Raw genomic sequence first — 135,194 nt, forward strand, 5'->3', positions numbered from 1 at the left:
TGACCGGATGTGCTAAGGGAGAAAAAATATTTTTACCGAAAATACCATTATACCCCAACGATTTTCCAGTTAAGTTTAGAAGAGTTCAGTTTCCAATAAAAGTCTGTTTAGCAATGGCAATAAACAAAGCTCAAGGTCAGACTTTAACTTATTGTGGTGTAGATTTAGAAAATAACTGTTTCTCACACGGACAATTGTATGTGGCATTTTCTAGAGTTGGAAGACCTGACCATTTGTACGTTTATGCACCACAAAATAAAACTCTAAATGTAGTATACCAAGAGGTTTTGACTTAAACCATATTAGAATTGAGCAACTACGTATCATTTGTAGATATTCATAAAAAAAGTTATATATAATTATAGAAACATTTTTTAATAACAATATGTGTATCAGAATCATTAGTATCATTTGTAAATACTATTATTATTATTTTTGTTGTCTTTATAATTCAGCAACTACTACTTTTTTAGCACTTGATAGAATTAAGTAAAATACATTTTTTCTTCTTTAAAACACAACAATTTGTGTTGATTTAAGAATTTAATTTTGATAAAACAAAAACTACACACGGGCGAAGCCGGGTAATTCAGCTAGTATTATATATAAGACACACTGCAATATAACATTTATACATAACACTATTAAATCGCTCGTGCAATATGCAGTATCAAAACCCTCACCGCGGCCCGTTTCTTTTCATATTTTTCTACCGTTTCAAATCTTCTTTTTCTCCCTTCTTCGCGACAAAACGGCAAGAACCACAAACGGCAAATGCTCACGGCGTGAGGGCGGTGTGTGGTGGGTGTGGACGTGCGGTAAAAAATAATAAATCGATTTCCTCTACCGCGGCACCCCCTTCACGGTGCCGTATACATTATACGTATAGAACATTTATATACAATATACATAATATTATATATAATATCGCCTACATATTTATACGATATTTTATATTATATTATTAAATATTATCACCGCGACGACGACGCATCGCGGCCGTGTATAATAATAATTCGTAAAAAAGTAGGTATATAACACGCAGCGACCACGATGGTGTGTTATATTTGATTAGCATCACATTATATTATAATAATATCCGAAATATGCGTTTATATAGATTTTTATTTATTATTAGATATCATATATAAATATATAATATACACGGTAATATAGGCACCTACTAAATAACAAATGTGTGTGTTTTTTTTTTAAATATTATATTTATAATATTATGCGATTTAAAGTTGTTATAACTAAATTACTGTGAGAAAAACATAACTATTCGTAATTATATTCCTGCACTCTTTAGGCCTTATACCCATTATTGTGCCTGTATAATCAGTGTTGAAAAAATAACATATGGCACGATTAACAGATAATTTATTAAAGTTTCAAAATATTACATTATTTTATAACTAAAAATTGATAAATTGCAATTAATACAATATATTCGTTGAATTTGTCAGTAGGTAGCTACTTGTGGACCAAGATGATGTAATAATATTGATGTTAAAATAAATTAAATTCTACTATGAAAAAAACTATAGTTATTATAGTAACCTATAGCGAAATTAATCATATTGGTACATTTTGAATCTTGATTAAGAAATCAATCATTAACCATTTTTAATTTATAAATATAATGAGCCATATAATAGCCGTACAAGGTGCCCCATTTATATTTCTACACCTATTATATCGATAAGTTTAACTTTTTTTGAAAATATTATTTTAACATACCCAATTTGATGTTATTGCGAAACAAAATTTTAATTGTTTAATTTTTTACTATTTTTAATAACATCATAAAATACGCATTTTAATTTCATAATTTACAGCAGAATATTTTTCGGAATATTTCAGTACATACAAATCGAGTTTTTAAGAAGTAGTTCATAGGTACAAGACAGTATATATTTAAAGTTTAGACAGTGGAGAAGCTAATATTTTTTGGGGTACCCTTGTGCCACTTAAGTCCGCTTATCAAAACTTTAAATACTTTTAACTATAATTAATTACTCGTTGTCTTGCAATAAAGCAAATTATGTATAAAAATATTTTCAAAATAATTAAAACTTTTAGAAATAATGAGTGTAAAGTGTGGACACAAAAATGTGTCAACTTGTTTGTAATGACAAATTTAATGAATGAATACTTAATAAAATGCATGAATTTTAAATCATAAATATATATATATATACAGACCATATACATTTTAACCATCGGTTAATCATTGTTTTTTACACCAACGCTGCATGGAATAATAATATAATAATTAATATTAAATTTAATTAAAAAGCGCACCTTTATGCGGTCTACAATCAAGTTGACCGCGTAATAACTAATAAGTTACATATATTAAAGTTACATTACCGATTTACATTTATAACTTGTAACTTGAATCAGTTACGTAATTTTCAAATAACTTTAAAATGTAGGTAGGTATTGTATTATTGTAACTTAAAATAAAAGATACAATAGTTCAATGTATGAAATAGCAGCACGATTATTACTAAGCTTTAAAGTTTAAAGTTTAAACCTCCAATTGGCAACAATTATTATAGGTTATCTATCTGTATTTCAAATTTCCAATTTTTAAATTGGTGTTCATTTAGGTATTGTATAAATAAAAACAATATTTCAATACTTAAAAAATTAAAACTCGTCCAATTATTATTTAAATGTAACTTAAAATACATAAAAGGTAACTATAACTACTTATTTTGCTTTATTTTCTGTCTTCACATATTATTGCCATATTAGATGCAACAATAGTAATATTACAGAAACAATTATATATAGTGTTATAAGTGATATATATAAGTGTATCATTTTATTTCTAATATCGTTGATTATAAATAGGCACTATATATAAATCATTGGACCTATTTATAATCAGTGATAATATTAAAGGATTTGTTCTAATATATTTTGGTGTGATAGTTTGACTCATTTATAGGTTAGGTACACAATATTGCAGTATAACTTGTAACAATTGTAACCAATTGCATCCAATCGACTACAGCCTATGTAGGTAACTGTCGCCCGTCATCCCTGCAACATTTAATATCTTGGCTACGCAAAAATAACACCCGAGACTTTGATTTTTGACTCAAAAGTCATACGGTAAAACCCTATACACAGGGTTGGCATTACGTCGATAAGTTCACCTAGCATTTACGGAACATCACACGTGTTGCTGACGCGTATAACGATAATATTTTATACTCGCTTAATCGTAGTCGTATGTCGTCTAGACGGGCGGCGGCGACGGTTGGGCGTTTTGACAGCTCTGCGTAGCCACACCTCGATGGCCTTCCATTGGTTTGGTGTTCAGTGACGACCGTGTGCGTATATATGTATATATTTTTATTTTTATTATTATTGTTATTATATTAAATGATGTGTGTGCACTGTGCACACAGCACACATTCGACGACTGTTTCACGTCGGACCGGACGTAAACACAACAATTATTATTATTATTATTTTTTTTTTCTAATAAAAAGTAAAAACTATAATATTTGAATATTATATTCACATATTTTTGTAGCCGGCCGCCGTCTCGCCGTTTGCTTCCACGATACGCTTTTAAAATACATAAATTAATATTTAATATACTTTGACTATTATTACATCGTATAATGTATATCTTAAACCATCGCTGAGATACAATATCCTGCGCATGGATATAGTGTTATGTAATACAGTGTTGATGATATTCTAACAATATAATTTATATCCAGCCGCGACACTATAATATATACAATGATGTCTAAAAACGCCGACGGTGAAAAATTGATTTTAAATCGACAAAAACAACGTAAACATTATAACATCAATATAATATGAATGTGTGTATTCGAAATGACAACTATATATTATATTATGTTGAATAACAGTATACTGTCTATACTGCAGTACCGTGATGGTATATTATCATAAAGAAAACCGAAAATGTGTCTAATATGCTATACGCGTACAAGTGGGTTCGTCATTTAGAAGGGTAGTTAAAAGACATTTTTTTTTATAAATAATATAAGCAGTATAATAGTATTGTACATATTTTGTATACGTCAGAATAATGTTATTATAATTCTACTTTGATACAACTTTTTTAATTACACCATCTCACAATGACTATAATAGTGAAACTCGGTATTGCAATAATACAATATTATTCAACCATAACATATACGCCATATACGTCTGAAACTAAATAATATTATACAACAATATAAATTTGAGTTTAACGTTCCGTACGTTTTGTTCCGAGTCTCCGAGATATTATTTAGATTTTCATTTCCGACATGACATTAATTATTGTTGGTATTTTAATTTTTAATTTAATAAAACTCAATTCAAAATGTACGTTATTGTATATTTCGAATTCGTATATAAGATAATATTTAAAAAATAATTAATAGATGCATCAATAAGTTATGTACAATTTATAATGTGATATAGGTAACATTATTTGTACAGCATAAACGATAAAATAAAATAAATCGTTCTAATATTTTCTACAATCTATTTATTATAATTTTAAATTCAAAATAAATTATTTCTTTATATTGTATAGCATTACAGTTAGTACGGGTGCTAGTTTGGGTGCTAATGTATTATGTTAAAAATATTAAAATATTAAATAAGCCAACTATTATAACCATTTATAACCATTATAATTAATTAAACCTCTATACATTTGCAGGCAACTGCAGTAAATTACCATAAACAACTCGAATGTTTTTTCATTATTTTATAAACCTATTAAAAAAATAATTTTTAAACTTTTTTTAATACCTACTTATTACTTATTTTATTCCCACAATCTATAAAAAAAATAGGTACAATAAGAGTATCTCGGAGTTATTGATATTTACAGAACTGTTTAGTCAGGGTGCCATTTGGGTGGAGGCGAGCTGAAATTTTCCGCCTTGGCCTTCAGTTTGCCAATCTTTAATTGCGTATTTTCCTATTTGTTTGATATCCTAATTTCAAATATATAAGTAACTATACTAACCAAATTTATGCGTTCAAAAATTTAAAAATAATAAAAGGAAATGATAAAGTACTTACCTAAAATTTAAATATTTTATATTTAATTTATTAATTTAATGGTTATGTATGAAAGCTAAGTATGTTTTTGGAAATAAAAATTCTATAGTGCAAACACGAAAAACGTTTTTTTAACTGGTGGTCGTGGGAAAAAATTGGGTTTTTAAATTGTTTTCACACCCTTAAAAAAACTGAAATGGCGCCCGTGTATTTAGTATTGAATAGACTTAATTTGTAGAAGCCACCCATTACTGACCGCTTCTAGGGTTTTAGATAAAAATGATTACCTACGAGATAAATAGATTAGGTAACTATACCAGTTTCTTTTAAACTTAAAATAATATAACTTTGAAAATTATACTTGATAAGATTTTAAAATAATGTTGAACAAAAAACAAGTTATTTATTAATATTGCATGGTGCATACCAATTTATATCGCCACGTATAAGTATTAAATACAAATTTACATATATTAAATATGTTCAATAACTATGTGAGGCTGAATTTTACTTGTTTTGATGACTAATATTATTGTTTTAAATTATCCATAAAATATATTTTTGCAATATTTACAATTATAACTCCTTTTTTTTAAGCAGCATAAACTATATTATATAATAAACATTATACCAAGGACTTATTGTCTTTATGGAATAATGAATGATTAAATGGGTGATTCACCAAAAATGCTTACCTCCATTTTTTTCTTCAATAACGCAATCATTCAAAATATGATATTTGGAATTTTCAAATACATATACTTGACGACCATATTTTCCAATTCTTGAGATTTGATGCGTAGAAGTGTCTTGCGGAAATACAAACTTCTGTTTTTAAAATCACTCCCCACCACATTTTTTTGTACCTACTAAAAATATTTGATAGGTAATTTTTCTGAAAATGGTGACGCATCAAAATCAAAATTCAATCTAGTAGTTTTTGAGTTCTTTAACTTTGTGAAATAACTACTAAGTATAATAATTATAGGTTGATGCCTGATTTGGAAGATATGGGAGTTATGGTGATTTGAAATCTTTAGTAATTATTGATTTATATTTGATTCTGCTTAGGTACCTATATAAAGTCATTTATGAACGCTGTCATTCAAAAAAGTAAATGACTTGAAAAAACGATAACGATAAAAAAAATAGTAAAGAATACAATATTTTTATAACTATTATTTTGTAATGTCTTACGAAATGCCAATACTTCTACGAATAATTATTTAATTTATTGGTATAATTATTTAAAACGGTTGTTTAATGTTAAAAAAATTACTCTATCTCTTTTTAGCGCAAGCTTTGCTTTTAAAAATAGAACCAATACTTAATTTATTTTATCTTATTATTATTTTTATCATCTACGTATATTAGTAATTTTATGTCAAATAAATATTAATATTATTATAGTATATAATATTATAACAACTGAAAGTACCTACGTGAAAGTCAGAAACTATGTGATGTAGGATGACAGTGTTGTGTAAGTTTCCTCGCCACCTTTCCTTGTTAAACGACATAATATTAGATCGTTCATGTTGTTTAAAAGTATGAGGTATTACACGTGGTGCGTTTTTTTTTTATTGTGGTGTCTCCGGTAGGCCTAATCCACATCGTAAGCGAGAACCCGCGAATGCCGATCGACTACAATTATAATAATTTACGTAGATTGGTACAGCGAAAACTGCACTTATCGCGGATAACATGCGTCTTATAATCTTGTACTCTTATACAGTAGTTCATTAAAATAACACATAATATAAATAAATAGATAAAAATCACATTTAATAGGTTTTAATTTAAAATTTTTTATTTTGTCGCAGTACGTCATTCGCTCAATTCCAGCTTACTAGACAGTGTTGAGTTTTAATGTTTTTAGTGTCCTTAGCCACTGGAAACACAAGCAAGCTGCAGGCACCTAAGGCATTCGTATATTTTGTCACATTCACGTACTATTATTATAAGTCCAAGGAGTAAAAATGAGTTAAAATATAATGCCCTCCCTAGATGGGTGCTTATTTAAATTCAACACTGTCCTAATAGGTACTATAACTTTATTATTATTTATTATTATTATAATTATATTATTATTATTATTATTATATTTTCCATATTCTATTATAATATATTCTATTTTATTTATTATCATTTAGTGATCAACCAAAGTCCTAATTCTAAGTCTCCAATTTCTCACTTCGATTGGACCTCTCTATTCAACATATTATCTAAAAATATGTCGCAGAACTCCTTCGTAAACATTTTTATACGGTCCTGAAACGCTGTGTTTGTGTGTGTATGAGTATGACGTAGGTATGTGTAATGCCAGTCGACGATAGTTGTGATGTGTTGGACATGGAGATGAAATGTTGACCAACGAGGGGATTACAATATTAAATAAAATAATAATTACACATAATATACGAATAAAAGTATAAAACGCCGCGAACAATTTTAATTCCCATCTACTAAATTTCCGAAATCCTCTAGACACTGAATTATCTCATCTGCCTTATCGCAGATGCACATGACCATGGCCTATAATTATTAGTATATGAAATAAGTTTAAAGCTATTATAGTACTTGCGTAATATTGCATATTTATATACTACTATAAATTACAATAAATACTCAAAATACTTAATAATAAGTATACTTATAATGTCTAATAAGTATAATGAGTCTAAATATATAAAATTATTTTACTTGTTTTAGGCATCTAGTTTAGCTTATCTGAGTTGACCAAGACTTATATCAAAATAATTTTTTACTATTACTCGGATTCAATAACTTTTCTGTAAAGCGGAACGGTGATGAAACATTGAGATACATATAAAACTATTTCAGATTTGTGTTCTGAGAAATTAAATCTTTTGTTAATACATAATTGCATTCATTGTTGATGTGTCTATCCAAATGAATCTAAAACGGTGTAATGGTTTTATATTGAAAATAAAAAAACTATATTCTTTACGAATAATTAAAGAAACTAAGGAAATTTAATAAGAATCTTGGAAAACTTTTAGAAATTATACATTAGAACCGTTAATCAGAAAAATATAAATATTATACATAAAAACTAAAACTGATGTATATTATTCAAATGTATTTTGAACAAAATTAAAATATTAATAATATTAAATTCTAGTCAAGTCTAGGAAGTGTCACTACTGGGAGGCTTCTTTCAACAATCCCATTCATGTTCACGTAATATTTTTAGCTCATATTCTTATTGTGCCCCCAGGGTACAGATTGTATATTTCATTAAAAAAAAAAATAATAATAATAATATTAATAAAAAACTAACAGTTACAATAATATATGGTTAATTTCTTATATATTAAAATAAAATATTAACATAATATTATAAACATTAAACATATTACCTATTTATAACCAGCATATTAAATTATTACATATAATATGAATAACTTGTTTGTTGTTTATATTCCTATATTTTATATTATCTTTGTAGCCAACACACGATAATAATATGAATTAATACCAAGTACTAAGTAGATACCTATAGCGCCCTCCACAAGGGCTGTCCTTTGAACGAACGGAGCTTCAAGATAAATACAATTTGTGGCGCCTAAAGTTTTAGTTTAATTTAGTTTGGGTTATGTCCATATTGCAATCATCATTTTATTATTGGAATACGTAAAAGATGTGAAAATATTATCAGCCATTATACTTGAATACTTCACTGAATGTTCACTAAAATACCTACTTACTTAGGTATATCTTTAATTTTCTAGATCTTAAATTTGTACATTACCTCGTATCTTGTAAAGTTTTAACTGTACTAGTACCACTAGATAATATATAAGTATATTACCACTTACGTCTGTCAATATTGGAACACATTCATAAATCAGTTTGGAAAAAAAATAAACGAAACGTACAATATTAGGTACCTATATATATTAAGTAATTTAATTCGAAAATGTATTGTGAACGTTAAGAATTAAAATTGTACAATTTTAATATACCATGGACTTAATGGAATGATAAATTATAAAATGGTTCTAGGCACTTGGGATAATTTTTCATTTTCTGCAGTGATAGGCATAATTACACTATTGAAACTACTTAGTGCTATAACGTTATAGTAAAACGTCAAATAAGAAATATCACGTAAACGTTTATTTCAGACTTATTTAGTCAAGGTTTCACTGCTAATATTTACTATATTCATCAAATTATACATCTTGTTTCTTAACTATCATTAAGTCGCTTATACCATTTTGTAGGTACCTATACCTGATATACGTATTTATTAGTGGTATACTGGTATATATTATATGCAATCTATTTATATGCAAATCAATAATTGTGAAACATTATCAATGGCCACTGCAGAAGGCTGAGGGTGTCTTTTAATAACAATAAAAAAAGATTTACCTATAGAGATCGTTAAAATTGTTCACTTACACGATATGGTAGGAATAAAATATTATTTCACGTCTCGTAAATATTTGAAATAACAATAAATGAATAGTTGCGATGATATTTTATTCAAAGTTAATCAAAACAAGGTCGGTGTGTGTGCTTATAAAACTAAAACACTAATCAAAATTACATAATCTCAATGGCAATTTAAAAAGTACCTACGATTTGAGTTAATGACATATATTTCATGACCTACATTTTATACAGTTCCTTATTTTTTCATAATGACAATGTCTAAGTGACTATTTTGCTGTATTTTCAACTACCTACGTATAGGTAAGTCGTACACGTATATATTTTACGTAAAACGAATCCAAAGCACGTTTCACGTACAGGGTACAATAAATCATAAGCCATATTCGTTGGCAGATCATAAATAAATTTTTCTATAGAGAAACGTTCAAAAAGTAATAAAATGTTACACGCAAGACAGATAGTAAAAAAAAAGGTTCAGTTTTCATACATTTATAGGTATTTGGTATTTGTACTGGTATTATAATATAGGTATATAATTATAGGATTATAGGAATACAACTACGTAATCAATTTTGGTGAAATCGTTTTACTTAAATATTTTTACAACAATAATATTACTATATAAATATATTTAAATATAAGATAGGTACTACAATATTATTACGCTAAGTTTTTAAAAAACACACGACACAAAATTGCGAACAATACACGGTACTTATTCGTTTGACATAAATCAAATACACTGAAACTTAAACGTTATTATTATTTATTAATCTGTAAGTTCACCTTAAAATCATAGCTATCATAAAAGACAATCTATGACAGACATTCGTCCGCGTGTAAACAATTAATCAACCAGATCTGAATAAATGCAACAATATGGATAAAATATTAATCAAATTAAACGAAATATTGGAATTAATATTCTATTGCTACTTTGCTCCAAACGTGATCAAAAGAGTGTAAAGGGAATTCCTTCGTCTTGCTTCACATTTAAACTAGGCACTTACATTTTATAGCTTAACTTCTTCCCTCACGATTATAACCAACGATTCTATACCCTTATTACTTATTCTTTCCATGAAAAGTCTGGCGGATCGTATACGCTCAGTAAATAGGTATATTTCCAATCGACCTATCAAACCTCTCCTCTAAAATTGACTGTCCCGAATTACTATCTCGTGTCAGTTTAAAATATGTTCCTTGCCACCACAGGTATTTGTTATTCTGTCCCTTTTCGCATACCTCCCTCTTCGTATACTTATTTTCTTAACTCTATCAAATTATTTGTATCGTGTTCATTGTTGCAAATACCGATTCATAATTTTCTCTTCCGTATCAGCCTGACAAGCGTCTGTATTATCTATTTATATTTATATCGCTGTACTATTATATTACCTTGTTGTATGAAGTTCGACCCGTGTTGTAAAATAAAACAAAAATAAATAGGTATTGTTAAATTTAATGATTTAAAGACAAATTAAAAAAAAGCTTTTTAACATAGGTACTCATTTTCCTTTCAAACAATATACAAATTAAAGACTTTGTGTTGTGTACCTATCTGCAATACTATATACCTAATGGATAATGGATAATACATCTGGATTAAACAAATATATAGTAGGTTGTTAGTTATTTAAGAGAACGCATACGCCCGCCATACGTCCGCAATTCTGTGTTGAAACCTGTTTAATAACGGTTATAGGTTCCCTATAACTTAGCATAATTATTACAAAATCAGTTTTTAAATTATTTGTGTATAGTAATTTATTCCATTCCACTAAATAAGTAAAAATGTACTTTTTGTGAAACTTATACTTTATATAATTTTCCTGAACATGTTTTACTATTTGGATAGGTATTCTAATGATTCTGTCTAACAATGTAAAAAATCACTGCTGAATCATTCCGTTACTAAGAGGATGCCGTACACGCGGTTTTTTAGGTGTTTGAAATAGGCAATGATTTATTTAAAATAAGCTTTTATTACATTAAATGTCATGTTTTTTAGATTCTGAGTGAAACGATGAATGTATTGATTTTACAATGATGTGTGTTTTTTTTTTTATTTTTTTATTTTTGTGTCTGTGTACACGATAAGTAGTCGAAATAATGCTTCGATTTTCGACTTCAGTATCTTGTTCGATGGGAAAGTGAATATCGTTGGTGCATTGGGGAGGTCAAAATTTTAATTTCCCAGTAGTTTTCAAAAGCGATGTGAAAAACAAAAGAAAAATTAAGGAAAAACGGGAATTTTTACGCAAAATCGATTTTGGTTATTGGTGTAACTCTAAAACAAATGACCGTAGATGCATGAAATTTTCACTGGTTGTTTATATTTGCATTTTCTATACACAATAAAATTTACAAAATATTTTGACTCTTTTTGAGCTGTTTACGGCCATTGTCAGTTTTCAATTTTTTTAGTTTTTTTTTCTATAAATATCAATAAAATTTTATCTGTTGAGTAAAAAAGCTTGAAAATTTAATAGAAGGCTCCTAGGTTATTGTTTCAAAGGCAGATGAAAAAAATTAAAAATCCTTAGTCACAGTTTTTAATTATAAGCATTTAAAGTTCAAATTTTGACAAAATACGGAAAAATCACGAAAAATAGCAAATTATTTTGAGTTGAAATTCATAAAAATTTTTCTTTTTAAATCTAAGATTTGAAAATGTAATATAAGATTACTCATAAGTTTGTCTACCTTTATCAAAAAAAAAATGTCTAGAAGAAACTTAAATTAAATTTTTATGAGCGTCTGAAATTTATATTTTTACAACATTTGATATTTACTCGATTTCTCATGTAACAATTTTCTTATTTTATTGTAATTAAAAAACAAATGACTGTAGATACTTGAAAATTTCACTGAATGTTCATATTAGCATTTTCTATACACCATAAACTGTTGAAAATATTTTGACTCTTTTTGAGCTGTTTACGGACATTGTCAGTTTTCAATTTTTTTAGTTTTTTTTTCTATAAATAACAATAAATTTTTATTTGTTGGGTAAAAAAGCGTGAAAATTTAATATAAGGCTCCTGATATATCGTTCTAATAGCAGTTGAAAAATATTAAAAATACATAGGCACAATTTTTTTTTATAAGCATTTAAAGTTCAAATTTTGACAACATTTATCAAATTTATAATTTATTAATTATTTTGTGGTTAAAAATGTATAAAATGTTTAACTTTTATGGCTAAGGATTTAAAATTTAAAACAAGGCTCCACGTAAATAGGTTATATATAAATTACTTTATTCACAATAATATCATCAAATATACTTGGTAATATCATAGGCTGACTGACCGTTTTCGCTCAGAATCGTTTTTCTTATACAATGATATTATATCATTGAATTCAAATTTAACACCATCCATTACAGTGACCCACTTGTAACCTACTGTACAGCAGAGCGACATCCACTTATCCACCTTTTTTTTTAATTGAGATACACACATTTAATAACCATTAATAAAAATAATAAATCAAGAATTAAAAAATGTATTATTTATAAACAATATATATTTTAAACAATTGTCATTGGTAAAAACTATACAAAATATTTTGAAATTAAACCATGGCTAGATAAAAATTATTATAAATAATTGGTGTAATGAAAATGTCAAGTTTTTATGGATTATACTTCTTTACTAATAACTACAAAAAACAAAATTGATTTTGTCAAAACTGGTTTTGGGTAAATGTACTTGTTTTCCCGCTATTTTTTGTTTCTACTTTTTCCTAATTATTAGGAAAAGTACTGTGAGTTTTCGACTCACTTCTCCCCAAAGACCAAAGAATACACTCTAAATCAAATTTTCTACCAGAAAGTTGAATATTTTTTATAGCCCAAAAAGTGATAACGGACATAAAAATATTTTAATGTAAAAAAATATACACACACATCATTGTTAAACCGATACGACATTCACTGCTCTAAAACTGTAAATAAAATATTTATAGCTACACAATATTACAATTTTACAAAAATAAATAAATATTTTAAGTAACTGTAAGATGGTTGTATGGTTTAATACAACTGCAGAAATGTATATATTTAGAAATTTTTTAGAATAACTTATTCAATGTATTCGAAAGTCATTGATAAAATTAGGTCATTAGGGTAATAAATTAATTTATTAAATCACATAAATATAACGTTTTATTCATTTTATAATATATAGATACCTACTAATTCAAACAATTCATATTGACAAATAATAATAATTAGATTCAATTATTGGAATAATCAATAAATTTAAATTGTATGTTTGCAGATATTGTACATATTAAGTAAGAATGTATTCTTAATATTATATTATATTTTAATATTTAAATCTTGACATATCGAGGACAATTATTATTATCTTAGATACTTAGATTTTCATCGAATGAACAGAAAAATACCTACATTTTTTGTAATTATTTTTATTTGTATTATAGCCAACTGCAATGTTTGCCAAAATATTTCGTGAAAAAAAAAAAGTTTTACTCGGATAATATTTTAAGTTGTACAATATGTTCGAACAGAAATGCAGTCGTAAAATTAAATAGTATATCGTATATGCTTACGAAGTTATAAACATTTTGGCGTAGGTATAGCTGAATAGCTGTATAGGTAAGTACTTACAATACCTATAAGTCCTATACATATATTAACGTTATGGATATAATGTCCTTATAACACGTGTTTAAACAATAGTTTCAATAACGTTTTATCACTCCTAATTTATATTTTGATTTTACAGTTGCGTCTATAATATATGCCTATAAACACCCATAAAAGTTAAAACCTTTGTATAACGTCAATGTTATTTTCAAAAACGTTATCGCTGCTAAAGTGTTAAGATATATTATACAGATATAGGTATAGTTATAATAGTTACCTGTGTAACTATAATATGTTTAATGAAGGAGACAATTTCACCGGTTTCCGTTTCTACATAGAAGTACCTATGCACCATTGTATAAATGATGTTTAAATATATTGAGATAACCTAATATCGAATAAATGACACAAATATCGATAAATCTCAACAAAAAAATATACACCTATCGCAATAACAATGTGTTTAATGTCTACAAAGTACGAATCGTGAATAATTCAAGTATAGAACGATAATAGAATAGGTATTAAATTAGATTAAAGAAGTTTGTCAAACCATCAGCCCAAATAGTTGGAAGTTGGAACAAACAAATTTAATGACAAAATGTTCCTGGACAAATAATACATGGATTTGCATCAAAAAGATGTTGTTAAATAAACGTATAGTATTATCTGCAGTATCCACCCACCCAGCCAGCCATGTATTTTAAACCGGATAAATAGTTAATACAAAATATTTAAAACCAATAATCATATTATATTGTTAGATATGCAGAATGTAATTTAAAGTATATGAGACTATATAACCAATGACCAGGTTTTCTAGACGTATTCTTGATTGAAAAAAAAAAGGGAATAATTACAATTTACAGAGTAAATATTAAAATAAAGAGCAACGGAACTCGAGAGGATATTTTTATCTGGTATTGTTTAGAGACGATTTTTTAATTTAAGATATTAAAAACTATGATATTAACATGAACAAGACGGAACAACGTGTCAATATTTATTTCCAGTAAATTCGATAAATTGATAATGTTGCATACCATAATGTAATGAATACAAAAATAACTCGTTTACTATATAGGTATCGTATAATAAAAAAATAATTTAACTATACCTAATACTTTTTTTTTTTTCATTATTAATTTATTTATACAATCTGTAAATTTATTTTTTTACAATAGGTACAAGCGCTGTGTGAGTTGATGGGTTGGAGGCTTGAAAGAAGAATCCATCCAGTGATGGAACTTCTTGACAGATTTAAATTACAATACGACAAATTAATATGCTTCGATCGTTGTTCACGATTCACGATACAAATATTTAGCTTCAGATAACTACGTAATAAACAAATTTACCAGAAAACTGATAAAACTCACTCTAAATCATCAAAATTCACTATACGCAATAATATGAAAATTATATATTTGTGGCTTTTTCGTTTTAGAAACTGAGAATCAGGTGTACCTATACGATCCATTTTTTAAATATATATTAATACCTATATAATATACGACACTGTGGCGTGCAAATGCAAATTGCGTAAATTCAAACGTGTATTGTATACCCACGAGCTTAAAAACCACGTTCAAATTTACCGGAAAATGTTTAATAACTTTGCACAAATTATATTGATGTACAAAAAAATAGTGCAGTACGATGTTTTTTAAACTCTGTGCTGGCATACCGTCACATTATACAATTATATTCGGACGCAGCTCAGTGCTATATATATTTAGGTAGATGTTATTATTATGACACGATTTAGTAAAACGTTCTCCGAGCTTAAATTCAGCAGAGCCCCTCATCAACATTTAGTAGTTTCATCCCGTGAACTGGCTGCCTACTGGAATCTGGCACCGTTTAAAAATCATATACCATACAACTCGGTTCCAAAGCTTTTACGGTCACACCATAATATAGGATTCATTTTTATTGCCTTTAAAGGTCTATACATAATATGTATTATATTAGATATAATGGTATAGATCATATAATATGCCTTCAACGTTAACGATAGCGAATCACAAATAGGTATTATAAATTTATAAATGGAGCTTATAAATTACTATATAGCTATACAGTGGATTTCAAGTAATTTATAATATATTGTAGGTATACAGACTCATATTGGTTATTAGTTGTTACTTTATGGGGGGGGGGGGGGGGGGGGGGGTCAAGAGTAAAAATTATTACAGTTTTTAAAATGTCATTGCGTATAGTAAAGTTATAACATAGAGCAGTGATGGGCAACTGGCCACTGGCGGCCCGCGTACCATTTTTCACTGGCCCGTGCTACATTTGAATTTAGTTTGTAAAATATACATATTATGGTGTGAATTTAATATATCTACAGTTATTTGTTTTTGAATTACAACTAAATAAGAAAATCGCTACATGAGAAATCGAGTAAATATCCGATGTGGTAAAACTATGAATTTCAAACTTCAAAAATTGAAAATTTAATTGGACTTTCTTGTAGAAATTTTTTTTTTTGGTAAAGGTAGACAAACCTATGCGGTATCTTGTATTACGTTTTCAAATCTTATATTTAAAAAGAAAAATTTACACAAATTACTAACTCAAAATAATTTGCACATTTTCGGGAGTTTTACGTGTTTTGTCAACATTTGAACTTTAAATGCTTATAAAAAAAAATTGTGACTACCTCTGAATTTTTAATATTTTTCAAATATAACTGTAACATTATATTAAGAGCCCTGTATTATGTTTTCAAGTTTTTTTACTCAACAAATAAAATTGTAATGATATTAGTTTAACAAAAAACTAAAAAAATTTGAAACTGAAAATGTCCGTAAACAGTTCAAAACAAATCCAAATATTTTGAATATTTCATCGTGTATAGAAAATGCTAATATAAATAACTGGTGAAAATTTCATGTATCTACAGTTAGGTAGAACACTGCAGATTTAATTCTCGTCGGCAGCAATCCCTGCACAGGATAACGCTTTGCTCGTCACTGATGTTGCTTCCGGATCCTTTGGCCTGTACCTATAATGGTGTAACTAATTCAAAAATTATTTTTGTTGAGATTGAAACTCTTACGTATATTATTAGGTATATTTTATATACACAAAAATGTTTTCAAAACATTTAGATTTAGAAATAACTGACCTATTATTAAAAATGTAAAGGTGAGAGTATATTGTATAAGGCCCCGCATGGGTTTTTTTTGTACTTCAATTTCAAAGCAAGTTATACATTTTTATTGGACTAAATTTTAATGCGATTAAAACATTTTTCAACGTTGACATTTCAATAGGGGTTCGAACCTAATCCCCCCCCTACGTCCATTGGTATACCCCCGATTCCCGTGTCGGTTGTTTCGACTTGAATAGACGATGAAAACATAACAAACAACAACATAACAATAATAACGCGCGCGGTGTAGCATCGAGCGTTTCCTAACCCGTACCTATTTAAAGTAATCGTGTTGGCGTGGTATTTCGGTGCAGTGCGACGACGACGACGACGACGATAATAATAATAATGTAAAGGCGCTAATAAGAGGTTAAATAGGGTTAAGCGCGAATACAAAGAGCTCTCGTTGATGGCCGGATCGGCGGCGCGGTCCGTGCCAACAAAACCAAACGGCTGCAGACGGCTCATATTATATCTATATAATAAGTGTGTGTGTGCTATGTATATGATATTACGCTATATGTGGCTACACTATAATATTATACTTTTCCGGCGTGGAATATATACAATTTGTTCGTATAAATTACAATATAATATATTATATAGGTATAGTGTATACACTGTACATCTATACTGATATACTATTTACCTATTATGGCGTGTATATGTGTGTAACGCGTATATGAGACATATCGTTATACAGAGTGATTACTGATTAACCGCATTTATGCTCTCCCCGCACCCTCTTGTATTCGTCGTCAACCCATGCAGACATTTGTTAAAATACTGAATTTTTAAATTGTCGTATTATACGTACGCATACGACACACCTACCCATAAACTAAGACCATAATACTTCGTTGGTTAGATTCGATGATTATCCGGCCGTCCGGGGTGATACACACTTTCGCGTAAAAAGTTACCTATGCAATCACCTTGTATTACCTATAATCTATATAATGAATCCAAGGAACATACCTTTTTTTTTTTTTAAGGAACATACCTAGCTTAAACGCTGTGATTTTTCATTATAACATTTACTTAATATAATAGTAAACCTATACCGGCTATATACCTATATGTAAATATAAATAATAAACTTGATCAATACAAAAGTCAGAATTGAATTATTATAAATTCATAATAATTATAATGGATAGAACGGGCCCGAGCGGCGAGCCACAGGTGCACTTTAGGTATAAAGTTATAGAATTGAGTGTTAAAATAATTTATGTTCAACATAAATACACTTTTCCCACTTCCTCCACCCACTACAATAAACAATAATTTTGTGTTAATTTCACAAAATCTCGATGTGTTAATTATTATAGTATGTAATCTTGTTTATGTCATCACTTATCAGTGATGAAAACAAAACATTTTCTATATACCTATCACCTCACCAGTTTTGCTTTCTTCCTTTTTAACAATGTAAAATGTAATAATATTATAATGTACTTTCTCCGTGTACCTAATTACTCTGTAAATTTGAAAGGCGAATAATGGTTTATGTTGTGGCTTCAGTATAGAAAAAAACGTTTTTGAGGCTCTAGGGAATACGGAAAGTCAAATACAAAATTAAATTACTACTTTGTTAAACAAAAATAAGGAACTGCAAACATTACAAATAATTTCGAGTATCTTAGGTAGTTAATATCGAAGAAGACTTAACACCAACAGACTATAATAATCTTAACATATTGTAAAACAAAGTCCCTTTTTCTCTCTGTATTATGCTTATAAATCTTTAAAACTACGCAACGGGTTTTGATGCGGTTTTTTTGAATTGATAGAGTGATTCAAGAGGAAGGTTTATATGTTTATAACAAGCACCCCCAAGAGGTGCTCATACAGGAATTTTGAGATTTACGATATAAATTGTTGTTTATTAATAGTTGCTATGGACAAAAACAAATAGAAAATATTCAATATAAAAAAAAAATTATAATAAATCTTAATTTTAACAAAGTCCAGCTGTCTGTCTATATGCTTAGATCTTCAAAACTACACAACGGATTTCGATGCGTTTTTTTTTAATTGAGTGAGTGATTCAAGAGGAAAGTTTATATGTTTATAACAAGCATAATATATAGTAGAGAAATACTGCCCCTTTTTTGTATGTATGAGCATATCTCGAAAAGAACTCTACTTATTTTAATACGGTTTTCACTAATAAATCGGCCTAGTCACGGGGAAAGTATTAATGTATAATCATTTTTCTTGGTGAAATTAATTGGGTGACCGAAAATAAAAACAATATATGTCTATATATATATAAATAAATGTTTGTCTGTATGTCATTGAACTCAATCAACCTAAACCACTGGACATTTTTTAAATGTTTTTGAGTGAGTCCCTGAATGGTTTAGATTCACAATTAAACCCAGTTGGTTCATCCCGGAGAGGTGCTCAAACAGGTATTTTGAGATTTACGATAGAAATTTTCGTTTATAAATGGTTGGTATTGGTTATAGGAAAAATATAGGAAATTGAAAATTTGGAGGGTGTATACAGCTTGATTTTTCAACTCATATAGGCTGTAGATAGGTAAAGGGTAGCTCAAACATGATTTTTTTTTAGCATACGAAAAAAGAAATTTTGTTTTTTCAATCTAAATGGTTGCAATTCGTTACATATTATATTAATATTATAATTAGAAGAAATATGGTATGTACATTTTGTACAAATATATTTATTAAAAATACAAATCTTTGGCCTGGACAACGTCGGGCGGGACAGCTAGTACTATATAATAGGCAATGTTAAATGTTTATACGACTTTTAAAGTGATTTAAAATATAAATATTAAAACAGATTTTTAAATACAAATTCAAAATCTAACCACAATAATTCATGAATAGGTTTGTAATTACTTGAGGGGGAAACTACGGCAAACAGTATTTATTTTCAGTAATCTAAGGGAGCATCTATAAGCACCCCCGACCAACATCCTCCACTTATACCGCGTTTGCCTGCACGAGACGACCTCGTTTACTGGTGAATTACCCTGCCATGAATGCCTTGGTGGCGTGTGGGAGGGTGTGAACCACACCTTCAATTTTTTATTCATAATAATTGACTTAGGTGTAAATTGATCTCTGGCCTTGAAATTCAGGCTTTACTTTACGCCTACGTTATAAACTCTGAACTCGGCTTGAATAATTCATTTTAATTTCCTATTTTGAAGGATATTCCAAATTATAATTTAAGTGTTAAGCAGCCTTATAACTTGAATTTTATTGAAAAATATTAAAATATTTTAATTTGTATAATATACCTAAGTAGTGTAAAAATGATTAAAATACAAATAAATATAAAGGAATTGTTTTAACAATAATTTATTTTGTATAGTGGAAGAGGACGAAATTGGCCTCGTAAAATGTTTGCAGTTTGCATCCTTCATGTACAAGAAACTGAAATGCCGTCCCTGCATACGTCAGTTTGTGTTATAAATATATTTATTTTTTATTTATTTAATTTAATTTACAACATGTATAATTTATTATATTATTTGCGTATTGTTATATGTTAACGCCATACAGCTTTTTAAAAGTAGACATGATTATTCTAAGAAGATAATTGGAACACACTATAAGGACTACCTACCTTGTACTAAAATTATACTAAGGTACCCTTACAAATTAAATTAATTATAAGGGGACCTCTACGCGAAACTTAGGCAATTTACAATGCGCTTCATTCAATTAAGAGGGGCAGATGTTGAACAATTTGTTCGACCAACAGGAAGGTAGAACTGTCCCTGGCTTTACCTGTAACACTGAAGTTGAGCCGCTGTAATAAACCTGAATGGTCATTTCGGCCATCTATTGGTCCCTGGATAAAGTAGATATCAAATGATTTACGCCTGTGATCTAAAAGGTCAAGTCTGAAAATCTGTTTAACTGGTGTAATCGTGCATTGAGTGCAAAATGTTCAGCCTAAATTCTGAAAATTTAAAAATCTATTTTGGACCCGATTGAGTCTCGATTGAAGCATAAGAATAATATGCCAACACCGGACTGTTATTAATTATAACTAATAGTAGGTAATTATTAATAGAGACGTTCCTGCTTTACGGCTCAAGGGGAAAAATATTATGTTGAATAACATCGATGCTGAAGACATTATAGACTGCATGTTGTTTAGAATTCAAGTGATGCGTATTAGATAAAAACAAAAACTATGTACCTCCTTTTTTCTTTAAATTCGATATTATATTCTGTTTTTATCGAGTGCAAAATATAATTATTTTGTTTGGTAAAATAGTTTGCCATAATGCGAGCGGGCAACATCGCGCGTTCTATGCGAGACTTAAAAAATAAGCGTGCATAAACAACAACAAAAAAAAAATCACTTGAAAATGTATTCAGGACGAAACAGCTGAGCCGGTCGGATAGCGTATAATATTATCCCGGGCCGGAATTTTTTTTTACGCGGCGTCAGAATAATAATAATAATATGTTTGTACCGCAAGACGTGACGGCGACGGACGCAGTGCGGTGACGGAGGACGAGCGCGAGCGGCCGCGTTGACAGAACGCGTCCCTTACGTCATTAAAAAAAACGCTTGGCCGCGCACTCTGCCACGCACATATTATATTATTAATATTATTATTATTGCACGCCGCCGCCGAGACCCGCGGACCGACCGTACAAATGAGCCGCCGCCACCGCGCTCGGTCGGCACGCGCCAAATCGCCCGTAACCGGCTTAATTGGACGTTATGATGATTAATGCGATCGCGCTGTATGCGTGTGTATCGTACTGTGCTAGCGTGCCGGTCCCCGGGGCGAGTCTTCGGCTATTTTCGAAACCGACCGCGGGGCGGATGCCGTCGTGGAGACTGCAATATTATTATAATATTATGATAACAATGGTTATATAGATATTATATTATAATATTACAATAATAATATTATGATATATTATATCATATTTGTGTACAAATGTCCGGGTACCTCCTACGTATAATAATATACACTTGACAGTGGTTAAAGTGGTGGGAGGGTCGGTGGGTGACGGAGTGGGGATCTTGTTTAAGGCAAGATTATGCGTCCCCTTTAATTCAAGTCTCCGTGGAGAGTCTACAGGGGGGACGCTTAACAAGTAATTTATTAACGTGGTATTCAATATAAATGTACTATTGTTTTTATTTTGTCTTTAATCTCTAACTATAAAGCAGAGACCCGTGTGGCGATTTTTTGTACTAGCGTAAGAGACGGCCAATGAAAAAATTCGACGGGCAGTCTCCCAGGTCTCTGCTTTGTAATATTATATATCAGAAAAAAAGTATATTTACGAAGAACTTTGTATTTATATTTAGGTAATGACAAAAAAATTCAAGTAAATTACATTTTTTATTTATTCATATATTATTTTAATATCACGTGAGTTCAGAGAATAATTTATTTAGGAGGGAGGGAGGCTATGGGTAAACTTTTGAGAGTGCATGGCCACTTCACTTCTCCAGCCTCCTTAGTTGAGCTTATGTTCATAATCTATATCCGTTGTTCATTATCATATAAACTATATGCAGATATTAGTTAAAACTTATAACTTATTAGGCAAGTATAACATTAATATCGTATACATACACAAATATACATAGTCATCTGGCTATAATTGAATAAACAACTTTTCCGTTTTAAATGCTAAAAACGAAATAATATAATATTAAATAATGCCATAATGTTATAAATAATAATAATATCTTGGATCATAGTAACAAGATTTGTTTATTTATATTTAAGTTTTTAAAATTAATTATTCACAAAGCAATACCGGACGAACTTAGAGAGAAACGCTGGTTGAGTTAAATAGAATCATCGGGGAATGTCCAGGAACTGGAGTGGCGCCTGACTGGAATGGCGCCTATACAATAACGAGACATACTGCACCGAGGACAAAGAGAGGACTAGCGGCGGGCAGTCGGACCTGGACGCCACGGGGCCGATCCCGAGGGAACGCGGTCGGCCTCCTCTGCGGTGACCGGGCCACGTTCTCGTTGGGCCACGGTGACGGCTCAGGGTATGGTGTACTACAACGTAATATGCGGCCGAACGGCCGGCGGTGGAGGAGGAGGAGGATGCGAGCTCGACGGCAGAGATGGATAAAAAACAATATGGCGTGCAGCGGTGGCACTTGCAGCAGCCGCAGAAGAGGATCAGGATCAGCGAGGACGAGTTTGGAGATCAGCCGCCGCCGGAGGACTGCCGAAGGCATAATGCCATGGAAATGCTGCCCGCGTCCGGGAAACCGGCCCGCCCGTGAGCGAGGACGGTGTTCGTTCTGTTACGGTCGGGGCGGGCAAGCGGCCGGGCGAACGGGAGACTAGAAAGCCTGCTGCAGATGTCGAGGTGCGCGTGCCAGAGTTGCAGGTGCCGGGACCGGGAGATGGTGACAACAGAGTCGAAGTTGAGGAGGAACAAACGGAGTGACGGTGAAACTGAACGGGGTAAGAAGAGACGTGGCAGTTCCAAAAGAAGTGCGAAAATAAACAACACATAAAATGTATAAATTACATCAAAATCCAACAAAAGCATTTATAGATCAGCCTAACCCATGTCCAAACTACAAATCAAATATTACCTATACTACCAATTACCAAACAGACAACATAATATATTATAACGTAAGTTTTAAGCATATTTATGAACTAATATAGTGTTACGACTTATACCATGTAACAAAATGTCGAAAAATCGTCAAAATTGTTAATAATTTTTGTAAAATTACAATTTCAGCATACCAACGATTGACCGGCGAGCTTCCAAATAATATGCTCGCCGGAATTCTTGAATAAGCCATGTCGCACTTCTTGGAACTGCCGTCTCCGTCAACTTCTTACCTCCATTCAGTTTCATCGTCACGTCAAAAAGTTCCTCCTCCTCCTCATGTCACCATCACCGGGTCCGGCACGCACGGGCCGCACCTCGATCTGCGGCTGGAAGCTTTCTAGTCTGAACCGCCCAGCCGACCGCCTGCCGGACCCCAGAACGAACACTCGGGCCGGTTTCGCAGTGGCGGGCGGCATTTCCGTGGTGGTGGTCCTCCGGCAAAGGCTGATTTCCAGACTAGTCCTCTGCTTGACGGATCCTGATCCCGTGCAGGCTGCTGCTGCCGCCGCTGCACGCCATATTAATCGCCGTCGAGCACCAGAGCATCCTCCTCTCGCTCCGTCCAGAGAACTGTCGGCTTGGATCGGCCGCTTGTTGTAGTGCACCTCGCGCCGTCGTCGCGGCCCGACGAGAACCCCTGCGGGGGTGGCTCGGTAGCCGCCCGGCGTCCTGGTCCGACAGCCCGCCGAAAAATGTCCTCTCGTCGTCCTTGTGCAGTATGTCCATGAGCCAGACATTCCCTGATATCCAAAACCAGCGTTTCTACTCAATAGTTTGCCCTATTCGTCCATGCATTGTACAACATAAACAATAACAATAGATTGTAAATCAGGAATTGGCGAAATAATTTCAAAAATTGTCTTAAAAGTTAAAATACAAAATATATTTGATTTTAATGAGTAATTATTACTGTCGAATACAGAATACTATGTATAGATACACTTGAAAAAAACCTACACACCTAATTAAAAAATAAAAATACATTGTAAATTAGTTAAGTTTTCCCCTTTTAACCACTGATAGTAAATGTGTTGGTGTCTCTAGGTGCCTATATAAAAACCAAACTTAAAAAAGGTGAGCAAGTGGGTATCGTCCTACTGTCCATTAAGTATCGTGTGGCCGTGTGGGTCACTGTAATCGATCATGGGTGTGTTAAATTTGAATTCAATGATATATTACTGTATACGAAAAACGATTATATTCATGACAGCTCGTATTACTATTTAGTATTTACTAAGTATATTTCAAGATATATAATTGCTATATTTTATTTTATTATTAGATAGTATTACAGTAGGTTGAATTTATTAATTTTTTCCGAAAACATTGCACCTCAAAATGTCATTGTATGTATAAAATATAATAATATACTTTAAAAGTTTCAAGCCACAAATAATATTTTTAAATTACAAATAAATAATTGAAATCGTTATTTTCCATTTAAATATTTAAATTCGTCCAAATTTAAAATTAAATTATCTATTAAAGAAAATTGTGTATATATGGTTTTTAGATTTTTTGGTAACAGTATTAAATAGTTATGAGCAACCTTGTTTTACTTTTGAAATCCCTAAGTATAAAAAATTAATATTTTATTAATTTTAACTACAAAATAATTTGAAAAAATTTCTTTGTTGAATTTTGTCAACATTTTAACTTTAAGTGCTTATAAAACAAATGTATCACTATATGTATCTATCTTCATTAGTTTTTAACTAGGTACAACTATAAAAACTTAAACGATTTGGCTCAATACGACTTCGTTTTGGTGTATTTTCCTCTTTATATATCTACAATACTCCAGTCAATACATACTGTAATTTTGTTTCATATTTCCACAACCATATTTAGAGATTGTAAAGAATTTGTAATGTTTTGTCTCATTGGACCTGCATTAAAGTTGTTATTATTGTTATAAATTATAATATTATAATAATGGTTTATATCTAACAAAATTATTTTCCTGTAATTTGATGACCAATTTACAGAATATTTATTATACGGTTTTTCAAATTGTCCTATAATGGAGATTATCGTAGACGGGTATTAAATAATAAATTAGGATGAAAACATTTTAACTTCTAATACACCATTTTTGGCTCCAACATGAGTCTTCTCAGTTGAGCCCAGTATTCATATATAAAATAATATATAGGTAGGTATATACTTATATGAAATTAAAGTAAATGTAAGAAAAAAATAAATAATAGTTAATTTAAATAATTAAGAACATTGTTTTTAATATAAAATACGATTTACGGTATACAAGACGTGGTACGGTGATTAACTGCACGGTGATTTATTTAAAAACTAATTTTTAGCATATTATTATTATTGTGTTAAAATTAATAATAGTTCCTCAATAGAAAGTGGTACTCACGCAGGTTATCAATTATGAAATAAAAATATTTTAAGGCAAAAAAAATATATCATAATATTAAATATAGAAAATAAATATTTATTAAATAACAAAGTAATAAATAAGACACCGCCGTAGTATAATAATATTGTATTACAATAAAATTGCGTTATATTATACATAATACTGTTATTATTATAGCTGCCGATTCAGTGGCGTTCACAGGATTTCTTAATAGAGTGGGATAGAAAAACTGATTGCAAAATTTACAGACGTGCACAACCGAATAAATAATTGTATTTGTAGTATAAATAATTGTCAATATAACTTTATAATTATGCGTAACATCACATTGTTATATATTTTTGTTGTCATAGCTTATCATAAGTCAATACTGACGTACCATAAAACAGCGTGATTATAGGTTCTTGACATAAATAGTTTGAAATTATTAGTCTTAGTATTTCTTAAATACATTTCCGTATATTTTCTATATTTTAAAAATGTAATTGGTACAATAACAACTTTTGAGGAACCTTATTGTTTATATTTTTAAGGTTTTTGACCGACAAAAAATACAAAAAATATTTTAAAACATTACGTCTAGAAAATGCCAATACAAATATTTTACAACTAAAAAAATATTATTCGTATGGACTTGAAACGAACCTATTTACAATGTTCTATACTGTACAGTAGAAAAATAATATAATATGATATAATAATAATATTATAATAGCATTTTATGAAACACATCCGCAATTTTTGGCAAAAAATAAGTCAACTTTCCGTATTAATATGAAACTAATAAAATATTAAAATAGAATATAAAATACCCTTAAAAATAAAGGCAAGCGCCGTGAAAAACGAAAAGTTATTCTTATTATGAAACTCTAAACTTTCATACCTGCACTCGTATGCAATAGGTCAAATTTAACACACCAATTATAATATTATAGTGACCTACTTCCTAACGACTAACGATGACTATAGCCACGAAGTACCTAGGTACAGCAGAGCTACTTCCCCAGTTTTTGTATCTACGATATACATCATATACACTATAACAGTATCATAATATTGAGATGAATTTTTATTTAAACTTGTAAATTTTTATCGACCTTAAATATAGTATTCCTAACTTATTTGTATTAAAATTAACTTAAGCAATGTCAACGAAATGAGCAATTAAATTGTATTATGTATTTGTGTTAGTCTTCAATTTAAATTATAGTTAGGTACTTATTAACTTTCAAATAAAATATAGGTTTTTATATTTATATATGATGAACAAATTCATTTTATTCTGACTTGTTCGTCTTATCGTAAATGTTTGAAAATAATTAAAAATATAACCATAATAGTAAAATTAAAAACTGTTCGCATGTCTAATATTTTCATTTAACTATAAATCTAAAATATATAAGAAACATGAATAGAATTTAATAACCTTTGGAATCAATCACATTTAAAAATTGAGTTGGAATTTTTCTGGAATTTATTTCTTATGCAAATATTCATCTTTTACTTTTTAACATCCGTTTACTTTTTATAATGGAAGGAATATTTTTTCTTTGACGTGAATAGTAATAATATTTCAGCAAACATAAGGGGAAAAAAAGATGAATCATAATAAAAATAATATCAACATGGTTACAAATATAATAAACGAGCAAACGTATATAAATGTAGATATAGCCATATTATAGGCATAGAAATTGTATAAAAGTCATTGCTCAGTGATTAAATAAAATGAAAATGAAATTTAAAAAAAAACTAATCAGCATAATATAACATAACTATATAAGTAATGTTCAACTATGAATAGTACACATTTATTATAATATATAATATACAAAATAACAAGTTTTATCAACATTAACCAAATATTTCAGAAATAATTTTTCGTCGTTTAAATACGTCATATTGAATAGCTTATTGTATTTATAGTTTCTTCGTAGTTTACCTGAGTTTTACTTAAAATGTAATTTAATTATTATTTTATTCGGATCACAGCGTAATGGTAAACAAAATATCTGGTAATTGTCACTACATTGTTCACTTCAAACGGACTATTTTTATAATTCCCGTTAGTCTTTAATAAAATCAGGCAAGTAATAATTTTCAACAAAAATCTAGAACTATTTTCAGTAAACCATAATTTTATATTGATAGTAATATTGGAGAAGTGTTCTAATCATAATACGTATAGGACATAGGTACCGTACAGTATCGTGTCGGTGATAAAGTGTTAAGTGCACAAAATAAGACCAAATATGATTATATGATTATAATATAGAAATCGCTGTTCAACTGGTTTTAAACAAATAGGTAGATCTTTGTACCCATTCAGACGTTCTTAAAACCATAACATTTGGAAAATCTTTTGAAAAAAAAATGTAGGCAAACCTAGAGCAATCTAGATAATATATTTTTCGTTAAAAAAAAACTCAGAAAATAATAACTATTAATGCCAAAAAAAAAATGTATTCTAAAGCTAAATAATTATACATTATAGAAACTAAAAACGTTTATTGTAGACATATTTTAATAAACATTTAAAAAAAAAAATAAAATTTAAATAACAAATACCTACTATAATATACAGTTGCCTAGGTTGCAGATTGAATGGAACACTTGTTTCACAATTTTTATTAAATTAACTACAATAAGAGATTCGCTATTTTTTTTTTCCAAGACACTGCTTTCATAATTTATACAACATTTAATATAACTAAGTTGTTTTTGTGTTCAAACAGTTGTAAAATACGAGCTTAATAAAGATTTTACTTCATCCATTTGAATCCACGGAGTAAATTACCTACGTTCAAGAAAATAAAGAGAATAATATTCCCCAACATTAATACAGGTGGGTACTATGTTGGTACATTTAGACGTAATAAAAAAAAAATGTACGACGCTTCTTGATGAATATAATGACATTATATTCTTTTTTTCTTGTTTATTCAATTCTGTTTGATATTTTTTACCTGCAGCAGGGATAACGCATGGAATAGCTGGTACCTACTATAATACCTACCTTCTCCATTGAAAAGTTGAAGTGAACGACACTTTGAAAAACATTTTCTTTAATATTACGCCTATATTGTTTTCATATTCTTTCATCTTTTAGTGGGAATACATTTTATTTTATTTTTGTTAGACTTTTATCCGAAACCAAAGTATATGTATAGGGCTGTCGTCTCTATATGATATATTAGCCTTACGTACAAAATGGGTGGGGTGAGTCTCCTTTGAGTCTAGATAGTCTCTTTTCGACGGCAGTATAGGTTAGTCGTCATACGTTACATACTACGCATGACAATAAAATAAATTCCCAAAATATTTGGCGTTTAAAAAATGAATTATTGCCCAACCAATAATTATAACAATAGCATCATATGGGTGGGTGCCTATAATCACCAATAATCATACAATTCATTTCGATCTCAAATTGAAAACCGTTCATGAAGAAGCTAAATTATTTTACAACCGCCTCTCGACTCTCACCGTGTAATCCACTTGTTAAAAATCGCAATCCCCTGCAGTCTCTCCACAAATCATGGTAATACTCTAATAGACATCTTATACGTAAATTATGTCATGGTTTTCTAGATATGTATAGCATATACAATAAACGCATAATGTACCAAGCACTAAGTAATTTAAAATAAAATATACTTAAATTTAGAGAGAGAGAAAATCAATCTGAGCGAGTGTCTCTTCAAACGTTTAGTACTTAGGTAGTAGGTACGTAGATACTACGTAAATTTTTTTCTTCGTATTTCTGCATCTTTGGACTTATTAACTTTGACATATTTAAGTGCTTGTAGTTTTGAATGTTTTTGAAAGCATAATTATATCTAATGTATTTATTATAATTAATTTTTTGTAAACACAATTATCTACTTATACCGGCATATATTCCACCGTAAGTAAAATACAATATACTAATTAAAAAATGAATTAATCAATTTGTTTCAACTTTCAAGTCTTGAAGATCATTGGCCTGAACTTAAAAAATTAATTTATCTACAATTTACCAAATTTGGAACAAAACTCATTGGGATATTGTATGGAAACAAGTATCGAAGACTCACCTAGGAGTTTATCGAAGGGTGATCAATTTGTATACAAGAAAACATTTGTCAATTGTCGCATAACGCATAAGATTGATTTAAAAAAAAAAAAGTTTTTTTTTATTCTTTAAGATAATTATTGCACCATTGAACATGTTCGTGTAGAGACCCGTGAGTTCACAATTTTAAATATACATTTATTAAATAGTAATTTTAATATTGTAATATGATTACAAAACACATCTCTCACGTACCTAACTAAAATGTCAGTATAAATAAATGCATATTATTTTTCTTTGTTTTTATTATAATATAATGTAATATTATGTAAAAATCGTGTAGTTAAAGAATACAGTATAAATATTATGGCAATAAAACTAAATGTATCACTTATTACTAAAATCATCCAATTAATATAATAAGTAGGTAATAGGTGCAATAATCTTATGCATTTGTTATAAATCTGTAAATTACACAATAATAACACCTGGGATTATAATGCCATAGAAAAAAACCCCAAAAATGCCCTAACAATTCTAAATAATACGTTACAAATTCTAATAAAAATTCGTTATACCTAACCAATATACATTTTAAAGGATGGTAAAAAAGTTTTACAGACAGAATTGATCGTTTTTGACTTGTTTCTAGAAAAACAATTATATTCATACGTAATTATATTTTTATGTAGGTTTAAATCATATATATTTATTTACCTGCTCATAGTTATATAAGTTTGTTCAATTCATATAAAAACCATGTAAAATCTTAAAATAAAGTTTTAAATTTAAAAAATATCTCTGAACTCCTAAATTCTCTAAAAATAAAAAATAACCTTAAAATTTTAAAATGTTACCTATTAATTATGATGATTTTTTTCTAACTGAATCATACATTTGATTTAATTTAATTGTTTATTTATTATCTTTGAAAACCATTATTAAACCATTTACCTCATTTCATTTACAGTAATAAATTAATATAATATTATGGTCTATGAATGTTAACGCACAAGGGGGGATGTGGGGGTCGTAGCCTATGATTATAAGAACTTATATCCCATCCCAGAACCAATTCCTTAATTACGCCACTTTAGTACCAAGCAGAAGTGTAATTTTTTGTATTTGTATGGCTGGTACTTTGATATTAAATATTTGTCTAGTACTATGAACTTATTCAGTTTTAAAATTAAGATTATATTTAATTATATAAAGTACCAAAGCATTATAATTTATAAGATATTACTGGTAGTAGTATTAATTGTAAATTACAAATTATGGTTTGCATCAACTGCAGCGAGTACCTGCAATAATGGAAGTTTAAGATGAGTAAATGGTATGTAATAGATCATAGTTCACTGTCGGTCAAAAAAAAAATGTTTCAAATTTGCAAATTAAGTAAAATCTGAAAAGCTAGCATTGCGATCTGTAACTATTCAACAATAAACATGCAATGGACAAGAGCTTAAATAATGTACGCGTACAAGGTACCAAAAAAAAAAATAATTCAGTTCAGTTGATTTATAACTTATAAATTATAAGGCAACTGCGCGGAAAAACATAAATTATATGTTTTTAAAATTATGATTTAAAAAAAATATATCAATATAAGGTTGCAGCTATTGTAACGTAATCATATTCATCATCGGTTTCTAGAGTCAACCTAGGTAAATTATATAGCTGCCTGTGTGGCGATGGCCGTGTCAAAGACATGTTTTGATAATTGTATTTAAAAAAAATTGGATATGTTATATATATCTACAAATTATTATAATAGTAATATAATATGTGACCAATGGCAATCAAATAAATAAAATAAAAAATATACTCTTTTTTTTTGGAAGCTGAGAAAAATGCATGTATGAGCTGCCCTTTAGTTAGGTACCTATATTGGGATTGAAAAAATAAGCTTAAGACACAAAGTCTCAAGGAATCTACTGATATAACTTTTATTGAAAACAGTCGAGTAGTTTTTGAGTCTCTATAGCTAACAAACGAATATACCAACATTTTTATAATATATTACAGTCGACTCTTGATAACCCAAACCTTTGTTAGTTGGAACCTTTCAGTAATTCGAAGTAATTACTCGATCCTTAAAAAATCTCGCAGCAATTCGAATAAAAAAAAAAAAAACTTAAAATGCATTTAATTCGTAGTAACATTTTAGGGAAAACTAGCCGCAACACTCAGTAATTCGAAGTATATTCACTAAAATGTATTTCTTATAATTTTATAATTACTAAGCGCCGTATTCATAGTTGATGCTTAAGAATAAGTATTGCTTAAACTAATTTTAATAATTTAAAAAATAAAACATTTGTGATAATAACTAAAAGTAATGTTTAAGGTAGTTCTCGGCCAACCTTCAAAAAACAAGCAGGTAAGCTTAATACTTTTTCTTTTCTCAAGCCAAATTCTCATTTATGTATCTCATTGAGTCATAAGTATAGCTTAAGTAATGGCCTACTGATTCTTAGGCATCGACTATGATTATGGCCCCTATTTACCTTAAAATTGTGTATAAATTTAGCTTATTATTTCCAGTAACTATCGAATTATTATCGTAGCCCATAGGTACGATATTTTTTTTCATAACTCAGTAATTCTTATGTGTTTTGCCCTCTTGATATTTCGAATAACTCAGCAATTCAAACACTCGGTAATTCAAAATTTTTCACCAAAGTCCCACCAACGTCAAATTATTGAGTGTCGACTATAATATAATAGATATAACATTAATTTCGTCTTTTTGTTTGATTGTAAGTGAAACTGTCTCGCAAAATATGCCACGCAAAATCTGACTAGAAATAAAAAGTTGTATTTAGCCCAAAAACATATATGTACTAAAGTTAAAATGTTTGTGTATTAAAAACAAAGTATTTTGTAATTCTTGTTGACATTTATTTTATTGTGTTATTAGTATAATATATATGTCTATATATGAGTTATTTAAAACTGAAATGTTTGATTTGTATTTATTAGGTAGATATAAAAATAATTGCAATATTATAAAAAAAACTATTTTAGTTAAGATTTAAATAATTTTAAATATAGTATCGGCTTAATAATAATAAAAAAAAAAAATAATAATATGATTTTAATACTAAGCCTAAATTAGTATAGGTTTTATACTAAAATTTCTAAGAAATATATAAAATACCTAAGTGATTTAGGCTGATATTAATTTTTTAAACAATTTGCTTACAATTAACCGCCAATTTATAAAATGCCCAGCCATTAAACAAGATGATTCGACAATGCTCACCGAAATAAAACCCATGTTTTTACAAATGTCTTAAAACTAATTGCATTTTTTTTTTTTTTTTTTTACTAAGGTTATACAGGATGAACAGGGAGAACTGACAAAAAAAATTTTAAAGTATTGACATTTCAGCTACACGAATATTGAATAATATAAGATTTTTTTTTTTGATACTGAAAATGAAATTTAAAATCTGAATTTTATTCTTTTTGAAAAATTCAAAATATCTAATTTGTAAAAATCTCGTATTTAGAAAAATTTGAATTGATTGAAAAAACATTTAAATTAGTCAAGTGGTCAAAATTTTTTATGTCACTATACTTTAAATTTACCAAAAATAATGAGATTTCAAAAAAAAAACTAAATAAAATAGTATCAATAAATATCAAGAAAAATAAAAATTTTAAATACTGATTAAAACAAGTTATTTTATTTGTCAGGCCTTTCTGTTACACCCTATATAATATACATATTTTTATTTAGTTATATTAATAAAATAATACAGAATTAACTGTACACAATTCTAAATAAAAAATATCTTAAAACTAGTTACATTTTTTTTTCTTTTTAAACTATTTGTAATATAATATATATTTTTTTTATTGATTCATTAACATTTCATAGCGTAATATTAAAATAATATACTACTCTAACAAAAAAAAACTATTTATTATAATAATATATATTGGATAAGTACCTATAGATACAAGTAACACTAATAAATTAATATAGAATTATCTGTATATAATTTTAGATAAAAATATCTTAAAACTAAGTTACGATTTTTTTTTTTTTACCTAGGTGATACAGGATTAACAGGGAGAACAGAAAATTAAACAGTTAAAAAATAAAAAAATATTGACGTTTGAGCTACATGAATAATATAAAATTTTTTTTTTTTAATACTGAAAATTAAATTTAAAATCTGAATTTAATCCTTTTTGAAAAATTCAAAATAACCAATTTGTAAAAATCTCGTATTAAGTAACATTTGGATTGATTGTAAAATCATTTAGCTTAGTCACATTATAACAAGTACCTACCTACTTAAAGTTAACTTTATTTAACAAAAATAATGATTTCAAAAAATAAACTACATAAAATAGTATCAATAAATTATATATAAAAAATAATTTTAACTGATTAACACAAAAGTTATTTTATTTGTCAGGCCTTCCTGTTACACCACCCTATATAATATACATATTTTTATTATTATTATTGATTCATTAATATTTAATAACGCAATATCAAAATGATATATAATTAACTACTACGAAAAAAAACCCTATTTATGATTAAAATATACTATTGTGGCATAAATAATTTTAGTACAAGTTATATTAATAAAATAATAATATAGATTTTACTGTGCATAATTCGAAATAAAAAATATCTTAAAACTAGTTACTTTTTTTTTTTTTTTTTTTTTTTAACTATTTGTTATATAGAATAAATTTTTTTTTATTGATTCATTAACATTTCATAGCGTAATATTAAAATAATATACTGCTGTAACAAAAAAAAACTATTTATTATAAAAATATATAATAGATAAGTACCTAGATACAAGTAATATTAATAAAATAATATAGAATTATCTGTATATAATTAAAGATAAAAATATCTTAAAACTAAGTTACGATTTTTTTTTTTTTTTTTACCTAGGTGATACAGGATTAACAGGGAGAACTGAAAATTAAACAGTTAAAAAATTAAAAAATATTGACATTTGAGCTACATGAATAATATAACATTTTTTTTTTTTTAATACTGAAAATTAAATTTAAAATCTGAATTTAATTCTTTTTGAAAAATTCAAAATAACCAATTTGTAAAAATCTCGTATTAAGAAACATTTGGATTGATTGTAAAATCATTTAGCTTAGTCACATTATAACAAGTACCCACCTACTTAAAGTTAACTTTATTTAACAAAAATAATGAGATTTCAAAAAATAAACTACATAAAATAGTATCAATAAATTATATATAAAAAATAATTTTAACTGATTAACACAAAAGTTATTTTATTTGGCAGGCCTTCCTGTTACACCCTATATAATATACATATTATTATTATTATTATTGATTCATTAATATTTAATAACGCAATATCAAAATGATATATAATTAACTACTACGAAAAAAAACTCTATTTATAATTAAAATATACTATTGTAGCATAAATAATTTTAGTACAAGTTATATTAATAAAATAATAATATAGATTTTACTGTGCATAATTCGAAATAAAAAATATCTTAAAACTAGTTACTTTTTTTTTTTTTTTTAAACTATTTGTTATATAATATGTATATTTTTTTTTTTGTTATTGATTCATTAACATTAATTCATAACGTAATATTGAAACAATATACTAACTATAACGGAAAAAAATTCTATTTATGATAAAAATATATAATAGTAATATAAATAATTTTAATAGGTACCTATAGATAGATACAAGTAATATTAATAAAATAATACAGAATTATACGTATATAATTCTAAATAAAAATATCTTAAAACTAGGTTAGATTTTTTTTTTTTTTTTTTGAAACTTTAATATATGCTATGTATTATTTTTATTACTATTGATTTATTTACATTTCATAACAATATATTTACTAAAATGAAAAAAAACTGTATGGTTAATTAAAATATACAATAATAGTTAATATAAATAATGTTAATACTAATTGTATTACATTAAGAAAATAATGTAGAACTGATTCTATGTAATTCTAAATAAAAAATATCTTAAGACTTCGGTGAATTTTTTTTTTTTTGTCATTACATAATGTAATATGTATTTTTTACTATTATTGATGCATTAGCATTTCATAACGCAATATATTAAGTATTAACTATAGCAAAAAACACTGTATTTATGATTAAAATATACTATATGAGGTATTTTATTTAATAATTTTAATGGAAAATTCAAAACTAAATGAAATTAAGTACTTTATAATTATAAAATTTTCCGTTCCCGGAGTCTACCCCATTTGCTACTGATTAAGACCATGGCACATAATATCGCTAGGATAATAATAAATATTATAATATAAGTCCAATACAAGCCCAAGGTACATATGAAATCCTGAAAGAAATTGTGGAGAATTAAAATCAGTTCCTTATGAATATGAGAAATAAAAATTATAATATAAATTTATAACTTACAGTAAAACCACCAGATGCTTCTGTTCTTCTATCAGCAGGTGGCACATCATTTCTAAAGCAAAAAAATGTATATTTAATAATATAGTACACTTAATTTAACCTAAAGCTGTTACAAATTGACATTGAAATAGACTACTGTGAATAAATTGTAGGTGTTATCTAAATAATGACTTAAAATTATTTAATGAAAGTTTCAACAATAAAATATTATTTTTACAGTATAGTTAATTAATAATGTTAAGCGGTATGATTAATGTAATGATTAATAAGAGAGATATTTTATGAAATTAAATTTCAAAATAACAATTTATTCATTGTGTTCTATTATAATAAGTTGTATTTATTTATTAAATTCTCAATGTCATTATTATAATAAATATTAATTAATTAAAAAAAAAACAAATTAATTTATATTTACCTGTTGTCATCAATAGTATTTGCAGATCCAAAATTTGGTGCAAATCTGTTTCTGCCAATTACGGATATACAGGCCTGGCACAAATTTTGATTTTGACTTTCTAACCATCTATGAACACATGGCTGACTATGAAATTAAAAAAATTACATTTAAAGTAAATATTATTACCAACATTATATTAAATAATAAAATACTAAGTAATAATTAATAATTATTAATAATTCGATAGATATAGGTAGCATTAATTAATCTATTTTATAATAATACATAAATACTAAATTAATTGGATTTGTTTAGCATAATAAAATAGGTACTTTTACTTTTATTTATTAAACTTACTATAAAATTAGTAGGTACCTAAATTGTATTTTAGATAAAAAATATGAAATAACAATCTAAATTAATTATGATTTATAAATACCCATAATCGGGGCAACGAAACTAGAAGTGTGATCTCCTCGAGCTCAGCGGTTATTTTTTGTCAGAGTTTATCCAATTAATTTTCCACGTAAAATAATTTCAAAGACGCACGGGTCGTGCTTATCATTTTATCAATAGCATTACTTAAAGTTCTTCGTTAAACAGCCTTATATTAGTAAAATATATTTGGATAGAAAACACCTGCAGATCTTCATAAAAAACAGCCGTTAGGCACGTGACGACCACACTTCTAGTTTCCCAGACCAATAATAATAAATTTTTTTTTAAACTTTAAAGGTATACATTAAAATTATTTATTATTATAAGGTAACCAAATTTAAAACACTATTATTAAAACTATTAGTTTGTATTCTATCATAGAAAAAATGTATACCTAAAGGAAAATAGAGAATGACACAATAATAGCTGGTGTGAATAAAGGAGATATGGGGGACAGAGCCACATGCAAGTGTAGGGCAAAGGTGCCCGACCCCATATAAGTGGGAGCAAAAGGTGAAAAAAAATATTTTCATAAGAGAGATTGTATTATATCAGCAACAACTAATAATACAAATAAAACGTTTACATAATATGTATATATAGGTAACACGCAACTATATGTAAGCTTATTCCTTGCTAATTTGGCACTAAAATTTTTATATGGCAAAAATTATACTAACTTGCAGTTGGCACTTCTACATTCGGCGATAACCTGCTCCATTGAAGTATTCGAGGGAATAGGAGTGTTACAAACAATACATATACGCATGATGACGCGATGTCCTACCATGTTCTAAAAGAGACATTATTAACATTAGATTAAAATAAAATTGTAAAATTAGGACGATTTAATAGGTACTTACATACAAAATAAAATAGATTTCGGCAAATAATTGACGTGTCTACACAATGTTATAAATTTGGTTTTGATTATCTCCTGCATTAAGGTCGACACTCGACGATTTGCGGTATTTATTGCTCGGCAAGCACCCCGTATATATAATATTATGAAGGTACGGCGACGGCGTTACACGGTCGTCGGGTCTAATAGTCCCACCGTACACAAAAATGGCCGACACGGGTGCCCAAAAGGGGCAGCAACAAGTGCGTGGGCACGAGTCAGCGACGGCAACGGTGACACTCACGTCGCGGTAAATGAACACTGCCTAGAATGAGCCCAAGTATTCCGTAGAAATTAAATACCGTAAAATATGCCCGGCACACTGAGCAGCGCACGAAGATGAACGAAACCGGTGATTGACTAGGTAGTAGCGGAGTCAAGTTAGATGACGTGGAGTTCCTCGATGAACGAGGACGCATCGTCTGCTCAAAAGAAACCTTCCTTTTGCCGTACAAATAACTACGACGCGACGACGAAAATACTTAATGAAACGTGATCGACGGCCTTTGGACAACGTGGTTTGGTGGCAGCGGAGCAGAAGTAACCTTTACACGCGTTAGCAGTTCAACAAATGACCAGTAGGACAATAGACAATTTCCAGCATACCCAATGAGCGAGAACGTTTGAACACCCTGGCTACTGCTGATGTAAAAAACTATCGCACGCCATCCACGCTCCAACCGGTGGTGGTAACCACCGACGAACAGGTGTGCCAGTGCTGGTAATCACAAGGGTAGGTCCGCTATTTTGACGCGTTTTCGTCCGTCTACCCGGCCATTCTGAAAAGATCAGAACTACCCCGCAGACCGGTTGTTATACGCACTGGGCGCGAAAACGACACCGATTCAAATTGACAAGTGCCCTGCCGGGTCGTTGCAAATGATGGTTCCTAATTTAAGATACCTACCTGCTTAAAATTATGTTACTATATCGGGATATGGTATTTTGTGCCAATTTTATTACTTGGAATTAGCGCCACCAATAGGTACATTTAAGTGCCTATGTAATTTGCTCCAAAGTATAAAAATATAACATGTATTTTAAGCCACATATGAAAATTAGTTTTGGTGATTTGCGCCACGACAGAAAACGAAATGGAATATATAATCTGCGCCACACTTTCAACTTCAACTGTTGAAATTTGCCAGCTGATATATTTCAATAAATATATAAAAATAATATATGAACATATTATAATATATATATATATATTTTTGTTGTTTGGTTTTTGGTGAAAATTACATACACCCACTATATCATTTAAGACGTTTAGAATTTATCAAAAATAAATTGAAAATTTCGATCCCCGATAATTGTGAGTTGTTTTTGTTCGTCCAACAAATGCATGTAACATTACAGATAAACTTTACTGAAATTATTTTATTAAAATATTTAGATTAATTTTAAGCTAATGCCTATTTATACCACGAAATTAATAAAAATAAAATATTATTATATTCATATAAATTGAATATAGTATCATGATAATTTATAATAATCGGTGATCAAATTGTGGGGTTTCAAATAGTGACGGGCTCATCTACTTATTTTTATGTACACCAATTATTTTTAACTGCAGGGGGCAGCAAAACTTTACACACGCATAACAGGTCCCTGGTCCATGGAGCCATATAATTTAACTTGAATTTTGAAACCCTATTATTGATTGTTTTCCTCGAAATAAAGCCTATATTATTATAACGTGAATTGAAAACTATAAAAATATATTGATATTAATTATATTTAACTATACGTCTATACCAGAACAATATAAATCTATTTATCTGATGGATCTTAATTTCTTCTTCGTGATTATACAGGATTATGAAAGATTTATAATATTATAGAATTAATGACTGGACTTCGTGCACTATCTATGTCAGTTTATACGCGATGAAGTAATTGTACATCAAACATGCAGAAATAGGAAACAATTTGCTGGTGGTGGGTGTATTTACATTAATGACATGGATGACTGAAGTAGCATATACTTAATACTAAGTAATGTTTTGTAATTAATTTAAAAAAATTAAAAATTATAATATATACTTATATACATTTTAGATGTTTTTCCTGTTTGAATACATTTTAACCGGTAATTCAACAAATTTAAATATCGTGTTAGATTTAGAATTAGTAGCCTATTAATGCATTTGCATCGGTTTATTCTTGTCAAATAACTGCGTGTTTTTCCACGTTTCTCCCGATGTCTGTGGCATAAAATTAAAAAAAAAACGTTTACAGACATCAGACAATATACTTAACAGATGTTTAATTTGCAGATAAAATAGTTAAATGTTGGCGGTATTGGCTTTTGTGCCACTTCAGAGTTTAGTCAAAACATTTGACGAACTTGTTGACTATTTACTTGAATCTATAAAACCAATTGTGGACTACTTTGAAGATAAATGTATTGGTATGTTAGGTGAAATAAGAGTTTCATATATATAATATTTAACTAAATTTTCAGATTTTTAAATTTAAAGGAAGGCCAATGATACCAGGAGCGGATCCAGACCAAGATAATAGAGGGGGGGGGGGGTGGTGGTGGTTAAATAAGAATCTTATTTAAATTAATTTTCATATAGGTTCGTCCTTTTTAAAGTATTATTTATTTAGGTAGATACTTTAGATAGGTTAATTTAATAAATTTATATTTACCCTTGAAGTAATTACGTCAAAAACTAAAGTCTGGGACGGGAACGGGCGGAAAACGATTCACCGAAACGGGTTAAGCCAAGTTGACAGGTTACCATCAGAGGAACGGATCGAAATATTTATTTAGTCTAAGTCCGGAATCAAACAGGAATTTTCAAATTAAATAGATTCTTGAAGTTTTAAAATAAAATAATAGGTATAATATATTAAAATAAAATATGATAAATTATTAGTATGTATATAGCTATATTATTAGTGTCATAAATGATAAAAACTGAAAATTTAATTTATTTTTGTAAGTTAATCAAGTTAAGAGGACAGTTTACTATAATGAAACAATTTTTATTTATCTTAAAATAGTAAAAAAAAAAAATTTAATTGAAAAAAAACTGTGTTTATATGCTATTTTTTACATTTTTTGGATACAGAATTAACTACTTACGTAGAACCTTCTTTTTTTAACACGCAGCTATAAAAATGAAGATTTTATAAGTATTTAACTACTAGATAAATAGTTTGTATATATTCAATTTGATGTTTTTCGTCAATATTTAAACTTTAAATGCTTAATACAAAATATCAAGAGCATTATATTAAATTATCAAGCTTTATGACCCAATGAATAATATTTTATTGACATTTATAGGAAAAAACTAAAACATTGAAAAACGTTAACATCTCAAAACGAGTCAAAATGTTTTGAAAATTAAATTAAGTATACCTAGGAAATTTTACACTAATTTTTGTAAGAGTTACACGAAAAACCAAAATCAATTTTGTCTAAAAATGTTGACCTCTCCAAGCACCAACTAGACTCACTTTCTAACCGGAAAAGATACTGAAGTTAAAAATAATTGAAACATTATATCAACTAGGTTCTTATCGTCTACACAGACACAAAAAATAAAATTAAAACCCACATCATTGTTAAATCAATACGTTCATTATTTCGCTTAGACTCTAAAATGACCAATAAAATGTATTTATACTATAATAAAATTCAGTTTATAAATAATTATTATATGGGTACGATAATGGGTGTCAGAGTACTTTAAAATATGAATTGTAAGATTATTAAACAATAATACCTAAATATTAAATACATTTTAAGTTTGTGATTCTATAAAAAATATAATATAATATCGTATAATAATATGTAAAACCCACAAATCTATAATTTGAGACAGTCAAAAATAATACAAAAACTACAAAAAATGTCATGGTTAAAAATACTTTTTTTAAATTTCTTATTTTTAGTTTCTTTTCAATTAAAAATACAAATTTCCTAATAGAATTTTATTAAACGAATTATGATGTAATACAAATATAGGTATACAATACTAAGAATATAAATATCTTAAAAATCAAATATAAAAATACATATTATAGGTACCTAAATACCTAATATAAATAAAAATAAAATATTGTTTACAAAATCTCTTTTGTGTTGATAAAAATGTATACAAAATTAATTGTTGGTATTTGTATTGTATCATAATTTGTAAAATTCTAATAATTTTTTTTTTTTTATTGGCAAAGAATTTTAAAAAATATTTTTACAAAATTGTAATAGTCTATATATATCCTAAACAGCTCCAAGTCAGAATGGAAAGGAAAATGTTATTATAGTGTAGAGTCTAGACTCTAGGTAGTACTCACCGAAAACATATGGAACCCACCTAGTATATAATACCTACCTTAAAAAGTCCGGCACCGAACTAAACTTATTAGTGTAGTACCTGGAAAAACAAGGACCCAACTACTGCGGAGTGCTTACGAGTTGATTCCCGGGTACCTGTTTACCTGCACTGATACAGTGATACCGTTGAGTTGATTCCCAGGTCATTAAGAGGTACGTACGAGTTGATTTCCCGGGTCATTAAGTGGTATGTGCGAGTTGATTCCCTGGCCATTATATATTATTTTCAATATTTAGTCAAATATTCAGCCTATTAGCCTAACCCAAGAAACACCACGAGGAGGTTGTTGGACAAGTTTCTCAAAAATGTTGTTCTTTTTAGTTTTTTCAAATTTTGAAAATCATTCTATTTTTTAAAAAAAATTATTAGTAAAAAATGTAGTAGGTAAAAATTATTATTAAAAAAAGGTGGATAAGTGGATGTCGCTGTGCTGTACAGTAGGTTACAAGTGGGTCACTGTAATGGGTGGTGTTAAATTTGAATTCAATGATATAATATCATTGTATAAGAAAAACGATTCTGAGCGAAAACGGTCAGTCAGCCTATGATTTTACCAAGTATATTTGATGATATTATTGTGAATAAAGTAATTTATATATAACCTATTTACGTGGAGCCTTGTTTTAAATTTTCAATCCATACTACAAAATAATTATTAAATTTTAAAGTTGATATATTTTGATACAATTCGAACTTTAAATCCTTATAAAAAAAAACTGTGCCTATGTATTTTTAATATTTTTCAACTGCTATTAGAACGATATATCAGGAGCCTTATATTAAATTTTCACGCTTTTTTACCAAACAATAAAAATTTATTGATATTTATAGAAAAAAAAAAACTAAAAAAATTGAAAACTGACAATGTCCGTAAACAGCTTAAAAAGAGTCAAAATATTTTCAACATTTTATGGTGTATAGAAAATGCTAATATAAACATTCAGTGAAATTTTCAAGTATCTACAGTCATTCGTTTTTTAATTACAATAAAATAAGAAAATTGTTACATGAGAAATCGAGTAAATATCAAATGTTGTAAAAATATAAATTTCAGACGCTCATAAAAATTTAATTTAAGTTTCTTCTAGACATTTTTTTTTTTTGATAAAGGTAGACAAACTTATGAGTAATCTTATATTACATTTTCAAATCTTAGATTTAAAAAGAAAAATTTTTATGAATTCTCAACTCAAAATAATTTGCTATTTTTCGTGAATTTTCCGTATTTTGTCAAAATTTGAACTTTAAATGCTTATAAATAAAAACTGTGACTAAGGATTTTTAATTTTTTTCATCTGCCTTTGAAACAATAACCTAGGCACCTTCTATTAAATTTTCAAGCTTTTTTACTCAACAGATAAAATTTTATTGATATTCATAGAAAAAAAAAACTAAAAAAATTGAAAACTGACAATGGCCGTAAACAGCTCAAAAAGAGTCAAAATATTTTGTAAATTTTATGGTGTATAGAAAATGCTAATATAAACATTCGGTCAAAATTTCATGTCTCTACGGTCATTTGTTTTAGAGTTACACCAAAAACCAAAATCGATTTTCTCGAAAACCGATTTTGCGTAAAAATTCCCGTTTTTCCTTAATTTTTCTTTTGTTTTTCACGTCGCTTGTGAAAACTACTGGGAAATTTTTACTTTTGACCCCCCAAAGTACCAACTAGATTCACTTTCCTATCAGAAAAGTTACTATTGAAGAAAATCCAAGCACTTTTACTGTCCTAAAACGTGATGACAGACACAAAAATAAAAAAAAAATAAAAAAAAAACACACATCATTGTAAAATCAATACATTCATCGCTTCGCTCAGAATCTAAAATGTAGTAGTTAGGTAAAAAAATATTGTTAAAAATTTAGTTATTTGGTAAAAATGTATAACACATTGTTTTTAAAAATTGGTATCTGGTAATAAGATTGCTAGTATACCGTGACATAATGACCCGGGAATCAACTAATACATAAAGTAGGTCCAGGAATCAACTCACCTACTGGGCTACTGCAGTACCTGCGATTAGCCCCTAGCAATTGGGATCGACTCGGATGCGACAACTAATTTGAGGTATGATAAATTGCATTATATGAATGTTTCCTCGTTTTCTGGTAATATCAAAATATTTCATAAAGATAGCTTTCCTGTCAAGTGCTGTTTACTTCATATTTATTTAAATTAGTACCTACTCTTTATGTCAGAGATCGCCAACCTTTTCTAACCTTCGAGCCATATTAAGAATTTCAAGTACCTTGGTGGTATCTGGTGATCGACCACTATTTATTTAGGTACCTATATTTTTATATTATTACATCACGCTCAATACTAAATTGTATAATAATTAATAATAGATAAAGTAGAAGAATTCTTCTTTTATTATTTCTCCGTCGGAAAATTATATCTTTTTCTTTGCTAATAACTACTTTGTAATTTGTATGTAAAACATAAAAGTGTGTACGATTACGCACGTGATAAACCGATACTTTAGCTGTGTAATTAATTTTTAATACGATCCACCAATATTCCTATAAAAGTCCACGGCTCTATTATACGAATGGTGGACTAATAATAATTTTACTCTTAATATTAATAAATGCCAGATATTTACACAAAGTTTTTTCTCCTCCTTTTATCTGATATATTGGCTTCAAAATACCACGAAAATACAAAAGAATTGTTAATACAGTTTGTAATAGACTTTGTAGTTTGTATAATACAAAAATGTATCATATATATTCATATGCAATGGTAATATAGTATTAATCACAAATCACAATATTATATAGAATTATTTTATACAATAGTGTAAGATACTAATAAATGTTTAAATGTGTATAAAAAATAAATTAAAATAAAAAATATAAAAATTATTTTAAAAAACCGTTATTAAGAGGACGCTACACGGACAATTGTTGTCTCCGTCTTACTAGTGTTTAACATAGAAAGCTTAGGCTCGGCAGATTACGTTTAACTTCGTCAGCTAATCGATAGCTCATATAAATTAGAGTGAATCAATCTATTATAAAACTTGATGGTAAGAACATCATCTATTTTTGTAGGTTTTTTTTTACGATAGTTCAGTTTTTAAGTGAATTATGAGTATTTTTAATCTACGATAAGTAATATATTATTATACACGCAAAACTTGCTAAAAATTTAAACACCAAAAAAACTCAAATTAAAACACAAATAATGTTATCACCATCAAGTTTCATAATAGGTCGATTCACTCTAATTTTTAAACCAACGAAGCCTACATGATCTGCTGAGCGAAAGTTTGGTATGTTATGCACATATTATGTAAGACGGAGACAACAAATGCCCGTGTAGCGTCCTCTTAATATATTACTTTATTACTCATTTCTCATTGGCTATTACTTTTTATTATAATTTTTATTTCTCTAATATTCGTATTTATAAGATTCAATTTTCAGACGGGAAATCGTTGAGTATTAAGCCTAACTAAGTATTGTATTTAATATCAAATGTGTAATTCTTAATAAGATAATTTAAATTGTACCTATACCGTATAAAATGTGTATACGTATTATACAAAAATGCATTATACCATACTATACTGCACTATACACACATTAATAAGCAAAGTTTAATACTCGTATCATAATACAAGATACGTATACATTTTAATATGGTATACTTAACAACACTGATTGTACAGGACTTACGGGAGCTGTACATAGTACATCCTTCCTGACTTAGTTCCTGTATCAAAATTTATAGTTTATAAATTATAAGCTTTTGTCGTAATTCGTCATATTAAACGATATAAATAAGTATCAGAGCACGTAACTGGTCAAAATTGCCGCCAAATGCCAATAGTATATAACCACGGTTTGTTAATAATATTATGGTTTATACCGGTCTCGGAGTCAATCTTCGGCGCGCCACCGTCGGCTACACACGTGACCACGTCAGCTGCTGCAGCTCTACACGCGGCCGGCCACGTCACAGTGTCACACGGATCGTGAACAGAGCAATGGGAGTACGGGACTTCGGCAATTCTGGTAAAATGAAAAACAAACGACGCTCAAGAGATGTTGTTGTGCACCGTACTCCGCTAGAGTGCCTTATATCAATCTCTATATTCCGCCGTCGCGGCTGGCCGTAACCACGCCCATCGGCTACGCGACGGTGTCCACACAGATTATATGAAAATAATTATATTAAATTAAATTTTCATGTGATCTGTGGTGTCCACGCGTCGAAATCCCGGTACCGGTACATCATTATTTCACCGACGGTCGTTTAGAACGTTTCGCGTCAATGCACTGATGACCGTAGTTGCGTGAATTGTCGACCGTGTAATTCTTATTTACTAGCATGCGGTGCGCTGGCTCCTAGGTCACGTCAAGTCGCGACCTATTTATTAATTAAAGTTCCTGTTTGCTTAACAATATTAAGTAGGTATTAGCATTGATTATAAATACTATAAGTATACTAGTATTTATAATCAATGGTATTAGTCAATAAAGCGAGTTTGTAGTACCTGGAGTACTTTTCGTACGATCATTTTTTAATCCCCTATGGTCCTATATACATAATACATATACATATTAGCATTGATTATTACTTATTATTACTTTATTACTATGTAGTATGTATAATCAATGATATTAGTCTATTTTTGATAAGTAAATATATATGTATTTACCCGCTTATTTTTTATTTAAACATAATATGTACATATATTATGAAGTTGGTTGTAGTACACTTGTACATAATATTTATTATATAAATACTATAATACTATTATAATAAATATTTATTATAAAAGTTATATTTTTTTTTTAGAAATTGACTCACATGTAACTGGTAAAATTGAATCAACTGCAGACGATTGTGACTATATAGATATGTGTCGAATTAATAATGAAACTATAATTGATTCACATAGTATAAATGTGACTTCAAATTCATCTAGTTCTGGTAAGAACATATCTAATCTTCATTTATTTTGATTGAATAAACCATTTCACTTATTTATAAATTGATTTATAGTTTTAAATTACAATTACCTATTACCTAGGTGGCTAGGTACTATAACTAAAATCTTAATCTGACAATCTAATATAAATCATTTAGGATAAGTTATTTATTTTTTTTTTAAATTGAGTTAAAACTTTAAATACATTTTTTCTTGCAATGTACCTGTTTAATATATCAAAAAACAAAATGTCTGTCTTGCGTTATTTATAAAACATTATGACTATTATATATAAATTGTATTTTTTTTAGAAATTGACTTACATGTAAATGGTAACATTGAATCAACTGTAGACAATTGTGACTCTATAGATAAGTGTCGAGTTAATAATGAAACTATAATTGATTCGGATAATATAAATTTTGCTTCAAATTCATCTCGTTCTGGTATGTGATAAAATTCAAATTGTTATTATAATTTATTTTTTTCCAAATTTTGGATTTCTATTACCTAATTAACTTATTATATTTCATAGGTAATGATTTTAAATCTGTACAACCAACTGGAACCAATCATGTAGAATTATCTAACGATCTAGATCTTCCTACTCGTGTTTTTCCCAAAGATAAATTTGGCCGCAGTTTTCAGACTTCATGTTATTGGAAATCTCTGCCTGATAACATAAATGTCAGAAGAGATTCGCTCAGTTATTCTATATCAAGTAATAAAATGTTTTGTCATCATTGTTTATTGTTTGGGCGCAATACTAACAAAGTGTGATCTGTGGATGGAGTTGCTTCGTGGCTGAGAGCTTTGTCAAGTATGCAAATTCATGAATGTTCAGAAGCACATATTGAAGCTTCCCTTAAATTAAAATTGAAAAAAATATCATTACCCATACTACCTTTATTAGAAAAAAAATATAGACAAGACAAAGCTATAAACAAAGAGATTCTTCAAGACTTAATTGATATTACTTTTTTCCTTGCAAAAAACTATGTTGCATTTTGTGGGCATAAAGAAAGATTAAAAGAAGAATTTGGTAACAGAGGAAACTTTTTAGATTTAGTACTCTTGATGTCTAAACGTTCACCATGCCTTACTTCATATATTACTTAATTGCAATTATCAACAAAAGAACAAAACGTTAATCTTATTTCAAATATAAGACAGAATCAGTTAATTGGGTCACTTGCTTCAACAATAAGAGCATCAATACAAGAAGAATTAAGAACTGCTCGTTTTTTTGGCATATCGATTGACTCAACTTTTGATTTATCTAGAAAAGAACAATTTGTTGTACGCTATCAATTCAACAACAGGAACTTAATCTGAGCGGTTAATAGCGTTAAGAGAATCATCAGTTACGACTGGCTTTCAATTATTTAATATTTTTGAAAAACTGTGTGCTGATTTATCTATTGTTTGGAAACAGTATTTAGTGGGACAGTCTTATGATGGTGCTCAGAATATGAGAGGTCAATTTCAAGGATTAAAAACTTATGTACAACGAAAATGTCCATCTGCAAATATTATTTGGTGTTACTGGGACAGTCTTATGATGGTGCTCAGAATATGAGAGGTCAATTTCAAGGATTAAAAACTTATGTACAACGAAAATGTCCATCTGCAAATATTATTTGGTGTTACGCACATAGGTAATTACATTTTAGTTTTTATCATAGGCACTTACTATTCTCTTACATATATATTTTTGTTTTTTAGGCTCAACTTAATCGTTGCTAAATCTGCCGGTTGAAATATTAATGCCATAGATCTTTTTGGTAATCTAGAGTCGGTTTACAATTTTATATGTGGAAGTAAGAAAAGAGTGGCTATTTATGAAGCTAAACAAGATTGTTACTGCGGTAAAAGAACTCGTAGGCTTAAGCGAGTAGCTACAACACGTTGGATGTCACATGGACGCCCTTGATTCAATATTAGAAACATTCGAAGCTGTCATTGAAACTCTGGATGATGTCAGGAATAATGCAGGCTGTAATGACCAAAGTACTGGACATATTGCTGGTTGTCTTATAGAATATCTTCTTTCTAGACGGTTTTTGTTGATAGCATTCTGTTTTAAATACATTTTTGAGATCCAGTCAATATTTTATTACAACGTAAGGATTTTGACTTACTTTTGGCTAAGAGTAGCATACATAATGCTCAGTTAGCTGTTCAGAACCTTTGAGATAGTAATATTTTTAACAAGATATTAATTGATGTTAATAATTTTATGAACAAGTTTTGCCAATTTGAATTTTCTGATAAGCTTAATCAAAGAATTAGTCGTAAAAAAAAAATGCCAGGTGAAGAGGCTTCTGATGTCCCTATAATAGATCCAATAGTAAACTTCAGAGTTAATGTATTTTATGTTTGTTTGGACATAATAAATTCAGAATTTGACGAATACTTTGGTAATAGTTCAATCGAAATTTATAAAGATTTATCATTGTTTAGTATAAAAAGGCTAGATGAAGTGAAAAAGAATCCAGCATCAGTTCCAAAAGATGCTTTTTCAATGTTTTGTATAGTTTACGGAAAGTATGTGAAGAAAGAAAATGTTAATCTGCCCAAATATTTGCATGGAAAAGACCTAATAGAAAAAGAAGAATTTTCGTCAGAATCAGATAATGAAATTGAAATGGAACCTAGAGAAGCGCTTATATGTAGAGAGTATGAAATCACTATCAAATTTTTCATGCGGGTAACTTGGGTTCAGTGTTTCCAACACTTAATAATGCCCTTCAAATTGCTTTGACACTTCCTGTTTCAAGTGCTACAACAGAACGGACATTTTCAAAGCTTAAAATAATTAAAACTCGTTTAAGAACTACTGTATATGAATGACACACGTTTAGAAGATTTTATTTTAATCACTTGTGAGCAAGACTTGTACAAAAATTCAAAAAATCATTTTATCGATAGGTGCTGCGTATAATAATATTATGAGGGGTGGGTCACCTAAAATTATTTGAGATACACCATTTTTTTTTTTTTTGGATACACGCCACTGACCCTTGTATTAGATTTTCATATCTTAGGTATACATTTTTTGTATGAATATCAAACACCAAAATAATTTGCAAAATGTCGAGACAATGATGAATTTAATGAAATTAATTAACTTAAAACGAGACATAATATTTTGAAAATTTTATAATGTATAAAAAACGATAATATAAAATTTATATAATAGATGAAAAATTCAAGTACTTACAGTTAATAGTTTTTGTATTACAACAAAATAAGAAAATCGTTGTATGTATGAGAATTTGTTAATTTACTTTTGAATATCCAATGTCTAACTTCAAACGCTCGTATAAATTTAATTTGACTCTGGTAAACTTTTTTCTTTTGTTAAATGTAGAAAAACTTAAGGGAAATCTTATATGAAAATTTCAAAGCTTCGATATAAATAGAAACATTTTTATGAGTTTCTAACTAAATAATTTACCAATTTTTGTGTTTTTGATGAATATGTTCAAAAATTTTTCTTTAGACGCTCATAAAAAAATATTGTGGATTCACACTCAACTTTTATTTTTATTTCCACTAACATCAGCTTATGTATAACATTGCATTACATTTTCAATTTTTTTTACCTACAGAAAATTGTTCTATCTACAATAAAAAAAGGTGGATAAGTGGATGTCGCTCTGCTGTACAGTAGGTTACAAGTGGGTCACTGTAATGGATGGTGTTAAATTTGAATTCAATGATATAATATCATTGTATAAGAAAAACGATTCTGAGCGAAAACGGTCAGTCAGCCTATGATTTTACCAAGTATATTTGATGATATTATTGTGAATAAAGTAATTTATATATAACCTATTTACTCGGAGCCTTGTTTTAAATTTTCAATCTTTAGCCATAAAAGTTAAAAATTTTATACATTTTTAACCACAAAATAATTAATAAATTATAAATTTGATAAATGTTGTCAAAATTTGAACTTTAAATGCTTATAAAAAAAAATTGTGCCTATGTATTTTTAATATTTTTCAACTGCTATTAGAACGATATATCAGGAGCCTTATATTAAATTTTCACGCTTTTTTACCCAACAAATAAAAATTTATTGATATTTATAGAAAAAAAAAATTGAAAACTGACAATGTCCGTAAACAGCTCAAAAAGAGTCAAAATATTTTCAACATTTTATGGTGTATAGAAAATGCTAATATGAACATTCAGTGAAATTTTCAAGTATCTACAGTCATTCGTTTTTTAATTACAATAAAATAAGAAAATTGTTACATGAGAAATCGAGTAAATATCAAATGTTGTAAAAATATAAATTTCAGACGCTCATAAAAATTTAATTTAAGTTTCTTCTAGACATTTTTTTTTTTGATAAAGGTAGACAAACTTATGAGTAATCTCGTATTACATTTTCAAATCTTAGATTTAAAAAGAAAAATTTTTATGAATTCTCAACTCAAAATAATTTGCTATTTTTCGTGATTTTTCCGTATTTTGTCAAAATTTGAACTTTAAATGCTTATAATTAAAAACTGTGACTAAGTATTTTTAATTTTTTTCATCTGCTTTTGAAACAATTACCTAGGAGCCTTCTATTAAATTTTCAAGCTTTTTTAATCAACAGATAAAATTTTATTGATATTTATAGAAAAAAAAACTAAAAAAATTGAAAACTGACAATGGCCGTAAACAGCTCAAAAAGAGTCAAAATATTTTGTAAATTTTATGGTGTATAGAAAATCCTAATATAAACATTCAGTCAAAATTTCATGTCCCTACGGTCATTTGTTTTAGAGTTACACCAAAAACCAAAATCGATTTTCTCAAAAACAGATTTTGCGTAAAAATTCCCGTTTTTCCTTAATTTTTCTTTCGTTTTTCACGTCGCTTTTGAAAACTACTAGGAAATAACCCCAAAGTACCAACTAGATTCACTTTCCTATCAGAAAAGTTACTGTTGAAGAAAATCCAAGCACTTTTACTGTCCTAAAAGGTGATGACAGACACAAAAATAAAAAAAAAAACACATCATTGTAGAATCAATACATTCATCGCTTCGCTCAGAATCTAAACTAACATCATTTCATAGTCAATAATACAGGGCGATTCTTTTATCAGCAATTTATTATTTCAAGAAGTGCAAATGTTTTTGAAAATATTATTTTATTCAAGTCGTTTAGAAAACAACATTTTTAATTTTTATCAAACAATTACATTTTCAAATATCTATTATCTTTATAATTTTTTTACTTTTTTGAATGATAACATAGAGTTTTAATTTCATATTCCAAAGCAGAATATTTGCCTATGTATTTTGAAACATAAAAATTGAATTTAGAGCGAGTAGTCTATAAGCAGGGCTCGGGGTTTAAAGCATTTGCTAATTTTTATGGATTGACTTAAACTGTAGCAGAGTGCTATGAAAGTGTATGTCTGTAACACGACATGTTCAATTATGAAATTTGAAATTGTTATTTATTGTTATTTTTCAACTATTTTTCAAAAAATTGCTAATTTCCAATTTTTCTGGTTATTTGTGCTTTTTTGACCTTAGAATTATGGTCATACCATAATATTATATTGTTTTATGGTCATACTGAATATTAAATTCCGTATCTGATAATAATTTTAAATGATAGTAGCTATTGATAATAGTATAATATCGTGATAAAATCTAAACAACAGTCGGTCGATAACACGTGTTTTTTAATTCTTATTAATTTTTAATTTTTAATTCATAATATTAATACTTGTTATTCCTACTGCTTAGATATTATAATGGGTAAAAAACGTAGGCGTACTGACGAAGATACCGAATTTGATTTGACCAGAAAAGCCAAAGAAGTAAAGGACGACAATGAAAAACGTCTAATTGTTGTTTTAGAAAACGCTCAGTTGGAAACTGTTAAAGTAATTCGAATGTTGATTGATTATTTATTATTGTAATCTCTAACGATAATTTGTCTTAAACTTCACAGGTAGGAAAGTCTTTTGAACTATTAAACCCCGACGAACACTCACATATATTACGAAAACACGGGCGTGAGATAGGAAATTGTAGACCTGACATTTCTCATCAATGTCTATTGATGTTATTCGACAGTCCCCTAAATCGTGCCGGCCTACTTCAAGTGTACATTCACACAGAAAATAATGTTCTTATTGAAATCAATCCACAAACACGGATCCCTAGAACATTTAAACGTTTCGCTGGACTAATGGGTAATAATCAATCATGATTCAGACGTACATAATAATTATTCAATATGCCTAGGTATTATATTAATTATTAAGTCTTATTTTATTGTTCATTTCTTAGTTCAGCTATTACATAAATTTAGTGTAAGAGCAGCCGAAACATCTGCCAAATTAATGAAGGTAATAAAAAATCCGATCACCGATCATTTACCTGCAGGTTGTCGAAAAGTGGCAACATCATTTTCAGCTGAAAACCCTATTAAGCCATCTGAACTTGTTCCTCAAGATGCTCCAATTGCTTTTGTTGTTGGTGCAATGGCTCATGGACAGGTATTGAAATTTATATATGCTTAGTAATTCTTATTAATTATAATGATCAACTAACTTAAATTTATTATGTCATAGATTAAAGCAGACTATGCCGAACAAACGGTAGCAATAAGTAACTATCCACTATCAGCCGCATTAACATGCACTAAGATATGTTCAGCTTTTGAAGACAGTTGGGGTATATTGTAAGATTGTACATGTGATCACTTTTTTTTTCTTAATAAATTGTTTTGTATTAATATGTCTAACCTAACCTTCCAACTTAAAGTGAAGAATTTTAAAAATAAATACAATTTGAAAATAGTTATAAAAACAAAATATTTTAATATACTGAACTACTCTGTGCTAGGGGAGATATTACCAGGACCAGACCAAAATTCATCCGAATCCACACATTCCCCACTCTACAACAACGGTTTGTTAAGAGGACGTTACAGTGATATTTGTTGTCTCCATCTTACAAGTGTGTTAAATAGCAAATTTTATACTCAACAGATCAAGTTTAGCTCTGTTAGTTTAAAAATTAGAGCGAATTCACATCTTATAAAATTTAAAGGTAAGATTATTATCCCGGCAATAATATAGGCTTTTTATTTTAAAGCGATTTATGAGTATTTTAAGATGTACAAATAATTTACAATTTTAAAATGATAAATGTGATTTGTTGAGCGTAAAATTTGTTATGTTACTCACTTGTAAGATAGAGACAACAAATGTCACTGTAACATCCCTTTAATGTTCGGTATGTTTGGCCACACTCGACGCTATAATTTTGATATAATATACATCCTATACCGTCACGCCATAGTAGGGGAAATTGTGCCTCGTTTCGGTCGCTGCCATCAGTCTGCATAGAAATCTATTTTAAGTATATTATATTGTGTAATCATTTTCAAACATATTAATTTTAATAGTCTTATGTAAGCTGTGGGATTTAAATAGATTTAATTTTGTAGATAGTTGGCAAGTATATAATTTCATAAAATATTTTAATCGCCCTAATATTGTGTTAGTTGTTTGTACCTATATTATAAAGTGATACTGTGATAGGTATAAGTTATAACCAATGTTGTAAAACTTAATTGGTATCAGTGTCGTACGTGATGTACCATAATTTTCTGCTTTCACAATCTACATGTAATGTGTTGTAAGTGATCTTCCAAAAAAATATGTACAAATTATTAAAGTAAACTTTATTAAATATCAATTTATAAAAATGTATGTACCATATTAAAATAATATTTAAAAAAAAAGCAAACAAATAATTTAGAAAAAATGTTTTTAAAAAAATGTTGTTAAATAGGTAAAGATATTATTATTAATATTGTATTAATTAATCACAAGGCGTTTTCATCTAAATAATTGAATCCTTTGATGGATGCATAGATCCCTATAATTCTTCTTCAAACCGCTTTTCAAGCTAAAGGAAAGCTCCATTAATAGATACTTATGGAAACTCTTTGTTTCGTAATACACTATAAACATTCAATTGGTGGGTATGGGCTCCAGTTAGTGAACCAATGAATGATACCCTTACAATTAGTGGTTAATTCAACAAATTTTAGATCATAAAAATGATGGTACATCACTAACGACACAGTGGAGTATTAAGTGTAGATCGCTTATGAAACTGTTACCAAAAAAATAAGTATAAAAGTACATGTATTTAAATACTTTTTATAATTTATTGGCTATTTGTATATCCTATACAAGAGAATATACACTATCATCACTTCCATAAATTGATTTTAAATAGTAATAACAATATAAATTTAATATAAAATATCCACAATGACAAAACATCCCCGCTCAGAATTGTTTTTCGTATACTATCATATTATATCATTGAATTTAAATTTAATACCAACCATTATACAGTGACTGACATGTAAACTACTGTACAGCAGAGCAACATCCACTTACCCACCTATTTTTATTTTTTTATATTTAATTGTGGTTACCAAAGCTCATCTTAAGTTTTGTTGCCAATGAATATTTAAAACCTTGGTCATATATTTTATAGTATAGGTACACGGCAAATACAAATGTTAAATTTCTATATTATTATGAAAATGAAGTATAAAACAATATTATTGTTAATGACATTGCCGTCTAGCAGCAGAATTAAGTGTTACTCGCGGACTATTCTGCTTGATAGTGCGTCAATAAGTTCAAAGCGGCAGCCGTAAATGTCGCTGGATCTAAAAACTATTTGCTCTGAAACTATAAAATATTATTTGTTTTTCCTTGAAGCTTTGACTGGATATGGAACAGAAATTTAACAATCGGCAAACAAACATTCAATAAACATCGCACTGATAGTTAAATGAGGTGTGAGTCAAACTTTGTGGTATATGTAAAATGATTGCCTATCTTGAACACCGTGTGAGTGAATTTTTGTATCAAAATTTGTTTTTTAATAATACAAAATACTATTTTAAATTTATATAAGGCATTATATTAATAGACCCACTTCAATTGTGTAATCATTGTAAATTATAAATAAACTATCTGGTTAGGTTGGGTCATATAATAAACCATTTTTTATACTTTAAAAACTACCATATTAAAAATTTAAGTAAGAATAATAAAATGTAACTTTATAAAATAAGTATCATAAATAAGATTTTTTCATAATTCAGATATAAGTGTTTTACTAATAGAAGATGTTACCAATCGGCCAGTTGATACCACGTTCTTGAAAAATGAATATGATGCTTTTGGAGTACGAGTTCTTTGAGGAGTATTAAAATCTACCTTAACAAGTCCAAAATGAATTCTGAAAAAACAAAATAGTTAAACCTACATTGAAAAATAATTATTTACTGTATTATAGCATTAAATATGTACACTTCACAGACAAAAAGAAGAATTTTTTATTGACAAATATAAAACAGCTTACGCGAAACCATCCATCCATTCAAAATTATCCAAGAGTGACCATACAGTAAATCCTATAATATTGCAATTATCTTCATGTATTGCTCGTAATGTTGCATTTAGATAACCCTGTTAAATAAAAATAATTTTAGCATAAATTACATACTGTCATACACTCATACTGAACTACTACCTTTATGTAGTTAATTCTATCAAAATCATCCAATTGACCATTGTCTCCATATCCATTTTCTGTTATAATCAAAGGTGGATTGCCATATTCATTTTTTAACCATATCAAAAGTTGTCTTAATCCATCAGGTACTGGCTGAAATATTATGATTTTAGTAATATACAGTATACACAACACAGCTTAGTTTTATTTATTACTACAAGCCACGGTGCAACAGATGGTTTTAACCATGATTCATCTACAGAAGTAACATATTTAGCGTCTGAATTATAATGAGGATCTGGATCGCTTCCATGAGTTACCAAACGAGAAGAATAATGATTGAGAGCATAAAAATCAGCTGTACCTAAAAAAACATATAGACATTTGTTTTAAACTTTTTACCGCGTAACTGGAACATAAATTATTTATAATTACGTTAACTGTTTAACATGCACCTTTAATTAATTTAATCTCATCTTCTGTAAATGTTGGTAAAGTTGACCACGGTCTACCTTCTTCTTTACTTTTTTTATCAACCCATTTTCTCATTATTGGCGGATAGTCTCCCTTGTACACTGGATGACTGAACCACCCTCTCTAAGAACATAACAACAATATATTATACCTAATAAGTTAATTTATCTTACAAATAATTAAAATTATGTAATCAAACTATTTTTGTTACCTCAAATTGATTGGCTCTTTCAGCAGTATTTTTGTCGTCAACTGAATCGACATTTTTTGGTATGAAAAATACTCCATTTATTGAAATACTTATTTTTCCTATGAAAAAATTTAGGTTTTAAGACTTAAATATTAAAAACTTCATTACCATTTGATTATCACCTTGCTGTGTAGGTTTAAACATCTCTTCATACAACCTATATGCTTTTCCATGAGCAATAAGTTGTGTATGAGCTGCCAAATATAATCCAGTGTTGTTTAAATTCAAGTATGGTGCATAGCCTTTAATGGCATAACCTTTACAAACCTCCATTGGTTCATTAATTGTTATCCACCATTTTACCTATAATAAGTATAAAATGTAAAGATAATTTGTATTTTTCAAAAATGTATTCTATTTACTCTGTCTCCGAAGTTAGTAAATAACACTCGTGCATATTCTTTAAAATAATCTGACATAATTGGATTAACCCAACCTCCAAGATCTTGTAGGTATTGTGGCAAGTCCCAATGATACATTGTAACCTGAAGATAATTTAAATTATAAATTATAATTTTACTTCATCCCTCATTTTTAATTATAAAAAATACTTACTAATGGAATAATATCATTGTTGATAAGTTCATCGATAAGACGATTGTAGTATACTATTCCTTCTGGATTTAATGAACTCATTACTCCAGATGGTGCTATTCGAGCCCATGATATTGAAAAGCGATATAACTTTAACTAAATAGTGAAATACCTATGTGTTATTTATGGTGTATTATATTTTGAATAAAAAAAAAAAAAATTACATTTAAATTTTTTGCAAGTGCTACATCTTCTTTATACTTGTGATAGGAATCACAGGCAATATCTCCATTAGTCCCATCTCTTATTAATTCCGGACTAGTATGAACCAAATTATCCCAAATATTTTCTCCTTTTCCTAAATAATTTACATAATAAAATTACATTTTGTACTTACAAAAATTAATAATTATTCAGTTTACATTAATATAATTAAATAGAAGTAATTAGTAATTACCTATAATATTAAAAAGGGTATTAGATTATTAAATAATTTGAAGTGCAAACACATGCTATTAGCTATATAATATTTTTATTGGCATAGAAAAAAAAATATATTATATAATAATATATATTAAAGTTATACATGTTAATACTCATGTTTAGTTAGTTTAACTATAATTTGTATACCGTCTGCATTCCAGCCTCCTTCAATTTGATATGCAGCAGTTGAAGCACCAAACATAAATTCATTTGGAAATTTATAATCCATGTTGAATATTTGAATCTGCATGAGAAATAATGTAAATCTTATAATTATAAATAATGTATCAACTAATTTCATTCAAATGTTAAAATATGTATTGTATTATTCTTACCAATTAAATATTATTTAGTTCGACGAGAAACTTATTATCTATCAACCACTGTAAAACAAAAAATGTATCATTAAATATTATTATGAAATATAAACATGCCATACCCTATAAGTACCTGAATTTATTGAAAACAACAACTATAAAATACTACCTAATTATTAGTTTATGAAGACAAACATATTTTGTAGGTGCCTCGTTATGTTATTATGCACTGTCTTAGATCTTTTGAATGTTATTCTAATTTAATAAATATTTTTTTATGATTAATCTTTGATACCTATTATATAAAAATAACATTGTAATTAGTTCTATTATTGATTATAAATACTAGTATTTATAATCTATGGTTTTACTTGTTGTTTTGTTGTCGGTAGTATTGATTATATTTTAATCTTTTTTATGATTTGCTAATAGTCCAGTTAAATGTTCTGAATAGGTAGGTAATATAATTTTTATTTTTATTTTTTTTTTTTTGTTTTGTTCATGACATTTAAATAAATATTACTTTTTATAATTTATTATCTAATGAATATTTATTGGTATTTAGGTATTTAGTATTTACCAATCTATTACAGCTATATAGTCTTTTCACATTATATCCTTTCCAATAGTAATTGGTATTTGGTGCAGCCTAATTTACTGAACTGCTGAACTGGGGATATAGCAACCAGAAAAAATCCGAATAGGTAGGCTAAAATAGTTTTTTAATTTGATTTCACACTTTTATCGTCAATAACATGTTTTCAAACAACCCTTCCGCATGACTGGCTATAAACATATATCATACCATTTTTGCTTTTACTGTCTTTAATTTTAAAGTAAATAATAAAATTTAAAAAAAAATTAAAATTCTTTGTGCATTGATTTTAAATAATTTTGATAATAATTTGTCCTCTGAAGATTGCTACTAATATAACTAATACAATTAGATAAAACATTCTTAGAAACATGATCAATTAAGTATTTCAATGACAAGTGGTTGTTTGTACAAAAAATAAATAATACATAGTTGTATATCTCAAATGTTTAATAGATTTATAAATATTAATTTACATAATATTATTATATAAAATATATATTAATTTATTGCATGTGAAATATGGTTTGAAGTAAATAAACAATTAGTACTGTGGCACAGTTTATATAGATTATTATGATATTGATTTACTTCATTACTGATTTAATTAACATATTGATATGGCTGGTAATTTGGGTACAAAATATAATTTTAATTGGAATAATTTCAAATAATTAGATTTGTTAATCAATTATATGTAAAAACTAAAATATATAAATATATTTTACATCAAAGTCCATAATTAACAATAACATGTAAACATAAATCATACAAACATTAAAATTATAAAAATTGCCTTATAAATGTAGATCATCTATTAACCTTCTCAAACGTGCTATTTCATTAGCATCAGTTTTACAACAGCCTCCAAATATTTTCAACCCTTTTTTATTCCATATGTTAAGATCGTCCATAGAAACTTTATATATTTGAGTATCGTCATAACTGAAAACATTAATCCGATTAAAAATCATTTAATACCTTATATAAATATTAAATTACCAATTTTTAGCGATATCCCAAATGCCACCTCCGTTTGGATAAGTAATAAAATTAACATTTTTAGTTTTAACGGACATCAAAAGTGGTGTAATAAATTTTGGGTGCAAGCAATTCATACCAATGGCAATTAACTGTTTACGGTAATCGTTTGACCAGAACATTTCAACAGCACTTGAAAATGTTTCACCGTGACTCAAATGATTGCCGTCCTAAGAAAAGTATTACAAACATCAATCTAAACCAATCTTTTTAATATATAAATACAGAATACCTATAGATTGATATGTTATTTTATACTTTTATATAATTTGTGATGTCGCTTTTTACAATTTATACAATTTTTTTTATTAAATTAACTATAGGTTCACCCAGACACGACTCTTTATGGTATAAGTTCTCTTTTTCCAAATATACGAGTAGTACCCCCTCCCTCTAAATTACCTATATTGATTCTTGATCATAATTATCAATTAATTTTTTCTTTATAATTGTAATATAATTTTAACTGTACTTCTAAATTATTGCTAATATCAATGTTTTCCAAGTACATAATTTGTTTCATAAAACAGATACTTCAACGGTTTTTTCTTTACACGTTGTCAATTATTGTTCTATGATACATTGCAGCATCAATTGATCAAATTTTCATAAAATTGTTCAAATTTCCTTTTTTTTTATATATATATAAATGTTTAGTAAATTATTTTAAGTTTATTGTAAATTAAATATTAGGTAAGTAGGTATTTAATAAAACATTGCATTAAAAAAAATAATTTTTAAGGGCATTTTTTCGGTAAAATGCATTTTTAACTACTTTTTAGAGCATTTAATTAGCTGTTTTTATAAAGCTGTAGTAATTAATTATCTACAACATCAAAATCTATTTTCATAGCTAACTCTTGATCACCATAATGAGTTCTTTTTGATTCATTGTAAATTTTGTCAGGTTATAATTTTGAGAACAACTGTTCACAAGTACAGCATGTAGTTACAGGAATTATATAAAATTATTATGTTTAATATTGCATTTGTTTCATATTTTTTTTATTTTTATTTTTTGAAATAGATCCAGGGCACGCAGTCACACACTCTGCAAGCTCCCTGGTTTGACAGTCGCCAATGAAGATAATACATTATAATAAATTATTATGATGGTAAAAAAAAAATTACCTTGCACGAGAACGATAAACATGCTTTTTGATTTGGAAATTCAGTCAGTATACTTAGCAAAATAGTAGCCTCAATGACAGAAGGTATTGTTTCAAAAAGCATTACATCGACTCCAGCCTCCACCAATGCTTGAATTCGAGGCTTGTGCCAATCATATAATTCTTTTAAATTTATGGTGTCAATGTAATTACCATTATACTCTGAACAATCACGTAATGAGGCACCATATGGACCAACAGATCCCATTACTTGTATATTGCGTTCTGTAAATTACGTGCTCTTAAAAAATCATAAATTATTTTTGTGATTTGATTTCACAGCCTTCTATACTGATACTACTAAGGTATATATTTCTTCCGTAGATAGGCAATAATCCAATATAGAAGTATATGTTTGATTTGCAATAGGTAATTTAAACAATAATATAGTTACCTACATTTTCCTCTGTTATTGCTTGCCGACAAATTATTACAGATTTCTTAATCAATTCAAAACTCTGATCATAATCTAGGTCCAAATATTTTTGAAAGCCTCCGATGCTTGCTTGGTATGTGATGGTGGTTAAAAAATCGGCTCCAGCTGTGGTATAGGTAATAAACAAATAGGTACACATGAAAATTATTAAAATAAAAAAAAACCATTTTCTTTTTAAACCTATCTTTAACCTTTAATGTAATCTTTGTGCCCACGAATAACAGCATCTTCGTTGTTTAAAAGCAAATGTGATCCCCAAAGTGGATGTTTCATAACGCTGTCAATATCTACATAAGGTGTTACACCACTGATAAAGCTGCCATCCAGGAGGTACATTTTGTTACTTAGTATCATCATCATCGAATATTCAACGAATTCTCGAGGAAAATTATTTATTTTTTTGTACCTATGTTTCGTGAGTACAAAAAAGACACGTTAAACCGTAAAGTCGTTAAACACTTAAAACATTCAACAGCTGATAAGTGATAAGGTGAAATTAATTAAAATGTCAATCACAAATAATCTATCTATATTATATTATACAAATACGCAAAAGCATTTTTATAAATCTGTGTGTAAATAATATAATATTCACATATTTCATCTGACACAGTGTTTCAGTGATTGTGTATTATTGACTAACGTGTACTCGTCGAGTATTTCAATTATTCTGTCGAGTGTTAATCAACGTAATTACGTAACACAATAACACCTGTCTGACTAATGGACTTTAATCAGTAAGTAGGTATGACTGTAGACTGTAGTCTGCAGGTAGGTAATTGCGTTGATTATACCGTAGAATATTCCATGATTATACGTAGTGTAATATACATATTATTATGACATTATACATTGTATGGTAATAGCCAATATTGTAACAATTTATCAATTATCATCGAGTAACAAGTAAAGTGGGTACCCGTCAAGTACCAACTCGTATCATTATATTATGGTCAAAACTCAAAGTCAAAGGGCAATATTGAGCCAAGGCCCAAAAACGTATCGCAATAACACATTTTTTTTTATACACAAATATTATAAGTTACCCATGTCTTAGGTAGTGTTAAGTGTCGTAACATTTACAATATTATACTGACTGAATGGCGTCGATAATGAGTTATATAGTTATATTGTTAAAAGCAAGTCCAGATTTTGTGTCAAGGGTTGGCTCCGAAACGGCTTGACCGATTTGGCTGATTCTTTTTTTGTTATGTTCGTAATCGTCAGGACAAAGTTCTTATGAAAGAAAATTTTAGGAAAATCTACCGGAAAATTAGGAAATCTGGATGTCAAAAATACAACGTGGCGCCATCTGTACAGGAAAAAAATAAACTAAATAATAATATATTTTTGTTTATTGTAAGGTTGCTATTGGTTATGATTGTTGTAGTAGTTGTTAATTTTGAAGAATTTTATTAAAATAAAAAGAGGAAATCAAACCTTGTTAGATTACTTACCTGATAATAAACTGCAGCGAATCTCACGGGATAACGCCGGTCGAGATGGCTATACATTAAAATAAAATTTCATTTATACTTAAAAAGATATTGCTAATTGCTTCCACATCATAATTATATTACACCCAAAAAGAGTTGCACAATCGGCATTTTTTTTACGGGTAACGGAAAAGTTAAGATAAGTTTTTAACAGTTTTACACTACTCTGCATGCAGTTCAATTACTCTTTATATATAAAAAAAAAAAACCGCTGCAAGATAGATAGATATTTTTTTTGGAGCCACGAAACAGCCCCACAATTTGCAAACAACTATTCACGGGGCGGAGCACGCGGGTGACAGGTAGTTATATGACAATATAGGTAATGCATTCTATGTAAAAAAATGTTAGGTAATTTTTTATTAAAATTTGATTTATCGCTGCTGTGACGATAACGGTTAACGAAATATTATGACCTTTTTATTATAATTTTATGTTTTCATTTGAAAATCAAAAGTTGATACTGATTTCACCAATAATTAATATAAGGTTGAAAAAAATGTAAATCTAACAGTTAAAAAATAAAAATAAAAAAAAATTAATATTTCTATTAGTGTACCCACTTAAAGGATCACCCTGTATATTATTTAAGTAGGGTGTAGAAAATCGTCGTAACTTTTATGAAATAATGTACACATAAATACACAATCATAAAATATAAATGTTATATTATATAAAATATATTACTTATTAATTGTTATATTCGTTTAATTATTACGTGCGGTGTTATGATATTATTATAATATCGTTTATTCGTTTTCACTGATGCTATAATATGCCTATACAATGTCATACACATCGCGAACAATAATATTATTATGGTCAATACATCATGGACGCGGGTCTCCGCCTTCGCAACAACTCAAGATCACTCTGTTCGTATAGATAAGATATTCGACGGCCTCGGCCAGCATGTCGGCGTTGCGCTTCCGGCGGAAGTGTTCCGGTCCGTACCGCTCGCACAGCGCCCGTTGCAACGTGTCCACCCGGATGCCACCGCGGCGGCACGACCACCGGACCACGGTGTCCGCGACGAACGTCACCAAACAGTCGAATTCCCGTTCCATGTCAGACATGTCGTATGGGTAAACGGTAAAGAAAAGCGGTATACAGTATTTATTGTATACCTAATAATTTGGACGACGACGAGAAGAATATAATATGGATAACTGTTGGTAGCATCAGATGGACATAGGTGGTATATAAGCACAGGACAGGTCGATTGCGGCGGATTATGAATTTGTGATGATGTACCTACCTGGCTATCTATAGTATACCATAATATTTTGGTCGTAGGTAAACGTGAATGCGCAAATACGGACGAGACCTATAAGTAAGAAAATAACAATAATAATTCGAAACAATATCTAAGATGACGTGTATTGTTATTGAATATTAGCTGGTAACCATATTATTACAGTGTATAATAATTGCTGATCGTAAATTCGTAGCTATTGATTACGAACTGTGTTGATAACAATAATAAAATAACGTCTATTATAGCTACGCAGGTACCTCTATGTCTATATCTGCATTTTTTTTTATAGTTTGTTTGAAAATGTCCATCGGACTTTTGAGCATAACCATTTTTGACCAAAATCGTATCCTTCCCTTATCGCCTTTCGGTTAAATCAAACATATATAGAAATGTATTATAAATATAAGTTTTATAAGAATAATTTATTTATTACATGTTTATTTTTGTCTTGGAGAAGACGGAAGACAGAAGACCATCAATGAAATGTTAACGACAAAAAGTAAGTATGTAATATCAGTGGCGTAGCCAGGATTTATAAAGGGGTGGGCAACATAAACATCTTATAAGTTATAACAATTAAATGTGTACTGTTTTCATTATAGAAAAAAAAAATAGAAATAATTCGCATACTTATTATGTGACCACGTCATATAATACTAAATACATCCAGGTGCTGAAATTAATAAAATATTTAAGGGCCCTCGCTACTACTGCCATCAATTTTAGCTGAAAAGACCTAAAATATTAACAAAATTAAAGTTAGTTAACGTTGTCCGATTTTGATTATGAAAAAAAATTTGAACCCACCAGAAAGTTGTCTATAGATCCTACGAAGCACTTTGTAAAAACTAAATTTTATATTATTGTAAACTGTAATTGAAAACTTGAAAATATGAACTTTTTCGAATCATAATTGAAATTCAAATTAATAATAAAAACGGAAAATGTTTAGTACGATCTACAGACAGACATTTTGTTGCTGAATTCAGTTATTTTTTCAGAATCAAAATCAGACTTCGTTAACTAACTTGAATTTTGTCAAAACAATAAGTGTGTTGTTGTAAAATTCGTGTAGTGAAATTTATATGGTTATCGATATATTGACATGTGCATGCGCGTACGAGAGAGGTTTCCACCGATACCCACATTTAATTTCACTCACACTAATAATCATTTACAACTAACACATAGATCCCTGGCGGCTATGACAAGATTAGAAATTGCCTAAATGTTGCCCCTTAAATAATGACCGTAGCGAGAACCCTAAAGGGGTATGAATACCTGCCGTTTCTAAGGAGTACAATATAGGCAATTTTTCTATTTTTGTGTATGCGGGTCGTGTATATGTGTAGTAAGTGTACGTAGTAAGTGATCTAGTGCGAGTGTGTGACTGTGTATAAAATAAATGGCGGAGCTCTCCCGCACATGCACGCACATGTCAGTCTTACAGCACTTATTTACACAACAATAATACAAATGTGAATTTTAGTGGAACACTGAAATTTAGTTTCGTATTTCCAATAATATAGCTATTACTGAGTGATACCTTATATAGTATAAAAACTCAATATACAAATTGAAGAGAAGAAGTTTATCTAGGCATGTATAGGAGTCGATTTTTGATATTTTATTTTCAATGTCCAATATTTAGCTCTAAAACTTGTGATATTTTACTTTTTGAATTTAAATTATTGAGTTTAGTAATTAAAATATCGAAAATTTACTTCTATACAGGCACGGATTAACTTCTCTAATACAATATTAAACATTACTCTCAAACCGCTCAATAAACCATATTTTTGGAAATACAAAAATGCATTTTCATAGAATTGTTCAATACTATTCATACTCCTTAAACACGAGCGCGGTCAGTTACCACAAGGAACATATTATATAAATAGTATGTACAATTTACGGCTTATTGCCTAGACAAAACAATTGGTGACATTGAAACATATTGTTAAGTGGTGATACTATGTTGTATCACCGCACTCACGTTTGTAACCGTACTAGGTATCACAGCTATACATAATAGACATTTCTATCGCAATAATATTAAATAATGTTAAATTGACTTTTTGAAGAAAAAAATACATATTTTTTTATACTCTATGGACGTACTGATATAAAAACAATAATAAAAATACGGCCTATTGGGGGGGGGGGGGGGGGGGGGATGTGCCTTCGGCCCTCTACGCCACTGTGTAATATGTATGTATTTTATATTTAAATTACGTGTTAAATATTCTTCTAAAGAATGTAATACATAAAGATAAAGTAAATATTAAACTTTTTGGTTTGATCAAAAAGGGGCCTAGTCGTATGAAATAAAATGAAATTTGAACGAACCCTTTTCCAAATATTACCTATTCAAATATTGTCTATTCTAGTTATTAATCATTCAAACATTTACTGATCTTTACGGTAATTTATCCGTTTATTAAGTAAAAATAAATAGCTATTTAATATTTATATCTAATGTATCACGCCTTACGTAAATAGATATGCTATGGTCGGTATTTACGCTATAAACGTTGTCATTAACGATTCGTGACGAATAATAAATATAATGATTAATGAATAATGGTGAAAAAAACTTATTTTTTTTATAAAACGATGTCACCCCTAAGGTTGAAAAAAATTTTCCGCCCTGTGCGGTCGCACGTGCCTTCCGCTAGCCCTGAATTGCTTGATAGATGGATCATTTTTAGTTAGGCACACAATAATTTAAGGAATAATTAATTGTTTATGTAGGTAACTCATGGTAAACTTATTTACAACTATTTATTTAGTTGTACTCGAAGCGACCGATTTTAATGATGATTGTATTGGGTCATTGACAACAATCAAATTTTTTTTACATATTTTCTAGTTGAAACATTTTTTCATGTTCTAAAGCAGTACATTTTTGGAAGTAGGTACTTTGATTTAAAACCAAATTGTTGATGAGTAGATTAATGTTTATGGGTTTATAACCACGACCCCGTATTTAAATGCCCTTAAAACTATTCAAAATTGTTCAAAAATAGCAAATATGCCCTAAAAAATTGCATTTTAACAGCAATAATAATATGTACTTAAAAAATTACCAAAATATTGTTTTAGAAATTCTCAAGCAAACAAAAATTGGGACTTAAAAAATAATCGATTATGATGTAACACCAACTGACAGATTAGACATTAGTTGTTACTGGTCTGAGTCCCGGACGCATATAACAGCCGTTAAACTGTATTATATAGATAAAGTTATATTATAGAGTTTATTTTTGAGAAACTTTTCAACATTTTATTTTCATTAATCTCATGATCATTATTTTCATTTCAAAAGAAAACGTCATAGCTAAATGGGAGGAGAAAATTGGAAAATCCCCCACCCTCTCAAACTTTTTACTTAGGTAGTAAAATATTCAACAATAAGGAACAATGAATATAATTTGAATTGATTCAAAATTCACATCAAACACAATATGGAAGCCAATTGGAGGGATTCTGACCCCACGCCCCCCTTGGATACGCCACTGCATATAATACTATATTTGGAATGACCCGCATCGTACGCATGGCCACATCTAATCTATTTTAAGAATTTTATACTTGTACAACGAAAAACAGATTTTAACAAATATTGAAACATACATCATATTTATAATATAAATGACGTTCAAATTTGTAAATATTTTATAAAACAAAATTATTTGTCCAGTATTCAAATTTCTAAGTGGGGAGACGTTGTCTCATTGTCGCTTATAACGCTTCGCCACTGATACAGTCTAAGCTAATAATATTTCTAATAAATAATATATTTTTAGTATACTGTTCATACTATTCGTTTAGTTAATTTTTTTAGTTAATTTTTATTTAATCTATTATGTTTTATGACGTTAATCTAGGATTAGAATAGACACACTCGATACTAAACTACAATAGGTATGAGATTATGTGAGGCACGTATATCGTAATCATTAAAATTTCATTATTTTTTGATATCTATCAGAAATGTAGAAAACTTAAACTAAATTTATACCGTTCGAATTGTATCAGTACCAATAACCATGGGCGCCCGCAGGTGAAAGTTCAGGGGGGGGGGGGGGCAGCCTTAATTTTTATCAATAATCACTTTTATTAATGTATAATGTGTTATGTGAAATTAAAAAAATATTTAAAGGTAATCTATATATATATAAAAACCGACCAAGTGCTAGTCGAACTCGCGCACGAAGGGTTCTGTACTATCATACATAAACATGTTGGAAACACTTATATTATATATTGTAGGATTTTTAGTATTTGTTGTTACAGCGGCAACAGAATTACATAATCTGTGAAAATTTCAACTTTCTAACTTTCGTGGTTCATAAGACACGGCCTGGTGACAGACAGACGGACGGACAGCGGAGCCTTAGTAATAAGGTCCCCGTTTTACCGTACGGAACCCTAAAAATGAATGTATGTCTGTCTGTGTGTCTGGGTGTCCAATCATATATTATTTTGAGATTTCCGTCTGTGTCCATATTACCATGGCAACAATTATTATATATTATTTTGAGATCTTCGATTGAATTTTTTGTTTATAAATGGTTGCCATGGGTTTTGAAGCTATTATAATAATAATTATTGGTTGCCATTGGTTTAAAATGGTTGCTATGTTACAATATAAAATAAAACATATTATTCATATAGACAGAGGCGATATAGAGTTGGCATTTTTAATGGACTTTGTTGCCCACGGGATCAGCTAGTATAATATAATATTACATTTTACTCTTATAGTAACTAATTGAACACAAATTGCCACAAATTATCCCGAATAATATCTACCGTCTATAAATATCAATACACCTTGGTACCAATACTGATTTTTGGGATTTTGTGGTTTCTGGATATTTAATTTGGATATAATTATTTTGGGAGAATACTATACTACACTTGCGTCCGAAATTATTATCAGTAAGTGAGTTGCGTCTCGCAAAAACAGATTCAAAAAGGGTCATAGTCTATTTACGTCCCGGTATACCTTTTTTAATAACCTAATTGCGTCCCGAAAATATCGATATAACCTATATCAAAATGTCAATAAAAATTTGTATTGATGTTTATTTTAATTTATAATATAAGAAGTATAAGTAATAAACAAGTTAGGTATTAGGTATATAATTCAAAATAATAAAAAAATTCATATTATGTTTTACAAATGTTATTACTTAACGTTTTATGATATCCGAACATTCAACTGAATACTGATATTCTTATCACGGGGCCGAACAGCCCCTATCCACAGACTTCTATACTAAGTATTATATAGAAATCAGTGCCCCCATCCAACAAATAGTGAGGTTTATTATACAGTCGTAGGTACAGTATTTATAAACAATCGGTTTTAGTGACTTTAGTATATTATAATATCCATAATAATTATATAGCCGGTTTCCGGTTAAATGTACTACCTATAAATTATACCTTTTTTGGGACGCAAGTAACATGCGGCCATTATTTTAACTAGCTTTAAATTTGTAAAAAGCAATTTATATATGACATATTGATTTGGTGGTCAAATTACCGGAAAATAGTGGCCCAACTAGCGTAGTACCTGAAAAAGTCCAGGACTTAACTAATGTGATGGTACCCGATATTTGCACCTACTACTTGGGACCCAACTCGGATAACCGTACAGCTTTTTGAAAAAAGGTTAGTTGTGGCACAATTCCGGGTCGCCCGCTCATGACTCATTGACTCATCATCAGAGCTCGATACATTGTGATGCGCGTGGCTCATCTGTACGGTCACCACTTACTAGTTACAGGCCGCGGCGCGCTAGCCTGCTGAATGTTTGTATTCTATTAATCTACTAGCCGACCCGTCACAGCTTCGCCCGTGATTGGTTGTTTATTTTGTTTTCGGACGATGATACGTACAATTTTGTATTCAAATTTTATCGTTTAATGTTGATCGCCAAGTAAATATAAGAAACGGTTAATGAAAACGTATTGAAATGTTTCTAGCGGTATTAATGGTAAATATATTTTTATAGCAGAACCCATGTACTTCATTACCCGTAAAAATCGCAAATCTTAAAAAAATTATGATTGCTCAACTACTTTTGGGTGTAACTTGCAGTAAGTGCAACTCAGCCACCCTGGTAGGTAATCCGACCACGTCGGATCGCGGACAAAGGGCAACTCTTTCACCAATCACCTTGGTAGGCAATGTTCAATAATTCGATTTGATGCAAGCTTGTACCTGATCTGCCCCCCAAATAACCGATGGCAACCGATAATAAATAAACACAAATTTCTACTGTTGACTGTAACCAATGGGAACTATTAATAAATTAAAATTAATTTTCCTATATGAACTTCAATGTCCCTGTTTGAGCACCCAATTTAAATTCGAATTTTGGCAAATCCTTTCTTATTGCACGATGAAAGTATTAGAAGAACCACTATTCCAAACTTCAAGTTCGTACGTCTTATAGTTTTTGAGATACAGCGATCAGTGAGTCAGTGATTTGGTTTTTAGGTATATAATATATAGATTTCCCTCTCCCTCCCCTCAGACAAAAAAAATCGGGCGACGTGGTGACACTCAGGAAGGTCTTTGGAACAACTCTGAAAAAAAATTGGAAAGATATTGAATAGTGTAGTCACAAAATTGGAACATAAAAAATGCCTGTTCTTTTATATATATAAGGATTAGATTAGCTTTGTTTTTTATTTTTTAAGAACTTTATACTTATTTTTTATTCACAAAAGTGGTTCTAAAACCTTCAGCAGACTGACAGGTATAACCGTAAAAAATTTCAGCCAAATCGGTTCAGTAGTTTTCTTAGTTAGCGCGGTCGTAGAAAACCCCTTACAATTTTATATAGTAGTATAGATATAGATAGATTAATACGAATATTGGGTGTACAATATGTTGTCGGTGTACGTGCGATAAACTTCTCGGAACAATATTATTCACATCTACACGCCGATATCAAACACAATACAATTTGACGAACAAAAAGGTCAGGTTGCAGGTAGCTGTAAACCCGCGGGCCGCCGTGCCGCACAATTTATGCATATAATATAGGTACGATTGTTTTTAATTTTTTATGAACTTTATACTTTTTTTTTTACTGACAAAAGAGGTACTAAAACCTTCAGCAGAGTATCGGGTATAACGGTAAAAAATTTCGGCCAAACCGGTTCAGTAGTTTTCTCGGTTAGCGCGGTCAAAGAAAAACCCTTACAATTTTATATTATAATAGTATAGATTTGTTATGCGAAGAATATGTTTAATTGTTTTAGTGTTTTGACAAGGGTGGTTTAGAAGTTACAAGGGGGTGGTATAATACACGCAAAGCTAATATAATAGCAACGACATTGGGCCCACGGGGGTACTCACTCGCAGCAACTTAGACAAGCTATAATAATATAATTTGATAAAATAATTATGATAATTTTTATTTAGCATCTGTGATCCATCTAATAAAACCAGCTTATTAATATTATAATATTGTGTTGGCTGGAATTATGTGAACAAATTAAAAACTGTGTTGGCTATTACGCATATTTTTCATTACCTATATAATAACAAAATTATTAGTAACATTTTATTTCATGTGATATTTTTTGTAACTCAGTTATTGTAATTCTGTTCAAAGTCGTAAATTCTATTTATTTTTTTATATAATCCTATATCAATTAATTATTCTTATTTAATACTTTCAGAGAAAATTTTTTTGTTAAATTGTTGTTTTCAGAAAATTAATTTTAATGTTTTCTTAGTCAATTATTAGGGAATTATCTTTCAGGATACAAGAATATATAATATTAAGACACGATTATAGTTCAGATATATTGCAGTTTCTTAATATACACATCAAGCTATAGCTATACTCAAAAAATACAATTTTATAATAGATTAAAAGTGATATGTGAATAAAATTTAAATAGTATGACTAATTATGTTGTTATGCTATGCGGGATATAAGAAAATAAATCTACGGCGATAACGGTGATAGTAAGCTATTGCCTATTGGTTTAGTTTAATTTATTTATTTTTAGAAATAATATTAACTGTGAATTTGAAACAATTAGCTAGAGTTAGTCTAATAGTGTTACTATTATAGTAGATAATTAGTACTTATATAATGTACTATTATTATATATTTGACATTTGTTGATCAATGTATATTATAATATATTAATATATTATATATATAGGTAGAAATGTAATGCAGCCGTGTTAATTTCATTAAGCACATAATATGTATAAATATTATATTTATTTTATGTCAAGTATGATCTGGTATGGAGTACTTACATATTTTGTAATTTTTGTAATTTACCTTTTTTCTCAGGTCTGGCGCTGCAAGTTTCGTCTTAAAGACTACCGATAAAGTCTACAAGAAAGTCAAATTAAAATTTTATGAGCATTTAAAGTTCTTATTTTTTTTTTTTGAAAATGCAAAATCACGAATATTTTCATATTAATTTGTTGTTTAAAATTTATAAAATGTTCAATTTTTATAAATAAGGATTGAAATTTTCAAACCAGTTTTTTCATTAGTATTTTATATTATAACAATTAACAAATAATACTAAAAATACTAAAAATACATTAACACAATTTTTTTTTATAGACATTTGAAGTTTGAAGTTTAAGTTTGGACGAAATTATATATTTAAACGAAGAATAACGATGTTAATTATTTTGTGGTGATTTAAAAAAAATATTATTTGTTGCTAATTGAAACTTTTAATGTTTATTCAGGGGCGGACTGGGAACTGAAATGATGGCCCAATTTTGGGCTAATAGTAAAATATTTATAAGTTATCAGCCAACATTTATTCAAGCAGCCCAAATATTCGACAGGCCCAGACAGGGATTGCACTCACGTCACCCTAACCAGTCCACCCTTGTGTATATTGTTATATTTTATAGGTACTTATTATGGCATGTTCAGTATTTATCACTATTTACCTATAAAATATAACAATATTGGAACATTAAAATATCGCTGAATGATACTGTCTTTGCCCAGGCATTCATAATATAAAAGTGCATAGGAATTATAATTGACGAGCAGTTTAAGTGGTCTGATCACATTCAATATATTTCAACATCAATTTGGAAGTTATTTTATATTTTTAAGTCTTTAAGATATATAAAGCTCGCAATTTAACTTTAAAAATAAGTAACTCGAATGTAACTTAACTTTAACTTTTTAACTCGTTTTACTGTCCAGCAAAAAAATTATGAATTGTAAAAAAGCATATTCAATTACTTAATTTCATGATGACCTTTTTGTCCGTCAAATTATGTGTTTGATATCTGCGTGTAAATATCAGTAGTTCCAAGAAATTTATAGATAAAAATAATCTCGCGTGTCGCCCGTACACCAACATGTATGTATTTAACCAGGGGTCTCCAACCTTTTTTTACGGCGGACAAAATTTCAGATACGCTTTGACACCGAGGGCCAACATTTTTAGTAGAATAGAGCGGTTGAGAAATTGAATAATAGATAAAACTTATTTAAAAAAATGAATGATTGTTTGTACACTTTTTCTATTTTTAGTGTTGGTACTAAGTATATAGGTATAAATGACTATCATAAGCTGTTACGAATAACACCAAAATAAAATAATAATTAATTCAATTAATTAAAAACAATGAAAACTAAATGAAAATAATATAATAAATATATTATTTTCAAAACATTAATTAGCTTGGTGGGCCAGTGAAAAAAATCCGCGGGCCGTAGGTTAGAGACCCCGGGTTTAAACGATAAAATCATAGAGTATGGTCAAAACCATATAACTTAGTAAAAAATTGTATTCCTAACGCTAATATATTGTTCGACCGTTGGTCCCGGGGACCTACACATGCACATCATACCGCAGGTGGTACCTGAAAATATACTGTTTGCATAATAAGAAGCGTGTCCACGGTCAATGCCGATCGAGATGGCTATAATATAATATAATCGAACGGCTTTCTGATTGATCAACGTATAGAGCCTAAAAATAATGATAGCTTGAGGCTCGCAATTATCATAATGGTACCTTCGTGCCACCATGTAAGTGTGCACTAAGAAAGCGTCTTCCAAGATTCACATTTTATAAAGTGGTGCTTGCACAAGTATTTTGATATTTAAGATGATCGATGAAAAGTTTTGAACACCATACACCGAATATTAAATAACGAATTGAATAACGTTCGAGTCATACGAAGTGTGTACATTTAACGGTCATCGAGTGCCAAATCTACATGGCACTCGACGTGTTAACAGGCAACGAAGTGCACGGGATCAGCTATATTTTTTATAAAGTAGTAGAACGATATATATATATATATATATATATATACTTATTTATCATTCTGATAAACGATAAAAGTAAAATATGTATATTTATTAATTAATAGTTATACCTAGGTATTACAAATTTTTATCATAAATAGTATTTGAAGGTGAAACTGTGGCGCAGCGTATGGCCTTTTCTCTATATAGTTATTTCCATCATGGCCCATGGGTAATATATGAATCCAACCGTTTGAGAAGTAACTGCAGAGTCACTAAGTTAAGAAAAGGGGGTATTTCTGCTAGCATATATACAGGGTGTTTCTGAAATGGATGAGGTAATTAGTATATGCGTACTCAGAGTGATGGCACAATGAAGATTTTTTTTAAATTTTTTTTCTATCTTCAAAATCTGGGTTTATACAATTTACTGTTAGAACATTATCTTAAATGTAAAAATAAATGGTCAAGTTGTATTTTTTGTAAAATTCTCATACAAATCGAGGTGTCACATCATTTTTGCGCTTGTTGCGCGTTTTTCACGCTCGAACCGTCGACTAAAAAAAAAATGGTGTAGCACATCGATTTGTATGAGAACACTGCAAGATAAATAGTGGTGATATTTATTTGTTGTCATTTAACATACATGATTAATTAACGTATTATTTTACATCGTCAACCAATAAAAATGATGAAATAATAACAAAATTAGGGTTAACAAAGTTCTAAGGGCTATCAAATTTACTTGCATACATTTAAGTTGTGTTACATTGTAAAATAATCATAATTAAATACACTTTATTTTAAAAACCTAGTTTTATCTACAGTTGTTCAATGTGAGTATATGTGACTACCGTTAACTTCGATGCACTTTTCCATCCGACGATGTAATGAACTCCAATTTTTTTCCAACAAATTTGGTGTTTAACGAATAATATTTATAATATTTATTTATATTTTTATTTATATTTATTATATTTATTTCAGCTACAATAATATTTATGCTCAAAAATTTCATCTCTATTGTTTAATTCTTTGGCATAAACATGTTCTTTCTGCAGATGTTCTCTATGCATGCATATTCAATGTTAGTGTAATCTATTGTTCAAAATTTAAATTAAAAACTTTTAAATCTTAAAAACAAATTTAAAGTGTTGTTCAATATCAAGTATTGAACTCAGCTATAATCAAATCAACTAATGTTCTTTATGTACAAATTACGGTCAATTAGTTATTTTATAATAATCATTACGGATAAAATAGTTACCATATTTTATTACTTGTAAATCTAAATCACACAAATTAATGTATGTCGGTAAATTTGATCTTTTAAAACTTTGTTAACCCTAATTTTGTTATTATTTTATAATTTTTCTTAGTTGACAATGTAAAATAATGCGTTTTTGAATCACGTATTTTCAATAACAACAAATAACTATCACCACTGTTTATGTTGTAGTGTTCTCATACAAATCGATGTGCCACACCATTTTTTTTTTTTAGTCGACGGTTCGAGCGTGAAAAACGAGCGACAAGCGCGAAAATGATGTGACACCTCAATTCGTATGAGAATTTTGCCAATAATACAACTTGACCATTTATTTTACATTTAAGATAATGCTCTAAAATTAAATTGTATAAACCCAGATTTTGAAGATGGAAAAAAAATTAAAAAAAATCCTTCATTGTGCCATCACTCTGAGTACTTATATACTAATTGTAATACCCTGTATAAAAGCGAAATTGAAATATTTGTTACGGGTTCACTCCGAAACGGCCTGACCGTTTTAACTAATTCTTTTTTTGTTGCGTTCGTAATATTGTCAGGAGAATGTTTATATGAAAGAGAATTTTAGGAAAATCCATCAGAAAAGTAGAAAATCCAAAAGAGGACAAATACAATAGTGGCACCATCTGTCCAGCAAAAAAATAAACTAAATAATAATAAAATTATTTTATTTAATAAAATAGTTTTGTTATCTAATTTACTACTAATTAATTTTCGATTTTTTCCATCATTAAATATGTGTAAATATATATAATTTTTTTGATATAATAGTCGAATACTTCACTGAATTGATTTTAATCATTTTTAACGGGCAACGGAGTGCACGGGGTCAGCTTGTTTGTTATACGCATGAATCCGGCGTTAAAAAAAAAAAAATAAAAATACTAGTAACTGATTATTTTCTTGGTGGCTCAAAACGAAAAAACAACACAAACGCGATAACCACGAGTACTACCAGGCAGATCGTTTTCGATGTTAAATAACAAACTATTATTTCTAGTCCAACAATAGTTCATTAATTATAGAGTCGACTGTGTCTACAAATACCAATTTAAGTATACTTTTGATAATTTTTTTTTAAATTTCATAGCCGTTAGCTATAATTTATAGGAAATGGGTGAGAAATGCAAATATTCGTCGGGAGATGACGACAAAACATGCATCCCAAATACCAATAACGTCACAGGTAAGTTGTGTATATAATATTTTAATGCTATAGGCCCAGTGTCGTGTGAAGGTATAATGCCGCCGGCGGCACTCAAATTTTTCCACTTCATAAACTCTTCACCCACCACAATATCGATCACTACAAGAAAAAAAATTTGGTGTGGTAAACCAGTACTTACTATGCAGGTGGCCTACTGTGATACGAGGACGATTTCCAGGTGTAATAAAGTTGAATAAGCTTAAGTTGTATTTATTATAGTTAGTTCTCCAGTAAAATATTTCAATTCAGTCTAAAAATTGATAATCGTTTTACTGGCTGACGTGAAGGTGCTCATGTGAACATCGTTTCGGCTCCCGTTTTATAATGCTAACAGCCCGCCACCTGCATAACGATAGTCATCTGCGTTCCCACGAATGGGGTGACCGTATACCATCTTCTCAGATATGTCCACGCTTTATGAGGAAACAACATTCCGAAGTGTAGTGCGTTATATACTGTATCAGTGGTTCTTAACCTTTTGTAAATCACGGAGTCCTGGTGAAAGATTTTTAGAAATAACGGGAACCTCCCCCCTCCCCCTTACCAAATTCTTTCGAATACCTTTTTTTTTACAAAACATCTCATGTTATCATAACCAAAATTATAATAATTATTTTATATTACAAATTACATAAGTAGACATAACAAAACATACACATTTATAATTATTTTTATTACAATTAATTTTTTATAAAAACGTAATATAGGTAAGACTAAAGTTGAGTACGATCTATCAACTGCACTTAGTGGCTGCAGTAAATATAGGACTGCCGATACTACAGTGCTGCTGTATGCATATACATTTCGCATGAACAAGACAAACTGATTACCCAATAAATATTAATAATATACAATATTATTTGGTGTAGAATCTACGTATTATATATAAAAAAAAAAAATAATAATAATCCAACAATATTGTAACAATGCACACGCACACGTGTCACGTATTGGCGTATGTTATATGCTAAGGCTTCCACGGACCCCTGACGTGAGTATCACAGACACCCAGGGGGCCGTGGACCACAGGTTAGGAACCACTGTACTATATACACTGCAGTGCTATACTATACATTATATTATACTATATGCTGCCCGTTTATATACATATAACACATATATCGTATCATCATATATATGCTGCCCGTTTATATGTATAACACATATATCGTATCGTCATATATATAATACACGATTATATATATATGCAGTGGTTTTAACGAAAGGTTAAATGTCAAATGTGCGTCGTGTTTAATATAACACGAGAATTTGGGCATTCGTATATTCTAGTAGCATCCGGATATCATATGTATAAGCTATCCCCTTTCTTAGAAATTTGTATTACTGCTCGTATGTTTCAAGGTAATCTGCTTTCCTAACCTGTTCAGCTGATGTTTTATATTATATGAATATTTTATTGTAATGTGGACCCAAGGCCAGCGTAAGTATTGTGTAATATTATAATTTCATTTTAGATTCTGAGCGGAGCGATGAATGTATTGGTTTTACCATAATGTGTGTTTTTTTATTTTTGTATCTGTTCACACGATTAGTATAGTCGAAATAATGAAACGCTAAAAAACGCTCCTTTAATTAGATCTATGCAGTGTGTGAATGATTTCAACATTGATATGTTTTTTTGTAATTCTATTGTTCTTTTTAATTTATATCTTAGTAATTTAATTAATTAACTTATTGTATACAACAACCCTCATCTAATTTATATATGTAAAATTTGTTCATTTTTGTTCACATGTATATTGTAACTGGGCTCGACCGTTTAATTCTAATAAATAAATAAATAAATAAATAAATAAATGCCTTGATTTTCAACTTCAGTATCTTGTTCAAAGGTTGAAAGTGAATCTAGTTTGTTACGAGGAGGTCAAAATTTAAAATTCCCGATAAGCGTCCGGAAAAACAAAATAAAAATTTAGGAAAAACGGGAAATTTTTCGCTGGTTTTTGACAAAATCGATTTTGGCTTTTAGTGTAACTCTAAAACAAATGATCGTAAATACATGAAATTTTGAATGAATGTTAACATAAAATTTGTTTTGAGCTGTTTACGGATATACTCAGTGTCCAGCTGCACCGTTTAGAATGCGTATATATAATTTACAGAATTACGACCGAATGCATATAAATAACTAAGACACTAAGTACAGTTAGGTCGTAGTGGCATAATATCGGGTTTTATGACCTTAAAGTATATAGGACCGGAAAAATTAATAGGTAAGTTTTATATTTAAAATTGTATCGGTAGTTATGACTTTTGGTTATTACGACCTATTTTCCTTGGTCCCTTGAACGTCATTATAAACGATTTCTCCATTGTATAACATACGTCATATAATAACATAATTATATCAATACAATATTATGAATTATTATGACTTGTGCTGCAGGAAATCCTGTTGTTGATGAAACGGATGACGCCACCGATGATGATTTGGACTGGTTAATGGACTCCGTCGTATATGTAAGTTCTGCAGTAGCAGAGCCCGCCGAAGTTCACACGGAAGAAGAAGTAAGTATTTTTATATTAGACACTCTCCGTCATTCTATAGAAATAGAACTATTAATTTATCATTAAAGTTAATAGTTTTAAGGGGCCTCGCTACTGCCGTCAATTTTAGCTGAAAAGGCCTAAAGTATTAACAAAATTAAAGTTAGTTAACGTTGTCCGATTTTGATTATGAAAAAAAATTTGAACCCACCAGAAAATTGTCTATAGATCCTACGAAGCACTTTGTAAAAACTAAATTTTATATTATTGTCAACTGTAATTGAAAACTTGAAAATATGAACTTTTTCGAATCATAATTAAAATTTAAATTAATATTAAAAACGGAAAATGTTTCGTACGATCTACAGACATTTTTCTGCTGAATTCAAATGTTATTTCAGAATCAAAAGCAGACAACGTTAACTAACTTTATTTATGTCAAAATAATAATAGTATGTTGTTGTAAATTTCGTGTAGTGACATTTATATGGTTATCGTCTTATCGATATATTGACATGTGCATGCGCGTACAAGAGAGGTTTCTGTCAATAACCGCATTTAATTTCACTCACACTAATAATCATTTACAACTAACACATACATCCCGGGCGACTATGACATGATTAGAAATTACCTAAAATATGTTGTCCCTTAAATAATTACCGTATAGTGAGGCCCCTAATCAGGGGCGGCGCTACACTGGGGCCAGGGTGGGCAAGTGCCCCCTCCCCAAAATTTGATTTTGCCGTCTATAATTTAATGTTGAACATTTTCATCTAATCTGAAAATGCATTTTATTAATTTGTTCTGTTATCGCTGATAAGATTATTTTCATGTATAATTTGTTGATTGTTATTGGGTTTCGGGGCAATGTTTCTATTTTTATAATCCATGATATTAATATGATTCCTGTTTCGCCTACGACGGCAAGGCCTGTCACCTGACGTGTGTCATTATAATAAATAATAATCATATTTTTAACTAATAACTAATGGTATGTCGATATTTAGATATAATCATAAATCATAATAAAATAAATAATGCTTACATAATAAATTGCATTTATTGATTTTTATTTTAATAGGTAATACCAAAATGTTGCTATTTAGATACTTAAAAAGCCCTCTCTTTATTTGTTTAATTGCAATGAACATAAAATATGAATGTACATATAACATATTCGTATGTCATAAGTCATATAACCTTATTACAAGTTTATATAAAGCATATTATAAGTACATTAGGTTATTCCATTATTATGTAAAAAATATGTAAGAAAATAAAGACATCTTATTAATTAATTATTTAATTATTTGGAATTATAGCATATTATACCCAAGACATTTTTAGCAATATTTTCTGCATATATGATATAAGCAAATTAATGAGTGATCAAGTAACGATACATAAATGCCTCACCAGAAAAAAATTTGCTCACGTATCGCCCCCTCAATAAAAAAATATCTGGCGCCGCCACTGTCCCTAATGTTGTTTTTTAACACTGCTGACTGCTGTGGTGCAGTCTTAGTGAAGGAGAAAATTAGTTACTTATTAATTATTATACTATAGTAATGTTCAGGACTAAATGTCCATTAAAAATGGAATCAAAATTACAAAAATACGATTGTCTTGTGAATAGGTACGACAATATAATATCGAATCAGAAGATCTGCATTTTAAAAATAATCTCAACGATGAAGACGATTTTTTAAATTTAACGGTCATAGATAATTCAGTACTGCTGCCGCCGATATCGGAGAACTTGTTTGAGCAACCGGTACTAGAGTTAGTAAGTAATATTATATATTAAGCAATCTATCCGAAATAAATAAATAAATTTCAAAAATACGCTTTTTTTGCGAATAGGTGCCACAAATTCCTGATTGGATGCCGGATATGCTAACTGACCAATACCGTTTAATCGTGCTGGTATTAAACGCCCAAATGATAGGAATAGCCTCAATTGATCCAGAATTCGACTTTATGGAAAATGAGATAATAGACCATATAATTTGTACAATCGTGAGTGATTTATGATTAAACTCTTTTATATCAAACGGAAAGCAATGTGTTGCAGAATATAGACATTTTTGCTCGAAGTTTTTATAACTAAATTTATATTATGTTCATCAAAAATCACATACTGCACCACTCTTATTAACTAGTTCATTGATGATATTCAATTTTTCGAAAAATAGGGAACAGGTTCAGAATTTGATAACCAGCTGGCCATTTTGACGCCGGAGGAGAACATCTAGCCAACACCATTTAATTCACCCTAAGTCTGGTATGTTATTTTCTTACGTCAGTTATATAACTAATATAATTATTTCCACCCACCCACTTATAGGGTATAGGCTAGTGTGTATTGTAAATACTTAACAATAAACTTTCTGGTAGCGAACAAATCCAGTTTCTCTGGCGGCTCGAAAAGTGCCCGGCTGCAGTTACGGTCGCTTGGTCGACCCGACGGTATACCAACGATGACGACGGCGGCGGCAAAGACTTTGGCACGGGGTGAGAAGTAGAGGTATATATGTGTTAGGAACACGGCGGACGTTGGCGGCGCCGGACCGGCCGAAACTTATCCGTATCAGAGCCTATCGCGACTCCTCTGCAGAGGCCCATCGTTGGATGAAGACGCGGCTAAAGGAACGGCGCCAGGTCGAAATTACCGAGGGTTGAGGACCGTAGTGGTGTGTCACGCTGTGGTCCGCTGATTCTCGCCTTTTCGCCCCGCGGTAGTCCCACATCGGCCGGGGCGCTTGACAAAGGTCACCGCCGATTCAACAGCACCAAATATCGCTTCACTCGCTCCTTGTCTATTGATCTCCGCCGTCCATCGTCAGAGTCGTCACCGTCAACCGTCAACCGTCAACCATCAACCGTCAACCATCAACCGTCAACCGTCAACACGCGCACCGGCCGCCACTCGACGCCGTCAACCATCGCTCCCGCGCCCGTCACCCCGGTCCGGCCTCGCAGGCTGGGCCTAGTTAAGATATAATTTTAATAATAGCCACTTTGTGCAATTTTTTCTATTAACTATATAAGCTCTATGTGTTCCGAATTCATTGTTTCACTTTTCGGAATTAAAATTCACGTTTCTATACATCTACTTATAAAATGTTAATAATAGTTTTTTCTTTTTTTTAAATTATACAAGTTCACCTTTTTATATTTTAACTATGTATTTAAAAATTATTTACTTATAAAATGTTTATGACTGTGTGTGTGACAGTTATTTTGTTCAATTAATAAACATAATTTTTGTATATATGTACACAAAAAATTATTGTTTCTTCTCTTTTCGTATTGTCGAGTGTATAAATCAATTGTTACAGATTTAACGACTAAAAATTCGTAGGACAGAAAATTCTATATTATAATTCTATAATTCTATTTTAAATAGAAAATTTGTTGGGCCTTTATACAGAGTATAATGATTATCGACATGCATTATAGACGCTACAGCCTACAAGAGTATTATATTATTTTCGAAGAAATATTTAAACCATCAAACACTAGACGCGAAGCAAACTACGATATTAATCATGAAATAACGTATAACACCGGAGGATACGGCATACATAACCTGTACTAGGGTTTATATATAATAATATAATGTAGGTAAGTATGGTGTTTAAAAAAAAAAAATTAAAAATTGTATTTTACATAGCTGCATGACGAAAAAAATTACTGTTTGAAAACATTTCGAAGTAGGCTTGAATTTTGGGCTGTATGTAAACTGCGGCAAAATTAACCTTTTTCTAAAAGTTGATATGTAAACTGCGGCAAAAAAAAATTTTACTCTATACAATCTGCGACAAAACCGATAAGATACATTATACAAACTGCGGCAACTTATTTTATATACCTTCTATACCTATACCTATACTATATTATGGTACCTAAATCATATATACCTATCCATGTGTACCTATGTACGTTTATCATTTAATTAATTATGTGATGTTGCGTCTTGCGTAGAAATTGGTAAGGTAAATCCAAATGTATTTTTAAATTTTAACGAAGCAAATCGGTAATATTGGTTCCTTTACAATTTTAAATTCAAATTTAAATATGAATCAAAAATAAGTGGTAATAAAACGTGGGAATGCGCTAATAAAACATGCAAGGCCAAATTGGTCTTCAACAAGGAAAAAACTCTAATACAAGATAAATCAGTTTTGGATCAGTTTAGAAATAATAATATTTTTCTATTTTAAAATTGTTTTTTTTTTATTTTTACGCCTAATACTCCATGAGTTTCTAGAGACTTCTATATGGAGTATACTATTATAGGCAATGTTCATGTTACAAGATAGCTAGCGTACAAACTACAAACGTTATTATCGATCATGAAGTTAGGCCACCGATAAAATACGTATTATACCTAATTAAACGACAAACGCATAATATATAGGTTATCGTATCGATATGTATTATATAGGAAGCATATATAAAAGGTATATAAAATAAGTTGCCGCAGTTTGTATAATGTATCTTATCAGTTTTGTCGCAGATTGTATAATGTAAAATTTTTTTTTGCCGCAGTTTACATATCAACTTTTAGAAAAAGGTTAATTTTGCCGCAGTTTACCATGTCCCGAAGTTTGAACCCTTAAATTCCCCTGTGCCGATACCACATTTTCTGTAATTATTACCTAAATTGAGTTATAATATCCTAATTTGAACAAATCTTGTAACCGGTAGTATCGGTACTCGGGAATCACTTTTTCCGCGTATGTGAGTTTTGACAGTACCTACCGGCTACCTAGGTACAATAAGAATTATATTATATAGGCATAACAGCACAATAGTCAATAGTAATTAGTAGGTGGTATACTGGCACACTGCAGCACCTACCGAGTGGACGATTTAATCAATTTGCGTAGGATACAACATGATTAGCGTGCACTTTAAAAACATGTAAGTTTTGTCAAGAATATTTTGATTGTGTAATGCATTACTATATAATATAGTTTTTATCTCGGTGATTTTAATTTATTGTTATATACCTATAGCCATAATCAAAGTTTTCGAATCTCAGAAAAAGGTATCAATTTTAAAAGTGACTGAGTATTGGGGCGGCTTTACGAAATATAAATTATTATACTAAATTATCGGTAGGTAATTCAGTAGTTGTCACTAATATGTGAACATTGAAGTGTATTAAGTATAAGTCACTTGATATACTTGTTAATTAAATCATTGCATACGAAACAGATTGTGTGTGAAGATAGTAAGACGTGTAAGTCAGCCTATATTATATTATTATAAGAATATTTGAAGATATATTAATTATAGTTTTATATTCCTATAGAAATTATATTCCTTAGCATTAGATATAAAAAAATTCCAATAATTATGAAAAATAGAAATAATTTATTAAATGTATAATATAAAATTATAAAGGTTATTTTGTATCACAAAAAAAAAGGTCGTCTAAACTTTAGTTTGACTATTTAAGGGGCTTGGTGCTAGTTTTTCCGTAATTTTCCGTAATTCTATAAAATTTTAAAATACAATTTTATTTTTTAATTGGCACCTTAAGCATAATACTTTTACATTAATCTACTACCTGATACCTATTTATAGTGTGTGTTATATAGAAAAAAATTACTTAGAAAAATTCTCAGGCCTTGTAAAATTGTTGGATTTTGATAACTATTTTTTTTATCTGAAAGAAGTAGACTTTCTACAGGCCCCATTGAATTTCGATTTTTATTTTATTTTATTTCAAATAATGGTACCTAAAATATAATTTATAAAAAAAACACTTAACATTTTTATTATTTTTTAAGACATATTATAAAGTTTGAGATAAAAATATTGAAAAACGGAGTTCGGCGCGGCCCGTATAACATTATCCTTTATTAGTTTAAAAAAAATTATTAAATTTGGTTGATTCTACACACCTGGATTATTATTCCCGTAAACTGTATTTTTGTGTACACAATTATATTGGCAGTGACGGACTGAGTGGGAAAATGTTTTCAATACTAAATAGTTTGTTGTTATTTATTTATAGATGCAACGAATCAAAGAAATCAATCAAATTAGTTTTCAACTATTTAGAAAGATTATAACTATTATTTATTTTATTATATTAATTTGATATATCAATATAAAATATATAAGTGCGTATCAAATGCGTAAATACTAAATAGGTAGAATAGGAAAATAGTGTATAACGATCAGTGCTGAATTACGCGAAAACCGGTATAATATGATCTAGCAACGGCCACGATTATAATGTAGGTAGGTCACCTACCTTAGGTACCTTAGGTACCTACTCTAAAATAGCACCATTGCAGTTGACCAACACAGGTAGGTAGATACAATCTCTGGCCACGATCGTTATTCGCGGGTTCACGCTTCACATCAAACTGCAAATTTCAATCCGTCATAATTATACATATAGGGTTCTAAATTTGATATATGTAGTTCACTTGAAATATTTCAGAATTGAAAATTTCACTGTTCTCGAAATATTTCAATGAAATTATGAAAAATATTTTTTCTTCTTTTAAACGTGTTCGGTTATAGATGATTAGGAACAATAAATTGATTACACACTTAGAATTAAAGAATATCATATTAGTATTTTGTTGATTATTATTTCATATTTGTATATTCTATATTTTATAGTGCTGAAAAATATTCCTGGCATTATTTTGAGAATAAATACATTTTTTTACATGGGTTTTAAAATATTGTTGTATATCGGAAAAGATAATGGTTTGAAATAGAGTTGAAGTCAATTCCAACAATGAATGAAATAATAGTGTATTTTCAGTAATTATAAAGTGTACAAAAGTCGTATAATATGTGTGTATATGTGGCTGAGTGGTGTGAAGGTGCTCTGGGCTCATTATTTAATACTTAGATCATATTATAGTTTGTTATGATTATTATAGATTTGTTAAACAACTTATAAATTATATGTAAATATGTTACATCTTTTTTTTGTTTCATACAATAAACCAACTTTTAAAAATATTCACTTAGAAGTTGACGATTATAAACTTTTAGGTATAATAAAGATTTTATTTTTATTTATCATCAAAATGAAATAGTTAATGAAATATTTCAAGAAAATAAATTTCATAAAATTTCAAAACCCTAATTATACATAACAATCCGAAATCCCTTCACCTATAATTCTTGTACCACTATTTTAGCTATATAACCCGTAGTATATCTACTATTCATGCATTTTAAAATTTAATATTACCAGACAGTTGCAGGTTACGCGCGTGTCCAACAAAATGTGTACGAAACGGTTATTGTTCCAACCCTCGCAAAGTCGCAAATATCGTTAGTGCGATGTTGACAGTAGTTCATCGTAGCCCCATAAACGTTGCATATTTCTTATGGATATAAGATATTACAGTTTATTTTTTTAGATTCTGAGCGGAGCGAATGAGCGATGAAAGTATTGATTTTACAATGATGACGTGTGTTTTTATAAATTTTTTTCATATATTTTTTTGATGCGTGATCCTAAATTTGTTTGGGGGACTCAAGCCCCTTCTTCCTATAGGCCATATTGCTTAGTACCACAGAATATAAAAATTAGTACTAATTACTCGGTTTCGAATTGGGGGACTTGACCAAACCCAATGGTGCCATTTGCACCAAATAGCCCTATTAAAAGTTTAGATACCCGTGTATTTAAAGTCCAGAAACTTGTATAATACATTTTTTTTTTTTATTAATAATATTGCCATGTTATTCTGACGTGTGCTATACAATTTTCGTGTTCTGAGTTATTTTGTCTCTTATATTGTTTGTTATCGGCCGATAGTTGACATTTATACACATAGATGAAGTCAGTACGGCAAGCTGATCAAAATCTAGAGTTAATATTTTTAACTTTAATTTACGGAACGACGTCATTGAAGCAACTTTAACGAGTATGATAGATATTTAATAGTGAAGATAACAACATTATCGCAAATTCGTAAATACCTACGTTATATTAATAAAACTTAAATTACGAGTTAGGTTCTATAATTTGGAGTGATATTATTTCATTTGTGTGTTGTTCACGTCTTGTACATTGCCATATGTTTCCATACTTAAATAACAATAGATAACTATTTTATTAATTCATAAGATGAGTAATAAGTGTTAAAGTTGGGTGTGGCTGTATGCCAAACGGCATGGCGTTAAAGCTTTTACTGTGATTTGTGTACAGAAAATGATAACAATGAATTTTGTTGTATTGATGGAACAACAGGATCTTTGGGCAGACATTTAAAAACTATACATAGTATAAAATCACCTACAACTGTAACACGAAGGTAAGTACATTTAATATATATTATGTTCATAAACCGTAAATTATCTTTTTTTTTACAAAGAATATTTTTTATATAAGACGTATCATAATTAAACAAATAACAAAAAAACAAAATAAAATTAAGTTAAGTCTGAACATATTTACTGAGTGTTTCCACTTATCGTGATCACACTGTATTTATTTAGAAATATACCTAATCTGATTTTTAAAGTAAAATTATGTTTTGCTGTTTTATTTAACAGAAATATTATACCTATTGTGTTAATTATATCTATATATTAATATGTATATAGATAGGTGAGAAGACTTAAAATGAGTAAATAATAATTAGAAATGCATCGATTTTTCATCATAGTTCGCAATATATTTAAAATAAAATATTCAAAATGTTGTCGTATACACTTCCAACACATGAAATGGAGGAATCTCATGCTGCTGTAAATCTTGCTCATCAATTAGAAGATACGTTTGATAAATGGGAAATTGGTGGGAAAATTATGACAGTTGTCACAGACAATGCGAGAAATGCAATAAATGCTGTACAGTTATTGACAAATATCTCTGAAACATACGATGTAACGTGCACTGCTCATAGTATTCAACTCGCGGTCAACAATAGTTTAGGACAAGATGGAATCACTACACTAATTCAGTTAAGTAGTAAAATGGTTGGTCTACAGACCATCTTTAAATATTTCATTCAGTCGTAAACTATATTATTACTGGCAAAAATGACAACCCGTCTAACATTAGTTGCATATATAACAAAAATCAAACGGGACTTTTTCTCCGAAAAAAATTAAATCGGAGTATCGGACTTTTGTTCCTCGGACATTTCCATAGAAAAGCAAGTAAATAGAAAGGCATTCAAGAGTATTCGTTTGTTGATACATTTAAAACATTAGCGCTCCCGCGGTTGTCTCTTTCTGGTACTGAACATTGATTTCGTTTCACAATCGTTATTGCAAATCGATCTATCGATTATTAATTATAACTATCGATGTGTTAATTCTTATCGATAGGCGAATGACTTAAATACTTATTATTAAAACACTTGAAACTTCCGGCATTCAACTACTTATTTCTTATGGGTACTATGATGTTGGCGGCTGTTATAGAGCCGTAATTTATTATACTAGAATATTGTCAACGTGCGCCAACCGTCGCCAACCGCTATTATAATTTATAATTTATAACCGCCATTATAACCTTTAATATCGTGATCAAGAAAAGAGCTGCAGGTATGCCAGCAACTTTGTGATACGCATATCTACCATATTGCTTTTCTCCACAATGTTTATAACATAGACACTGATGATAAAATTGACGGAGAAAAGCAATATGGCTGCCAACGCCATGGGAAACACATAGGAAATAGTGGGGATGCGCCAACATGTTTCAAATTCGGAAAGCTGCTGACATACCTCTTTTCTTTATCATGTTTAATATTATGTTCATTGTTTGCCAACGATTTTCCAATATGTGATTTAGAATTTTACTCACATAATTTTGTTAATCTTTGCTATAGTTCACACTTTTTATAGTTCACACTTCACTTCACCGGACTTAAATACTTATGGGTGGACTAGAGTCCAGAGTACCTACTACTGTTCTAGATCATGGACCTGGAATATCTTTAAAACATTCTGTGTGGTGTGCTCGAGTTTTGATGCCACCTGCGGTTCTGTGGATCACCCCGTCGTTCTTGTAGAGACGTAAAGTGAGTATAAGCATGATATAAGATTATATATTGAATAATAATGTGTATTAATTTTATTCTTTATTGTAAATTATTGCTAAATTGTATGTTATTTATATATATATAACAGTATATTTTGATTGCTATAATGCTGTATCAACTAAATATGTATTACTAATTTATTTATGTTAAACTTTACATCACTTTGTCTTTTCTTCTCTATTATTATATTATATTTTTTAAAGTTTTCATATTCATAAGTCAATGTACGTAATATTATAAGAAATGACCTAATTATTTTATTTAAAATAACACAGAGAATATCTTAGGTCTACGATTTTATATAGGCTGTGATTTTGGCATTTAATATCAATTTTATTTATTATAATGTACTTATTACAATAAATATATATTTTGTTTTTGCAGTTCATTTTGAACAGTCTGATGATACATTTATGTTTATCATTATAAATTGTCGGTATTTGAAAAATTGCACGTATAATACTTCAACTATGAATTCATTACCATTTGTAAGTAATATACTCGGTAATATATTATTAATTCAACTAATTATATTTGGCCTTTGTGGGCCAATCGTACTAACTGTGAGGATATCATGTTAATGAAAAATGAGTAAAATCCTATTTTTCAATTTGATATTTATAAGAGGTCTAATTACCGAATTGATAAGTAATTATTATTAGACATTTTAATAACAAAATTCACTTATTATATTTTTATCCTTCAAAACTCCTATTTCAATATGTAATAATTATTGAGATTTTCAGATGTTGTTGTGACATCCTTTATTAGGAAATCTCATAAATAATACATCAAATCGGAAGATTGGAGGGACTACAATTCTTGTGGTATATTTTTGTTGTTGCAAATGTTTGTAGTATGTTTACATTTAAGAGGACACTACACCTTCATTTATTGTCTTAATTATAGCAAGTGCGTAACAGCTGATTATTATAGATAATTTGAACTCCTGAATATAAATTTGCAATGTAACTTTGTTTTAAGACAAAAAATGGGTATGGGGTACTATTAAGTGAGAACTTTGTCTAAAAAAGCCACTTTTACAAATTATTAGGTATCATAAAGTCTTTATTAAGATAAAGTTAATTTAATTTTATAGTTGTTGATAAACATAAAAAACTAATTTTATTAACTATAAATATATAAATATATTAATAATTATAATACTTACAGGATGTAACATTCAGATTGCGAAGCACCAATATCAGTTATTACAGAGATCTTATCAAAAAAAGACCGTTTAAAGTAAATAATTTATAGTTATTAATATTATTGTGTATAGGGATCTGAGTTTATTTTTTTTAAAGTTAAATACAGTCAACTCTCTGTAACTCGCACCTTGAAGCTACTATAAATTTAACTGCTTACAGCATTTTAGTTTTTTTACTTAAGTAGATTAGAGATTCAAGAATGATGTATTACATTAGTACTTACCTACTATGTTATAATGTTATATAGTACTTAAAACATTAAGTATGAATTATAAACATGTTTACCAATAATCATCCAAAACCTTAATAAGTGAAATTAAACGTTGTTTCATTGTAGCAAGATTATATTATAAAGTAATTTTTTTCTATTTTGCTTATTTAACTCTTTTTCAAGTAGTAGAGCATATTTTGTTATATTTGTATTTTAAGTACAAATTACATGTATATTTTGATATTAGAATTAGTATTTTAACTGATAAAAATTAACTATAGGTTCTATATTAACTTGTTTATAAATAACTATTTGTTTTGTATTGGTAACTAATTCAGCTATTAAATGTATTTTAAATTTTTTGTGTACCTCTACGGTATTTAATCTAATGATCGGTTTGCTTGGAACTTCCATGTTTCTCTATCACTAGGTAGCCTTCCTCTTCAACTCTTGGTATGAATTACATCCTTGATCTTCTATTATCTGACTTATGTATTGCAATCTTAGTCATTCTCTATGATTTTTTCCATTAATTATTCCTTCTAAGATTAGTAATAGCAACCCTTCGTGTCTTAAAATATGACTTATTAATTAATTTCGCAATTTTTTTTTTTTTTTTAATTCTTCTATATTAATTTCCTCTTGGATACTTTTTCCAAAACTTCTTCATTAGTAGTTCTATCAGTCTAACTTATCTTTTATATCCACATGTAACACAACACTTCAAATGCCTCTATTCTTCTCATATTTTCTTCTCTTGCAATAGTCCTGTTTTGTATACCTAAACAAATGATAATTACGAAATATAAGGTTTAGTGATGTACATTTTTTATTATTATTTTTATCATCCTTTTTTTAAAATTCTATATGCATATTTGTTGCATGTTTTCATTATTTTTTCTGCATGTCATAATATGGTAAAAATCTAGCCTCTGGTGCTCATCTGGTGTATTACAATAGCCAATCTGCGGTTGAACCGTGGAATTCGGCCGGTTAAATCAGTGGGTTAAACATAATCGAAGTGTAATCGACTATTGTAATACATGCCCTAAGTGAATATGTTTATTGAGTGAGTCAAGGTGACTTAACCTTACAATAATACAATAGTTACATTGGTACATAGAAATAATAATAATAATTTCAGTGTTGACAATGGTATGTAAAATCTCTCTCTTTACTTAATAATACAATGTTTATAACTGTTCTTGATATAATAGTACAAAAAAAAAATAATTATAATAATACATAATTATGTAAACGCCGCACTGGGCCTTAATTAATAATTTATATTACAAAATCTTAAAATGTGCTAGGTAATTTCTTTGACCTCGTGGGCCTGGTTGATACCTCTCCAACCAATACTCTTTTGTTAGGCTTATTTTTCTCTTTTGTGTCCTCAACTATGTTTTCCTCGTCACTGCTTCCTGTAACATTAATTTTACTATTTTTTAAGTGTGTATATTTCTTTTTCTATTTCAATGGTATATAACAGTTATTGCTTTCAAATTTAATATTGTAACACAAATGTTAGTCTTTTTACTCAAGACAACTTTTTACCAACTTATTTTAAAATAATTTATTTTTTTATTTTTTAAGATTCAAAATATCTCTGACGAATAAGAGTTTACATAAGTGAAGGATTTGGCTGGAGCTATGCTTGGAATAGCCAGGTCGATTAAATTATCTGAAGATCATATAACGCTGCTTTATGGAGCTATAGAGGTATAAACTAATAGCATTCAACATTTTTTAGATTAATACAAATTAATTCAACTTACATTCTGAATATATTAAAATTTAATTTAATAATAATAATATAATATACTAAGTAATAAAGACCAGACCGACAGATTATCTTTGCTCTGATTCGTTTTTTGTTTTCAAATTGTACTTGCTCGAATAACCTCGTGAACCAATATTGTTATAATTTATATTTTAATACTCATTATACATATGGCAAATGTTTAGAATTTAAATTATATTTGAATTTTAGTTTTAGGAAAATTTAATTTTGGGATTGTTTCACTTAATTTTATCATTGTTGGTCCACAATTAAACTATTAATTTAACTTTTAACGCATAATGATCAACTTTGGGCAACAGCGATCACAAAAGTATTCAATTTGAGAATTATAGATGACCATCAGCGATCACATGGCAGTTAATGTGTTAAACCTTTGTACACTATATGCTTATGCTATTAAATAAACTAAAATTCATTCTAATATTTCTGGTTGTGTCCAAACTAAGGTTAATCTAGGGCTGTTTGATTATTTTGATTAATGGATTATTACGATGATTATTTTACAGTTTTTATCAAATGCGATTAATCGCCAAATAATCGAATTTCCGATAAATCAAATAATAATAATATAATTAATAGTACATTATATTTATATATTATAAAAGTGGACATCCACATCTACAAGTCATCCTGTAAATCTTGTTTAAAATTGTGTAGAAAATAAAGAATCAATTTACCCTTGTTAAAAAAATCGATTAATCGGTCGTTAAAAAATCAATTTTCGGTTTGATTATTAAATTTCGATTTATCGAAATAATTGATTAAAACGTGAAATTTTTTAATCGAGTGGTAAAAAAAATAATCTAACAGCCCTAGGTTAATCCTTTATACTAATTTATAGATTTTCTGTAAAATTATACATTAAATACCTATTCATTTACCTCAAATTATTTTCTGTCCACCAAAAAGCATAGGCACAACTACATTGAAATTATAAAAACTCTAAAATTATGTATACCTATCTAACTAATCCCACACACACACACGCGCCTATACAAAACTACCAAAACTATTAATAACATATTTTTGTAACACAACTTCAGCAATTCAAATTATTATTTATTGGTATGTTAACCACTTTGTATGTTAATACACTTAAAAAGTTAAAAATTATCTTATGATTACAATATAATATTTTACAAGTGACGACCAATATAACAAATTTAATACAAATAGCAAACGTTTGATATTAGTTAATAAAACTATAATATATTATTTTAAAATTAATTTCCTCGTACTCTGCTGTACTTTTCTAACGATGATTCTGTTTTATGTTATTTGCAACATCCCTCTCAATATTTAAAATATACTAGTCAGTAAACCTTAGCTTTAACATACTTGTCCTCAACCAATTATTGGAATTTAACTGCAATTTGAAATAATTTTTTTAAATTCACTTTTTTAATCGTTTTTATAATAAAAATGTCAAATAATATAAAATCTTTAAAAAAAAGAAATTTTACTAAACACAATGGAACAACTCATTTCTTACATTATTATTGGTGTTTTCTAACAGTGGCCAAAAATTCAGAAAAAAAGCATGGAGGTTCTTCTGTTCTATTGCATTTTGTTATAGAATAAAAATCTAATTGTTTACAATACTAATTTATTTATTGAAATAAACTAAATATTATTAATGTTCTAAATTGTATGTTTTTTTTTTAGAGAAAATCTTCTAAACTCTGCCAAGTTAGAAAATCAAAATTCAAAATGGTTGTAATAGTTCCTTACATATTTTTTGCGTTTCTATGAAATTACTATTTTAAACACGCAATAAATATGTTAAGAACTACTTACACGTAAACCGACAGACTTAAATGTTTTATTGCTTAATGCAGAATCATTTTTTAACTGTGGGCATATTAAAAAATGTATTGATATTTTGGAAAAAAGCAGAAAATATTAATCCTAATTGTTTTGATTAATGACAAGTGGCAACAACATATTATGTAGAGCCTATAATTGTACTTCTAGTTTATTATTTATCAAAAACAAATTTTTATAATTTTTATTCTCTTTTTGTGATACTGTCAGAAACTTCTTACTGAGTGCCACTTTTATTTTTTTCAATATTTACTTAATATTTTTACAATCCAAAATACCATTCTGGTGCGTTCCAGTCCATTTCAAGCACTGTATTACAAGATAAACATTTAATGACTACTGTATTAATTAATTATTACCTAATTAAAGCCAAATCAAAACGACCCAGAATAATACATAGTCAAACCCACTTTTCAATGATTATATAATATATTCCCAGGGTTCAAAAGAATTGCACATGTAAAGATGAAGTCCAATTATAGGCTTTACACGTGTTGTTGCTGATTGTCATTAATTTATTTGTGAATGCAAGTACTTACCTACCAATGTCTTAGCTAAGAATTTTTTCAGTAAGGTTGGACATTCTTGATTGTTTAATTCCTTTTTTTTTTTGGCTTAAAATATATGTCTATTTATATTTAAATGTAAACATAAATTTGAAAAATCTGCTGTTTAATATGCTAAGAGTTTATTTATTTATTTTTATATTAATGGTTTTAGTCTTAAAACAAATTGTTTTTATTATTTGATTTGTATTTTTGACACATAATGTGTATCAATCTATTTTTTTCTCACTATAATAAGAGTACAAATATGTATAGTGTAGTTTATTTATTTAAAATTTGTTAATAGAACACTCATTACTTATTCCACTTTGTGGTGTTGAGTAATAAATAATCAATAAATTACAAAAGTAATCTAAAATATATACTTATCTATCATATTGCTGCATATAATATCTTATTTTCTATTATACATTATGCCACTAAATGCCCGTATTACAATCGTTAAACTAAGGTTAAACCACCATATTCGGCCGGTAAAATAAGTGGGTTAGGTGTAACCGAGATTTAAACTATGATTGAAAAACTGTTGTTAAAATAATATTTAACCGCAGTGGCACCAAAGTAAAAAAAAGATTTAGGCAAACGTATCATAAATCAATCAAACAAAATATTTAATTATAAATCCTAACCTTTTAATAGATTAACACTTGTTGGCAGTGATATTTTATAATTATGTATCAGCATTATTAAATAAAATAATGCAATAATCTTATTCTGTATATAGGACTAATTCCCTACTTTTAAATTAAGATTTTAAAATGATACCAATATTCGATGTATTCGATATGTAGGAGGTACTTACTAGTGTTGTTAGCAAGGTAGATCATAATCTACCGTGGTTGTTAGTGTTTCAAAAGCAGGCTTGTGCAAAATACTTGAGTAAGTTAATTATGAAAAATATTATTCGAAATATGTATAATACTTCATAAAAAATAGTATTCTGAATAAAGTATTTCAAATACTTCAAAATTATTCCACACTTAAGAAATAGTTTTTAATTTTTGTTATATTAAACCAATGATAATTTTCTTCGAGAAAATTTGAAATTAGTTCCAACGAATATCTAATTTAATAATTCTAAATATATAATTTAAATTGTTTATATAATTGATTTAAAATTTTTAAATGTGTATTATTAATATTAAAGAAATGTCTAGAAAAACAATGAAAACAATTAATAAAAAATATAAATATATGTAAATAAAAAAGTATTATTTTATAGAAATAAAATACTTTTAAAAAATATTTTGAATACTACCCACGACTGTTCAAAATGAGAAGGTCGTATAGGAATTTAAAAATAATTGTATTTTAAACAAAAAAATGGTATTAAAAGTTATTATATATATATATATATATATTTATACAGTGTATTGTGGACACGTTGGGACCAAACTCATCTGCCCACATTAAGCGGTTGGGACCATTTGGCCCATATTATGTGGATGTTCATATTAACCCCGGTGCCCAATAGTATATAAAAGACTAAATAAAAAAAAATACATCAATTATAATTATGGAATTAGAAAAATGAATACTTATGGATTAAAAAAAATAAAATCAACATTATTGACATTACCATCAATCTATACTAAAATTATAAAGATAAAGAAAGATTTGTTTGTTTGTAACGAATAAACTAGAAGACTAATGAATCGATTTTTCACCATCTTTGTGAGTGCCATAGGCATTAGGCGTACATTTAGCCCGATAAAGTTAATAAATAATTAATTATTAAAAATATTTAAAATAAACGTGTAAATAGTATACCTACCTATTTATACGACACGACGGCGGCCAGTGAGTTTCAAGCTACCTACCTGCAACCTGACCTTTTTTTCTTTTGTGTGTGTTTTATCGGCGTGTAGATATGAATTGTTCCGAGAAGTAAAATTCGACAATCTATATAAATATACGTTCCTATATAATATTAAAATATACATTTATACCACGAACTCGCCCATTTCGTCACGTTCAGGTTATTTTCATAAAATAGATAGGTACTTTCAAGTTTCAGTTCGGAGTGAGATGAAGACGGATTGCTGTTTCTTTGGTGGTGGTGACACGTACTGCACGTCTGCACTCTTGATGCACTCTACCTAGGTTTCGCCGGAAGAGTCGATGTGTACGCGTAAGTTGGTTTTCATATTATTTTGGGGCTTACATTTCCTTTTTAAACTTGAATTATATATTTATTGCCACGGACAATTGAACAGCAATGGGTGTCAGGGTGATTTCGAAGCATTATACGTTTACTCCCAAAAGGCTAAAAGCGCAATGTATGAAATACGTGAGCCCGAACATTCCACCACTCCAAGTTTAATAAGTAGGTACCTACCTCTTTTGCATATATAGGTACGATGTACTACACACCGGGTAACACCTTAGGTTGGCGCGAAGTATTTAAAACATTATAATATTATTAACATTAATTTTTTATATAGGTAGCAGTGGGCGTAATTAGGAAACTGAAAAATTTTACTTTTCACCCCCCAAAGTACTAAATAGATTCACTTTCCTATCAGAAAAGATGCTGTTGAAGAAAATCCAAGCACTCTTACTGTCCTAAAAAGTGATGACAGTCACAAAAAAAAATACACACATTGTAAAATCAATACATTCATAGTTCCACTCAGAATTTAATATCTATGAAGTATAAACATCCGCATTTCTATTAAATATTAATTCTTAATTGTATGAGCTATACATAATACATATATTTTTCGAAAAAATTATTTAAAAAACAAGAATAATTCCTATTTTATGTTACACGGGTTGATCTAGCAACTGACTGCTACGACAAATGTGCAATTTTTTTTAAGCATAATCCGTTTTGAAAAAGTCCAGAAAAGAGTTTGTTTTAAAACTGTCTGTTTTGATAACAACTAATTTAATTTAAAGTGTATTGTATAAGGCTGGGCATTAACGGAGTTAAAAAGTAAAAGTTAAGTTAAAAAGTTAATTAATTTTTCATTTTAAGAAATAAGTTTAGTTAATTTATTTTGTTTTTAATTTTATTATATTTCACTATTTCAGTCTATTTCGTTTTCATGTCAAAAAATATTTACCATGAATTGTTTAAAGTAAACAATTTATATCATTCGAATCTAACTTATATGAAAATACTGTACAAAGTATAAATACAATAATTTAGTTTTGGTTTGAAAAAAATTAAGTACCTACGCTAGCGTTGTATAAACAAATTAACTTCTTTTAAACTTAATAAAAAGTTAACAAAAACTGTGTATTAACTTTTAACTTAACTGAATTAAGCTATAGTTAAATTAACTTTTAACTTTTTGTTATTGGTGCATATTAACTGAGTTAAAAAAAATCATTACTTTCCCAGCCTTGATTGTTATATTAAATTATAATGAAAAATAATAATTATAGTAAAATATATAATTGCAATACATTTAATACCTATATCTTGCCATCTAGGGTAGGTATAAACTACACTAAAAAGGTGTAAGTATGCTAATAAAATATAAGAGGTGTATAAGTATTTATGTATATAAAATATAAAGATTAATAACATAAGGTACCTATATTAATATTGTTTTAAATACTTCACGCAAACCTAAGGTGATAACCGGCGTATAGTATATGCAAAATGGTACGTATTAAACTTGTCGTGGTGAAACGAAGACGGCCTTGGACTGTTCGGTCTCGCGTATTTTATACATTGCGCTTTTTGGATTAAACTTATAAAACCGTTTTTCTACGTCACCCAGTTAACAGATTGTCCGCGACAATAAATATTTAATTTAAGTCTAAAAAGTAAATGTAAAATAGTAATAATATGAAAACAAACTTACGCGTAAACATCGACTCTTCCGGTGGAACCTATAGCTATAATATAGTGCCGCCGTCGCCGAAGAAACAGCTATCTTCATCCATCTCCATCACGCTCCGAACTGAAACTTGGAAGTATCGAAATATTTTATAAAAATAACCTAATCATAACGAGATGGGCGAGTTTGTGTTATAACTACTTACACTATAGTCCGTCTATATTGATTGCTTATTATTTTTTTGTTCACTGAAATTATTAGAATTGTTAGTCGTCGCCGACGAATGTCGACAATTGACGATTGCCATAGATAGGTATTATGAAATATATTATTTACTATGATAAATCCGTAGAACTTATATTATATTATACTCAGTACCTATACGCGGTCTATTGATAAATCGTATGTACTTTTACAAAAATCTTTGCTTGTACTTCTGATATTTATTCACTTCTTTATCTTAATCAATAATTAAATTAATAAACGAAAATAATAATTTAAATAATACCTATATCATATTATTATATTTCAACATCAAACTTCAATGAACAAATTGTTCCTTAACACGGAACTCTTTGATATAAAATGTTGCATTATATTTTATCCGTGGATTCGTCATATTGACGTACCTATCATTTATATTCTATGGCAAATCTGAAAGATTAAAAATTCTAAAATTTCAATAAGCAAAGTAGATATGACTATGAGCAAAAAACTTGCTGCGTTCCGTATAATTTTATTTTTCATAAATCACAATTTTTTTCAGTTGAGCTGTATCTGGAGCGTTTCTACATCAGCGTAGCAGTTTACACACGTCACGGATTGCGTCGAAAGAGTCGATAATTAAAGTAAGTTTGTTTTCATATTCTTTTGGGGCTTAAATTTTCTTTTAAGACTTAAAATAAATATTTAATGACACGAACAATGTGCTATTATACGGTTTCCCACAAAATCGATTTTGGTTTGTGGTGTAACTCTGAAACCAATGAACGTACATTCACTGGTGGTTTTATCACTGGTCGTTTATATTTGCATTTTCTATACACGATAACATTTTAAAAATATTTTGATTTGTTTTGAACTGTTTAGGAACATTTTCTATTTCCAATTGTATTAGTTTTTTTTTCCATGAATGTCAATAAAACTTTATTTGTTGGGTAAAAAAGTTTGACAATTCTTTATAAGGCTCCAACTATATTGTTACAATGACATTTGAAAAATATTAAAAATCCTTTGTCACAGATTTTATTTATAAGCATTTAAAGTTCAAATCTTGACAAAATACGGAAAAATTACGAAAATTAGTAAATTATTTTGAGTTGAGAATTCATAAAAATTTTTCTTTTTAAATCTAAAATTTTAAAATGTAATACAAAATTCCTTATAAGTTTGTCTACCTTTATAAAAAAAAAATGTCTACAAGCAAATCAAATTAAATTTTTATGAGCGTTTGAAATTCATATTTTTACAATGTTGGATATTCGCTCGATTTCGCATACAGTAGTTTTGTTATTTTATTGTTATTCAAAAACGAATAACTGTAGATACATGAAAATTGTACAGAATGTTTATATTTTTATTTTCTATACACGCTAAAATTTTGAAAATATATTGACTCTTTTTGGGCTGTTTACGGGCACTGTCAGTTATTAATTTTTTTAGTTTTTTTTCTATAAATATCAATAAAATATTATTTGTTGGGTAAAAAAGCGTGAAAAATTAATGAAAGGCTCCTGATATATTGTTACAATATCAGATGAAAAATATTAAGAATACAATATAAGCACATTTTTTTTTATGAGCATTTAAAGTTCGAATTTTGACAAAATTTATCAAATTTAAAATTTAATAATTTTTTAATTTTTTGTGGTTAAAAATTTATAAAATGTCCAACTTTTATAGCTAAGGATTGAAAATTTAAAACAAGGTTCCACATAAATAGGTTAATATATAAATAACTTTATTCATAATAATATCATCAAATATACTTGGTACGTATTCGCTCTGAATCGTTTTTTTCTTATACAATAATATTATATCATTGAATTCAAATTTAACACCATCCATTACAGTGATCCATTTGTAACCTACTGTACAGCAGAGCGACATCCACGTACCCACTTTTTTTTTTTATTGAAATCGTGTAAATAATTTAATCGGGTACCCCGTACCCATCACTATAGTAGGTATACATTTTATTATAGTACCTGTAAAATCACAGGCACAAGCTGCAGACTGCATTTAAAAAATTAAAAACATAAAATAAAATATCATATAATAATGTTATAGTAGAAGCTGGAAACTGTAGTTTATTCTAATTTATAATCCAATTTATGTAACCTGGAATGTTACTATTAAATTCATTATTGAATGATTATTCAGAGATCACTTTGGGATAAATGCCAAACGTATAAATGTACATTAAATTAAGAATAATTAAAAAACATTTTCTGAAAGGAACAAGATTACTACTAATATTTAAGTCTCAATATTATTATTTATTATTAGGTACACTTACACCAAGTATTATTATTATCAATACACCTTGATCTAAACCACGGACTAAGATATCTTAGTCCGTGATCTAAACCAAATACTATAGAATACTGGAAGCTCTTAGATTTGCTAGGGGACACTGTAGCGCTACATATTATAGTAGGTTGCCTATATAAGCCCCTTAATTTTTCTTTTTTAGACACTGATAACTATTAACTGATAAGTTATTAGTACAAAAGAACAACTACTTAACTTTTTTCTAATTTTTAAATTAAGTCCAATAGTCCATTAGTGTTAAAATATAGAAATATATACATAGTTTATAATAAAACGTGCAATACATCATTACCATTTACCTGTATCAAGTATATGGCTGTATGGATTATGGACACTGGATTACTAAAACAAGGTTTATTTCATAGAGTAATACTTGATGGTTAGCTTATTGCTTACGTGTGTGAAGTTGGGGGACCAAAGCTAGGGGACTAATTCTCGGACGACTAAGTGATAAGACACCTTGTACGTTTTGTTGCATTTCATATAAGTTCAGGGATGCCATAGTATTGCACCGAAACCGTCAAATAGATGTCGCCCTATGTCACACAGTAATTGTAAATTGTTTTAAATGTATAGGTATAAATAAATTCTATCGGCGTCATTACCACGATAATTATACCGGACATACTGACATATTGTCATCATAACATAATGACAAATGAATGATAATGGAAAGTTAGGTTATAAATTCAAAATTCCTCTAAAGACTATACAATCTAAGTCTAACACACGTTGTTCTGTTTATCTTTACATTAGCTAATAAGGGTTTAAACATGTCATTTATCTTGAAGTATTTAAAACATCACTTTTTGCGGAAACAGGTATGTATAAACTACTGTCTATTGTACTGAATAGTATAGCCATTGTTTGGAAATGTAAGTCTTTTATTCGTTATGTGATGAGTAGTCACCTGAGGCACTAATTACTGTATTATGATTTTTCCGTGGTATGTTTACATCACAGTTTATAGAACCATATTTATTGTAAATACATTAATACATGGTATTAATACATTTATTTGTAATTTAATATAAAAATGTAATGCTTAAGAACTATTCAACTATGTACAGTGACGCATTTAGACATTTTGCACACCTGTGCAAAACAAATTAAGAGGCCTAAACCACGGGAAATATGGGAAACATGCCTCTTAAATTGTTTTTCCTCAAAAAACAACACATCCTTAATAGTTTTATACAATTTTGTATGTATCAGTAAGTATTATATTACCAAGATGTTTTTTGCATACTACATGAACATCATTTATCCATTGTACATTAATATTTCATTGAATAATTACTAATAACGGTTACTTTTTAAATGATTATTGGATACTGTAAAATATGATGAGTAACGATAAGAACATTCCTTTATAGCTTATAGAAATGTATATTTTTTAATTGAGTTTCAGCATAAATAGCGGATTTAAATGCATATGCTGTTACAAAATTAATTTGATGACAAGAATAAATCATTTATCCATACATTTACTGTTAAAGCATTATGATCTATGACAAGAAATCATCGTTGAATCTGTTATTAAACACGATACTGTTGTATCCTTTTCACATTTTAGATTTAATACATAAGATTATAAAATCATGAATCAAATTTGTATTGTTCAAGGCAACCCATTTGCATGTGTTGTTACCTAAGTTTTATGAAATGTTATTATTAAAGCATAGTACTTAGAATGGTAATTGCTAGGGCTCGGATTTTAATGTATTTATATAACCAAAGTAGGTATTTACACAACAAAAATATGTGCTAAAGAATTCAAAATATGTATTATCAAAAAAAAATATTAAAATTAATAATGTAACCAAATTAATCTAAAGTAATCTAACCAGACAAGTGTTGTAGACTGGAATTGAGTATGGAGGGAGGGGTTTCATAATAGTTCAATTTTACTTGATAAATATATAAATACATTTATATACTTATTTATATGTTTGAAAAAGGGTTACTTGTCAGTACAGACGTGGTTTTTTTTTTAGAATAAATAAATTATGAAATTAACTTAGATTATTATGTTTGTTTGAAAATATGAACTAATTATCATAGTAACATACTGATCTACACTTAATATATTTGGCATTATTGTATCTGTTTGTAATAATAAATAATCAACTTTATTTAATATTTGTATGCTTAAATTATTTTAATTGTAATAACTATGTCTGCTATTGTCACAGTATTCACAAGCTCAATGGCGAATTAAAATAGGAGCGTTTAATTTTTGAATATAATATATTTTTGTAATTTTAAAAATTAAAACCTATCTATTTTAAACTTCTCAGGTGTTTTGATCCTGCTTTTTCCAAACGATTTCCGCACAGCAGCCTTACCTTATTTACGGCAGCATCACATCAACTCTCACAATAGTTGTAGTTAGTATTAGTGGTAGTTTTAGTTTTAGCTATAGTTGTAATTAAAAAAAAAAAAAAAAAAAAAATGCAGCTGTAGTTTAAAAGAAAGTAGTTGTTTTAGTTTTAGCTGTAGTTTAAAAAAAAAGAAAATAACCCAAAAAAAGTAGTGGTAGTTGTAGTTTTAATTAAAATTAAAAATAAATTGTAGTTTTAGTTTTAGCTGTAGTTGAAAAAAAAAATCCAAAAATAGTAGTGATAGTTTTAATTAAAATTAAAAGAAAAAAAAAAATTATTTTAGCTATAGTCAAAAAAACTCCCCAAAAAAAGGAGAAAAATAAAACCAAAAAAAAGTATTTTCATTGGTAGTTGTAGTTAACAAAAAAAAAGGAGTTTTAAGTATAGTTGTAGTTGTAGTTTTAGTTATAATATTAGTTGTCGAAGAAGGTAAACTCAGACAGCTTAAAGTGCCGACGAATTGTTGTTAATTCCGACACGAAATAGTCGAAGAGGGTAAACTCAGACAACAAAAAGTGCCGACGAATTGTTGTTAATTCCGACACAAAATAGTCGAAGAGGGTAAACTCAGACAGCAAAAAGTGCCGACGAATTGTTGTTAATTCCGACACAAAATAGTCGAAGAGGGTAAACTCAGACATCAAAAAGTGCCGACGAATTGTTGTTAATTCCGACACAAAATAGTCGAAGAGGGTAAACTCAGACAGCAAAAAGTCGTAGAGGTCTTACTCAGGCAGATAAAAGTGGGAATAAATTTGTAATTCAGACACAGAAAAAAATTATTTATAAGCTTTAAATTCAGTTTAGAAAAAAAATTGGATGAGGTAGCTCATTATATTTAGACTCAATATCCAAATTTAAATTTTGGAAATGTCTCAGTTTCTGACAGTTGTGTAACTAATATTTGCAATATCATCTTTAATAAAGAAAATGATAATAGTTTAAAAAAATCAATTGCAAATGCTATCAATAGAAAAACTTCATCTCTTCATAAACGTATTGAAAGTATGAACAATGTTGATTTATGTAATGTGTCAGAAATGAATAGTACAATAATAAAATGTATTGAAAATTGTAACTATACGTCTAGTGATTTCTTAAATTACAATAGCATAATTCTAAATGCCATATGTAAACACATTAAAGTAGATGCAAAGCATGCCAACCGTTACTAAAGTGTATAGGAAATTTAAAAAACACTGATTTGTCTTTGTGTAATCCATCAGATAACACAAACAATATGAATTCAAATAGTATTTATTTTAATGAAAATTCTAGTATTGAAAATTGCATTTCATATTCTGATCACCTAGACTCTGAACTTGTGCATAAAGACCACGTTTCACTTGAATACACAAGTGTATCGCCTCAAAATAATAATTTTATATAGTTCTACACGGTTATACGGGTCTTAAGTTTTAAACATTTTAATGATATCGATAGTTGTGAAAAAATAATTATATAATTATCACAAAATATCGATTATACTAACTAAAAAATATGTACAGTGAGAAATGTGTGACAAACATTAATACAAAATATTATTAAAACAATATAAAAAATGTAGGTATCTACTAAATATTAACAATAGTGTACACCATCATTACAAGTCATAATATTATGTACAATGTACAAACACAAAATAATAAAAGAAATAGAACTTAGGTATGAGAACATTATAAAATATGTATGAACAATATTTTTATATTTATGACATAATATGTTAAATTGATAATTAGGTGTATAATATAATACAATATAGGTAAAAAAAAAAAAGGTGGATAAGTGGATGTCGCTCTGCTTTACAGTAGGTTACAAGTGGGTCACTGTAATGGGTGGTGTTAAATTTGAATTCAATGATATAATATAATTGTATAAGAAAAACGATTCTGAGCGAAAACGGTCAGTCAGCCTATGATATTGCCAAGTATATTTGATGATATTATTGTGAATAAAGTAATTTATATATAACCTATTTACGTGGAGCCTTATCTTAAATTTTCAATCCTTAGCCATAAAAGTTAAACATTTTATACATTTTTAACTACAAAATAATTAATAAATTATAAATTTGATAAATGTTGTCAACATTTGAACTTTAAATGCTTATAAAAAAAAATTGTGCCTATGTATTTTTAATATTTTTCAACTGCTGTTAGAACGATATATCAGGAGCCTTATACTAAATTTTCACGCTTTTTTACCCAACAAAAAAAATTTTATTGATATTAATAGAAAAAAAAAACTAAAAAAATTGAAAACTGACAATGTCTGTAAACCGCTCAAGAAAGAGTCAAAATATTTTCAAAATTGTATGGTGTATAGAAAATGCTAATCAAGTATCTACAGTCATTCGTTTTTCAATTACAATAAAATAAGAAAATTGTTACATGAGAAATCAAGTGAATATCAAATGTTGAAAAAATATAAATTTCAGACGCTCATAAAAATTTAATGTATTTTCTTGTAGACGTTTTTTTTTTTTTGATAAGGTAGACAAACTTATGAGTAATCTTATATTACATTTTAAAATCTTAGATTTAAAAAGAAAAATTTTTATGAATTCTCAACTCAAAATAATTTGCTAATTTTCGTGATTTTTCAGTATTTTGTCAAAATTTGAACTTTAAATGCTTATAAATAAAAACTGTGACTAAGGATTTTTAATTTTTTTCATCTGCCTTTGAAACATTAACCTAGGAGCCTTCTATTATATTTTCAAGCTTTTTTATACTCAACAGATAAAATTTTATTGATATTTATAGAAAAAAAAACTAAAAAAATTTAAAACTGACAATGTCCGTAAACAGCTCAAAAAGAGTCAAAATATTTTCAAAATGTTATATGGTGTATAGAAAATGCTAATATAAACATTCAGTCAAAATTTCATGTCCCTACGGTCATTTGTTTTAAAGTTACACCAAAAACCAAAATCGATTTTCTCGATAACAGATTTTGCGTAAAAAATTCCCGTTTTTCCTTAATTTTTCTTTTGTTTTTCACGTCGCTTTTGAAAACTACTGAGAAATTTTTACTTTTGACCCCCCAAAATACCAACTAGATTCACTTTCCTATCAGAAAAGTTACTGTTGAAGAAAATCCAACAATCCAAGCACTTTTACTGTCCTAAAAGGTGATGACAGACACAAAAAAAAAAAAAAAAAAGGTGGATAAGTGGATGTCGCTCTGCTGTACAGTAGGTTACAAGTGGGTCACTGTAATGGATGGTGTTAAATTTGAATTCAATGATATAATATCATTGTATAAGAAAAACGATTCTGAGCGAAAACGGTCAGTCAGCCTATGATATTACCAAGTATATTTGATGATATTATTGTGAATAAAGTAATTTATAAATAACCTATTTACGTGGAGCCTTGTTTTCAATTTTCAATCCTTAGCTATAAAAGTTGAACATTTTATAAATTTTTAACTACAAAATAATTATTAAATTATAAATTTGATAAATTCTGTCCAAATTTGATCTTTAAATGCTTATAAAAAAAAACTGTGCCTATGTATTTTCAATATTTTTCAACTGCTATTGTAAAAATATATCAGGAGTCTTGTATTAAATTTTTACACTTTTTGGCCCAACAGATAAAACTTTATTGATATTTATAGAAAAAAAAACTAAAAAAATTGAAAACTGAAAATGCCCGTAAACAGCTCAAAAAGTGTCAAAATATTTTCAAAATTGTATGGTGTATAGGAAATGCTAATATAAACATTCAGTGAAATTTTCATGTATCTACAGTTATTCGTTTTTGAATTACAAGAAAATAAGGAAATCGGTACATGAGAAATCGAGTGAATATCTAATGTTGTAAAAATATGAATTTAAAACGCTCATAAAAATTTAATTTGACTTTCTTGTAGAAATTTTTTTTTTGATAAAGTTAGACAAACTTATGAGGAATCTTGTATTAGATTTTAAAATCTTAGATTTAAAAAGAAAATTTTTTATGAATTTCTAACTCAAAATAATTTGCAAATTTTCGTGATTTTTCCGTATTTTTTCAAGATTTGAACTTTAAACGTGTATAAAAAAAAACTGTGACTAAGGATTTTTAATTTTTTTCATCTGCCTTTGAAACAATAACCTAGGAGCCTTCTATTAAATTTTCAAGCTTTTTTACCCAACAAATAAAATTTTATTGATATTTATAGAAAAAAAATTTAAAAAAACTGAAAACTGACAATGTCCGTAAACAGTTCAAAAAAAGTCAAATTATTTTCAAAATTGTATTGTGTATAGAAAATGCAAATATAAACAACCAGTGAAAATTTCATGCATCTACGGTCATTTGTTTTAGAGTTACACCAATAACCAAAATCGATTTTGTTAAAAATCGATTTTGCGTAAAAATTCCCGTTTTTCCTTAATTTTTCTTTTGTTTTTCACATCGCTTTTGAAAACTACTGGGAAATTAAAATTTTGACCTCCCCAATGCACCAACGATATTCACTTTCCCATCGAACAAGATACTGAAGTCGAAAATCGAAGCATTATTTCGACTACTTATCGTGTACACAGACACAAAAATAAAAAAAAAAATAAAAAAAAAATAAAAAAAAAAATAAAAAAAATAAAAAAAAAAACACACATCATTGTAAAATCAATACATTCATCGTTTCACTCAGAATCTAAAAAAAAAATAAAAAAATAAATAAAAAAATAAAAAAAAAAACACACATCATTGTAAAATCAATACATTCATCGTTTCACTCAGAATCTAAAAATAAAAAAAAAAAAAACACATCATTGTAAAATCAATACATTCATCGCTTCGCTCAGGATCTAAAAATTTTACAATTTGATTAATATACAATATATTGATTTACAAATGAACAATTTTTTTAATTTTTTATTTTTTGAATGCATTTTGAAGACATCAATGTTGTTATTGCTATTTTTTATGAAACTATTTATTAATACATTTAAAATTTTTTTTAAGAATTCGGTCTTACATGCATCACATATAATTAATGGCTTACTAACAATATCAACATTTTTTATTATTTCTTTTCGAACACCGGTTTTATTTTTTAACAAAAGTGACTATATTTAAATTAAATATACACGTAACTTTTTTTACAAATTCCAATGTGTATTTTCCTCACTTTTGTCTGTTACATCAATAATAATTATTACTTTATTAGAGTAATTTCGTAAGGTATGGAAAAATAATCAATTATCTTAATGCTGATATCATTATTCATTGATATAATATTATGTTGTTTAATAATTATTGTTTTGGTATTTTGCATACAACAAAATATGTACCAATGTATATTGTACCCATTACAATATAATATAGTAATCTATATTTTGATACCTATTTTATATTATTGATTTATGGCGCCAAGGTAAAGTGATAAGGAGAAGGGGGCTGAATAGGCAATCACTATCACATACATTTTGGAACGCTATGACAGAGCTTCTCGTATTCTAATCTATTGTATTTGTCTAAACCACGATTAAAACCGCCTACTACAACTCTGGTCGGCATATCCTTGTCCCTTAAACCAGCTGTGCATGAGCACCATGAACTATCTTAGTTCATGGTCTAAACTAAGCCGTGTGTAGCCATAGATAATATAAGATCTTATATTATCTATGTGTGTAGCCCTTACAATTTACCACGATTAAAGATATAAAAGCATCTTATCGTAATAGCCTTATCAACTTATCAGTTATCACTATGAAAAAATTACGTTTCCTCTTCATGATTATTTATTATCATTTATCTACTCATACAGTCATACAGTCATAGCGCTCATCCAAAACAACGTGGATGGCGGATTTTAAATTTCAATATTTATTATTTAATCAAGTTTTCAAATTTGGTACAAATCATTTGTATTGATCATCATAATTTTTATCTGTTACTTTTGACTTTTGGAACGCTCACTCAAGTGCTCTAAAATAGCTACTTGTAAGTTGTTAGTACCGCGGCTGTAGAGTGTATTGCTGAACCGGGGACCACACTATTTACTATTTAGCACGTGCTAATTTCCAATTGCTTATTATTTTGATTCGATAGAGAATTAAATTAATAATATATTTGGTTACTTGCTAATTTTTTTCCACTTAGGCAGCCATTAAAGTATGTAAGTTGACTGGTTTCTTCAATATTTAATAATTTTAAATTTAACACATCGTCTTTCACTTATCTGTTTATTTTAAATGATTGCGTATCTTAACTACCTATTATATTTTTGTATTTTAGATCATGGTTGTATTTACTTGTAATAATTGTGGCGATTCTGTGAATAAGCCGAAAGTGGAAAAACACATACAGTATGAATGTAAACGAAAAAATTTTGCAGTTAGCTTCTGTTGTGTCGACTGCTTAAAGGATTTTAAGTGAGTAGTATTCATTATCATTTATTCTCACCAACCTTCATAATATATCCATGTATATAAATCTATATTAATTTACACAGTTAATTTAAAAATACTTGGAATACATATTTTATGATTTTGTTTGTTAATTATAAATGTAATAAATAGGTATATGGAAAATATTGCTAATTGTAGGTTATTTCAATTGGTTAAGATACACTAACAATATTATGATACATTTAAACAACACTTTTTCTTGGGAGTGCTTATGTGTATATGACAATGGTCTAATATCAAGTGAATAATGATTATATTTTAAATTTTGTAAGATTAAATAATTATCAAAATATATTATTTACTTCAATTTTTGTTTATTGAAAAGACATGGTACCCATGTATTCACTATCTTACTAATACATAATTCAAAATTTAAGTTCAGCGATTCCAATTTGTTGTTAGCTTAAATATTACAGTTTATTTCCTTTATTTCATTTTTATCGAACTTAAAAGTAAGAATATTATCTAAGCTGTCCGTTTTGTTGATTTTTTGTAGTATTAACATTTTTATGTGAGTTATAAGAAACTTATAAGTCTGTAAAATATTAATATTTAAAAATGCTCATAACTCACTTAAAAATAAAAATATTGTAGAAAACAATGAGAGAACTCTGATAAAGTTTACACCTTTAAGTTTGATAATATCCACTCTAATAATTAAGCTAACAACACTTATAATTAGAATTGCTGTGTTGTCCATTTGTATGATAGTCACATGGCACGTCCTCTGTGATTTGTATTACAAAAGTATGTATTTAAAAAAATAATTGCAAACAAGATTACTATTTTATAAGTTATAATCCTATACATGAGTTGTAAACTGTAAATCTATGTCCATGTCAACACAACTTTTTTAGTATCAATTAGTTTTAGTTTGTTCATCAATTAACACAGAAAAATGATAAAATTAATGATTTATTATATTTCAGTTATGAGACTGTGAGAGACCATTGTCAGTGTGTAACCGAAGACCAGAGATATTCTGCTAAAGGTTATGTGCCCAAACCGTCAGCTGAAAAAGGAAAACGTAAACAAGCTGGTTGGGTTGATATTGTTCAGTCAGTAATGAATAATAAAGATTTGCCTAATGAACAAAGACAATTTTTGAATATTATAGCCAAGTTTGATAATGTCCCAAGAAAAAAAAATAAATTCCAGGTATTTATATTTAAAATTTATGAAGGAACAATTAATGCATTTCGCTGCGCTTTCTATTTAAGAAAAATTGTAAATACGATCAACTTCAAATGGAAATAACTTTGAAATTAATGATCTGTGCCAATTTTTGTTTGCACCACCTTTTTCAATGTTGAAAAATTCATAAGATGAAAAAAAAATTTTCAAAAATTTAGGGTTCCTGATAAAATAGAAATATACCCAATTTTAAAAATCAAATTCAATTTATATTTAATCGTGGTTTATTGTACTTATATACATAATTAATAACCTAACAGTCAATACAATTAACATATATTTATAAACATTATTATCAGTTTCTTCATCATCATTTGTATTCGCCTGCCCTGGTTGCCAAACTCGAGTTGCTCCGCGCGGCAGTAAAGTAGAGTGGCGCGTATATGTATTAACGTAAAATCGCAAACTTTGGAAGGCTATTAACTCAAAATATAGGTTTCCGCAAAAAAATTCAAACAGTTTTGAAATAAGCGTTGAAAAATGTAGGCACTAAACAAATTAATATTATAATATAAATTATGTTCTTATATTGTCTATTTAAATTATATATTTGTCGTAACAAAAAGGATTCATGAATCACATATTTTTTTGTATAGTAGATAATACAAATCTAGATAGATAGATCAATAGAATTCAGTATATTTTAGTTGAAATATATAGGTCATCATGAATGCAAATTTCAGGTAATGCTCATATTATGCTTCATAATTTCACTTTAGTGGCTTGGCGTGGCGCGTTGGCTGCTACCAGTCGCGGAATGCGACTGGGAGTAAGTAACGTCCACCGCTACTAGCTCCTGGATGAGTGACCACCCGGGTTGCGTATTTACGGATACTACTCGAGACTGGCCAATAGATCCACTACTATTGCAATTGTAAGTGGATTTTCTTCAATTTCAATAAATCCTCCATTTTCTTCAAACATCGACTTTTTTCTAAAAGGACTTTGTATACTCCTGTATCACTTCTATCCCCAAAATGAGTTGACCTACATTAGAAGAAATATGTAGGTACAGTAATTATAATGCTGATAATTATAACCTAATATAAATCAATAAAATATTTAGCATATAAATCTTCCTATATGATCCATAGACAATATTATATAATAAATGTAGCATAGCCGTCCTAAATAAGGGAGGGGGGAGCAAATGGAGCAAGTGCCCTAGTGCGTACAAAGTATTACGAATTTAAAATACTATAAAACAAAAATAATCTGATTTATTTCAGAGTATATGATGTTAGTATTAAGTACACAAATAAACAATTTGATCTGAGGTAGGTTTATTGATTATTTAGGTCTAGTTTTGTATAACTCGTTGCCTTTAAATATTGAAAAATATATTTTTGATCATTTCACTTTAAAATCTAATAATATTAAGTACATTAAAAGAATGGTTAAAAATTGTTTATTGAGCGAATTTGTGGAAATATTTATAATATATTTGGATTTTAATTAAGAATATTATAATAGTTTTTATTTATTTGCTTATCTAGGAAAGGATGTAGATATCGTAGACAAAAAATACAGACATTTAAATAATACTAGTATATGAACGTTATTAAAATTATTGTAATATATCTACATTCTACATATTAGATTATAAGTTAATTTTTTTATAGATATAGTCGCAAATACACTGTTAATAATATTGTTTTTACATACCTATTTTTAACCTATCAACAAAATTAGAATAAATTTAGATAGATTCATAATATAGCGGTAAATTACATGTGCCTTTATTTGAGTATAGCGGTATATTACATAGTGGCCAGACTCAAGTAGTATCCGTAAAATAAATTTGTTTTACGAACCCTAACTGAATTCGGGATCTATTGGCCAGTCTCGAGTAGTATCCGTAAATACGCACCCGGGTTCATAGTAGTTAAAAACCTTACACACATACACGTGTTTGCTACCTATCGTAACAACCGTTAAAACAATCGTAAAAATCAACCTACCGTACCAACCTTACCCATACAACAGCTAATGGCCATAGTCGCCGGGCTTAAGTTCAATAAAAAAAAAAAAAAATTTCACTTTATGTATAATTTTATTATACGTAATGTCATAATATTTTATATTAGAACAATACCAATTTAATTTATAATAACATACTAATTTTTGTTGTTTTGTTACAGAACTTTTGTTTTTCTACAGCTCCTGCTTATAGAAGAAAAGGATACATAATTGACCAAGTGTTTGATATAATAGAAGCCGAGTATAAAGCACAACTACCTCAGAATTCAAATGAAAAACCAGTTGATAATAAATCGGGGAACTTGGTGAAGAATGATTCCATTCAAGAAGAATCTCAAGAAATTAAAACTAAAATAAGCATTGAAAATGATGAAATAATTAACAATTTAAATGGCAATAATGAAACAGAGGAAACACCAAAAAAGAAGAAGAAAAAAAGTAAAAAATCTCTTGATATAGTAAATAATGAAACAGAATCAAAATTGAATGGAAATGCTGAACCACAGTCAACAAAGAAAAAGAACACAACAGAAGAAGGTCAGCTTAACTCAGCTAAAAAATCTAAAAAAAATAAAATGATTACAGAAAACATTGAAAATAACGAATCAATTCAAGACCCACAAGAAATTAAAAAAAGAAAGATCATTGATAGTGAAACTATTGTAACTCTAAATAGTAATTGTAGTAGTGAGGAAACACCAAAAAAGAAAAAAAAAAGTAAAAAATCACTTGATGCAGTAATTTGTGAAACTGAAACAAAATCAGATGTTGAACAACAGTCAACAAAGAAAAAAAACATATTAAAAATTAACTCTGGAACTGAAGACAATTTGAAACTAAAAGAGGACACAGCAGAAGCTCAGTCAAGCTCAGCTAAAAAGTCTAAGAAAAATAAATCAGAAATAGAAGTAACTAATGATAAAACTAATAATGTTGCTTTCAAAAACGATGATAATATCTGTAATGAAGATTGTGTAGCAAATAAGGAAAATGGAATTCTTCAAGAAAAATCGGAATCAGTAATGAGTAAAAAAGAAAAAAAAGAAATGAAAAAGAAAATGAAATACCAACATGAATTAGCAACTGTTACCAATGGCATAATAGAATCAGATAAAGAACCAATATCAAAAAAGAAAAAAAGGAAGTTAAATAATAATGAAGAAAATGAAGAACCAAAACAAAAAATGTTGAAAACTGGTAATTTTGATTTATTTAGAATTATTATATCAAACTTTAAAGGAGCACAAAACACAAAAAATAAGTTTTTTTTTAATTTCAAAGAATGTTCAATTCTAAGAATAATGATATAGGTTTCTACTCACATTACTCAATGAGTTATAAGGAATTGAAAAAAGACCTGTGATACGTCATTGGGCCTGGCTCGTGGTAATTACTTGTTTTATATTTGTAAATGTTTCTCGCTTCAAGTAAAAATTTACCTACCTTTAAAGTATAATTTCTAATTTTGGTTGTACTATGTGCCTATGTGTTATTTTTGTATGTACTAACTACGTTAGTGGAACCAACATTTTTCTAAAGTGATTAGTTTTTTTGTAATATTTAATATGTGTATCAAAATCAATCAACACGCTGCGCCGTGGTAATTACAATATGTACGTAACAAAAATCTCTTAGTATTTTTAATATTTAAAAAAAAAACTTAACGTTATATTTAAATTCTGATACTTCTATCATTTTTAGCTCAAGAAACATCGTATTTCTAATACAAATTAAATTTAAAAAAAAATGTTTAGATTGGTAAATAGTTGTGTTAAGTGAGTAACTTTTTATGCGTAAGATAGGGGATGGAGCCGAGCCAAATTACGTCACAGTTATTCTAGATAATATCTATTCCCATTATCTTCTTGAATAATATTTTTTTAACATTAATATATTTTTAGGCTGGGTACACATTTTTTTTTTATTCTAACCGATTTTGCATAAAGTTGTGTGTTTATCACATCACCTTAGAAACAAAGTTAGTTATTAATACATATTTATGATTCATACATTTTTTCAAATTGGAAAATATCAAGTAGCGTGTTTTAGATTGGATTTTGTCAAAATCGTTGTTAGTTCTGACTACATTGATATTAAGCATTTAATACTAATTTGAAAAAAAAATATTTTTGTGTTATGTGTTCTTCTAAATTACAAAATTTTTATTCTATTCTAAATTAATAAATGTAATTTAAAAAAAATTTTAGAAGACGTCCCCCAAGTTCCAGAAGTACAGTCCGGGCGTAAATTTGAGTGGAATGAAGCTATTAATCAAGTGTTGCAAACTAAAAAAAACAAACCAATCTCATTAAGTAAAGTAATGAAAAGAGTTATGAGTGAATTTCATTTTTTGAACGAAGCTAAAAAATCTGAAAGTGATCTAGAAAAGATATTTCTGAAAAAAATTAAGAAAATGAAAAATGTCAAGATTGAAAATGATAAGGTACAATTAGTAGAATGTTAATTTAGTATTCTGATTCTGTGTAATGTACATTTAACTGGTATTTTAATTTAAGACTTCATTAATAAACAACTTAATATCATATTATAATGTTGCATATTATTGTAATATTAATACAATAAACATTTTTATAATTTTATATTCTGAGTGGAAGAATTAATGTATTGATTCTACAGTGATTATTTTTTTGTTTGTACATTTTATACAACAGAAGTGGCCAGCGGTAAGAGAGCTGTGAGCCACACACTATATTGAAAAATAATATGAAGAACAGGACAACTAATAATACCTATTATTATATTAGTAAACATTTTAAGACATGAGTCACATTAGTCTTGCTAGCAGCAGTTGGGCCACCCCTGTTATATAGTGTAAACAATTCTTTGATCTTCAACTTTGAGAAGAGTTTCTACTTATACATATATCTAGTTGGTGTTTTTGGAAGGTTAGCAAAGAATATTCTCAGTACTTTTCAAAATAATGAAAAAAACTTTACCAGTTTTTTGAGAAACCCAATTTTGTTGTTGTCATTTAATAACAAATAACTGTAGGTATTTGCAATTTCTACCAAATCTTTATATTAGTATTTTCTATACATGATATAATTTTATATTTATAAATTATTTTGAACTATTTATAGACATATGAAAATATAATATGTATCTATAAATGTTGACATAATTTGTTAAAATTATAAACCTTTGTAAACTATTTTGTAGTTAAAAATTAAAATTCCTAAATTATTTTATTTTCATATTTCATTTTCATATAAGGTTTGGAAATCTAATAGAAGGTTCCTCATAAGTAGTTAATACTGAAACCAAAAAATATAAAAAAAAAAAACATTAAATCACAATTTTCTTCTATAGACATATTTTAAGTTCAAATTCAGAAGAAATTTGATATTTAAATGAAGAATAAAATTTTTAATAATTTTGTTATAATTCTAAAGTATTATTTCCGGGGACTCAAGTTTTAAATTTAAACATATATAATGATATATTATAATGGTTTTATACGCATAATCACATTTTGAAATGCAATGTTTTCGTAAAAAATTGATAGTAAAATAAATAAATTTAATAGAAATATAAAAATATATTTAGTAATGTTGGGCTGACATACCATCTCCACTCAGAATCATTTTTTGTTTGCAATGATCTATTATTTAGTTAAAATTCATCATAATATACATTACTTACAAGGACTCTCCATGGACTTTTGTTGTCTCTGTCATGAAAAACGTTCAACATAAAATTTGTTCGTTCATATTAACTCATTTTACTCTTTAATTTCTAAAATTAGAGTAAATTTACCTATTTTAAAATTTAAAGGTAAGTATATTATGTAGGCCATCCCAGAGAGTTTTATTGATATTATTATTTTTATGTAAGTTATGATAATTTTAAAATGTATAAAAAATCTACAGTTTAAAAATGGTCATAACTTAATTCTTAATAATAATATCAATAAAAGCCTTCAATATTTTATTTTGAACGTTCTATGTAATTTTTTCTCATACAACAATTCATTAATTTGTTAAGCCAAAAAAAAATTTTTTTAAAATAATAATTGCTTTTGTTAATAGATACCAAACATATCCATATTATAATATTATAAAGAATCATATCAATGCCTATATATTAAATTAAATATGTATAAATATAGTTGGGCACATAAATTTTATTTTTCTTTCTTCTTTGGACTTCAGTACTTCATTTCACGATTAAGTTTTTAACACTAATTAATAATTACATATTATTAACTTAAAAAAATAAATATAACAAAACAATATCAAAAAAAAACAAACCTAATCTCTCAAAAGAAATTAGGGCTTCATTGCAGATAGTTTTTTTAACACTTCCATCATATAAATTAACAAAATTAAATATAATAAAAAAAATATCAATAGGAACATTGTATATATGATTGTATTCCCCTTGTGATTTAGGTACCAACATTGCACAAAATGTTAAATATTATAATAATTATTAAGTTGTAAGGCTCATCAGGCAAATAGTTTTTATCAATAATTTTTTATTTACCTTAAAAAAAATACTTATAAATAGGTACTGAAAAATATAAAATAATACATTTTCAAAAATAAATAATTAATTTAATGGAGAAGTTATTTACTTTGATTAAGCTTCAATGCCTCAGCATACCATTTGAAGAATTAGTTAAAGGGGACACCTTATAAACGCTATCAGTGGCAAGGGAACCGAGCTTCCCCCCCACTATAACCCATGACTATATGCCGAGCCATGCGGGTCTTAAACGATTAAATAGATGGTCAGAGTATATACAAGAGTACTACCATACTGTCAATATGGCTATAGTATAATGGGTTTTACGTATTATACAATATTTTAAAGAAAATACCGTTTGTGACGTCGTACCCGTAGATCTATAGGCACAGTGGACTAAACCCATGTATCAGGAGTGGGTGGGGGTAGTTCGAGGTGGATGGATGGTAGGTAAATCTGAGTATTGAGATTTGGGAATAATATTGTTCATCAGTATCTCTATAAATTAGCTAAATATAGCTATTCAAAGCCCTATCATTTTAAATGATATTTACGTGGCAGGTAGTGTATACTATAGTTTATAACTATAAATAAATAAAGTCATTACCCAGGGGCGTATACAGGAGTGGGGTCAGATCCCTTAAAGGCTTTTTATTTTTTATTTTATTAAATAGTGTTCTTAGTGTTAGCGCGTTACAAGGAAACATAAAAAAAAAATTAAATAAATTGTGTACTATAATTATTTAATTCAGGGGCGTCATATCAACTTTCTAAAAGGTATGCTAACAACTATAGGTAGGTAGGCCAAAAAATAGTTCAGCACACCAATATTATATATTGTAATTATTATAAAAAAATTATTCTCGCTACACTAGAAAATTATAGAATCTTTATATTTTCCATGTAATAATATAATATTATAAATAGGTATAGTATACCTAATAATACTAAGTTTGTACTTCAATTATTTAAACTCAAATTTTAATATTTATAGACACGTTATTGTACCTAATTATAATTATATACCATCTATATTTTGTTATATTTTATTCTTTTAATGTTCAGGTACCTAGGTTTAAATTTTTTTTTCTGATCCATCCCCCCCCTCCCACATACAACTTGTATGTATACGCCACTATCATTACCTATCGTACATTCCTAATTATATTACCACTTACCAGAGACCTGTGTACATCCATAAACATATTATTATGTATTTATGTTTATGAGAAAATTAATAATTTTGTTGATCGTTATATTATAATATTATATAAAAAATAAATACTATACTATATTGTATACCAAATATTTCTGGTACGGACGTGCAGATATAGGTACACAAGTATAATAGAGTCAGTCGCTCAATAGAATGTGGAATATAGAAAGGGGTTACAGGCAATAGTTGAAGAACACAATCCATGAGAAATGTAATTTGACTGAGTTTAATAATTGTAAATGCAGTAATTAGTTGCACAGAAGCAAGATACCTGTTTAATTTTTAGTAATACAGTATGTTGAATTAATTTTTTCAAGTTTTTTGATCGAACATATAATTATTTATTGAAAATAATTGAAAAAAAAAGTTAAAAAGTCGAAAATGTCTTAGGGCTATTCACTATATAGAATATGGATAGCTCAAAAAGAGTCAAATTATTGTAAAGGAAATGATAAAATAAACATTTAGTGAAAATGTCAAGTGTCTACGGTTATCCGTTTTTGATATTAAAACAAAATAAAAAAATCGTTAATTTATAATAAAAAAATTAAACTTTAAACGCTCATAAAAATTTAAGGTATATTTCTACTTTACGGGACACCTTTTTTTTTGCAATTTTTATTATTGAAACTTAAGTAGTTAAGTACGCTGAAAACGATGGTGAAGTCAGAATTTGGTGCTCAGACATAGTTACGAATTTATAGCACTTCAAAGTTAGTAGATAGTATGTTAAATAACTTTAAAAATTACCAAATTTTCATTGGACTATCTTGGCCGGGTCTTACTGTGTATACCTTGCCATGCTTTATAACTAGATGAACCATTTGCTTTATTTTGTGTAATTGTACCTATTGACTATTGGGTATTTTAGATGGTGTAACTAATAGGTAAGTATACATCTGTTATATAGCACTACTATATATGTCAAACAATAGGTTAGGTCATCCGTTAGGGTACCTGTTAAGTTAGCTTAGGTCTACACTTATCCAACTCAAAAATAGTCAAAAATATGACTAAAAAAAGGGGTGTCCCGTAAAGTAGAAAAGTTCCAATAGTACAATGCATATTGTTAAAAATCAGTGCTAAAAGCTACTGCTATTCCACGGTCACCGTTTCTCTGTAGACCAGTGGCGTTTTTGCCTCCCCCCAATGGCCATTATTTGTACTATTGCCCCCCCCCCCCCCCAAAAAAAAAAAAAAATACACCCTGGATCAGCCAATGCTGTAAACCGTGTTACCTACCATGCTATAGGTACCAAACTACCAAATATGAAATAGATATTCCACTGTTTTACCTAAACAATATTTTTTAATTTGGTGAATTAATTAATAAAATAGTAAATTATAGGTATACGAGAATTATATGCAAATCCAAAACACGGTCACGATTTCGGACAACGGTGATAGTGGAATTATAGTACCTTTAGAGTTTAGAGAATTGTACATTTTAATGGTCGAGAGTATCGGAATTAATATTGTAATCTGCTAGCAGACTTATGATACTTTATAATGCTGCAGAGTGCACTTCCAAACTCCAGTAGTGGACTTTGCCAGTCCAGTACTCTCAACGAGTTGTAGTGACCACAAGGCCTTATCCAGAAATTTTTTCGAAGGAGGCGGTCCAAAACATGTATATTGTAATTTTTTCGAAATTATGTTTTGATATTTGGTTAAAAATAAGACATATTGAAGTAATTTCGGGAGGGGTCCAGACTCCCTGGACCCCCACAGATCGGCCTTGAGTGACCGTCTTACGGTTTTGAGTCTGACGCTGACTACGAATCTACGATTATTAATTTTATTATTTTATTTAAAACATTACGATTTACGGGCAGAGCCCAATTAATTTATTCCATATGATTATGATATTATATTATTATCTATAGACTATAATAAATAATATATTATATTATATCAATAATCGTGGTTGTGACGACGAGTGATCAGTCTTATCAAATACTAATAAAACGATAAAGATGATGATCATCGGAACTCGGAAGATTGCGATCTATCATCTGTGACAGATCATCTGAAAATTGTAATGTAATCTGTATTCTGTATTCCGTAGTCCGTACATCAAACATCAAAATCAAACCCCCTAACCCCCCACCATTCTACCGTCACAACATGAGCGATCAGCCGGCAGTCCATGAGTGTCCGAACGACAACGACGGTTTTTGCGGGCGTTACAACGTTACAAAAACAATAACAACAACAACTCACACACGACACGCGTTCCCACTTTCCAGTAATCGTATAAATTATCGTAAAAATATAATAATAATATCGGGATGTGTGCACCTGAACAAATTATTATTGTATCGGTATCGGTGTGGCGCGCGTGTTGTTTTTGTTTTCTTTTGGTCGGCGGCGTCGGTTGGACGGCGGTTTGGTTGGCCGCACTGCGCGTCCGCCGCGGTCGTTCCTCCACTTCACTAGTAACCGAGTTGGTGAACGGAACGCGTTACGAGCGTTTACTACTATTATTATTATTCGTTCCTCCTCCTTTGCGTACGCGCTATATATATTATTTATTTTATTTTTTTTTTTTGTTTTCAAAATGGCCGTGTGTCCACTGTTTGTTGTTTAGAGCGTGCGTCCGCGAAATGTTGTCACGTCCGTTCGCTGATAAAACCAATTCCGATACGTTTGACCAGTTCGCGCGCCGTACATTTCACCCGATCGTCACCGCACGCGCTTGCCCGGCCCGCTCCGACGGACACTTGGTTGAATTCGGCGGGTCCCGCTGAATTCCGGTAAGCCTGTCCGTGTTTCGCGCGTCGACTAAGTTATTTTTTTCCGGAAATAATTTAGCCGTCGCTCCGCCAACTACGTCTAACCACCGTCGGCGGAACCTTTGCAGCCGCCTGCCCGTAGTGTCGGCGGCATCCGGCCGTGATCAGTGGTGGTCACTGGTCGTCTGAAAGGATCAAAAATCACATACATTTTGTTCTTCCTGCGATGACCGTTGTGGACTCATGTTCGACGCAATGACTGACACCAAGCGGCGAGTGAAGTTGTACGCCCTGAATGCCGATCGTCAGTGGGACGACCGTGGCACGGGGCATGTGTCGTGCACATACGTCGAACGGCTCAAAGGCGTTTCTCTTTTGGTTCGAGCCGAAGCCGATGGTTAGTATCTTTTTGATCGGGTGGTCTGCTTCGTTTGGTGGACACCTTCAGGTTTACCTACTTTGTGGTCCGTTGTTATTGTTTGATTTGTTTCTACTAGGTACCTTCCTAACATCTGAGCTTATCTGGATTATGATCAATAATTCTGTTTGTATCTACCATTCTTGTTAAGACATTTTAACATTACTCTCTACGATTCCTCTTTGAATAGGATAATTGTAGCCTAATCATTTCACCATTTTAGTGTACCTACCTATCTATCATCTTCTAAAGTGTTCTCCCATCACTGAAAAATATTGAGTACCTACCTATTATTTAATTAGTTGTATTGCTAATAATGCATATTAATAGTTTATGCTAATAGCCAATAGGTTTTTTTTTTATAAATTCAACAAATACCTTGTACCTATAGGTTTATTTTAAATGTAAAGTAGTGCTCATAGTGAGGAATGAATTCTAACATGACCGTTTAACAAATCATTAATTTTAAATGATAGGTATGTAAGTAATTACTGATTACCTATCAATTATAATTATTAATGTCATTAGTGATTGGTTAATTAATGTACTCATGTTAATAATCAAATTTGTAACTATTATGATTTTTCATAACATAGAATATTATTACATAGACAAATTAAAAAAAAAAAATCTAAATATTTAGGATCATTTTTTCTTGGAGTAGTATCATTTACCTATTTTATTGAAACAAAGAGATGCATTTTTTTTTTTAAATAAAAATGTTACATATTGGACCCCATGTTGCGCAATCTTCAACTACCTCTTTGAATGTAACAATAATGACAAATATTAATTCTTTTTATTAAATTATGTTCTCCTACTTATTTTAACAAACATTTAGGTACCATGAATTAAAGATTCATAATTTAAAATACAAAGGTATAGTTAGTTATTTATTTAATTATTTCAAAAAGTTTTTATTTATAATGTTTTATGAATGCTAATAAGTAGGTGATGATGTATGTATATTAATTTTTAATTTGTGTTACCTTAATATTAAAAAATTAAGTCAATTTTATTTTGTTTAGGTGCTCTTTTATTAGAATCAAAAATTCAACACGATACAGTCTATCAAAAACAACAAGTTAGTTTATTTTATTAGATATTTAAGTTATAATTGTTTCTTATACCTTTTTGTCTAAAAATCAATATTTATTAATTCTAATAAATACAGGACACACTAATTGTTTGGTCTGAAGCTGATAATTTTGACTTGGCATTAAGTTTTCAAGAAAAAGCTGGTTGTGAAGAAATATGGGAAAAAATTTGTAGTGTTCAAGGAAAGGACCCAACGATAGAGACTACTCAAGATATTGTTGAAGAGTCTGAAGATGAGCGGTTTGATGATCTGTCAGATTCAGCCCCTCCTGTTGAACTACCGCTATGTGAAATTGGCAGACTTAAAGAAATTAAAGACGTAATTTAAACAAATAAATTATTGAAATACATTTTTCCTGACAAATAATTTTATTTATAGCTTTTTATCACTTGTATGGCCACACCTTTAAATAAAGATAGGTTAGCTGAAGCTATTGAAAATGATGGCTATGTACGCAAGTTGGTGAAATTATTCAATCTGTGTGAGGATCTCAATAATTTGGAAGGTCTTCATTGTTTATATGACATTGTCAAAAACATTTTCCTTATCAATAAAAATGCTTTGTTTGAAATGCTTTTTGCTGGTAAATATATTAAATTAAATTAAACTTGTATAATTTATATTAAAATAATATATTTTTGTTTTAGATGATATTATATTTGATGTCATTGGCTGTTTAGAGTATGATCCAACTTTACCTATCCGTAAATACCATAGACATCATTTAAAGAATGTTTCAAAGTAAATTATTCTATAAATAACTGATTTTCATAAATTACATTGAGCCTATTTTGTTTTGTTTTTAGATTTAAAGAAGTCATTCTGATAACTAATCTCGAGTTATTGAACAAAATACATCAGACACATAGAGTGCAGTACATTCAGGATGTGGTTCTTCCAACACCATCCGTATTTGAGGATAATATGTTATCTGCATTAAGTAGTTTTATATTTTTTAATAAAGTGGAAATCGTCACTTTAATACAAGTAAATACATTTTTTTTTTTAAGTGCTACAATTTTAATTCTGGTATTTTATTACACTCTTATAATAAAAATTGTAGGAAGACGAAAAGTTTTTACCAGATCTGTTAGGTCAACTTCAAGATGAAAGCACGCCAGACTCCAGGAAACTGGAATTAGTGCAATTCCTCAAGGAATTCTGCAATTTTTCACAAAATTTACAGCCCCCACAAAAAGAAGGATTTTTCAGAGTAAGTATTTGGTCATTAATTTTTTTAATTTCTTTTATGACTAAATTTCTTTTCAATTTTGTAGACTCTGACATCTCTGGGTATTTTACCAATGCTTGAAATGACTTTAATGTCTGAAGATGTGAATATTAAGCAGGCTGCCATTGACATTCTTACCATTCTTGTTGAATTCTCGCCTTCTGTTATACGAGAATACATTCTGCAGCAGTCTTCAGATACCGGTGAGACAAACTACTTATTAGTAAACACTATCTCAAATTTAAATTCTTTTATTTGTCAACTTAATTAAATTATATACCATATTTTTATATACAGTATTTTAGATTTTTCCTTCCAAGCATTTTAAGTTTTATAATACAAATAAAGGTAGTTGACCCCCAGTTCATTGTGCGCAACTATTCTGAGAGCACACAAAACATAGTGTTAGAAATATTTCAAATCTGATCCATTGAAATGCATTTTTTTTTATCTGAAGAATTTACTTAGATAATGTTTTTTATATTTTAAAATAATCCTCTTGTATATTATAGTTTAATTAAAACTTGTTTGTTGTTATGTCATATATAATGTAAGCCCCCTACCAATGGGTGATGATCGTCTGTTGTACATGGTATTTTTATATATTGTTACAAAACTTTCAAATAAAACTAAATAATAGTAATTTATTGTTTACAATTACTTGTAGCACACTTAATAATTATTAACATTTTACATTTAATATGTTTTTGTCGTAAAAATTTGTTATCAGTATTAAAATATATAGCAGGAAATAACTTATTTAAATTAATTTTTATCAATATTTTAAAATAAGCTAATAACTTTCTAATGTAGATACACACTTTAAATTACACGTCTTAATTTAGTGACTAGCCAACAATATACCAACATGATTTAAATATTATAAGAAAGATTTACTGTTTTTCCATAAAAATATCACATACTAGACAAATCTACACATAAGATAACAGTGAAACAGATACAGAAGAATATTTTAAATTTTAGTCCATAAGGTCACTTGGTGGCTGGTTGATAATATATAAGGACCATTTAGTTAAATAAAAATATAGTTAACATACATAATATATATTATCTTTATTCTAAAATCTAAAGTTTTTTTTTTTATTATATTAAATTCCACTAAATTTTTTTATTTTGAAATCTTGAATTTTTATAATAAATGCTTCTTCTAACATTCCAGTATAAAGCATCATCAAATACTTAAATACTAACAATAGGTTTTATTTAAGAATTAAGTTCATTAATTTTCTGCCTTATTCATCATATGTTGTCTCTGTCTTACACACACACACACACACACACACACACACACACGTAATATATTATAAAACATATCTATGTACTTGATTCTTACTATATTTTATTTATAGTTTATGTTGACTTAGCCCACTTGAATAATTGTAAATTAAAAATTCATATAAATTATTTCCATATCAGCCTACTAATACATTTTCACTTGAACTCGGTTAGTTCAGTATTGTGTACGCCACTGCACAGTTTGTTCTACTAAACTAATAATAAACTGTGGTGACAATTCAGTACATATTATGTTGCGTGAGACAGAGACTATATGAGTAGGTCCAACATGCTCTTAATGTAGACCCTTTCCTCTAATCACCAATTTTTTTATCTGTTCCTATCAACCATCATTTCTATGCCATTGTTTATTTCCAATATTTTTTTAAGTCCTGTAGTAACTGTACTGGTCCTAGCGGTTCCCAACTTTTTGGATATAGTATACCACAGTGGCGGACTGAACTTAGATTTTAAATTAAGACATTTTTATAATTGAGTACTTACTAACCCCCCACCCCCTCCCCCATTTATACTATTAACAAAGTTATGATGTAAATAAAATTTGGCCGAAAGAGCCAAGAGGTCAGGCCTTAGAATGTAATTCTTCGCCACAGACACGAGGTGAACTTGATTTTGATCTTGTGTTTTTTGTACATGCACAATTTATTTTTCTGCTTTTCATTGTTGCTAATATAATATCTCAGTATCCTCTTCCTAACATTCCTCTTAAATCTTGGCCTCTTCTTTCATAATTTATATGCTCCAGTGTTCTCCTCTTTCGGCCCATAAGGCTTTTTATGGAGATTTTCCCATCAAATATTGCAAAGTTAACTTTCTTTTTAGTGTCTACTTTGTTTATTACTCATACACAACAATAAACATTTAATTTATACTAAATGTATTTAAAACAGAATGTTATTTCGTTTATAAATAACAATAATTGATAAATGATTAGAAATCCAGATATTTAAATTAACTATATTTATTGTTTACTCTTCAGCATTACAATCAGTTTTTATTTAATTTATTTATATTTTTTTTAGTGACTCAAGCAAATGGAAGTGAAGTAGAATTGATGCTAATGAATGTGATAATTGAACAGATGATATGTGATACAGATCCTGATCTCGGACGTGCTGTCCAGTTAATGGGTGTTATACGGGTATTAATTGATCCTGAAAACATGTTGCCTTCACTAAGCAAAGTAGAAAAAACTGATTTTCTCAACTATTTTTACAAACACAGTGTCCAGATTCTCATAGGTATTTGCTGCACAAATTACTTATGCTCTTAATTAATATAAAGAAGCTTTTACATTTAGTATAATTTTTTTTTTTAGCACCATTATTGGCAAACACAGTGGATGGTGAGCCAGCACGAGATGATTACCAAAATGCACAGTTATTGGCACACATCCTTGAATTGCTGACATTTTGTGTAGAACATCATTCATATCATATAAAAACTTGCATTCTGAACAAAGATTTATTGAAACGTGTATTGGTACTAATGAAGTCTGCCCATAAATTTTTAGTATTAGGAGCCTTACGTTTCATGAGGAAAATTGTTGCACTCAAAGACGAGTTTTATAACCGTTATATTATGAAGGGATGTTTATTTGGTCCTGTTATTGATTGTCTACTAGATAATAATGGCCGATACAATTTACTCGATTCTGCCATTATTGAATTATTTGAATTTATAAAACTTGAAGATATAAAAATTTTGATAGCACATGTTGTTGAAAATTATGGTAAAAAGTTTGAACACATTGATTATGTACAAACCTTCAAAGCCCTAAGGATACGTCATAGTCAGCAAACAGAAAAATTAAAAGAAAAACCTATCACAAGGTATGTTAAGAGTTCTAGAAGTTATTATTATAAATAATTTATAATCTATTTACTCAGTTGTATTACTAGTGTTACTGTGTCCACTGGTCGATTTAGAAGAGATCCACGACAAATAGAAGATGAAGAAGAAATATGGTTTAATAACGAAGATGATGAATTTGATGATGGTGAAGCAGTTGTTCCACATACAGGAATGACCGGTTCAACTGAAATTACAGCCTCTGAACAATTGGAATCCATAGGTAACTTTTTAAAATCTTTTTTTCCAAAAAGATAAATTTATTTAAAATGTGTGATGGATTTATTTAATAGGTAAAAGTATCGACAAGAAATGTGAAGGTAGCAGCACAAAAATATTTGGCACTACGGTAAAAACTACCCCAATTATGAACAATAATTTGGCAGCTACTCCGGCATTGAGTTCATCACCTGAAGATTCAAAAAATAGTTCTCTTTTGAAAAAAGTTAGTTATTTTATATCAAATTTAAATATTGGGCCGTACTTATAGTTGATGCCTAAGAATAAGTAGTCTATTACTTAATCTATACTCATGACTCAATGAGATTTTGGCTTAAGAAAAGAATTAAAATTACCTACTTGTTTTTTTAAGGTTGGTCGAGAACTACCTTAAGCATTACTTAACATATTATCACACATTTTTTATTTTTTAAATCATCAAAATTAGCTTAAGAGGACGTGATACCCGTGTGTTGTCTCCGTCTTACAAATGCGTAACATAGCAAATTGTACGCTCAGCAGACCACGTGTAGGTCTGTTAATTAAAACACTAAGTGAATTAACTTAATTTACAATTTTAAAATACTCATAACTTGCTTTAAAATTAAAATATAATAAAAAGCCCATGAGGGTGCCTAGATAATAATCTTATCTTTAGGTTTTAAAAGAATTCAATTCACTCTAGTTTTTAAATTAATGGACCTACACGTGTTTTCTGCTGAGCATAAAATTTGCTATGTTACACTCTTGTAAGATGGAGACAAACAGTGGGTATCACGTCCTCTTAAGCATCAACTATGAATACGGCACATTATCTCACTATTCCATAATGGATTAATAGTAATGAACCTTAAACTCTTATTGTTGTTAAATTAATTGATATTTTTTTTTCGACAATTATTTTTGATATAATATTTAATATTTAAATTATTTCCCCAGGCTTTAGTTGACTATGAAGGTGATTCAGATGAAGAAGAAGATGAAAATGGAGATTTAAAATCGCCAACCAAGAGGCCCCGTTATACATAATATGTTTGTAAATTTTCTTATATCTATAATTTGAATAATAATTTACCTGTTTTGTTATACAAAACAAGCGCCAACACTTGATAATTTTAAGTTATAGACTAAATGACATCACCCCTGTGTAAATAATAATCTTGCTAAGTATGATACGCCTTATAGATGTTTTCATAAATAATGTGTAAAGCTAGGTAAATGTTGCTTAAAAACATTTCTATTTTCATTTTTTACCCAAAACCAAATCTTGTACATTTGACTTTCCTTTGGACTGTTAATATCTATCAGTACTTAATGATAACTATTATTGTAATTACAATAACAAAAAAAAAAATAAAATAAATTTGTACCTGGTTTATATTTCTCAAAAGGAACAATCAAACTAACTAACAAGTTAACTATTAAATATTGGTATGAGGAAGACCATTTTATTTTTATGTTGTTTTAAAGTGATCTTTAAATTACTGCAATTATTGTTGTGATATTTTAAACTCTTAATTTGTTTTTCTTTTTGTTTTTGTACAAATGTCGCTGTTCAAATGCTGCGATCCACAACTGTAATTGATTTCATACAAACCGTAGAGCTTTTTGTAGATATTTTCATGTCAATGGTGTATATTAAAAAATTATACAATATCGATTTTTAGAGTTGACCTATTTTTTTATTACAATTTTCAACGTGGAATGTAATTATATTAAAATAAAAATGTATAAAACTAATAGATATAAAGAAATATATGTAATATGGAACTAAACATTTAGGTAAGAATAGTGTTATTTCCCTTCAAGACAAATGGTTAAGATAACTTGTTTGTCTTTTGATTGAATTGTTTGTAATAATTTAAGACTGAAAAATGTCACTTAAACTTGAATGTAATGGGGCAAACATAAAACATTTCTTTAAACAAAAATATAGGACCAAAAACAAATAACTCTTTTCTAAAAAAAAAAATTAATAAATCTTTTTAATTTGTCAAAGTTGTTAAACGACTATTCTGTGTAATAGTTATGATATGTTACTATTGTTCATCAGAAGTTAGTATGGCAATAAAATAGTTAAGATTTTCTTAATTATGTCTGTTAATTAAAATAAATAAAAGCATTTTTGTTTAAATGTATTATTGTATCATTCATTTCACAGGCTGATGGAAATAATAATTGGATATGGTGATTCATTTTGTTAAAATATCTCAAGATATAAAAGAAATGCAAGGTTTCTTTAATAAGTTAACAATGTCAATTTTTATTTGACTAAAAAATGGGTACTTAATATAATATATCTTTATAATGTTAAATTCCCTATGAAATTATTTGATAATGATGTGTATACATTTCTTTGATTATTTGCACATAAATGGTATGAAGTTGATCATTCACGTGTGGATACCAGTTATTACCAAAATGTTAATAAATATGTTTTTTATTTTTACGTACTACATAATGATTTAATTTATACATTCCGATTTATTTTTCCATTAACAATGTTTAAAAACAAACTATAAATCTTTAAATAATTAAATAGCTATTATGTTTTTAATATTCCAATATTTTATACATTTTTATTATATGAGAATATAATTTTTTATATAATATGATATGTTAACACTCATCAAAATGTTGATATTTCTATAAATCCATTTGTAGACTACTGAGCAAAATGATTATGTCTACTTAACAATTAAATACATTCACATACTGGACGTATGATTATTTGTTAGACTCCAATTCAACATTTTCAACATTATCAAATAGAGATAATAATAAATCAATTAAATACATAATTTTCAATAAATACATTTTTAGCTGTTTATTTTAAATTATGAATTGGGATATACTGTATGTGCATATTTTCAAAATGGTTCCATTTTTCAATAGATAGAAAAAAACTTAAATTGATTCATATGTGATAACTGATAAGTCAACAGCTGCAGTTTCATAGTTCTACCATAATTGAAAATGTACTTAAAAATGCTATAAATCAGAATTGGAAAAACAATATTATTAAAAGAGTGGTGTGGTGGTTAGCATGATTTACGAAGCACCCTGTATAATACCTACGTTATTAATTTGGTCATGAATTACGAAAATATAATATAATGCGATATCCCGTGAAGGTAAACGATGAATAAATATTACTAAAAATAATATAGTTGTGCACATAATTCGAGTATGGGTTTGACTGAATTGAGTTTTTCAACGTCAAGATAAATTTAAATACTCTGGTCGCATATAACCTAACCATGTATATATTAATAGTACATATTGTACTCATATAATCTGATGACAATAATATATTATAATTTATTGTAGAATGAAAATTTTCTACAATTGTATAATGACGCACTCGTTACCTAGTAGGTAGGTAATTTTTTTTATTTAATTTATTACAGCGAGGGGTCAGAACACATACAAGGAATTGAAATACGTTCATAAAACTGATGATTTTATATCTGAAAATATTGGTCTATGCGTGTATCTAACAATGACGTAATTTGCATGAACACTGATACCTAAGTATAGGTATAAACTAATGCATGATGCAATAGTACACATTATTTGCATTGCATTCGCATATAAATTATTATGATATATTACTGTCAACTGCATAATATACAGATTTGTTTTTGAAATTGAGCTTAGAGTTATACCTAATATTTTTAGATTCTGAGCAAAGTCAAATATTTGGAAAATATTATGGTGTATAGAAAATGCTAGTATAAACATTCAGTCAAAATTTCGTGTACCTACGGTCATTTGTTTTAAAGTTACACCAAAAACCAAAATCGATTTTCTCAAAAACAGATTTTGCGTAAAAATTCCCGTTTTTCCTTAATTTTTCTTTTGTTTTTCATGTTGCTTTTGAAAACTACTGGGAAATTTTTAAGTACCTACTAGATTCACTTTCCTATCAGAAAGGTTACTGTTGAAAAAAATCCAAGCTCTTTTACTGTCCTAAAAGGTGATGACAGACACAAAAAAAAAATTTTTTAAAAAACACATTGTAAAATCAATACATTCATCGCTTCGCTCAGAATCTAAAATGTCTACGAGAAAGTCAAATTAAATTTTTATGAGCGTTTGAAATTCATATTTTTACAACATTTGATATTCACTCGATTTCTCATGTAACGATTTTGCTATTTTGTTGTTATTCAAAAACGAATAACTGTAGGTACATGAAAATTTTACTGAATGTTTATATTTTCATTTTCTATACACCATACAATTTTAAAAATATTTTGACTCTGAGCTGTTTACGGACATTGTCAGTTTTCAATTTTTTGTTTTTTTTTCCTATAAATTTCAATAAAACTTTATTTGTTGGGTAAAAAAGCGTGGAAATTTAATATAATAAGGCTCCTGATATATCGTCCTAATAGCAGTTGAAAAATATTAAAAATACATAGGCACATTTTTTTTTATAAGTATTTAAAGTTCAAATTTTAATCAAATTTATCAAATTTACAATTTAATAATATTATTTTGTAGTTAAAAATTTATAAAATATTCAACTTTTCGAGCTAAGGATTGAAAATTTAAAACAAGGTTCCACGTAAATAAGTAAATATATAAATTACTCTATTCACAATAATATCATCAAATTACTTGGTAATATCATAGGCTGACTGACCTTTTTCGGCTCAGAATCGTTTTTCTTATACAATGATATTATATCATTGAATTCAAATTTAACACCATCCATTACAGTGACCCCCTTGTCACCTACTGTACTGCAGAGCGACATCCACTTACCCACCTTTTTTTTTTTTATCATGAAGCCCAGCAACTATGGCCATTAGCTGTTTGTTATTGTTTGTAAGGGAGGAACTGTAGGTTAGTAAACCCGTGTGATTTGGTTTGGCAGATTTTTTAGTGGGCACTCGCGTATGTATTTGCAATGCCCGGGTGGGGAATGGCGCCACTTCTCTCCGAACACCGTGACTTGCCCGAAGAAAAGTGCCGCCCATGGCCAAGGAATCGAGCCGACGCCCGGTCACTCCGTCCCCCAGTAAGAATATTATACGCCGCTTTTCTAAAACATTGTAATTTGTGGGTAGGTACCTACTTATAATATTAAGTTTTGATTCTTGATGGCATCAGATATTTTTTAATAATAATACCTAGTAATCACAATTTTAATTTTAATCTTTCTTAGCTACCTACCTATATATATATAAATATAATATAAATACATTGATACCTATTATACAAATATTAAACATTAAGTAGATACCTTCTTACTTTAATATTAACTACCTATTTTAAAATATCTTCTGAATTTCCTTTTGCTTATTTATTTTTAATTGAAAGACATTTTCATTATCTTTTGCTTTTGTAAAACAATAAAATATTAAAATTTCTTAATGTACCTACCTACTAATCATTTTTTAATCTGAGAGAACCTGTGGCTATCATGTAGTGTGCGCTCAGCTCTGCCATTGATTAATATTTATAATATAATAATAGTGAAACCTCCCAAACCGGACACATCCAAATAACGGACGTTTTCATGGGAACAAACTAAAAACTTTCTACAATCTAAACCCTCTAAATAATGGACGACAGTTCAGCGACTGAAAGTGTCCGGTATTAAGAGGTTTCAGTGTATATAATTATTTATTTTATTTTAATTATCTTACACCCAGACGGACAATTTGACAAAGAGTATAAGGATTTTTAAAATTTAACTTTAGGTACTTATACAATAATTTAATGTGCTCTTTATTAACTATTAAGTATTGTTAACAGGGGGATTTCACTCCCCCCCATTCAATCACCCAAAAATAATTATTTAGTTGAGATGTGAAGCAGTGTCGGCCTGGTACTTAAAGGGCCCCCAAAAATGTTATTTCATAAAATGATAAAAAAGTGCTTATAAATAGTGCAAAATAT

The 135,194-nt window shown here is 28.7% G+C and overlaps 8 protein-coding genes, 1 long non-coding RNA gene and 1 pseudogene across 17 annotated transcripts; 6 read left to right on the forward strand and 4 right to left on the reverse strand.

The window, feature by feature from the left end:
* Positions 1–24,219: 24,219 nt before the first annotated feature.
* On the reverse strand, positions 24,220–24,619 carry LOC132946363 (uncharacterized; annotated as a pseudogene).
* An 11,738-nt stretch (positions 24,620–36,357) lies between these two features.
* On the reverse strand, positions 36,358–39,127 carry LOC132947931 (E3 ubiquitin-protein ligase RNF185-like). 2 transcript variants are annotated; one of them, XM_061018188.1, is made up of 5 exons: positions 38,472–39,127; positions 38,289–38,401; positions 37,189–37,314; positions 36,771–36,822; positions 36,358–36,690 (listed from the first exon to the last, which is right to left on the reverse strand). In XM_061018188.1, the coding sequence occupies exons 2-5, from the start codon at positions 38,396–38,398 to the stop codon at positions 36,562–36,564; spliced, it is 417 nt and encodes a 138-aa protein (XP_060874171.1). In that variant the 5' UTR covers positions 38,399–38,401; positions 38,472–39,127; the 3' UTR covers positions 36,358–36,561. The 2 variants fall into 2 exon arrangements, with proteins under 2 accessions (XP_060874171.1, XP_060874172.1); XM_061018189.1 differs by having other exon boundaries at positions 38,289–39,127.
* An 8,463-nt stretch (positions 39,128–47,590) lies between these two features.
* On the forward strand, positions 47,591–50,948 carry LOC132947058 (uncharacterized). Its single transcript, XM_061017236.1, has 4 exons — positions 47,591–47,815; positions 48,125–48,259; positions 48,349–49,471; positions 49,539–50,948. The coding sequence occupies exons 1-3, from the start codon at positions 47,743–47,745 to the stop codon at positions 48,591–48,593; spliced, it is 453 nt and encodes a 150-aa protein (XP_060873219.1). The 5' UTR covers positions 47,591–47,742; the 3' UTR covers positions 48,594–49,471; positions 49,539–50,948.
* Positions 50,949–53,473: 2,525 nt separating this feature from the next.
* On the forward strand, positions 53,474–55,344 carry LOC132946693 (ribosomal RNA small subunit methyltransferase NEP1). The gene is made up of 4 exons (XM_061016750.1): positions 53,474–53,714; positions 53,783–54,026; positions 54,124–54,332; positions 54,408–55,344. Exons 1-4 carry the CDS (start codon positions 53,583–53,585, stop codon positions 54,519–54,521), a joined length of 699 nt encoding a protein of 232 aa, XP_060872733.1. The 5' UTR covers positions 53,474–53,582; the 3' UTR covers positions 54,522–55,344.
* Positions 55,345–56,372: 1,028 nt separating this feature from the next.
* On the reverse strand, positions 56,373–60,964 carry LOC132946691 (myrosinase 1-like). Of its 4 annotated transcripts, XM_061016748.1 has the most exons (14): positions 59,579–59,692; positions 59,464–59,511; positions 59,276–59,372; positions 58,870–59,003; positions 58,667–58,801; positions 58,474–58,596; positions 58,234–58,414; positions 58,073–58,170; positions 57,843–57,984; positions 57,603–57,751; positions 57,406–57,540; positions 57,235–57,341; positions 57,006–57,111; positions 56,373–56,555 (listed from the first exon to the last, which is right to left on the reverse strand). In XM_061016748.1, exons 3-14 carry the CDS (start codon positions 59,355–59,357, stop codon positions 56,541–56,543), a joined length of 1,407 nt encoding a protein of 468 aa, XP_060872731.1. In that variant the 5' UTR covers positions 59,358–59,372; positions 59,464–59,511; positions 59,579–59,692; the 3' UTR covers positions 56,373–56,540. The 4 variants fall into 4 exon arrangements, with proteins under 4 accessions (XP_060872731.1, XP_060872729.1, XP_060872728.1 ...); XM_061016746.1 differs by lacking the exon at positions 59,579–59,692 and adding an exon at positions 60,863–60,964 and having other exon boundaries at positions 56,373–57,111; XM_061016745.1 differs by having other exon boundaries at positions 56,373–57,111.
* Positions 60,466–63,324, reverse strand: LOC132946692 (homocysteine S-methyltransferase YbgG-like). The gene is made up of 5 exons (XM_061016749.1): positions 62,878–63,324; positions 62,645–62,791; positions 62,213–62,475; positions 61,043–61,251; positions 60,466–60,985 (listed from the first exon to the last, which is right to left on the reverse strand). Exons 1-5 carry the CDS (start codon positions 63,044–63,046, stop codon positions 60,838–60,840), a joined length of 936 nt encoding a protein of 311 aa, XP_060872732.1. The 5' UTR covers positions 63,047–63,324; the 3' UTR covers positions 60,466–60,837.
* Positions 63,325–78,047: 14,723 nt separating this feature from the next.
* On the forward strand, positions 78,048–83,013 carry LOC132946259 (uncharacterized). 2 transcript variants are annotated; one of them, XM_061016160.1, is made up of 5 exons: positions 78,048–78,199; positions 80,628–80,749; positions 82,368–82,517; positions 82,595–82,750; positions 82,927–83,013. In XM_061016160.1, exons 1-5 carry the CDS (start codon positions 78,127–78,129, stop codon positions 82,984–82,986), a joined length of 561 nt encoding a protein of 186 aa, XP_060872143.1. In that variant the 5' UTR covers positions 78,048–78,126; the 3' UTR covers positions 82,987–83,013. The 2 variants fall into 2 exon arrangements, with proteins under 2 accessions (XP_060872143.1, XP_060872144.1); XM_061016161.1 differs by lacking the exon at positions 78,048–78,199 and adding an exon at positions 80,347–80,454.
* Positions 83,014–90,513: 7,500 nt separating this feature from the next.
* LOC132947932 (uncharacterized) lies at positions 90,514–93,934 on the forward strand. Of its 3 annotated transcripts, none has more exons than XR_009664967.1 (5): positions 90,514–90,759; positions 91,165–91,268; positions 91,519–91,692; positions 91,954–92,025; positions 93,799–93,934. It is a non-coding gene; the product is annotated as an uncharacterized LOC132947932 (long non-coding RNA). The 3 variants fall into 3 exon arrangements; XR_009664966.1 differs by having other exon boundaries at positions 91,527–91,692; XR_009664968.1 differs by lacking the exon at positions 91,519–91,692.
* Positions 93,935–110,880: 16,946 nt separating this feature from the next.
* LOC132947131 (cell growth-regulating nucleolar protein) lies at positions 110,881–117,307 on the forward strand. The gene is made up of 5 exons (XM_061017330.1): positions 110,881–111,241; positions 111,361–111,497; positions 112,463–112,691; positions 114,869–115,904; positions 116,915–117,307. The coding sequence occupies exons 2-5, from the start codon at positions 111,364–111,366 to the stop codon at positions 117,169–117,171; spliced, it is 1,656 nt and encodes a 551-aa protein (XP_060873313.1). The 5' UTR covers positions 110,881–111,241; positions 111,361–111,363; the 3' UTR covers positions 117,172–117,307.
* A 5,521-nt stretch (positions 117,308–122,828) lies between these two features.
* Positions 122,829–130,949, forward strand: LOC132946485 (serine/threonine-protein phosphatase 4 regulatory subunit 3A). 2 transcript variants are annotated; one of them, XM_061016505.1, is made up of 13 exons: positions 122,829–123,543; positions 124,593–124,648; positions 124,739–124,981; positions 125,042–125,246; positions 125,311–125,404; positions 125,470–125,650; positions 125,727–125,876; positions 125,941–126,097; positions 128,234–128,452; positions 128,530–129,043; positions 129,113–129,285; positions 129,356–129,507; positions 130,221–130,949. In XM_061016505.1, the coding sequence occupies exons 1-13, from the start codon at positions 123,390–123,392 to the stop codon at positions 130,308–130,310; spliced, it is 2,388 nt and encodes a 795-aa protein (XP_060872488.1). In that variant the 5' UTR covers positions 122,829–123,389; the 3' UTR covers positions 130,311–130,949. The 2 variants fall into 2 exon arrangements, with proteins under 2 accessions (XP_060872488.1, XP_060872487.1); XM_061016504.1 differs by having other exon boundaries at positions 122,831–123,543; positions 129,101–129,285.
* The last annotated feature ends 4,245 nt before the right edge of the window (positions 130,950–135,194 follow it).

The sequence above is a fragment of the Metopolophium dirhodum genome, chromosome 6 (assembly GCF_019925205.1).
Source record: "Metopolophium dirhodum isolate CAU chromosome 6, ASM1992520v1, whole genome shotgun sequence".
Lineage (NCBI taxonomy): Eukaryota > Metazoa > Arthropoda > Insecta > Hemiptera > Aphididae > Metopolophium > Metopolophium dirhodum.

What these genes read in the sequence shown, in the direction of transcription:
- LOC132947931 (XM_061018188.1), bottom strand. Translation starts at nt 38,398, where the DNA reads ATGGTAGGACATCGCGTCATCATGCGTATATGTATTGTTTGTAACACT. An exon ending in AATACTATTGATGACAACAG is followed by an intron (nt 36,823 to 37,188) that starts GTAAATATAAAT and finishes TTTTTGCTTTAG; the next exon opens with AAATGATGTGCCACCTGCTG. An exon ending in AAGCATCTGGTGGTTTTACT is followed by an intron (nt 36,691 to 36,770) that starts GTAAGTTATAAA and finishes AATTTCTTTCAG; the next exon opens with GATTTCATATGTACCTTGGG.
- LOC132947058 (XM_061017236.1), top strand. Translation starts at nt 47,743, where the DNA reads ATGTGTCGAATTAATAATGAAACTATAATTGATTCACATAGTATAAAT. An exon ending in TTCAAATTCATCTAGTTCTG is followed by an intron (nt 47,816 to 48,124) that starts GTAAGAACATAT and finishes TATTTTTTTTAG; the next exon opens with AAATTGACTTACATGTAAAT. An exon ending in TTCAAATTCATCTCGTTCTG is followed by an intron (nt 48,260 to 48,348) that starts GTATGTGATAAA and finishes TATATTTCATAG; the next exon opens with GTAATGATTTTAAATCTGTA.
- LOC132946693 (XM_061016750.1), top strand. Translation starts at nt 53,583, where the DNA reads ATGGGTAAAAAACGTAGGCGTACTGACGAAGATACCGAATTTGATTTG. An exon ending in CTCAGTTGGAAACTGTTAAA is followed by an intron (nt 53,715 to 53,782) that starts GTAATTCGAATG and finishes TAAACTTCACAG; the next exon opens with GTAGGAAAGTCTTTTGAACT. An exon ending in ACGTTTCGCTGGACTAATGG is followed by an intron (nt 54,027 to 54,123) that starts GTAATAATCAAT and finishes TTCATTTCTTAG; the next exon opens with TTCAGCTATTACATAAATTT.
- LOC132946691 (XM_061016746.1), bottom strand. Translation starts at nt 59,357, where the DNA reads ATGGATTATAAATTTCCAAATGAATTTATGTTTGGTGCTTCAACTGCT. An exon ending in ACAATGATATTATTCCATTA is followed by an intron (nt 58,597 to 58,666) that starts GTAAGTATTTTT and finishes AATTATCTTCAG; the next exon opens with GTTACAATGTATCATTGGGA. An exon ending in CTGTTGCACCGTGGCTTGTA is followed by an intron (nt 57,541 to 57,602) that starts GTAATAAATAAA and finishes ATAATATTTCAG; the next exon opens with CCAGTACCTGATGGATTAAG.
- LOC132946692 (XM_061016749.1), bottom strand. Translation starts at nt 63,046, where the DNA reads ATGATGATGATACTAAGTAACAAAATGTACCTCCTGGATGGCAGCTTT. An exon ending in GCACAAAGATTACATTAAAG is followed by an intron (nt 62,792 to 62,877) that starts GTTAAAGATAGG and finishes CCTATACCACAG; the next exon opens with CTGGAGCCGATTTTTTAACC. An exon ending in GTTTATCGTTCTCGTGCAAG is followed by an intron (nt 61,252 to 62,212) that starts GTAATTTTTTTT and finishes TACTTTTCTTAG; the next exon opens with GACGGCAATCATTTGAGTCA.
- LOC132946259 (XM_061016160.1), top strand. Translation starts at nt 78,127, where the DNA reads ATGGGTGAGAAATGCAAATATTCGTCGGGAGATGACGACAAAACATGC. An exon ending in AGCAACCGGTACTAGAGTTA is followed by an intron (nt 82,518 to 82,594) that starts GTAAGTAATATT and finishes TTTTGCGAATAG; the next exon opens with GTGCCACAAATTCCTGATTG. An exon ending in ACCATATAATTTGTACAATC is followed by an intron (nt 82,751 to 82,926) that starts GTGAGTGATTTA and finishes TTCGAAAAATAG; the next exon opens with GGAACAGGTTCAGAATTTGA.
- LOC132947131 (XM_061017330.1), top strand. Translation starts at nt 111,364, where the DNA reads ATGGTTGTATTTACTTGTAATAATTGTGGCGATTCTGTGAATAAGCCG. An exon ending in GACTGCTTAAAGGATTTTAA is followed by an intron (nt 111,498 to 112,462) that starts GTGAGTAGTATT and finishes ATTATATTTCAG; the next exon opens with TTATGAGACTGTGAGAGACC. An exon ending in ACAAAAAATGTTGAAAACTG is followed by an intron (nt 115,905 to 116,914) that starts GTAATTTTGATT and finishes AAAAAATTTTAG; the next exon opens with AAGACGTCCCCCAAGTTCCA.
- LOC132946485 (XM_061016504.1), top strand. Translation starts at nt 123,390, where the DNA reads ATGTTCGACGCAATGACTGACACCAAGCGGCGAGTGAAGTTGTACGCC. An exon ending in GCAGCAGTCTTCAGATACCG is followed by an intron (nt 126,098 to 128,233) that starts GTGAGACAAACT and finishes TATTTTTTTTAG; the next exon opens with TGACTCAAGCAAATGGAAGT. An exon ending in CAGTGTCCAGATTCTCATAG is followed by an intron (nt 128,453 to 128,529) that starts GTATTTGCTGCA and finishes TTTTTTTTTTAG; the next exon opens with CACCATTATTGGCAAACACA.